The sequence below is a fragment of the Muscardinus avellanarius genome (assembly GCF_963383645.1).
Source record: "Muscardinus avellanarius genome assembly, chromosome: 4".
NCBI classification, from domain to species: domain Eukaryota; kingdom Metazoa; phylum Chordata; class Mammalia; order Rodentia; family Gliridae; genus Muscardinus; species Muscardinus avellanarius.
This window is the reverse complement of record NC_137789.1, coordinates 162,283,902-162,409,424: the sequence shown is the minus strand read 5'-3', so window position 1 is coordinate 162,409,424 and position 125,523 is coordinate 162,283,902. Positions and strand designations below refer to the sequence as shown.

The following is a 125,523-nucleotide window of genomic DNA, read 5'->3' as shown; positions in this document are numbered from 1 at the left end:
CTGGGCCACTACTCCCCTTGGTCCACACCCTGGCAAGGCATGTGCCAGTGTAGCTCAGAAAGTAGGAGACAAGGCCAGGATGACAGTGCTGCTCTGGGAGGGCCTGCTCTAGCTGGAGCATGTGCCAAGTGGGACGGAGCCACACAGGTGGTTCCTGCGTATCTGGTGCCAGAGGTAGGCAGCTGTGCCCCAGCTCCCCAGTGCAGGCCCTGGCCGACCTGCCCGCCCAAAGCCAGGCCCCAGGAGGCCCTGACCCAGGAGCTAACCAGGGGCCCAGAAAGCATGGAGTGATGGCACCTGGGGGGGCTGCACTGCACCCTGCAGTAGTCCGGAGCCTGGGGTCCGCCCAGCAGTGGAGCTGGAAGGCCCTTCACCTAGCGATGACCTGGGGAAAGCCCCTCAACCACTGCCAGCCCCCAGCCCCACGCTGTCTGCCTGGTACCCATCCTGACGAGGCACGTTGGGTCACTATGCGTGGAGAGCCTTTCCCAACGTGGGGTGCGCTGGAGGGGGCTGCTTCTCTCCCCTCTTGCCTAGCCCTGCCCTAGACCATCAGAAACCCCAGGGCTGCGAACATGACCTAGGGCTCCCCACACTCACGGCTCCAGGGCCTCTGCTGTGCCTGGGTGGCACTTGACCTCTCCAAGCCCATGTCCTGTGTCCTCTCGGGAGAATGAGTGGTTCTGCCATGTCCGAGGGCTTCCACGTGGGACTCTTAAGCCTTGGGACTGGGGACTGCCTGAAGAGGAGGCTGCTTGCTCCCTTGGCCCTCCTAGAGAGAGCACCAGCCCTGCTAGAGCTACCTGGGGCTCCTCTGGGGCACCATGCATCCTGAGGGCCAACCTGGAAGAAGCCACTGGGAACAGGTATGTGCTGGGCTGCAGAGCCGGGGTGAGGGCTGCTCCTGGACCTTCATAGAGTGGAGGACAACTCCCACCCAGGCTGCGGGGCCGCTCAGGACCCAGCCTTCTGGGTCCACCTAACCCTGGCTCTCAGGGTCCCCGTGAATGGCTGTGGTCCACGTGCTTCTGGGCCCAGGTTAGGGGGTCTTGGGAGATGGCCAAGGGCCCATGACCTCCCAGGCGCAGGGTAGAGGAGGCTGCTTTCCTCAGATCTTGGCAGAAGTTGGTAAGATGAAAGGCAGAGGCTGGGAGTCACTAGTGGCCTGGTTTCTAAACTCCCAGGAAATGACTGAAGTGCAGGTTTCACCACAGCGCACACATGGTTCACGGAAATAGGCGGTTTCAGCCACAGTTGAGAAACTGTGTTCAGGCAAGGAGCAAGATGGTGGGGACTCGCCCACCAGGACATGCGTGCCGCCTCCTGGTGGGTGCGTGTGTGCAGGACGCACCAGCTGGTGCACACAGGCTGCAGAGCGACCTGGTAGTCCAGGGCCTCACCTTCCGCCTGGCCTTTCAGCCCTGACACACTCAAGGACCCGGCCTTACTCACTGTTCTGACTGCTTTACGTGGTTACTCCTGCTCTGGGATGAAGCCACCAGAGCAAACCAGGCGCCTGTGAGGCGGGATTCGTTTCTCCAGAAGCGCGGTGTGGGCGAGCCTGGAGTGAGAGTGGGCAGGGACAGCGACCCGACCGCCAAGACCCAGCTCCCTGCCCCCTTGCTGGCCAGTGAGGTGTTTGCTAAGATTCCAGTGCGTTCTGGATGAGCCTAGATGCCGCCCTGCGGCCCGGCCAGTGGGTAAGGATCGTCTCAGGTTGGGTGGAAGTGGGGTACTGCACCTTAAAAGCAGGCTTTCTGTGCGTGCCTTGTGTCTCCTAAGATCTTAAACACGCACCTCGGGATCTCACAGTAAAGTGAGCCACGGTTCGAGATTCGGCAGGCCTGGGCAGCATCTGCAGAAACCCCCGCCCCAGCTACACGGACTTCCTCGTTCACAAGAGGATGACAGCGACAGGGCAGCTCTGGGGAGCCACAGGGCTCCAGCCCCAGAGGCGCCCTCCGGCCAAGGCCAGCCTTTGGGTCCAGGGCGACCCCAGGGCCGTCTGGCCCCTCTCTCCCTGTGGTGAAGTCTGGCGCACTGAGGATGCCGCTGGCTAAGGCAGCCCTCGGGGTCAGCAGGAGCGGCCAGTCCTCCTCCTCTCACTTTTTCAAATTCCCTCCTCCCCTTGTCCAGAAAGGACCTGGGGACCTTGGACAAACACCCGCATCACCTGAGGTTGCCCCGGATGGAAGCCCCTTGGGGTGCTGGGTGCCCAGGGAGACTCCACTGGGATAGTGGGGGTGAGCCAGGGACCCCAGCCCATGCCCACCTGCCCACCCTGCTCACGGGCTTGGGGAGAGATGATTAGATGTTCAGCCAGGGCTGTGGGCCCCCAGGTGACTGGAGAGTGAAGACGGGAGATAAGAGAGCTGGCAGCTCTGAGTGGCAGGGGCAAAGGCCCTGGGGTGGCACCAGCTGGGGAGGGGTGGGCTGGAGGGCCGGGACCAAGAAAACTCCGGTGTCACTGCGGGCAATGTGCTGGAACTCCAGAAGTTGGATGGGGCAACAGCAGGGCTGTGCTGCCCTGGGGGTGTGGTGCAGGACTCCCTGTGGTAGTCTGTGTGCGTAAAATATTCTGTAATGATTAAAAACAAATTTTAGGAGAAGTTTCATAGGTGAACAAAAGCTGCTAAGCATGACTGAGGACAGACTCCCTGCCGAGGGCTGCGTCGTGACACCCGCTCCACGAGCTCTTGGGGACCAAGCGCCTCGGGCCCAGCTGCGCGGCAGCAGAACAGGGGAGCAGGGGAGCAGGGAGTGCTCCTGGACAGGGCCATTGGAGAGAGGGGTGTCTGCAAGGGTGCCCAGCGAGACCCGGGGACCCCAGCTCTCAGAGCCACCGGGGACCCCGACTCTCAAAACTACCAGGGGACCCCAGCTCTCAGAGCCACCGGGGACCCCGACTCTCAAAACTACCAGGGGACCCCAACTCTCAGAGCCACCGGGGACCCCGACTCTCAAAACTACCAGGGGACCCCAACTCTCAGAGCCACCGGGGACCCTGACTCTCAGAGCCACTGGGGACCCCGACTCTCAGAACTACCAGGGGACCCCAACTCTCAGAGCCACTGGGGACCCCGACTCTCAGAGCCACCAGGAACCCCAACTCTCAGATTTACCAGGGGACCCTGACTCTGAGAGCCACTGGGGACCCCGACTCTCAGAACTACTAGGGGACCCCAACTCTCAGAGCCACTGGGGACCCCGACTCTCAGAGCCACCGGGGACCCCGACTCTCAGAACTACCAGGAGACCCTGACTCTGAGAGCTACTGCGGACCCCGACTCTCAGAACTACCAGGGGACCCCAACTCTCAGAGCCACTGGGGACCCCAACTCTCAGAGCCACTGGTGACCCCAACTCTCAGAACTACCAGGGGACCCCGACTCTCAGAACTACCAGGGGACCCCGACTCTGAGAGCCACTGAGGACCCCGACTCTCAGAACTACCAGGGAACCCTGACTCTGAGAGCCACTGGGGACCCCAACTCTCAGAACTACCAGGGGACCCCAACTCTCAGAGCCACTGGGGACCTGGACTCTCAGAACTACTAGGGGATCCCGACTCAGAGCCACTGGGGACCCCGACTCTCAGAGCCACCAGGGACCCCAACTCTCAGAGCCACCAGGGACCCCAACTCTCATAGCCACGGAGGACCCTGACTCTCAGAGCCACCGGGGACCCCAACTCTCAGAGCCACCGGGGACCTCGACTCTCAAAACTACCAGGAGACCCTTACTCTCAGAGCAACTGGGGACCCAGACTCTCAGAGCAGCCGGGGGACACATATACTCAAAGCAAGCCAGGAGACCCCAACACTCACTGTCTGCCCACACGTCTCTGTGTTAAAGCAGCTGCCTCCAAACTCGGCCCAGGATCCACACTCTGGACCCCAGAAAGTGCTGGTGTTGCCATGGGAAGGTGGGAGGTGGGCCGTGTGCATAGAAACTCGGTGAAATGATGTTTTCAACTCAGGCCGGCCAGCAGCCAGCGCAGTCACCAGTGATGGCCTTGGAGGCACTGTGACTGGTGGTTTTTTCTTGTGTACTGTTCACAAGTCTCCTTGATAACAATGTATTGTTTCATAGTTAAGAAAAATGAAAGTAACTGTTTCTTAAACCAGGTCAGAAAGAGCCTGCTGTTGGTGTTCCCACTCTGAAATCCATTTCCATAACCCTGAGAGGGACATACATGTTAAAAAGGAAAGCATTGCCTCAAGGAGCCCCCCATGGCCAGGTCGTGTGGACGGGGCCTCTGGCTTCGTAAGGCCCTTGCCCGGCGGGCGCAGAGGGAGCCAGAGCCTGGCTGGGAGCCTCCCTCCACCCGTCCAGCAGGAGAGTGGTCAGGGCGAGGCTGCTGCAGGCCCCCTGGGTGACCACTGGCAAGCCTTACCTACAGAGGACCAGTCACCAGTGTCCTCCCTGGGCCAGCTTGTCAGGCTGGCCTGCCCCCACCGCGTGTTTGGCCCCCTGGCCCGCAGCCCCTAGCCCCAGTGGCTGCCTGGTCACCCTGGCCTCGCCCCTCCACTGTATCCTTGGCACTGCTCTGCCACATCCCTGTTTAGCTCCAGCTTCCCTGGGGTGGGGGGACTGCAGGGCCCTGGCACACCCTTCACCACCTGCCTGGCCTGAAGTCCACCTTCTCTGGGGCTTACATCAGGTCCCATAGCCCACACTGATGCCTGAGACCCCACTTGGCACAGGCACACGCTGTCCCCACCTGATAGGCTTACTTGGTACCCAAACTTGGCCCCTGTCTCTGGGCCTCCAGAGGAGCCCCTCTCCCTGCCCCACCTCCTCTCTGTGACCCTGGAGCTGGGCACCTGGAGCACCATGGGATTCCTTCCTGGCCCTGTGGGAGTCCAGCAGCAGCCAGGACAGGCCATTCTGCCCCAGCCCAGATCTAAGATCTCCTCCGAGTCTTGAGGTGGTGAGTCCCTAGAACTTCAGGGCCTGGGGTCTCCCTGGGAAGATGGGAGGAATCTCACCAGCCCCCAGTCTAGCTACCCAGGCAGCTTTTCCACGGCCAAGAGAAGGAAGAGTTTCCTGAGAAAACCTGAGCTAGGGTGGCCAGCCCTCCTGCTGCCCATGGACTCAGTCTCCTCAGCTAATCGGGGACTGAGGCCCAAGCCCCACAGTCCCCACAGAGATGGCAGGGGCCTGAAGACGCAAGGAAAAGGAACAGGGAGGGGCTGGGCCCTTAGTGGCTGGGGGACTGACCCTTCCTGACTGGGAAAGAGACTCCCTACTCCGAAGTGTGAACACAACAACTGTGCGGGCCAGAGTCCTGGGCTGGATGGACCCTCACTGAGTCTGGTGTCCCAAAGGTGCAGGAAAGGGGAGGCTGAGTGTGTGTGTGTGTGTGTGTGTGTGTGTGTGTGTGCGCGCGTGCGCGCACAGGCCCTCGGCAGGCAGCCAGGTCAGCAGTCTGGACACAGCAGCCACAATTCTTCTGGGGGAGGGTGGTGGCGGCTGTTTGCTGCCCTTGGCCTTGGAGGGCAGTTGAAAGTTCCCATGGTCCCGGACACGGTGGGGTGGGCGCAGGAGAGGAGACACCAAGAAGCTTTGATTATCTCCCCAGAGGGAGTTGCAGGCATGGCCTTGAAGTGCAGCCCAGATGCGAGGCAGGTGCCCTGGGCCGGAGTGGGTTCTGCACCCTCCCCCCAGGCTACCGGGCTTCCCATGGGCCTGAGGGTGGAGGCCTAGGCCTGGCTCCAAACCACTGTCCTCTGGGTAAATTGGGTGTAGGGCCACCAGATTTAGCAAGTAGAAATCCTGAACACAGTTAAATTTGAATTTCAGATAAACAGTAAATATTTTTCATGGAGTGCTTATGCTAAGAAGTCTGCATCATTCTGAGATTCACATCTTCCTCGTGGTCCGTTTCTCTGGTGGGAGCCCCACAAGCCAGCAGTTACATGGCTGCAGAGTGACCCTGCCTGACACGGCTCTGCAGCCCCCTTTCGTTTCTGTTTTACTTGTTTTCTATTGAGGATGAATGGTCTCGGCGTTTGGTGAAGGCACACAGCCTGTAACCAGCATGCATGGCTTGCTCGGAGCGCCTGGCCTGCGTGTGCATTTCCCCAAATTCCATCCCTGTGGTTCCCACACATCCCTCTGCGCAGCGCCTGGGGAGGCTCCAGCTTGAGGCTGTTCCTGCCCAAGTCTTCTGGGGACCGCTGATTTCCTTCCTCTTGGGCTCACACCTAGGAGTGGAACTGTGAGGCCCCAGGGTGACACAGGTCTAGCTTATAGGATTGTGAAGGGTGCATCTGAGGCCAGGAGAGACAGACTGCTTAGTACAGCCTGGGAGCTGCCACTGTGTGGAGTAGCCACCGGTCAACCTGGGGTGCCCCGAGGGTGGGGGCCAGAGGGTAATCATTCTGGCAAGCTGTTGTGAGTCCCAGGACACTGCCCCATGGAGGGGTACAGGGAAGGCTGGGGTTCAGGAAAGGCTGGGTGCTTGGGAGATGGGGTTTAGGGCACCTTGGGAGTTGTAAGGAAGGTGGGGGTATAAGGCATGTTGGGGTGCCTGGAGGTGGGGTATATGGCCGTGAGGTGCTGGAAAGGCCATGACCAGTGCGGAGCCTGAGTGGGCCGCTCTCTCTGGGAGTCATAGCTGAGAAGCCCAACAGGGGCTAAGCTGAGTCGCCTCTGGGGGTCCGTGGCCTCGTCCTGCATAGAGACAGCTGCAGAGGCCCAGCCCACCCCGCTTGAGCAGCAGAGGAGGGCCTGAAGGCCACTCTTATCACCCGCCAGCGCCGTGCCAAGCACGTCCTCCCAGGCCACAAGGATACTTTCTGTCCTTTAGGCGGAGGGAGGTGGCCCAGTGTGCTCGGTGGCAGGGGCAGCTGCTGGGGTATGCGAAGCCCAGAGCCCCTGCCTAACGGGCCTCCTGAGGCACGTGAGACATGGTGTCCAGCCCGGGTTCCTAGAGCGCAGGGTCTTCTGGAGCTGCAGCCGGGCTGGCCCAGGGAGGGTGAGGAGGCCATGGAGGCCTCACCACTTGGGCTGGATGCCCTCCTGCCTCAGGACCAGGGGTGTGGTTCGGAGGTAGAATGCTGCTGGGTTTCATATTTAGCACCACAAATAAAATGCCTTCTAATTAGTAGGTGTCAAGATCCAAGGGGGGATTTTTTGGAGATTGAACTCAGGGGCATTCTACTTCTGAGCTACACCCCCAGCCCTAATTATTTATTCTTTATTTTGATACAGGGTCTCACTAAGTTGCAGAGTGCCTCACTAAGTTGCTGAGGCTGGCCACTATCCTGCAATCCTCCTGTCTCAGCCTCCCAAGTACTGGGATTACAAGCGTGCACCACCATGCCCGGCGGGAAAATGTTTAATAAAACAAAGTACAGAACTCAGTGGATGGTGTTTTAGAACAGCTCAGGGCCTGCCCCTCTTGCCCGCTCTGTCTCTCAGTCTCTTTCGTCTCTCACTAGCTTCTGTCTCCTTCACACTCTGACTCAGTCTCTGTCTTTATCTCTTGATCTCACTCTCTCTGTCTCTACCTCTCTCTCTGTCTTTCAGCTTCTCTGTCTTATTCTTCCCTTGTATCTATTAGTCTCTGTCTCTTTCTCTCTGTCTCTGCCTCCATTTCTGTCTCCGTCTTTCCCTCTATCCTGTCTCTCCCACTCTCACCCCTCTCCCTGTCCCCTCCCTTCCCCTCTGTCTCTGTCCTGCATCCCTCTCCCCGGAGAGCCCTCCTTCTGACTCCCCGCTCACCTCCATTCCTCCTGCAGATCCCGGGCAGGCCCAGGCTGGGAGCCAAGGTCAGGGATAACAGGGCTGCCTGGGAGGCAGCTTGGGGGGAAGAAGTAGGACCTGGCCTCTGTGGGGACTTTTGGGCCCGGACAGCCCCAGAAGTCTGACTCTGGGCTCTCTCTGCAGCTTGGTGTTTGGAAAGTGGGACCCCTGCCCACCAGTGTCCCTTAGACCCTGCCTTTGATCCTAGGCTTCAGGGAGGGGCCTTGAGCTTGTCTAAGCTCTGGAGGCTGCATCCCTCTCTATAAAGCAGCTCTCCTCCTCCCCAGCAAGACAGGGCCCTGTGGGCCCCTCATCCCCCGCCCTGGCCTCATGGAGGATCCAGCATGGGGCCAGGCTGGCCACCAGAGACCCGTGGTGCTCTCAGCTCTCTCCTGTCTGGCCCTCTGTCCACCCTAAGTCCGGGTTGACGGTGTACACCAGCTTGTGTGGCTCCCAGAGGGTCGAGTCTGCAGCAAGGCAGGGTGGGCCTGTGCTCAGCTCAGTCCCAGGCTCTCCCACCCCTGTGAGGCTGTGCTTCTTCTGGGCAACAGGAAAGCGCTGGACATCTGCTCCCGCCTGGCTTTCTCCTGTGTGTCCACAGCCCCGTGAGTCCTGCCAGCGATCCAGGTGCACACAGTGCGCTTGTGTGAGATGGACACCTGGAGGTGGTCACCGGCACAAATTCGCACCTCTGGGCTCAGGGCAGGGATGTGCTCCCTTAGCACACTGTGGACACGTCCATGTGGGCCCAGCTGACTGCCCAGCCCTGGCCGGCTGACCAGGCCCCTGCGCCCACATACCTGGAGTGAGCTGTTTGCCTAGATGAGGAGTGGTGTGTGTATGTGTGTGTCTGTCCTTGTATGTCTGTTTTCTGTATGTCTCTGTATCTCAGTGCGTGTCTGTGCATATCCTGTGTGTCTCTGTGTAGTCTATGAGTCTGCATGTATTTTGTGTGTGTGTATGTGTGTGTGTGTTAGTGGCAATTGAATCCAGGAATATTTACCTCCAAGCTTCTATATGTATTTTTGGTGTGTCTGTGTGTGTGTGTGTGTGTTTGTGCAGTGCACAGGCCCTGAATGTATGGGTCAGGCTGGGGGCTGGGGCCATGGCCAGCACAGCAGGGCCCAGGGACATCAGCTAGGGTCGGTGCCCCAGGCTCCCAGAGGCAGGGCTCCTTGGACTTCCTCCTTGTACCAAAGCAGACACGGCCTGAAACCTCAGCAGGCTGAGTGACGACATGTTATGAGGTCTGGGAGTGAGGGGACAGCTTTATGCCTTTGGTCAGCTGCCTCTGAGGTGCCCTTCCCAGGCTGGCTCTGCATTCTTGCCCCCAGACCTGGCAGCTCTGGGAGGAGAGCTTGTGGCCCAGGGAAGGTTCTCTGGCCTTGTATGGGGACACTGCCCCTGGGGGCCCAGGTGGGCAGCCTCCCAGGGTGGGGGTCAGGGCTCTGTGTCCAGACAGTACAGGATAGCCATCCAGGCCAGCTCGGGGTCTCAGACACACAGCCTAGAACCCCCAGAGCCAGCTGAGCTGGGCAGGCCCTGAGAGAGATGCACCCCAGGGAGTGATCTCCCCGCCCCCGCCCCCGCCCCTGCCTGTGTGCTCTGGGCCCCTGACGCCAGCAGCAGCACGTGAGGAGATAAGGGTGGGGGCGCAGTGGACAGGGCTGGCCCCATCCCCACGCCGGCCCCCCGGCCTCACAGCCTGCCCGCCAGCCCATCCGCCTGCTCAGAGCAGGTCTTTGTGCCCCAGCCTTGCAGGTGTGGGGGCGGGACGGGGTCCTTGGCACAGGCAGCCTTCTGGCCACATGGGACGGCGCTGGCCAAGGTCTCGGCCGCACATAAATGGGGCGGCAGGGCTGCGGCAGCAGGCTTGTGCACCAGAGGCCTCCTCCCTTTTCCCAGGCTCACAGGCCACCGAGGACTGCAAACCCAGGGCCAGGACCCCAGGTAAGGTCCGGCCAGCTTCCGGGGACACAGCCGGGGTGGCTGGGCCTCCCTTCATGCGCACAGTTGGTGGTACCTGGTCCTGGTCGGCAGCTGCTCTGCTGGCTCAGGGACCCCGGTGACAGCGCCTCCACGGAAGTGCGCCTGTTCCTTTTTCCTATGCATATACTTCTTTGAGGGTCTGGCCTAAAGAGGTGTAGGGCATGGGAAAATGGGGCGGCGAGGTCCTCGGCAGCCAGAACTGGCACGGCGCCTGTACCCGACCGGAGGAGCCCCCCAGACCCGGAGGCCTCCCATGCCTCTCACCGACAGGGCCTGGCGCTGCCGCCCTCCTGGGGAGGCAGGTCAGACAGGAGGAAGAGCACTAGCCCTGGTCTTGTGTGTGTCCAGCAGGCTCCGCAAGAGAGTTCCAGGCCCAGACTGTGACGGGAGCCGGCGTGGGGCAGGAGAGCAGGGCTGTGTGTGGGTAGGCAGGATGGACGGGAGGCAGAGGCTGCCCAGCAGGCCCCAGGCGGGCCCGGCCTACCTTGAGTGTATGCTGGGGCCGCCCTGCTGGAAGGGCCTGGGGTGCAGGGTGGGTGGGTGTGGGGCCAGGACTCACACTTCAGAAGCTCTCTTCACAGGCAGAAGAGTACACTGTGTGGCCTCACTTTCTGTGCAAGTTGCCGACTGAGGCTCTGATGCTGGAGGAGCTGGAGACTCCGCCAAGGGTGTCCCCAGTTCCAGGCAGATGAAGCTGCTCCCAAGACCTTCATTTGCATTAGCAACAGTGGGAACATTTGAGGTGTCAGTAAGGGGGCGTCGTTCAGCGAGGCTGTGTCCCACCTCAGCAACACAAAAAGCAAAGCCAAATAGAATGTCAGCAAAGATAATCTCATTTGAACCACAAAAAATAAAATGCTTGAACAAAGCTGCTGTGGTGTGCTGCTTTCCTGTGACTCTTGGGAACTTGGTGACGTGTGCCACCTGAGGGGAATAAAGGGACCCCTGGCACTGGGGAGCATGGGTCTGCGTCACCTTCCCATGACCAGGGGATTGGAGCCAGCAGCCCCTGACCCAGCAGGCACCCGGGCTCCTGAGACTCATCTCTAATCAGCCCAGCCCAGGGCAATGAGCTCTGGTGATGGGTGCCCCCTCTCAGCTGCGGCCCCGCTGAGGCTGGGCCTCACCTGGCAGCACCTCCCTCCCCTGGCTGGGCCACAGCCTCTGTGTGGGAGGCCAGAGGACCCGGAGGGGCCCTGCAGGCCCGCCCGCAGGCCCCCCAGGGGTCAAAATGGGGCTGTCCTGTGACCCCAGGCCTCTCGAGGCCCTCCCGCTGCTGCCTATGGACACTTGCATGGACTTTTGTTCCCAAGGCCCCCAACAGATGCCAAAACCACAGAGTTACAGACCCTAGCGTTACCTACACATGCACACCTGGATAAAGCTTAGTGTATACGGTAGGCGTGGTAAGAGGTTAACGGCACTAAAGCAGAGCCACTTCTGCAGTCCTGGAGTGGTGCCACTCCTCCAGGAATCAAGACAAGTATTTTTGGGCCCCCTTTGGTGACTGTTAACAAGCAGAGCCAAGGGAAGCTGGGCTGGCCGAGGTGACCCCGCCCCAGACACCCAGTGCCCAGGTGACTCCGCCCCAGACACCCAGTGCCCAGGTGACTCCGCCCCAGACACCCAGTGCCCAGGTAGAAGCACAGCTGCTGCTCTGCTGCTCAGTCGCCAGGTCCTGGGTCCGCGGGGGTGGGGGTGGGGGGCAGAACCGCACTGCAGACTGGATTCAGGGAGCCAAGGGTCCTCCTCGAGGCCATGCGGCCAGCCGCTGTGCCACACAAAGCCTGCCTTGGGAAGGAAGCCCCCGGGTCCTGGAGGCTGGCCACACCTGTCCAGCTCTTACTGGGAGGTGTTCTGGGAAGCAGCGCCCCTTCCAGGTGGCGAGGAGGGAGGGTCTTCTGTCCCGAGGTCCACTGTGGCCTTCTAACCTCTGCAGGGTGGGGCGGGGCGGCCTGCAGAGGTTAGAGGTCCCAAGGGAGCCCAGGCCTGGTGCCCTCAGCTGGGCTTGGGAGGGCACCGAGCTTTGTAAGAAGGTGGAACTGCACCTCCATCGAGGCCAGAGTTCCAGCAGCCCCTCCCATCTTTCTAAGATGATTTCAGACAGTTTTCTTTTTGAGCTACACCCCCACCCATATTTTATTTTGAAATAGGGTCTCACTAAATTACTGAGGGTCTCGTTGCGTTGCTGAGGCTCGCCTTGAACCTGTAGTACTCCTGTCTCAGCTTCTCAAGTATTGGGATTGCAGGTGTGCACCACCTCACTCAGCCAGACAGAAAATTTGAAAAAGTCCAGCCAACACCCAGAGACTCACTACCTAGATCCAGCAACAAATGCCTTGCTGCCCTTACCTTGTCCAACTTGCTTTGAATGGCAGCTTCTCTCTGGAAGCTGGGGTACACTGGCCTCTGAGATGGTTGCCATGGGGGGTGGAACCCCACTACTGCAGAGAAGAGCCATCCCTGCCCACAGCTACTCCCTGAGGCTCCCAGTGAGGGTCAGGGATGGGCTTGTGGCCCAATCCTGGCCTCTGCACGAGCCAGCTCACCCAGACCTCCCAGCAGAACCTTCTGGGGCCCTACTGGGGTCGCTATGGTTTCCCATGAGCTGGCAGAGAGATCCAGGTCTCCTGAGCTGGGCTTCCAGGTGTTCTGTGCACACCTGCCCCGTGCTCAAGGGGCATGCCCTCAGCCAGCTCTGAGGCCTAGGAGCCTGGGTGTCCACCAAGCTGAAGACCATTCCCCCTGTACCCACAGCCCCTGGCCACAGCTGTCAGGATGGCCACTTGGCCAGAGAAGCAAAGTGTGCCCACTGCCAGGGCAAGCCAAGGCCTCAGAAGGAGGGTGCCAGAGCTGGCGTAGATTCACATGCTTATAACCCCAGTACTTGGGAGGCTGAGACCTGAGAATCATGTGAATCACAGATTCTCTCTCTCTCTCTCTCTCTCTCTCTCGACACACAGGAGAAACGCTCACATGGTACAATGCACATCACATACACAAGATGACGTGACAGGTGCACATTCATTCAACACCTCACACACAACACACTTACCACGTGACACGCCACACAAGTGGCACACACCTTACATACAAGGTGACACATGGCATGTGTACACTGCACACATGTGCAGACTCCACACTACCCACACCAAACACCACACTCAGACGCACATGTGACAGACAGCACCTCCGATTCGTGGGGACACGGCCCGGCAGCACCTCAGAGCCAGGGCCACAGGACCTTAGGGTCTTTAGGGGCAGAGGAAGCAACCTGTTATTAATTAATTAATTAAATTCAATATGATACTGTGGATTGAATCCAGGGGCATTCTACCTCTGAGCTACAACTCCAGCCCAATTTTATTTTGAAACAAGGTCTCACTGGGTTGCTGAGGCTGGCCTCAAACCTGGGATCCTCCTTTCTCAGCTTTCCAAGTACTGGGATTACAAGTGTGCGCCACCACGCCCAGCTCAGCTCTGAGGTCACTGAGTCCTGCTGTCCCCTGGAGGCTGCTGCCCCTGCTGGCCAAGCCCAGGCCTAGGCTACACACAGCCCTTTGGTGGGCACCCAACCTCCTCCTGCTCTAGGTCTGCAGGCTCCGCCGTCTGTCTGTGGGCCTCTGTGGCCCCCGTGTCCCTCACTTTGTCCCATGAGGACTTCAGCTGGCTGCAGGGACCCTCCCTGCACAGGGATGCTGCAGGTGTGGGCCGAGGGCACCTGGCACACAGGCCTCCAGGTACACCCCTGCTCCTCCCGTCACCAGCCAGGGCCACTGGGCATCGTGGCACACACCTATAGTTCCAGCTCCTGGAGAGATTCCAGGAACTCAGGGCTTGGAGACCATCCTGGACAACACAGCAAGACCCCTACCTCAAAGAAAAAAATAGTTCTGCCCGTGGACAGAAGAGTATACAATGTCAGCTCCAGGGCAGAGCCACTGTCATGACTCCAAGTGGTGAAGGTCCTCCAGGAAGGCACAGGTGTGGCCCACACTCACTGCTGTGGGGCCCGGAGCTGGCTCCTTCTCAGAAGCCACCCTTGTGGGTCTCCAGCAGAGTACACAGGCCCCAGGGTCCTGGTGTGTGCACGTGGCTCCTGGAGTCTGGGGGTTACCAGGCAGGGGCTGTCTTCGGCTCGAGGCCCAAACAGGGATCAGGGGGCTTGCTTCACTTGGCAGAGAACCTGGAAGGATCCAGGGGGCAGCAGCGAAGCCTGAGGCTTGAACAGCTGCAGGCTGGGGCCAGGGTGGGACCCGGGGAGGCCAGGGCATGTGGGGGCCCTGGGGACGGCACACTGGGTGTCTTGAACTTGACGTCTGTGTTTCACCCGGCGATTCTGAAACCATGTTTTTATCTGTGGAAAACAGGCGCTCAGGGCAGGGACAGGCACAGCCCCGGCGGAGCCCAGCCCCCTGACAGCAGCACCTGCAGGCCAGGGCCTCCGCTCCAGGCAGCCCGGGCTGACCCGGCCCGGCAGGCTCCTCACCTGCTCCTCTGGCAGCCGCACCTTCAGGGCCAGAGCCCTCCTCTCCAGGCGGCTCAGGTATGGGTGCTGCTGGAAGGCGACCTCCAAGCTGCTGAGCTGGTCTGAGGTGAAGACTGAGCGGATGCGGGGGTGCCGCACTGGGTCCAGCTCCTTGCTCAGCCCTGGGAGGAAGGAGGGGCACTGGGTCCCTTTGACTAAAGGGGCTCAGGGCAGGCTTCCCTGGCTCGGAGAGGGCCACGGAGGACAGCAGGCCAGGTGAGGGCAGGGCGGCACCTTCTGGCCCCTGGAGTTTGTGAGTGGCAGGCACGAGCCCCCCATCTTCTTTTTTATCATACTCCAGTGGCTCCTCTGAAACACCAACAGTGCCTGCCTCAGTACTCTGTACTTGAGCATTTTATGATTCAGTTTTGAAACTTATAAATTTGGGGGGTTAGTGGAGATTGAACAAGGGGTACCCTGTCACAAAGCGAAACACCCAGCCCTTTTAATTTTTAGATGAAGTCTCACTAAGTTGCCCAGGCTGGCCTCGAATTTGTGAGCCTCCTGCCTTAGCTTTGAGTTGTTAGGATAACCGGCATGTACCCCTGAGCCTAGTGATAAATGCTTTTTTCCTTCTCTCTCATCGTTTCTGAAGTTTCCTGATATTCCCTCTCATGGATTCTGGTGTCCACTTAATCTGTGAACTGTTTTTAGACATTTCTATTAGTGCACGTGTTTACGTATGTGCATGCACACCCATGCTAAGAAGAGATTGGCCACATTAAGATGTATGACTATGGCCAGGTGTCATGGCACACACGCGCTTGGGAGGCTGAGACAGGAGGATCGCACGGGTTCGAAGCCAGCCTCAGCAACTTAGTGAGACCCTATTTCCAAATAAAATATAAAATAGGGCTGGGAGTATAGCCTGGAGGTAGAAAGCCTCTGGGTTCCACCCCCAGTACCAAAAAAAAAAAAAAAAAAAAAAAAAAGCTGGGCAAGGTGGTGCACACTTGTAATCCCAGTATTCGGGAAGTGGTTAGAGGATCGTAGTTCACCGACAGCCTTGGCTACTTAGTGAGACCTTTCGCAACTCAGTGAGACCCTGTTTCAAAAAATAAAAATAGGGCTGGGGGTGTAGCTCGGAGGTACAATGCCTCCAGGTTTTATCCCCAGTAAAGCCAAAAAAAAAAAAAAAAATTGAAAAAAAGAATAGATTGGGAAGAATGACGTCAAGTCCCGAGGTGAGTGCAGGCACGGCCTCCCAGGTGGACTGTGGTCATGCCTCCCCAAGTCCCTCTCTTCAGCACTGCCAAAGGGGCTATATTTAAGACAGGGCCTTGGAGGGGTATCAAGGTCACAGAGCTCCTAGGATGGGCTGACCAGTGTTTCTGAGGAGGCCCGACAGAGGCTGGGTGCAGGGAGGAGGCAGGTCCAGTAGGGTCTGGAGGAGCAGCCTGTTCTACCTCAGCTGGGACATCCAGACCCTGAGGAAGGTGTGAGTGGCCAGGCTGGGTGCAGTGCTGTGTGCTGGCCGCCCTGGCAGAGACGACTGACGATGTTGGTGAGGGTTTCTGGTTGGGGAGAATGTGTTTATTTTGATGTCACTGGGGATGGAACCCAGGGGTACTGTACTTCTGAGCTGCACCTCCAATCCTATTTTATTTTGAAACAGTCTCACTAAGTTGCAGAGGGCCTCACTATGTTGCTGAGGCTGGCCACAAATCTGCAATCTTCCTGTCTCAGCCTCCCAAGTACTGGGATTACAAGCATGCACCAAAATTCCAGGCTGGGAGAATGCATTTAAAATCTCAGCTCATTGAAGCCGGGCGCGTGAGGGCGTATGCTTCTAATACCAGCATTCGGGAGGCTGAGACCTGAGGATCATGGTTCACAGACAGCTTCAGCTACTTAGTGAGGCCCTCTGCAACTCAGTGAGACACAGTTTCAAAATAAAGAATAAAAAAATAGGGCAGATGGTGGAGCTCAGAGGTCAAATGCCCCTGAGTTCCATCTCCATACCCGAAAAAAAATAAATAAATAAATCTCAGCTCATTGAAGTATAAAATTCTTCCATGAAGACTACTCAAACTTTTATTTATTTTTAATATATATTAATATATTTAGCATATATGACATATTTTAATAGACATTGCAGTGCTGGGGAGAGAAAGTGCTCTACCACTTTAAATTTTTCTTAAGTAGTTTATAGATAATATTAACCCCATATTTGAACAAGTAATTTTATTTGGTGTGTGTGGTAGTGGGGATTGAAACTAGGGGTGCTCTACAACAGAGCTACCCCTGAAAGGACAAAGTTTGACCACACCAGAGACCACCTTGTAGCCAAGAGATTTATTGGAGGGGCCAGTATGAAAGGAAGAAACATAGAAAGAGAGAGAAAGAAAGAGACAGAGGGGGAGAGAGAAAGAAGAATCCAGGAAGAGAGGGAGCACGTGTTGGGATCAGTGATATATAGGGGCTTGAGGTTACGGATTGGGGGCTCACAGGCTAGGAGAAATGCCCTTTGAACTAATTGGCTAGAGTCCCATGGGAGGGGGTCATGCGGCCAGGTAATTGGCTCAGGGTCAGTGGGGAATGTCCCGTTCACTGATTGGCCAAGGGCACCAGGAGGGGGCAGGTCTCCCAGGTAAGTGACCAGGTGTGGTCAGAGGGGGATGGTAGCTTCACTGGTCAGACCAGGGCCTTTCAGGAAACTTAGCTGGGGGCGGGGGTCAGAAGTAAGAACCTAATTCTTCTAACAACCCCCCCATCCTTTTAATTTTAAGACAGGATTTCACTAAGTTGCGAAGTTCTGGTCTAGAGAACTTACAGATCTGGTTTCAGCCTCTCAGGTACTGGGATTACAGATGCACACCACCATGCCCTGCTGCCCAAGTAGGTTAAAAAACCAGACATCACGCTGGGCTGTGGCTCAGTGGCAGAGGGCCTTTTTAGCATGTAAGAGGAGGCCCTGGGCTGGACGCTAGAGCAACAAGGAATAAACAGCAGGGTTAAGCGGCACAAGCCAGCAATCCTGGCGGCTCAGGAGGCTGAAGAAGGGGATCAAAAGTTCCAGGCCAGCCTGGCAATTTAGGAGACCCCGTCTCAAAAGAAAATGAAAGAAGGGCTGGGGAATGTAGGTCCACATAGGGGGCTTGCCGAGCACGTGCACGCCCAGGATTCACCCCCCCCCCCTTCAAATAACAAACCAAGCAACAAAAAACCCCAACACCCCCCTACACACACCCACCAAAACAAAACAGGGCCCCGGGTGGACTGGGAATGGGCTCAGTTTGAGGTTAGACCAGGGATCCAGCTTGGCTGGAAAGGGCCACAAGGCCCCTCCCTCCAAAGGAGTTCCCAGAATCCACAAAGGAACCAGAAAATCATTTGCAAAAAAAAAAAAAGAATAAGAAAAGAAAATCATTTGCATGAAAGTGCTGAGGCTATCCCCAAGTTTCACAGAAAAGGCCTGAACCAGCCCAGCCTCTTCTAGCCTGGGTTGAGCAGGCGGCCTCTAAGGGATGAGCCACTCTGCGCCCAGGGAGGGAAAATTCCCAGCACCGTTTCTGCTTCTGTTTCCCAAGAAGAAGCATACTCTCCCAAGAGGGCAAGCAAGAGATCTACTCCCAGCTCCTGTTAAAAGCATCCCCAATCCCTGCCTAGTACAGAAAAGCACGCAGGGGTGTGTAGGTCTTGGGGCCTTGAACCTGGAACTTACCCAGCATGAGGCCCTTCCGGCTAAGGAAGCACCCACCCCCATCCAGCTTACCTGTGACGGGCGGCTCCGGCACTGGAGGTTCCCCGTACTTATCCTTCTGGACGCCGGGGGTCTGAGGGGGCTTCCAGATGACGCGCTCCTGGCCTTGGCTAGGGAGATTCCTGGGGGAAACTTGGGGGCGCTTGGAGGTGAGGGCGGACCCTGAGCAGCTGCTCTGGGAGAGCCAGTCTACGGACCCAAAGTTGGAGGGTGGTTTGTAGGCACCAGGCAGGGTGGAGGGAACCATCGCAGATGGTGGGGTGGGCAGCACCACAGAGCCTCAGAGGACTGGTGCAGCCGCGGTTCCAACACAAGCTGGCCACGGGGTCTACAGGCCTGCATTTATATGCTCAGGGAGGGAGTGGGATACGGCTGATAAGTGGCACCTAATTGCCTTGAATTCCCAGCACAAAGGAGGCAGTTTACACTTCCCAGGCTCCAAGAAGTCTGGGGCAAGGGCGGGGCTACTGACTGCTAATGGAGTCAGGACTGTCCAAGGTTGGGGGCACCTGTCCTCCCCATCCTACCCTGCTGGCTGCCTCACACTCCGCAGACCCGCACCGGCCAGTCTGAAGGCTACTGGGGATCTCCTTACCGTGAGCTGATTCTGGAGCTGGCAGCATGGTGCCCAGCCTAGAGGTGCAGGATCCCGTCCACACCCGAGGAGGTTCAGTATTCAGGGTGTCGGGGTGTCCAGAGAGGACCCTCCTACTCCCACTGCGCCCTTCCCGCTCTTGGTGGCCTTCAGCACAGCCCTGCTCCTCCCGGCCGCTGGAAGCCGCTTTCAAATTGGGCTGGACGTCTGCCCTGCCTGGCTGCTTGCTCCCAGCATGTACTGCTCCACACCGGGCTCTGGGAGCCCAGAGTGCACTTCAGGAGGATCGCCCGAACGCCACCGCAGATTCTCTGCTGAACTATCTGCAAGCTCGGGAGGGGCGCACGAAGCCAGGTGGATCCCCTACCTGGGCGCAGCCGCTCACGTCGGAGGCAGGACTGCAGTGCAGAAATCTCCCGCACAGCCGGCCTCGGTTCTGCGCTCCGGGAGGTGGGCGTCAGTGGGGTCCAGCCGGTAGCTCGGACACCTGGGGGCGCCGACGCCAACGCAGCTGGATCCGGATGGCCACCTCCGCCCCGCAGGTCTCGCCCTGGATTAACACCCTGACCCGCTTCCAGCGCTGCTGACGTTGATGAGGTCCCAAGTGCAGGGGCCACAGTGCAGCGGGGTCTGGCCGCGCAGACCTGGGTCCCCCACGCGAGTCTTCCTAGGATTCGTCCCAACCCAGAGGTCTAAAGATCCCAGGTGTGAAGTTGACAGCTGGGTGCTGGAAGCTTTGGACGTGGCCTCCAAGAGGGAGGCTGGGTCACTGACTTTCATCTCAGGAGATGCAGTCACCTCTTAGAACCAGGTCTGTTTTATCCTGGGCAAGGGGGTTGGAATTACTGCTGTCCAGTCTCCAGGACTGCAAATTGGGAGGGACCCGGGAGTCACCAGGTGTGCTCCAAAGATGCTCTGTGACTTGGAGTTTCCTCCCACAGCCGCAGCTGCTCCACACTGTGGTAGCTCAGCCCCAGCAGGGTAAAGGTGAGCCCCCTCCCCCAGCTGTTTTACCTGCCTGGAAATGTCAAGAGTATTCACTTCTTGAGTGAAGAGGGACACTTGTATGCCTCTTGTGGAGTTTGACTCTCAAAATCTGAATTTATGAGATGCAAGGCACTAACTCCTTATAATTTGAAACATCACTGCAGCTTGTTTATTTCTTTTTGGTGGTACTGGGGTTCCTGGAAACCCTTCTACCTCCGGGCTACACTCCCAGACCTCTTATATATTTTTTATTTGGAAACAGGGTCTCTGAAGCCAGTGTGGCTGGCTTCGCGCCAGCGCGATCCTCCTGTCTCCGGGAGGCGTGCGCCACCGCCCGGGGCTCATCGCAGCTTTAAAACAAATCTTTCTTTTAAATTTAGCAGCGCTGGGGATCTAACCTAGAGGCATTTTACCAGTCCTTTTTGAGACAGGCTCTGATAATTGCTTAGGCTGGCCTCAAACCTGTGATCCTCCTGCTTCAGCCTCTTGAGTAGCTGGAATTTGGGGAATGAGAGATGGGTGACAGCACACACAGCACATTTCATTTCTAATCTCTCAGCTGTGTTGTGCACCCCCCAGCTTTGAGGGCAACTTGGTCCACAAAGGGGAACTTTCTCAGCTCAAAGGTGACCTCACCCCCACTCAGCAGGGCCACAGTCTTCCCTCCTGAGCCCCAGGCTGATGCAGGGAGTAGTCCCTTGCTTCCTGCCCTCTGGGGAAGCTGTGTGTGTGTGTGTGTGTGTGTGTGTGTGTGTGTGTGTGTGTGTGTGTGTGACTAGGGATTGTACCTGGAGCATTTTACCTACATGCTACACCCTTAGCCCTATTTTTTTTTTCCAGCACTGGGGTTGGAACCCAGGGGCATTCTACCTCCGATCTATATTCCCATCCCTATTTTTTATTGTTTATTTTGAAACAGAGTCTAAGTTGCAGAGGACCTCATTAAGTAGCTGAGGCTTGCAGTGAACCTGCAATTCTGTCTCAGCACCATTTTATTTTTATTTTGAAACAGGATCTTGCTACGTTGATGAGAGTCTCACTACTTGTTGAGGCTGTCCTCGAACCTGCAATCCTCCTCAGATCCTCCTCTCAGTCTCCCAAGTGCTGGGATTATAGGCAGCACCACCATGCAGGGTGGGGCGGCTTTTGCAGTCAGGGTCCTCTGTGGCCCGCAGGCTGCTTTAGCCCACAACCGCTCTAGGCTACTTGTGGCCCTCGGGGCTCTGGGACCGCCTCCTCCTCCCAGCCCCAGGGCTGCCCACCTACTTCCTTCCCTACCTCTGTTGAGGTAGGTACGGCCAGGAAAGGGCGAGTGGCCAAAGGGGCAAGTTCACAGGGGCCCTGACGACCGTCCCCAACACGTGTCAAGCCTAAATCCCCAAAACGGCTCAGGCCGGCCATCGGCTTGCACTCTTCAGACCCTCAGCCTCAGCCTGCGAGCCCCAACCCACCTAGGCACCGCGAGCTCTAGGAGCCCCTCTCCCATTAAAATGGCGAGGCTGTCGGCTGAAGCCCAGAGGCCCAGCCTGCTCCAGCCCCTCACTACCAAGGCCCCGCAACAGCGTCTCCAGCGGGCGGAGCCACTCCCTATTGCCCCTCCCTTGCGACAGAGCCCTGCTGGGTGGAAAGCCCGAGGTGTGAGGGGTGCCTGGGGGCAGGTCTCCAAGCTCCAGGAGGAAGGGCTGCTCTCGCTGTCCAGTCTCTCTCCCTGCCCTGCTGCACCCACCAGGGAGGGCCCTCTGCCAACCAGAGACTGCTGCAGGGGTCTGTGTGGGGAGGAAGGTACTCCCAGGGAGGGCTAGAATGGAGGCCACCCAAGGGGCTCTTGGAAGCTGTGGGAAGCCAGGGGAAGGAAGGGCTCCAGCAGGCAGGAGTCCTGGGGAGGGAGGAGGAGGCTGCAGCTAGCCCAGTGGCCAGAGCCTCTGGCAGGGTGGTAGCCCAGAGCTGTAGGGCCTGGTCAGCTCCTGCTGTGGACACCGTGATGGCGCCGCGGGGTCTCCCTAGGACTCGACACCCATGGCTGTGGCAGTGGGCGGGGAGCTGGGGCTGGTCCCCAGTGCTGGTCTGGCCTGGCCCAGCGCATCTCACCTTCCCCACCACTGTGAAGGGGCAGGGATGCAGGGCCCAGAGTTGGTCACCTTCTTCCCTTTCCGTGCATGGTTGGCTTCTCCTGAGGTGGGCACAACACTCCTGGCCCTACAGACCAGGGGCCTATACACCTGCAGCCCACGGGGTACTGTGGACTTACGGCCCGGCATGTGGCTCTGTAGCTGTTCCCCAGAGACACTGGTGGCAGAGTGAGCACCAAGGAGTGAAGCTCACCTGGTCCAGAAAGGAGAACTTGGCCAGTTTCCTGGCTGCCAGGGCCCGAGGGGACTCTGTCCAGGCCTCAGACCCCAGGCCTAGGCCATGTGGGGAGGGGAATGGGATTTTGCAGTTGAACAAATTTAAATCTAAGGCCACCCTAACCTGCAGGAAAGTGGAATTCAATGTGCAGCGAGGCATTCGGAGGCAAAAGGTGTGCTTTTGACTCAAAGTTAATTCATTTGGTACTAGGGGTGTAACTGGGGCACCCTACCTCTGAGTTCTCCCCCAGCCCTTTTTAATAGAAATTGGGTTCTGTTAAGTTGCTCAGGTTGGCCTTGAATCTGTGATCCTCCAGTGTCAGCCTTGAAGCAGTGGGATTAAAGGCGTGGGCCACCAGGCCCATTTACCCCCAGTCCTTTAACTGAAAAAAGGGTGTCAGTGGGCTGCTGAGAGTACAGGCGCGGGCTGTCACACCAGCTTTAACAAAACTTTGTTTTTGTTCTAGGGATTGAACTTGGGGACTCTCTACTTCTGAGTTATATCCACAGTTTTTTTTTTTTTTTTCGAAACATCAGGGCGTGGTGGCACGTGTTTGTAATCCCAGTCCTTGGGAGGCTGAGACAGAAAGATCTCAGGCTCACAGCAAGCCTCAGCTATTTAGTGAGGTCCTCTGCAATTGAGTAAGACCCTGTTTCAAAATAATAAAAATGGGATTAGGGGTGTAGCTTGGAGGTAGAATGACCATAAATTTAATCTCCAGTACCACACAATTTTTTTTTTTTTTTGGTGGTACTAGGGGCATTCTATCTCAGAGCTACACCCTCAGCCCTATTTCTATTCTTATTTTGAAACAGGTCTCACTAAGTTGCGAAGGGCATCCTAAATAGCTGAGGCTGTCCAGGAACGGTGATCTACCTGCCTCAGTTTCCCAAGTACTGGGGTTACAAGTGTGTGCCACCATGCCTGGCAACAATTTTTATTTTTTGTCGTACTGGGGATGGAACCCAGGCCCATTCTACTCTGAGTGACACCCCAGCACTATTTTTACTCTTTATTTTGAAGCAGGGTCTCAGTTGCAAAGGGCCTCACTTAAGTAGCTGAGTTTGTCCTTGAACCGTGATCTTCCCATCTCAGCCTCCAAATGCTGGGATTACAAGCCTGTGCCACCACGCCCAGCTCCAATATTTTTTAAACAGGGTCTCATTAAATTGCTGATGCTGGCCTCAAACTTGCAATCCTCCTGCCTCCCAACAAAGTAAATTTAAATTAATCAGCTGAACGGCATGATAGTGCACACTTCTAATCCCAGGCTTTAACAGAAGGATTGCAGACTTGAGGCCAGTTTTAGCAATTTAATATCTATACCCTAAAGCAATTTAGTAAGCTGTTTCAAACTAAAAAATAAGAAGGACTGGGGTTGTAGCTTGGAGGTAGAATACCCTCGGGTTCAATCCCCAGTACAACAAACTAAAACAACCCTCCCCCAAACAACATTCAGTGGCTAAGCCAGGGTGGAATGTTACACACCCATAATCCCAGTACTTGGGAACTTGAGACTGGAGAAATAAAGCTTTGAGGCCAGCCTCAAGCAATTTAGGAAGACCCTATTTCAAAATATAAAACAGGGCTGGGGTGTTACGTGGAGGTTAATGCCCTTGGGTTTAAACCCTATACTGGCCACGTATCAGGGCTCTGTGACCACATGTGGCCTGCAGCTGTCCTGTCAGACAGTGGGGCTCTAGAACACGTCAGCCCAGAGTAGTGGCTCGTGTGGTACAAATGGCAAAGGACACACTGGTGCTGCAAGAATCTGTGACTGACCCAGCCATCTTGGAGAACACCAGGGTGGTGGCTCCTAGGTGCACAAGGTCCCCACAACCATGGAGTGGGTCCAGGATGGTCAAGGAAAGGAGCTCTCAGGGCTGAGGTGAAGGAGTGGTCAGGACACCAGCACTAGGATGCCACAGAGCAACAAAGGCATAGGAAGGAGGGACACCGGCCCTGGGTACCAAGTAGACGGCTCAGAAGCTAGTAGATCAGTCCAGAGAACAGCCCTCCTCCAAGAGGGAAGCAAGGAACCCACCCTTAGGGTGTGGGTGCATTGGCAGAGACTGGTTGCCCCAAGGCTTGCTGGGAAGTGGGATGTTAAAAGGTTGAGACGTGGTCTTGAGAAGTTGCCCAGCATGGCCTTGGGATTACAGGCCTGTGCCTCCAGCCCAAGGGAGGTGGAGGTCTAGTGGAGGCTCTTCCCCCCAGTCTGTGGCTCTGATCTCCCCCAAGGTGTGTCTGTGACTGCAAACATGGCTCCTCCAGGCTTTTTGGAAGCTGGGTGTGGTGGTACACACTTGTAATCCCAGGAGATAGGAGAATCAAGGTGTATGGACAGCCTCAGGTGTGTAGTGAGGCCCTCTGCAATTCTGAGACCGTGTTTCAAAATAAGGAAAAAAAAAATAAGGCTAGAGGTATACCTAGGAGGTAGAATGCCCCTGGGTTCTACCCCCAGTACCGAGAAAAAAAAAAAAGTCTTTTTAGGGTTGGAATCCCCACAGTGAGGCCAGTGTCTTAGACGAGGGCCCCTGGGCTCAGCTCCCTGGCGTAGTCTCAAAACAGAGCCTCAGATGAGCAGGGAGCTCATTTCTGGAGCGGCCTCAGTGGGACTGAGCATCCCTTACTCCAGAAGAGCACCAAGGAGGACTTTGTCACAGGGACTCCTTGGGACAGCCAGCAGGCCTCGGTAGCCGTGCAGCCCAGCCTAGATGGGCCCTTGGATTTGTAAAGCAGGGACTATTGTCCTGTGGGAGAACCCATTGACATGCTAGTGAGGCCCCTCCGGTCGGGAACTCCCTCCCCTCCCCCAGCCCTACTTCTCAGTCCTGGGAGAGATCTGGGATTGGAGGAACTGCAGGGGTCCAGGGGGCCCCTGTCACGGAATCTGCCAAGACTCAGACCCCAGACCGGCACCGGACCAGTCACCTCCCTGGGAGGAGGACCAGTCACCTCCCTGGGAGGAGGTGGGGACCTCCTGTGTGGATGCTCTCTGGCTCCTCTTCCCTTCCAGGGTGCAGCCCAGGCTGGGGTAGAACTCTGGGACGCTCCACACACAGCCTGGGTCAAAGGGTCCTGTCCCTTGGGCAGGTCACCTTCTTGCCAACCCTGGCCTCCAAGCCCCACCCACCCCAGTTGGGAAGGGCCAGGCATGGCCTTGGGACTCATCTTGGGTACCACCTCTGGGCATCGCCCAGCCTTCCCCAGGAGTTAGTGACACCCAGGGCCAGGAATGGCTTTGGGACACTGGGCCTAGGCTTGGGTACGCCTATGGGCCTCTCCCAGCCTCCCCAGGGTGCGAAGGGCAAGCTGCAGCCCCTCCTTAGAACCTGAGCACGTTAACCTTGCCCTGACCTCCGCAGCCCCATTACCTGCAGAGGCCATGTCTATCCAACCAGAGACCTACTCGTTCACAGTATCAAGTCTGAAAACGACCTTTATTCGCGTTCCTCGGCTGCGGGTGGGGTGCGGGCTGCTGGGGCTCCAGGGGATGGGGCTCACTCGCAGGATTCTCTGAGAACTCCACGCTCTGCAGCCGCGCTGCCCAGGATGAAGCCGACGGCCAGGGACACGGTCTGGTCGAAGGAGCCACGCAGCTGCTCCACGTGCTGGTTCAGGGTCAGCAGCTGGTCGCGCAGCGGGCCCAGGATGGACACAATGTCGCCGAGGTGCGTCAGGGTCTGCAGCAGGGCGGCGTTGAGCGACGGGGTAGAAGCCCGGTCCTCGGGCGGGTCCGGCGCGGCGGGGTCCTCCCGGGCGAGGCCGGGGTCCGGCGGCGGGGAGCCGGGCGCGCTGCCGGGCTCTGGGGCGAGGGTCAGCAGGGCAGTCGGGGCGGGGGCCGTCGGGGAGCTGGGGGCGCGGCGGGCGTCCGCAGACCTCGGCGTGGACGGGCTGAACCTGAGCGCGCCGGCGGGGTCGGAGTCGGGGTCTCGTGCGGCCGGCGGCGGTGCGGGGCCTAAGGGCGGAGGGGCGCGAGGTGGGTGGGGGCCGGGCGCCCCTACTCTATCCACCCCTCCCCCCGCCTACTCGGGCTTCCGAGGGCGGAGGGCGCGGGGCGGGGGCGCACGGCGGCTGGCTGGGTCCCCTCCGCGCCCACCGGGGTCCCGGGGACGGGGGCGCGGGGTGGGAAGGGGCCCTGCCCCTCCCCCTACCTGGGTCCTCGGCGGCGGGGGCGGCGCGGCGGCGCTGGGGGCGGCCGGGCCCGGGCGGGCGGCGGCGGGCGCGCCGGCGGCCGTGGTCGCCCAGCAGCCCCATGAGCTCGCGGATCTGGCCGTCGAAGGGCCCGGGCTGGCCCTGCGCGTCGCGGAGCTTGTCCTTGAGGAACTTGTAGCGGCGGCGGCACTGCGCGGGCGTGCGGCGCACCTGCTGGCGGGCCAGCGCGGCCGACACGCGGCGGTAGGTGGGCAGCGCCTGGCGGCGGTCCAGCAGCAGCGAGCGCCACACGGTGGGCTGCAGCAGCGTGCCGAGCAGCAGCTCCGTCTCGCGGGCGCTCCAGGGCGTGCGCTGCGCCGAGCCCGGGGACACGGGCGACGCGGGCTCGGCCGGGCCCGGCGCGGCAGGGCTGCCGGGCGGGGTCCCCGGGCTGCCCCCCGCCGCCTGCAGCTCGGCGTCGGGGCTGGCTGGCGACGGGGGCGCGAGCGGCGGCGGCCGGCGGGGCCGGAGCAGCATGCCGGGCGGGCGGGCAGGCGCGCGGCTTCGGGGAGCGGCGGCGCACGCCGGGCCTCCCTCCCTGCGCGTCGGGCGGGGGCCGGGGACCTCCCCCCGCGTCGCCCCGCCCCCGCCCCGCCGCCCTTCCGCCTGCCCGCGGGGTCCCGGCCCGCCCGCCCGCCCTGCCCGCCGGCCGCCTCTGGCTAGGCCTCTGGCGCCTCTGGCGCGCCCAGGTCCGACGGGGAGCGACTTGCCAAACGAGAAGGGGTCTCGCTCTAGAGCCCCGTGAGCAGGCTGGGCACCGAGGAGCGCAGGCGGCGCCCGGCCTTCGCCTTTACGCATGTGCCGCGCCCTTCGCCCACTACGCGTGTGCTGCGCCCTTTATCCACTGCCCGTAGGGACCAAAGGGTCCTGGTACCCTCCTTTTTCGAATGCATTATCACCACAGAATTAGTGCCTGCGCAGTCGCGGGTTTGGGCAGATGCACACGAGGTACAAGGGGTGTTCATCATGGGAGGCAGACAGGTTAGGAATTCTGCTAATGAAGACCGCTGGCTGCTCTTGGACAGCGTGCCATTCACCCGCTCCAGAGAGACATCTAAAACTGTATCTGCAGCTAACATGGCTAACTTTGTTTCCTCCCTGAGACCAGGACAAGACGAGGAAGCCCAGCGCCAGTTTCCAACAGGATTCCCGGAAGTCCTGGGGAGAGCAATAAGACAGGGATTCTTTGTAGACTCAGGATCCTGCACGTGGTGAGCACATAAGGATCTCCAGGCCCCAAGCCGCAGATGGAAGTCAAGCTCACGATGCCTATCATTAGAGACTTGGGGAGGTACCCTCACACCCATCAGAATGGCGCAGAACCAGACTGCTGACCAGGGCGGGTGCTGGCAAGCATGTGGAGGGACAGGCGCTCATTAGTGCTGGCATGAGTGCCGACCACAGCGGCACTTGGAGATGGCCTGGTGGTTTCTGGTGGTTTCGAAGAATTACCCCCATGACCCATCAGGCTTGCTGTCCAGAGGAGCTGGAAACCAGTGTCCACACCAGACCTGCACAGAGTCACGTATATCAGCTGTATTCAAAGCTGCACAGGCTTGGCAAGCCAAGGTGTCCCTCAGCAGGCGCCATGTGGAATACACGGTGTGCCCTGCTGCAGGACACTGCTGGACAGGGAGGAATCTTATCTGCATTTTGCCACGCAAGAAGAGCCAGGCCCTGTGGCTATATACCACACCATGCCATTTATAAGACATTCTGGAAAAGGCAGACCCCTGAGATGGAAAACCAGCCAGTGGTTGTCAAGGGCTGGGAGGAAAGGTGGGTCACAAGGGGATCTTTGAGTAGATGGACCTGCTGCTGCTGTAGGTTTACTTTCTTTTTAATTTAACTGTGTGTGTGTGTGTGTGTGTGTGTGTGTGTGTGTGATGCTGGGGCTTGAATTCAGGGCCTCGCACATGCTGAGCACTCACTCTACCACTGAGCTACATCCCTAGCCAGTCCTCCCCCTCTACAGTGCAGCCCACAGCTCAGCTTTTGCCTATGGGTGAGCAGGATTGGGGATTAGGGCAGGTGTGTGCTCATTTCCCCCAGTGTACTTTGGAAAACTGCTGTGTTCAAGTGGGACTCAGCCTGAATCAGACCCAGTGTGCTTCCAGGAAGCAAGCTGTGTAGAGGCTGAGACAGGAGGGAGTGGAGAGGTCAAGGGGACAGGGCAAGTGAGTATGCAGATGGTGTGCAGGAGGAACAACTCAGGGCTTGGGGGCACAGAGGGAATCCTGCCATCTCCTTCCCTGCTGGTCCTGGGACTACTGGTAGACCCCTCAGATAGAAAGCGAAGCCTGAGAGACTGTAGCTGATCAGCCAGCATCCCGGGACCGGCCTCTTAGAGTCCATGGTGTGATAAGCTGCTCCAAAACAGTGGCAAAGGCCAGCTGCCATTTTATTAGCTGGCCAGTGTGTGGTCAGGGTGATTTGCCTGTGTCTCTCATGCTAGGTCAGGCCAGGGTGGTCTTCGGCTGACCGTTCCAGGCCTGTGTTGGGGCAGTATTTCTAGACTACAGCTGCTGTTTTCAGGGTCTGCGGGCCTTCCAGTGCCCTGTACTGGTACCAGTGGTCCTTTGGCAGGCCAGCCGGGGCTGGGGCAACCCTGTCTACATGGCCCACCTTGAAGCTGTCTGGAGTCAGTCTGGGCCTGACAAGGAGTGTCAGGTGAGTTGGACCTTCTAGGTTGTAGCAACCTCTGTGCCAATGTGCAGGGCCAGGCTCACGGGGCTGGTACTGTTCCTGGCTGTGGGCTCCCCGGGGTCTATGTTGGTTAGATTTGCTGCAGGAAAGGGAGACCCCACCCTGGGCAGTGTCTTTCTAGCATCCTGAGCAGGGAAACCAGGGGATAGGATTAGGATGTCATGTAGGATAGGGCCCTGACCACCCACTCTTGTCCTTAAGGCCACTTTGTTGGCTCCTTGTCTTCCCTGGCGTAGCGGCCTGACAGGCTCTGTACTACTCATCACAGAAAGCCATCCGCTTCTGTATAAGCGTCCAGTTTATACTGAAACTCTAAGAACCTTGAGCCCCTTTGCGGTGTCCAGCAGTCCTCACTGGCCCCAGAGGAGTGTCCGCATCTTGCCTCTGAGATGGGTGAATCTCTGATGAGGTCATGCTTGTGAGCAGGGGACCTTGAGCGATGTTTGGGAACTGGCTGGGGTGGACAGGGCTCATGGCAGAGAGCTCAGGCTGTGTAGCTGTTTGCAGAAGCAGGTTACTTCCTGCAGCAGGAGGATAAGTTTGCTTTCTTTCACATATCTGGGGGGCTTGGGACCATTCTAGCGGGGCCTGAGTTAGAAGCAAGGGTATGGACCAGGCCCCACTTGGTGCTGTCTAGCGTGACCAGGGTGGTGCTGTGAGATGGCAGTTTGGTTCTAGTCCTGTAACGTGGTCTTTGCCTGGGCAGCAAGGAGACCGCCTGAGTCACGGCAGCACCGCTTGGAGACCCCGGGAATGAGCTCTGCAGCAGAAGTTTGGTAGAAATGACTTTACTCCGAAATCTGTACCGTGTGACATCAGGGCGCCATGCAAACAGTGCTGAAGCCGAAAGCCCGGTCACTTCCCCATGAAACAGTCCTTACCACTGGGATGCTGGTTTCTACCAGATACTATCTGCACTAAACACAAAATCCAAAACCGTAGGTGCTGCTCAGCAGAAACGCAATTGTACTCATAGGAAACACTGAGTCACCGAGTCCCTCTTACATATGTGAAAACAGGGCCTGGTGTCTCCTTGAATTCATGTGGGAAATCACACCTTGTTGTTAGAAATTTAGCGTTTGCACAAGTTACAGCTTTCCTAGAAATCCTACCAGCTGGCTCACTGGAGTCGCTAACTCTAGCACAAAAGAACAGTCTTGGGTCTTGTGGCAGGCAGTCCTGGGACCAGTCCTGGGACAGTACCTGCTGTGGGGTCTGATCAAGCCAGTCTCCTGAGCCATTTCACTCCACCCAGTTCCCAGGCCCCCCCTTGCTGAGCTCACCACAGTCAACACCAACTATGAGTCCGTGAAGCAGCACCCTCAGGTCCTGGTCCGTGGCCAACAGAGGAAGTGCTGGGATGGTGCAGCGCCCAGGGAACAGCGAGCGCGTGTGCACATGCGCATGGAGGGGCTCCATGGGCTCCAGGCTGGTGGGGAGGGACGGAGGGGCTCCATGGACTCCAGGCTGGTGGGGGGGACGGAGAGGATCCATGGGCTCCAGGCTGGTGGGGAGGGACGGAGGGGCTCCATGGGCTCCAGGCTGGTGGGGAGGGACGGAGGGGCTCCATGGATTCCAGGCTGGTGGGAGGGATGGAGAGGATCCATGGGCTCCAGGCTGGTGTGTGTGGGGGGTGGGACGGAGGGGCGCCATGGGCTCCAGGCTGGTGGGGGGGGGATGGAGGGGATCCATGGGCTCCAGGCTGGTGTGGGGGGGATGGAGGGGCTCCATGGACTCCAGGCTGGTGGGGAGGGACGGAGGGGCTCCATGGACTCCAGGCTGGTGGGGAGGACGGAGAGGATCCATGGGCTCCAGGCTGGTGGGGAGGGATGGAGGGGATCCATGGACTCCAGGCTGGTGGGGAGGGACGGAGGGGCTCTATGGGCTCCAGGCTGGTGGGGGGGATGGAGGGGATCCATGGGCTCCAGGCTGGTGGGGGGGATGGAGGGGCTCCTTGGGCTCCGTGGTCTCCAGGCTGCGGGTTGGGGGAAGACAGATGAAGGGGGTCTCTGGGCCTCCAGGTTGTGGGTGGAGAGGAGGTAGGTGGAGGGGGATCCCTGGGCCTCCAGGCTATGGTGGGGGAGGTGGGTTATGGGTGGAGGCAAGGAGAGTGGAGGGATTGCCAGGGCCCCGGGCTCTGACATTGCTTTGGCGCTGGTATCAGTGTCTGGTGCCCTCTTCTAGGGAGTGCAGATCTTCAGAGCAGAGGCACAGGCCTGGCTGGGTAGGGGCTGCTTCCCCCACTCTCTGGGCAGCTGGGGGTCTGGGACAGTCGAGGCCTCCTGGGGGAGGGGAGGGGGCGGGTGGGAGCGTGACCCCTGCGGGCCACTTTTGAAGCCACAGTTCTGGTGGGAGGGTTTGGAGCCCGGGGCCATGGGTGCAGGGGCCACTTTTGGTCCTTTGTTCCTGAGCAGACATGGAGACACTGCGCAGGGAGCAGCTGGAGTTGTAGTCTGTGGGGTCAGGGTGGGCAGGTGTTGGGTGGTGTTTTGGGGGGGCCATGGAATAATAATGTGAGAGCCATTCTTCTATGGAAGATATAAGTGGCACAACCCCGGGGGAGTTTACTCATTCCGCTCTCCTCTTTAAATTGTTGCTGAAATAGGCCCACCCTGCTCTGTGTCCTGGGAGGGCCAGCTGTGGGTGCAGGGTCTGGGTTGGGGTGGCTGTGCCCTCTGGTGGGGGTCTTTGAGCTCCATCTCCAGACCCAGGAGATGGTGAAAGCCAGCGTTCCTCAAGTCTCTGGGAGCAGCAGCTGCAAGCCGGGGCCGTCCTTCCGTACTGGTCACCTCCCGCAGGTCTGGTCCCCTCTTGGCCCTCCACACCCAAGCCGCATGCCCGGCTACTGGAATGTGGCTTTCATCCTCCGCAGTCTGTCCTGGATCTTCCGAGAGTGCTTCTCGCTCTGGATCTGGTGGAAGTTGGCCCTGTTGTCTGCTGCTAGAATGGAGACGTCGGCCCCGCTGAAGCGGGCGATTCTCTGTTTGAGTTGTGATTGCAGCTTGGGGTCGGGGCTGAATGTGTAGGGATTCTCCTGGAATGCGTGGACCTGGCTCACCACTTTGGCTATGTTTCTTTCATGGGAAAGATAAGGAATGTTAGTTTGCACAAATCACAGGGAGTCATGTTCTGAGTCTGTGAATCCCAGCGTGTTCTTAGGAATGGCTCAGACCGCAGGCAGGTTTTCTGCCTACGTTGACCAGGCCACGTCACGGGGCAACTTGGCCTGTACACTGACCCACCCACTCTTCACTCCACACTTTCTGTGCTAGCTCTGCTGGAGATCAGGGTCCCGTCATCAATCGGACCCACAGCGACCACAGGCTCTGGTGGGAGGAACGTGGAGGCAGACACACCTCTGCTGGCCTGTGCTTTCCTTAAGCACACGTTTTAAATAATTTTTAAATTGGTAACTATCTAAAAAAGGGATCTTGCGAAGGGAGCCCTGCAGCAGAACCTGTTGGGTGTGGCCTGTCCAGGTGTCCCTGCCTACTTTGTGGGCGGTGGAGGGTAGGGGTAAGGGAGCTGGGACTGGGGAGGGGCCAGTTCTGGGAGTTGGGGTGTGGCTGCAGCCTGTGGCTACTCAGTGGGGCACCTTGGACAGAGCAATACACTAAGGGTTCTAAGGAGTGACCTTAGGAACTGCCAGAAGGATGCTGAGGCCCCGCAGCTGGTGCCCAGGCCTCTGAAGAGTGGGAGGGAGGGATTGGAGGAGGTGTGTACCTACAGCTGCTCACCTGTGGCCTGTGCTCATGCTGACCCCTCACCTGTGCCTGCTCACCTGTGGCCTGTGGTCAAGCTGACCCCTTACCTGAGCTTGCTCCACCTGTGGGCTCCGTTGGTCATGGTGAAGCCCCCTGTCTCCAGCTGCTGAATGTGCATGGCCAGGAGACGGGCTGAGGGCAGGGTGGGCTGGGCTCGGAAGCGCCGACCTTCCATCAGACACAGGCTGTCGCTCTTCAGGAAGACCTGGCGGCCCAGCCAGGGCATGGGCCGGGAGACAGGGCAATGATCACTGCTGAGGCCCAGCCCCTGGTGCCTGCGTTCTGGGTGCATGGGGTAGCACCTCACTCTGACTACACGTCCAGATCAAATGAACCTGGGGTCCTGGCTTGTGGGCTGAAAGCCCGCACATCTCCTGCTTGCTGACCCTGAACACTGACAGCCATAAAGCTTTATGCTTTTGTGCTGCTCAAATGGCAAATTCGGTATTGTCTGCTGAGCTCGAGAAAAGATCCAGTGACCCACCTTCCCAAATGAGATCTGTGCTGGTGAGGACACAGCCCTCCCACACGGACAGCCACTGAGGCGGGAGGCCGGGCTCTAAGCTCTGGGTGGCCCATGTGGATGCTCTGGGGCCTGTGATGCAGGCTGAGGGCCATGAGGCTTCCACGGGCTCACGTGGGGAAATGCCAGATCACTTAGTGTGTTTCCTTATTTCTTATCTTACGGGGCCACCTCCATGCTTAGGAAGAGGTCGCCTGGTCAGCCTAGCTCAGGCCCTGCCGCAGAACTGGGTCTGGCCCTATGGGCACTGGTAGTCTGTGCTGGGCAGTCAGAGCGGCCAGGCCACATGACCTGCGGAGGCATCTGCCCTGGTGGCCAGGCTATGCCACATGTCTGGGGTGCTCCAGTGCAGGCCTTTCCTGCTGGGTCAGCACCCTGAGAGGTGTGGGGAAGCTGAGTGCGGTACCTCCACGGCTTTCAACTCCTCCATGACCTCTGCGATCTTTGCGGGCAGGGTTCTCCAGGCCTACAACAGAAGCACAGGTAAGAACCTGCTGCCCAGACGCTGCCCACCCACAGCCCTGCCTCACTCACGCACCGGGGACTGCCTCACGGCCAGGTTCTCCAGCCCGCTCAGGATCTGCATGGCCGTTGCAAAGTTCCTCTGCTCATAGCAAGCCTTGGCAACCAGCAGAAACTTGGACAGCACATTCACCTGCAGCTGAAATGAAAGACACGATTGTTGTCCCTGAGGGTGAGCAGGCAGGGCTGCAGGTGGGCTCAGGGGTAGAGGCCTGTTCAGCAGGGGCAAGGCTTTTGGTTTGATCCTCAGCATTGAAAACACCCCCACATCTCAGAACTTCCTAAAATAACCCAACTTCAAAGCACTGAGTGACAAGGTTGTGCCTTGTGCTAAAAGGAGCTGGTTGGGGACGCAGGTCTCTGTGCTGAGGCTGGGGGTACTCGGGCTGGGGGTGGAGCGAGCATTACGTGAAACAGCAAGATCCTGTGAGGACTAGCCCACAGGCTCCCAGTGCGCTGGGGCAGGACAGGTGGAGGACGACCACTCTGGGCCAGGGGAAGGGGCCCCCACCTGGGGAAGAGAGAGCCGCCTTCTGAGGTCACGGGAGCAAGTGGCGGCTCTGGGAGCCACCACCGAGTGCACGCTGCCCACACAGGGTGGCCTGTGTGGTCTAGGTGTAGACCCTCAAGTTCCGCTGACTCCTGGGATGGATTTGCCGATTTGACTGGGGAGCAGGGGGAGCATGTGGCATTAGTGTCCATGGACTCACTCCAGAGACTTCTGGGAGATTCGGGGGGAAGGGGTCCAGCTTACCCTGTGACTGAGCTGCCTTTTTCTGGTCTCCCTGCCCAGACACACCACATTCTCTCCACCTGTACTTGTCCATGGACATGCACTGTTGGCTATGTGCGCCATCATTTAAACATATTGCTTTTTTTTTTTTTTTTTTTTTTTTTGGTGGTACTGGGAATGGAACCCAGGGGCCTTCTACCTCCGAGTAACATCCCCACTAAGTAGCTGAGGCTGTCCATGAACCGCGATCCTCCCGTGTCAGCCTTCCGAGTGCTGAGATTACAAGCATGCGTCACCACACCCGGCGTCATTGTGTGTAAGAGACTGTTGTAGGGGGACTGTGTGAAAAGGACTGCATGTGAGGGGCTGAGTGTGAAGGGTTGTGTGTGAGGGGTTGTGTGTTAGGGGCTGTGCGTCAAGGAGTCTGTGTGAAGAACCGTATGTGTGAGGGGGACTGTGTGTGAGGGGTTGTACACTGGACTGTTTTTATGTTAGGAACTGCATGTGTGATTGACTGTGGGACTGAGCACTGTGTGATGGTTTGTGTGTCAGGGCATGTGTGTCAGGAACTGTTTGAAGGACTGTGTGTGTGAAGCACTATTTGAGTGGGGATGTGTGGGCGAGACTGCTGGGCTGTGTGTGAGGGACTGTGTGAAGAACGTGTGGGGGGGTGCTCTGTGAGTGGTACCGTGTGTGTGGGACTGTTGGAGGGATTGTGGGTATGTGATCTCTGACGTGTGCAGTGTCCCAGGGAGGGTGGCCAGGGTTCTGGTGTCGATTGTCCCACACCTCCGAGCATCCGCAGTAGAAGAGGAACAAGTGTGAGGCTGGGTGTGTGAGTGCCGTGGGCCTGGGGCCCGTCCGCCCTGGTGTCCCCACTGGCTGGTAGCTGCTGTTTCTCTTCTCTTTACCTGGGCCAAGCGTGGCTCTGGGGCCATGAGGTGTGGGTTCTCTGCCCCTAGAGAAGGGATTGACTGGCCCAAGGCACGTCTGGCTCTGACAGTGGAGCGGCTGAGACGCCTACCTTGGAGTTGTGGCTGGTCACAATTTCAGCAGCTACCCAGGTGCTGACATCATCTGCATTTCTTAAAAGCTGTAACAGGTACTTGTCCTGGACATAATTGGGCAGAAATAGGCTGCAGGTTTTGGTGGACACAGACTCCGAAGCGTTAGATCTGGAAGAGAACCATGGTGCGCATCTCTCGGGTGTGAGAAGGCGGCTCTGCCAGCCCTGGCACTGCAGGCCTCTGCCCAGAGTGGAAGGGTCAGGCCCCTCCCTCAGTGCAGAGCACCCACGAGGCCCTGCAGGCAGCCCCAGGGCCCCTCCCCTGCCAACTCCCCAAGCCACGATACAGGCCTCTCGGAAGGGGACACTCACTTGGGGATGGCTGTGCTTTTGTCCATGACACCCAAGGCCCGTGAGTTTAGGAAGTGGACGGGATGGCACTTCTGAAACAATTCCTGCCAGAGACATGGAAGCAGACAGTCAGCCATTGTCCCCAAGGGCCGGGTGGCCACAGCAGAGACCAAGGAGGGCTGAAGCACTGGGGGCATCTCTGGGAGCACAGGTCGACCCACGCACTGTACGTGGGCTCAGCCAGCAGGCTCCCCATGCTTGGCCCCTGGGGCTGGTGGTATCGGCCAACCCTGATAAAAGCAGGACTGATATCTTGGCCCTGCCGCCAACTGTCTCATGACATTGGGTCTCTGGGTGGCAGGGACTGGGGAAGGAGTCACCTGGGCCCTGAGGCTGGGCAGGGGAGGAGGATCTGCTGTTGGCTCAGCTCCTGCGTAGGGAGGCCCAGCGCACAATGGCCCATGAAGAGGGCCCTGCAGCCCAGATCTGCCGGATCTCAGGCCTCCCTGTCCTGGCAGCAGCTCCCTGAGCCTGAGCACCCACAGAAGGCCCCTGCTCTGACCTCTTCCTCCAGGACCCGCGGTGCCCGCTTGGCCCTGGCCCACCCTGGTCCCTCCTGGCGCCGGCGGCCTTCGCACCTGCTGCAGCAGTGTTAGCTGAGTGAAGAGCTGGTGGGTGCTGTATTCGGTGAGGAAGTAGGGCCCCTTCTCACTGGCTTTGGTGTAGGGACCATAGAAGTCTTCGAAGAAACAGGGCTTGGGCAGGGCAGACGCAATGGTGTACTGGCGCTCCTTGTGGTGTGGCAGCGCCAGCCCGTTACTCCGGGGCAGCCTCCAGGGGAAGCTCTGCGGGCAAGCCAGGTCAGCCCCAGGTCAGGTGGGCCAGGTGCAGGCAGAGGGCGAGACAGGCCAGGGTGCCAGGACTCCTCTGGCTGGCTCAGCAGGGCCGGAGAGCCCCTACTTGTTGGCACAAGGACCTCTGTCCTGGTCACTTCAGCAGATCCCAGTGGACACAGTCACAGAGGCTGTCCCCAAATACTGTTGAAAGCCTGCTTATTTCCCACAGAGGGGCCTGGCACCCAGCACTCTGAAGGGTCAGGGTGAGTGTGGCGAGCCACAGTGGGACCCACCTCCTCATGCTCAGCCTGGCAGCCATCTGTGCTCAGCACAGGTGGGACGGGACGCGAGTGCCAGCCCATCAGGATCGGTGCCTGGGCGTTCATGGAGAGCATGCACCGTGTGTCTAGGTATACACATGTGTGTGTGCATATGGGTCCAGGTGGGGGTGTGCATAGCCCTGTATGCCTGTGTGTGTGCGTGCCATGCCCTGGGGGTCTGGGGAACTGCACCTGTCTGTCCAGGGAAGCCCTCCCTGAGAAAGGCCCCCACCTTCCGGGAGAGGCCATCCTCTGAGAACCTCTTGCAGAGGGCATTGAAGGGTCTGCTGTCTTCCTCAGCCTCCTTGGGGTCCTCCAGGTCTGCCCCTCGAGGGGTGCCGTCAGCCCGTCGCTCAGTGCCCACCTCCAGGAGGCCCAGCAGGTGCTCTGCAGAGCCATCCAGGGGCAGGATCTAGGCAGAAGCACGTGTGCATTGCGGCCTCTGCCTGCCCCACCTAGCGGGGCAGAGCCAGCGGGCTGCCCGCGCCATGCACCTTGGTGGCCAGGAAGTCCTCAAGTCGCCCCAGCAGCCCTGAGTTCCTCGTGAAGTCCACGGCGTAGCAGTCTTCCACCCAGGCCTGCAGCACGCAGAGGCTCCGCCTGTAGATCTTGTTGAAGGTCGAGGTGGGGTCCTGGTGGGCCCTGGAGGCAGACAGGACACACCCAGCCTGTGCATTGTGGGTGGGGTGCGTGGGGGAGACTGGGGAGCAGAGGCTAGACCAGAGAAGAGGTCACCGACCTGCTTGCCACCCCCATCAGCCCAGGTGCCTGGCCATGTTCTGGCCACCTTTTCTGCACCCTCTGCATTCAGCTGCCCCTCCCTCCCCACCTTGGGTTTCCCAGCAAGGCCGCCTTTCACCCCTACCAGGCTGCGATTCTTGTGCCCGCCTCAGGAGCCCGCCCGGGTGCTACCTGGACAGGGTGCTGCTGATGCGGTCGAGGAGGAAGTGCAGGAAGTCGTGTGGTGTGCAGAAGTACCGGAAGGTGTAGAGGAACTGCTGGACGTAGCCCTCCAGGAAGGCGTCGCTGCAGGAGGACAGAGGGCCTCAGCCTCAGGTCTCCCGGGCAGTCCCTGCGCCCTCTGCCTGGTGGGGAGCATCTGGGGCGATGAGTGTGTATGAGCTGTGTGGGTGGATAGGCGTGCGCTGAGTGCATGTGAGTTTGTGTGAGTTCTGAGTGTGCCTGTGTTGAGCTACGCAAGTGTGCGCTGTGCGTCCTGTGTGTGTGAGTGTGTGAGGCCTGTGAGTGAATGTGTGTGTGTGAGTCCTACTTGAGGGCACAATGCCTTGTCCACAGTGGTGGGCAGGAGAGCTGCGGGGAAGTAGACAGGTTATGGATCAAATCTGACGCCAGCCAAGCATGCCTTCCACAGAGGCGTGGAGGCCCTCCTGTTCTGCATCCTGCCTGTGGAGGGCGCTGCGTGCAGAGGTGGCTGGAGGGAGCCTACATTAGGCAGCGCACCTGTGTTCACCGTGTGTCTTCCCGGGTCCTCACAGCCCTCCCAGAGCCCCCGCCCTGCATGTGGGGCTGGACGCTGGAGAGCCTGCTGCGACGCAGAGACCCAGCCAGAGGAGTCCTGGGAGGAAGATGCTGTGTCCAAACCAGCACACCTGGGCACAGGGATGCTGGTGCCGCAGCTCAGCCAGAGAGCAAGCAGCCCCAGACCCAGCCTGCTCTGCAAAGGTGAGGCACGAGGCCCTGGAGCTGGACAGCCCTTGTGGGCTCCCACTCGCCAGGGGGGCCCTGCCCAGCGCCATGCACATCACACATGCCCAAGCCACACAGTGTCCCCCGCACCACACGCACCCAGCCACGCGACATCCCCCACATCACACGCCACACAGCATCCCCACACCATGAACACTCAGGACACGTGATGGACCACCACCACATACACCCAAGCCATGTGACACGCCCACACCACACGCACCCAGCCACACAACATCCTCCATACCGCGCATGCCCCAGGCCACACATTGTCCCTGCCTCACACACCCCAAGCAGCACAATATCCCCCATGTCACAGTGTCCCCCGCACCACACGCACCCAGCCATGCAACATCCCCCACATCACACACCATACAGCATCTCCACACCACACTTGAACATCACACATGCTCAAGTCAAATACCTCCCTACAGCACTCACCACAAACCGAAGCCCATGATATCCCCATCACATGCCGAAGCAGCACAAAACCCCATCACACATCACACGGGCCTCAAGCCATACAACATCACCACATGCAACACATACTTGAAACTGCATGACGTCCCCGCACCACACATACCCACATGCAGATCATGCATGCATACCACACACACATTCCATCATGGGCAGATGTGCACACCCACATGCTACACACATGCACAGTACACATGTATGCCATACACATGCACACTCCCACAGTTATACATACTCTACCGCACAGTGCCCCAACATGCCACATACACACTTGCATCCCAGACCATACAATACCTTGACACACCACACATACACATACATCACACATTATACTACATTGCATGCTACCCAAGCACACCCAAGACATACCACACACACGTGCCCATTGCACACGCACACATCACACACTGCCTTGGGCACACATGCAGACATACGTGGGGGGCACTACCTTGTAGGTGAGAAGGAGACTGAGTTGGGGTCATACATAGCAGGAGGTGCCAGCATGACCAGGAGCGGCCCGCCTTAGGAAGTTGGGATGAGGGGAAGAGGCAGCTGCCCTGGAGGCCTGGGCCTCTGCCGAAGGGACCTGTTCCCTGCCTGTCCTTGCAGGCTCTACTGGCACCTGCTGATCAGATCTGGGGTTGCCATTGCCCTGGGCCAGAGGACCCAGGCTTTAAAGTGGTGTCAAGACTGGGGGTTGCAATGTCCTCTGGGAGGGCCGATGATCCCTCCGGCCCCAGGGCCAGGCCCAGACCAGGTGGTGGAGAGAAGAGAGCCTGCTTGCCTGGCATCCCCAGTGCCTGGGAACAAGAGGCCTGTGGGGAAGGGGGGTGGAGGCCTAGGGGAGAGTCATGCACCAGCCCTGAGGGTGCTCTGTGGCCTGGGCAGAGGCGAGTGATTCCAGGGCTCTTCCTGCAGTAGGGAGCAAGGGCTCCAGTGCAGACCGCTAGGGCTGGTTGATACACCCGAGCTGCTCACACAGTAATGCTCCACCAAGCACCATGCACCTGGGCCTGACACTGGCCATGGGTGTTCTGACCTAGAGAACGGCAAGGGAGGGCCAGGCGTGGCCCAGGCTCCAGGGTGTTTATGTTCAGTGCCCAATGGTGTGTCTAGCAGCTGTGCCCAGTTCTCCCCCAGCACCCGCCGGGGCACGCCAGGAGGCTCCCCAGGCCTCAGCCAGGAGCTGGGCCACGTAGCAGCTGACTGCTGACAGTCAACCTTGCAGCCTGCTCACACGTTTCTCGGGCTTTTCCTGCCTCACTTTGCCTCCGGGGCCCATTTCCTTCCTCCTGACTTTTCCTCCCTTTTGCTGTGAACATCTCGTAGCCGAGGGGCAACCCGGGGCACCTGGCGCACCTGGAGTAGAGGTAGGCCATGAGCCCCAGTGGCGTGCCTGCCTGCAGGATGCGGGCCTTCGTCTGCCGGGCCCCACACGGATGCTTGTTGACATTGTAGAAGATGAGGGAGGAGGACTCGTCCAGCGGGCTGAAGTCCAGCGCATCACAGGGGGCCGCGGCCATATTCACCATCACTGGCAGGGCACAGGGCTCTAGGCCCCAGCGTTCTGCGTACATGACCTGCGGAGGGTGGCGGGGGGCACTGTTGACATGGGTGACCTGTGCTGATGACAACCAAGGGTCGGTCCACATTAGGGTGACCACTTGCCTGGAGGTACCTCTTGACCAGGCCGAGGAACTGCACCTTGGACTTCATTTCCTCCAGCTGCCCTCTCAGTTTGCACAGCATGGTCTTTACCTCGGAGCCTGCAGGTGGATGGTGTCGGCAGGAGGCGGCTCCCGAGCCAGTGCCCATCGGCCCCGGAGAGGAGTGTGCCGCAGGTCTTACCTTTATTCCGCTTTTCCTTCTGCAGGAGTTTCTGGTAGAACTTCAGGGTCTTCCGGTAGTTCCTTTTCTCTATCAGGAGCTGCTGCTCCACCTCCTAAGAGGAAGCACAGTGTGAGCCCGGCAGCCTGGCCCAGTATGCAAGGGCAAGACAAGCACAGTGGTGGGGGACACTCAGCTCGGGAGGCCGTCCTGGGAACTCTGCAGCAGAGGAAGCTGTGGGCCGACCCACAGAAGACAAAAGGGAGGATGGTCAGCAGGTGCGCACCTGGTGGTCAGCAGGTGCGCGCGGATGGTTGTACCTGGAAGGAAGTAGGCTCCATTGGCCCTTTGCAGTGGGTACCTAGTGGACTGTCACCCTCTCTGGCCATCTGCCAAAGGTGTCAGGGCCCATCAGTGCCTATTGGTGGGCTCTAGTGTCTGTGGGCCCTGGTCTGGCCTGCCCCTGTGTCCTGCCCTGCCAGGAACATGCCCACGCCTCCTCTAGGCTGGTCCCACTGCCCTCCAGTCAAAGGACCATGGCCAGGGCCATGACTCTTTGGGGTCTCCCTGGTCTTGGGGATTAGCTGCAGGTGGGGCCTGGGGAGGCAAAGACCACTTTGCAAGCTAGTCTGGCATTCTTCCTGTGTGTGTGGTCCAGAAGACCCCTCCATGGTCTCTGGCCTCACTGGGCAGTACTAGGCTCAGGGTAGGCTGCTTGGCCTCTTGGCCATAGGGCAGCCTGTCCTGGCTCTCACCTGGTCAGGCCTTAGGGGAACTTGGGACAACAGCTATACAGTGGGTGGACTGTGCAACCCACGTCTCACACTTTGGGCCCTGTGGAAATGGACAATGGTCCAAGTTTGCTCCCTGTCCAAGTGCATGTGGCTGCGGTACCTCCAGGACCCCGTGCTGCTGGGACTGTGGGGCTGCTACAGAGCTGAGGTCTCTCCAGAGTACATCCCTGTGTCTTTGGGGCCTGCCTTTGGTTAAATTAAGAGGAAAGAAGACCAACCCTGTGGGTTCCAGCAGCAAAGCCCTGCGCCCAAAATTTCCCTGGAGCGCATGGGCTGCACCATCATGCCGGCTAGGCCCAGGTGCTGGAGTCTGCCCCTCCTTCACCCCCAGGCAGGTATGTGCAAGCATGTGCACATCTGGGTGTGATCCTCCAAACCTGTCTGGAATACAAGTTCCTGCCCAAGCAGGGGCTTCAGCTGAGTGGGAACAACTGGCCCCTGCTGGTCCCAGTTCATCGCTGCAAGGAAAGTGGGATGTGAGCCTAGGGTACTGAACGCTAGGTGGCAGGGGAGCCTGGGCCCCATGGTCCACTCCTGCCACTGCACCCCGGTGTGTCTGAGCTGGTTCTGGGATGAGATGCTGGAGGACATTCACACATTCTGAAGTCTGCCTGCCTCCTCCCCCCATGGGTGCCTTGAGTTCCTGGCAGGACAGCCACCTTGGCAGTGTCCCCTGTTCCAGGTCACTGGAGGGAATCAGGGTGGTGAGTGAGAGACAGAATCCAGAGACACCCTCCCTTTGAGGAAAGAGCCGCAAGGCCTCCCTGCCTGTCCCCAGGGCCTCGCTAGGTGGAACAGGTCTGGACCCTAGAGGGGTCTGTGGACGCTCAGTTGAGACTTAGCCTGGGCTGTCCCTGTTGCAGAAGGAAGACTGGTGTGGACCACAGTAAGGGGTTGGGCTGCGGCAGGAGGAGAGGAGGGCAGGGACTGCTCGGGGTCCCTGCACAGCTCCAAATGGATCCCAGGTCCTGGGACCTCAGGCTCTGATATGGCCACATGGGAGTGTGAATTTGAAGCCAGCTGCACCCTGCATACCCGGGTGATGGTGGCAGCTGGGTCCAAACGCCATTTCCCACAGTCTCAGTGCCCTGCAGTTAACTGCTTGGGGTGAACGGCTGAGCAAAATGAAAACCACAGGCAGTACTTTTATTTGAATTTTCGAATGCCATCTCCGTGAGTGGCTCAGTGGCTGTTTTCTACTACACACGGTGTAGGAGCCATGCTTGGGACTGACATCGGGCCCAGGGCAGCTGTGTGTGGGGAGGGGGTTTGGAATGAGCAGAGGCCTTCCTCTCTGCAGAGGCTCGCGCTGATCCAGGCCCCTCGGTACCTCTGGGTCCTGCTCCAGCTCAGCTGGACAGACTTGGGGCAGAGTCTCCCAAACACCTAGAGAAAACCAACTTAGACCTCGAGAGGTCTGTGGATGCTCCTGGAGGAACCTTGCTGAGGCTCCTGCAGCTGCCCCAAGGCTGCGGAGACATCACTTCTCCAGGTGCTTCTGCAGAAGACCTGGGCGCTGCCGCCTGCAGGCTTGATTCACAGCTTCCTGCTTGAGCCAGCTCCTCTTCCAGGTGGGAAGCAGGGTCACCCCAGGACTGCCAGGGCCTCCCACTTGGAGCCACTGGCCGCATGTCTTGATTAGTAAAGCACGATGACATCGCGTGGGCAGCATCCAAGTTCTCCTGGCTGGGTACAAATGGTACAGACTGAGAACATCCTGTGGACCACGCAGGCAGAGGATGGTGAATGAAGGCACCCATGGAGCCATGTCAACAGGCATGTTCTGCCGTCTGCTGGCCAGAGTGAGGCCTAGTGTCTCCACATCTGTCCACATCTGCTTTTCTGTGGTCCTGGCTTCTGAAGACAGTGGTGGTATGCCGCAGAACTTAAGTCCTACCCTGGAGGCCAGCCCACCCTAGGCTCTGTCCACCCTTCATCCCTGTCTGCTGTGGACATGCTAATGCTGGCAGCCCTTGAGGAGGTTGATGGGTGCAGAGGATTTGGGTACCAGGCAGTTGGTTCCCTGAGGGGTCAGCACATGCCTGCTGCCTGCTAGAACCGGCTCGCACGAGGGCAGTGATGGGTCAGTCAACCTCGGGCTGCAGAGCTAGTGTTCATACTTGTCAGCAAAGTTTGGCATGGTACTGAATGGCAGATTCTTTTTTTTTTTTTTTTTTTTTTTTGTAGTACTGAGGATGGAACCCAGGGGCATTCTACCTCTGAGCTACACCCCAGCCTGATTTTTTATTTTTTTTTTTTTTTGAGACAGGGTCTTGCTAAGTATCTGAGGCTGGCCATGAACTGTGATCCTCCTGTCTCAGCCTCCCAAATGCTGGGATTACAAGTGTGTGCCACCATGCCCAGCTCCTGAATGGCAGATTCTTTGAGAAGGAATTTTGACTGATTTTAGATAAATCTACATGAGTCAAAATTCACAAAATATATGGGATGGAAACACAGAGTTGGTGTCTTCTGAGGGCCACACACTGGAGGGTGCACAGAGCAGCTGGACCAGTTGGCTTGGAGCCAAGCAGGGCACAAGTTCAGTCTTCCCAGCCACACTCAATCCAGAACATCATAAAGCTCAAGAGCCTCTGTTTGCTGGAGAAGTACATGTGCCTGATTTGAGGTGCGGTTTAGGTTGCTGTGTTAAACTGGACAAGTGGTTAATAAATATAGGGTGGACGCATAAAACAATAATCGAAAGGAAGCTGGGAATCAGAAACTGCAGAGAAAGGAAGACCGCAGGGATGAACCGCCGCACTGCCAGCACCCAAGCAAGAAAGCAAAGCCTGTTCTAGCAGCAGGAGAGCAAAACCGAGCACCCAGCCAGGCCAGGCGGCCCAAGGGCCGTGTCTGCAGTGGCAGGCGCACATGCTGCCTGGCACGCTGCACAGGCCTTCACAGGTGCTTGGCTGCTCTGTGTGTGCTTCAAGTGGCCAGAGCTGCCCGCCCTCCCTAGCACTGCGCCTGCCACGTGGACCTTGCTCTTTGGATTGCAAGGGTGAAGTCTGTCCCCAAGTTGGGTAAGCTTTGGTGCATTTGCAGCAGACTCAGTTCCTCAAGGAGACAACTGGCCAAGCTGGTCTCAGCTAAACCATCCTCCAAAGCAGACTAGGCCATGGGAAACTCAGCTGACCTTTTCCCAGGTGACAAAGGGGAATGATAGGATTCCTCCTCACCATTGGCCTCACGCATCCCGAAGGCAGCCAGCCTGCCTAGCAGGAGCCCCTGCAGTGACACTGAGCTGGCCGGTGTATCCAGGGTGCACACCCACTGCGCTCAGTCAGCTCAGGATGCGTCGGCATTTCAAGGAAACTGGTCCCAACCGTAGGATCCCACACTAGTCAGACAAACGCTGGCCCTGCTGGGTCTTCTGACCGAGCCGGTGTTGAGTACGTTTTCAAGGCCCTCTTGAGGACAGAGACCATGGTCCCTTCTAGAACAACACACAGCAGATGCTCATGTGCATGGCTCCTTTCCTGCCATTGGGCCCTGGGACTCTCAGGATCCTTCACACCTCTTCTGGCCCAGCCTAGGACTGCCCTGGTGGTGGCCCTGTCTCTGGAGCTGTTCATGTTTGGAGGTACCAGGGCTGCCCTGGCCTCTCCCCAGCTCTGCCATTTCCTCATTCTGAGCCTCAGTTTCCTGTGACTGTGAGAATGATGGGCATGTGGCCATCTGGGCTCCCAGGAAAGCTTGGGGCCAGGGAGTGAGCCAGTGCTCAGGAAAGATGGCTACCCTGGTACTCCACGGTGTCCAGTTGTGCATGAAAAGCCTGGAAGTCTGATGAGGACCCACAGGGCAGAAGCAATGAGACCCACAGACCTGTGGGGTCCTCTGTCTTCATGGTCCTGAGCCGCTGTTTGGTCTAAGAGGTGGGAGGCACCGTGGGCTCCCCATGCTGGACATGGCATCTGGGCCAGGCCAGTCGGTGGAGGTTTGTGTAGTCTGGCCCCTGCTCACCAGGCCCTTGGTCTTCCCTGGGGAGCCTCAGAAAGCAGAGGCCGTCCCCACACCTGAGGCGCCAGTGCTTCCTCGGTTGAACAGAAAGAGAAATCTTAACAGGACGGCGAGGGAGGCAAACCAAAGAAGGAGCCATCCGAGGTGCCCAACCCAGGCTGGGGCACTTCCTGCGCTGGGGCTGGGGCTCGGAGGTGACAAATGGTACCAAGGTGGGGGGCAGGAGCCATCTGAAGGTGGCTCCCTCCTGCCTCGGCCCAGAGGGGCCTGGCCTGTGTGGCTAGGCCTGCTGAGGGCTTGGCCGCCGTTGGCCCGATGGGCAGAGGCGATGGCCGTGGACCCACAGCCCTGCTGGCAATTCTGCACACAGAGCTGGCCCGGCCTCTGCTCCAGTCAGCCTCCCTGTGCTCCACTGCCCAGGCGCAGGCTCCCCCAAATGGATGGTGCTGCCCTCCAGGAAGTCCCGCCTGACTCGCAGTGAGACCTGCTGCTGCTCTCCTCTCACAGTGGTCAGCCAAGGGCCAGGCCAACAGGGAGGAAGAGGCCGCACCTCAGGCCAGTGGGGCGGGCCTGGGCCTGGGCCTCGCCACGTGGGGGTCAGGTGACCTCTTGGAGCCTATCACCTGGCGCCCAGGTGCCGGTGGACAGGAAAGAAAGGTGTTTCTTGCTCCCAAAATGTCCCAGCGAGCAGAGCACTTTTGCTGGGACCTGCAGAGGGGCTAGCAGGGCCTGACTGGTGGGCCATGAGTGAGGATGCCTGGCAGGAGCTCAACACGCTGCCACCTACCCCTGGTGACCCAGAAGCTCTGCCTGTGCAGGGTCCTCTGCCTGCCACATCCCCACAGCCGCGATGACCCCCTCCCCCCAGGGGGCAGACGCCCTGGACTCACTGGGCTCTGGGCTTCAGGCTCAGGCTGCCCGCTGGCCTTCTGCTTCCCCAGGTCCCTCACATAGTTGTAGACGTCAGCTCCGAAGCAGTCAGCCTCGTAGAAGGCGCTGGACCAGCCGGGGCTGCAGCTCTGGAACTCAGCTGGGCCCAGAGACACGGCCGCACCACACTCCTCAGGCCTGGCCAGCTGGGCCACTGTGTCTGCATCTGAAGCCCTGCTGGCCTGCTCCAGGCCAGAGCCTTGTTGCCTGTCGACTGCCTTGGGCTGCTCTTCTTGTACAGCCTTTATGGACCTCTGAGGCCGAAATCCCACTTCAAAGTTTCCCTGTGAGAGTGTGTCGGAGTCTCTGTCTGGTCTCGTGGTGGGTGAGCAGGGAGCCCCGCTGCTCCGGGCTGCAGCCAGCTTCTCCTTGCCTGGAGGGAGGGAGGGAGGGAGGGAGAGAGAGAGAGAGAGAGAGAGAGAGAGAGAGAGAGAGAGAGAGAGAGAGAGGAGGGAGAAAGACAGATGAGGGTCAGTGGGCAGCACTTCCATCCTTGGGGAGGCTGTCGCTCATGCCGCATGGAAGAGGTCAGATGCCTTCACGAAGGGTCCCAGCTGTGTGGCTGTGCCAGCAGAGCCAAGGGGGAGGGCTTTGGTCATGCTGGCCTCCTAGGCAGGGGGACCCCATGCCCAGGCCTGCTTATCTGTTCTCCGATTTGCTTAAACAGGAACAGAGACACCACCAAGGCCCTGCCTGGCCATCAGACAGATGGGTGACTAGCCACCAGCCCACCTCTGCTTCCTCAGACTGCTTTGGGGAGTCACAGTTTTCAGCTGAGCCAAGTGTCCTAAGCTAACCATCCGGGGAAATCAGCTCAGGGTGTTTAAACGGCTCATGTTTTCAGGGGAGATGCAAAACCCTCAACACTGTGCTGGTGGCTGGCAAGGGAAAGGGGGAAGGAGCCACTCCACCACCAACGGGGTCCTTGGGGGTCCCGAACAAAGCTGTGCTTGTTGCTGGAAGCCCTTCCTATAACCCCAGCCTCCACAGGAAGAGCCAGAAGAGCCTCTGTGGGTTCTCGCCCACCTCCTGTGGTGCAGGCCTCTCTTACCCAGTCCATGCAGCGAGGGCCTTTTGCTGGACAGTGAGTGGCCGCCCGGTGAGCTCTCAGGCTGAGACCCCGGCTCCTCAGAAGTGCTGACAATCAGAACAACTGGTCAGGCCCCGCCACTTGGGCGAGGTCTTGGCCTGTGCAGAGAAGCCCACAGTGCAGTCTTGCCTGGCTCACTGGGGAGAAGTGGACCACACATGCACGTGGCGGGCACGCCGAGGTACTGCTGCAGAGCCCCCTGGACAGAGTCCAGGATGCCTCCCCAGCTCAGCTCACAGATGGGGCCGGGGCTATGCTGTGCCTGGCTAGTTTTACTCCCTGAATAGGTAGGTGAACTGCCAAGTGAGGTCCCCGCCACACCCCAACAGCAGCAGCCATGCCATCAGGGCCTTGTCATCACGTGGGGGCCAGAGCTGGGTAGCGGGAGGAGCAAGGGCCCTGGGAGAGTCAGGCCGCTGCTGTGGGCAGCACGAGGGGACGGGGCCCTGGGCTGCCACTGCTTTGGGAGGAAGGCCTGGGGCCCACGAGTGCCCACCTCTCGGCGGGCGAGGTGGGCTCGTTGACCACCTTGAAGAGGTTCTCCAGCAACTGCTCGTTCCAGTACAGGTCACAGAACTTCTCGGATATGGCGCCGCAGAAAGTGGCAAAGGTGAGGTCTTTCAGGGCGTAGATATACTCCCCTGGTTTCACAGAGACAGGCAGGTTGGAATGTGGGCCGGGGCCATCTGGATCCCGCGCCTGGTCACACGGGGAAGTGGCTTGGGGTGGGGATGGGGCAGGCTACTCAGACACACTTCCTGCCCGAGGCTCTGGGCTGCTCTGCGAGCCTCCCTCACTGTCCTCCGGGTGCAGCCCCTGCCGGCCGCTAAGCCCTTCTTTGCCAATACCCGTGGGCAGCACGGCCTCCTCCACCTAGTCTGTGGCCCCGTACCCATGATCAGAGCCTCCAGCCCATTCTCCAGGTAGCCATCAAAGGCAAACTCCTCCTGGATGAGGCGCATGACCTCCTGCAGCGAGGGGCAGGCTGTCCTCTTCGGGGGAGATGAGGTGTCCACACTAGACAGGCAGAACTTGCGGTCTGCTGGCCTGGGCTTTTCAGGATGGCTGTCTGGAATCACGGCAGCCAGTATGGGGCCCCGTGTGGCTGGCCGGGGGCCCTCTAGCTCGGTGGCCTTGCTCCGGGGCGGCTTGCTTCGTGGGCCATGGGTGGCTGGGGTGGGCCCTGGGGGCGGAGTGGCTCTAAGTGGGTCCTGGCCATCTGGCCCTAACTCAGGGGGCAGTGTCGATGCCTTCTGGGGCGGGGCGGGAACGGGAGGACCGGGCACCACCGACACGACCCCCTCGGGCTGGCTGGCTGGGCCTGGGCCCGGGTCCTGCTGGCAGGACCATCCCTGGCCCCAGGGGCATGAGACTGACTCTTCCTGAGGCCCAGGCCCAGGTGCTGGCTGCTCAGTGGTCTTCAGGCTGGTGGCCATGGTGAGATTCTGGGCCACCGGCTCCCTGTTTTCCTCCTCATCCAGCAGGCCACTCTTTTCCTCAGAGCTGCTGGCTGGGTGGTCCCTGTGGGAGGGAAGAGGAGTCAGAAGGGCCGTCCCCTCCAGATGCCCCAGTGAGGGTGGGGACACTCACCTGCCTGCACCTGCATCTTGAGCCAGGATGATGGGCTTAAAGTGAGTGGCTTCTGGGGTGAAGGCGTCGGGCAGCCTGCTGTCCCCCTCGTGGCAGGATGGTGGGCTGGTCACGGGCCCCGGCACAGCCACAAGCTGGGTGTTGCTGCTGACTGGCAGAAAACCTGGGGACAGCGGGCAGCTGGGGTGGGCGGGTGCTCTGGCATGCCCCTGTCTGAGGCCCCGCTGGCTTGCCAGCCCCAGGTTGGTGCATTTCCCTCCCATAACCCCCATGGCCTGCTCCGTATTAGGTGGGGATGACCATGTCTGGAGGGCCTGAGTTGGGGGCAGGCTGGAAGAAAACCACAGCATCAGGCTGAGGGCTGCTGGAGGGTTCTCCTTCCCGGGGGAGGTGGCAGAGGGGATCTGGAGCTCAGGGAGGAGGTGGGAGGGACAGGCTAGAGGGCACCCCCTGGACACAACTCCCTGGGCTTTGGGAGGATGTGGTCGCCCTTTCCACTTGCAGCTGGACCCCAGGGCGGACAGGGGTGTGGGATGAGCAGGAGGCACTGAGGGCAGGGGCTGGGGCAGGCAGGCCAACCTGGGCCGGGCTCGGGAGCGGGTGCCGATCGGGGTTTCAGTTCCACCACAGAGAAGGCATTGTGGAGACTGATGGTCTCTTCCTCCTGGTGGACCTGGGATAGAAGGTCACAGATGGCCGGTTGGGGGACATAGTGCGTGGACACCTGCTCTGCCATGCTTCTTGAGCCACTGGCCAGTCAAGGAGCTGTGTGCAGGCACCGAGGCCTCTGCTCTGAGAGCTGAAGCAGGGGTGTGGAGAGGCTTTCCTTCCCCTCAGCAAGGCAGTGGTAGGGTTTTAGTGGGTGGGAGGGGGGTGGCCTGCCAGAGTCCAGTGCCCTGGGGCGGGTGCCTGCCTGCCATCCTGGGGCCGGGCCCCACTTGGATCCGCCCACCTGGTCAGTGGATGCTGCGAGTATCTGAAGTTGCTCTGCTGGACCCCAGAGATGGGACCGAGAGCAGACAGCCCCTCCCCAGTAATACTGCCACCCAGCATGTGTGGTCAGCCGCACACCCAGAAGGACCAGGGGCTGGTGGAGATCACTAAGGAGCCTGGAGCAGGAAGCAGCTCTGCCTCTTCTTCCTAGATTCTGAGTCTGCAGAACAGGAAAGGCAGATTCCTCCAGCACCTGGCACCGTGAGGAGCCGCCCTGGATTCGGAATCCCTGCTTACCTTGTGGGTGGAGGCCCGCAGGTGGGCCAGGATGGCCTTGCTGTTCATGCCTCGCTGAAGGAGGTAGTTGCCGCACACCTGAAAGCAGGAGATGGTCTAGGCAGGCTGGTGCAGGTGGCCAGGCCTCAGCTGGTGCAAGGGTGGGGAACAGGAGCGAGAAGACCCCAGGGCTTCTCCACAGGGGGGTGCACCTCAGAGTCTGGACTTTCTGTGTGTCTACAGATACAGGTGGAGCCTGGACAACATTGCCAGGCCACTCCCCATTCCCAACCCCACTGACTGCTTGAAGCACAGAACCAGGATAGATGGCTCTGTTGCTGAACCACAGTGGAGCAGGGTCAGGATGAGTCTGTGCGCGTGCAATAGACAAAGAGCCCCAAACTCGTGAACTATAGGTAAAAGAGAAACTCTATAGATAGTTACAGTAAGAGCATTCTTAACATGAAGGCTGCAGGGTGATTCTACACTGTCTACCTTGGGGATACAATTCACACTTCTGTCCAATGGTCAGAAGGCCCTGGGACAGTGAGCAGGACCCTGGCCAGAGTGCAGTTACCTTGATGGCCTCGGCCGCGGATGGCCGCTCGGGGGCGTTGCGCCTGGCCATGTCCAGGAGGAGGGTCTTGAGCCGGCGTGGCAGGGCCAGCTTGCGGTCACGGGGCATGCTGAACTTGGCTGCGGTCCACAGGACAGCGGCCACACAGTATACGGAGGCCTGGGTGGGGGTGGAGAGAGGGTGGTGGTAGCAGCAGGACCAGCCAGGACCAGCAGACCTGCCCCTACCCTGGGCCCAACAGGACACCAAGGTACAGCTCTACTGAGTGGTGGCCTGCCCTGAGCCTGGAGCCACCCTATCCAGACTCCAGAGGGGGCCCAGGGGAAGGCCTGGGTCTGTATGTGTACAAGCACTCCTGTTTGGGTTTAAAGGTGGGAGTGTGGAAAGCTCCTGCTGGGCCTCCCAGATCCTTCCTCCTCCTTCCCTGAGTGCTCCTTCCTGGGTAGCACCCAGCAGCCTGAGGGCAGCCAGCCCCTTGTGCAGTGCCTATGCCTGCCACTCGTACCCACCAGCCAGATGCGAGCTGCCAGCGGGTTCTGAGTAGCTGCACCGCACGTCCACGCACCAACCGCTCCATCTCCTGCTGAAGACATGCCACGTCCCCATGAGAGCCCTGGGGCCAGCGGTCCTTGCCAACCCCTCTGGCTGTTTAGCCCACTCCTTCATCCACGGCAACCTTGGCACTGGAGACACTGAAGTGAGACACAGGCTGGAATGTCACTCCTGTTGTCACTGCCTGGCAAGGTCTTTGCTGGGGCAGACGTGCTTGACCAGTGGTTCCGTTTTGTTATTTTCTACGCAGATGAGCCTGTCATCTGTGAGCGAGTGCAGGTTGATTTCTCCCTTCCCAATCTGAATCTCTGCATTTCCTTTTCTTGTCTCGCTGGCATAGCCAGGACTCCGGTGAAGAGGAATGTGCAGCCTGCCGTGGTCTTAGGCGTTCTTGGGGCTTCCCTTGACCTGGCACTGGGGCACCTATCTGGTACCCAGCGGGAGCTGCAGCTCTTCTCATCCAGGCGAGGAATTCTTGTCTATTCCTAGTTTGCTGGAAGTTTTTTTTTTATTTTAATTTTTTACCATGAGTGGGTGCTGGACGTTGTCAAAAACTCAGCATGTATGGATAAGAGCATGCGATTTTTCTTCTTTAGCCTACTGATGCAAACCTGGAAGAAAGCCCACACTTGGGCGGTTCTGGACTTGATGAAGGTCAGCTTATCATTTTCTTTGTTGTAGAAGCTGTTATGGGAGGTGCTTTTGCTGTGTGGCTAGAGACTGGCTGCCTTTCACCCTGGAGAATGTCTTTGATTTACTCGTCAACATGATCCACTTACGTCGAAGTTTTTGTTTTGTTTGGTGCTGGGGATGGAACCCAGAGCCTCGTGCCTGGTGGGCAAAAGTGCTACCTCTGAGCTTCAGTCCCAGCCCTAGTATTTCATTTTCTGAGAGATTATAAATGGATTAATTTTTTTTGGTGGTACTGAGGATTGAACACAGGGGCATACTATCTCTGAGGTACACCCCCAGCCCAATTTTATTTTATTATTTTAATTTTTTGCAGTACTGGGGATGGAACCCAGGGCATTCTACCTTCCAGCCCTATTTTCTATTCTTTATTTTGAAACAAGGTCTCATCAGGTTGCAGAGTATCTCACTAAATGGCTGAGGCTGGCTGCAACCCTGCAACCCTCCAGTCTCGGCCTCCCAAGTGTTGGAATCATAAGCGTGCACCTCCGCGCCCGGCTGGGCTGATTCTTTCATTCCTGTGTTCACATGTCTATGTCTATCTGCAAAAATTAAATCTACTTTTGAATACTTATCTCACATCCTGTGAACTTGTAGAACTTGCTTGTAAGTGCTAGTGCCCCGGTATTCTTAGGGTTTGCTACACAATTACGTCTATGTTGCATTTCTCCCATCCCAGCCTCTGTGCTTTTCTTTGTGCTTGCGAGATCTTCCAGCAGGATGCCAAGCTGGAGTGGTGACAATGGCCTCTTCCTCGCTCCCACCTCAGGAAGCACGCAGGCTTTAACCAGAGCACAGTGCTAGCTGTGGGCTGTTTGTTTTTTGTAGATGCTTTTTGTCAAACTGAGATGGGTTCTTCTATTTCTACTTTTCTGAGAGTTTTCTTGGTAAAGTCATGAATGGGTGTTGAATTTTGTCCAATGCTTTTTCTGCATTAGTTAATATGATCATGGGATTTTATTCATTAAATAAGATTGTTGGATTTTTCTTCCTTAGCCAGTTAACATGTTAATCTTCATCAGTTTTCAAATATTGAACCAGACTTTCCTTCCTGGGAGAAAACCGGTTCCTCGTGGTGTATAGTTGTTATATATATCGCTGAATTCCATTTGCACATATTTTGTGGGTTGTTGCTCATGAAAGATACTGACTTTTTTGGGAATTCACTCAAATTTGGGATCAGGGTGACACTAGCTTCATAAAATGAACTGGAAAGTTTTTTCCTCTTCTACTTTCTGGAAGAAGTTGTGTAGAACTAGTGTTAATTCTTCCTTAAACATGTGGCATAATTTTCTAGAGAAACCATCTGGTCCTAGAGATGTATTTTGATGAGTTTTAAAATTATGCATTCATTTTCCTCAATAGCAATGGGCTATTCAAATGATCTGTTGTGAACTGGGTGAATTGTGGCAGTTTGTTGCGATGATCTGGCCTCTTTCACCCGGGTGGTCCCATGTGGGCGGGGAGGTTTGTGGTTCCCGTGGGACCTTGGCACGCTGGCTGCCTCTGGAGACCCGCTCTGCCATTCCTGGTGTTGGCAACTTGTGCTTTCTTTTCTCTCCATTTTCAAATTTCATTTTTTTGGTGTGGTACCAGGGATGGAACCCAGGGGCATTGTACCTCTGAGCTATACCCCCAGCCCTATTTTTTAGTCTTTTTATTTTTGAAACAGGTCTCACTGATTGTGAAGGGCCTCACTAAATAGCTGAGGCTGTCCGAGAAGCCTGATCATACAGTCTCTGCCTCCCGAATGCTGGGATCACAAGCGTGCGCCACCACGCCCAGCTTTCAAATTCCATTTTTATCTATTTTGTGTGTATGTAGGGAGGTTTTACTAGAGATTGAGCTCAGGAGTGCTCCACCCCTGAGTCCTCACCCTCAGTCCTTTTCATTTTTTGAGACTCAGTTGCTCAGGCTGGCCTCCAAATTGTGATCTTCCTGCCTCAGCCTCCTGAGTTGCTGGAATTTCAAGTTGTGCACCACTAAACCCAGCTAATTTACACGTATATTTTGTTTAATATTTCTTTCTTTCTCCTTTCTCTTCCTCCTTCCTCCTTCTTCCTTTTTTTTTTTTTTTTTTTTTTGTGGGTCTGGGAACCCAGGAGCATTTGACCTCCGAGATACACCCCTGCCCTAATTTTTATTCTTTATTTTTAAAACCAGGTCTCACTGAGTTGTAGAGGGCCTCACTAAGCAGCTGAGACTGCCCGGGAACCGGGATCCTCCGATCTCAACCTCCTGATTGCTGGGATTACAAACGTGTGCCACCACGCCCGGCTTCTTCCTTTTTTTATGAGTGTGTGTGTGTGTGTGTGTGTGTGTGTGTGTGTGTGTGTGTGTGTGTGTTTACTGGGGATTGAACCTCTGAGAAACAGGGTTTTGCTAAACAGGGTTGAGCTGGCCTTGAACTTGAGACCTGCCTGTCTTGTCTCAGAGCCACTGTGCTGGGCTAATGGCGTTCTTTAACTTTTTTAGGGATATCTGCTGGCGACACATTCTTAACCCTTTCACCGAGGTTATCCTGACACTTCCTCCATTGCTGAGGGACAGCTGTGCAGTGGCGGTGGCAGCGCTCCCGCTGGACGTCTCTTGGAGCCGGAGGGCATGCACTTCTCCCGTCCCAGGGTGACAAGCTTCCTTTGAGCTGGGCCCCTTTGTGACGCCTCTGCACTCTTCTTTAGCGGTCTGTGGAGTTTGACTCTGATGTGTTCGGTGTGAATTTCTTTGGAGACTTATCCCGTTTAAGTTTTGTCAGTGTCTGGAACCTACATGTGTACGTGTTTTGCCACTGTTGGGAGTTTGGGTCTGTTATTCCTTCAGTGCCTTTTCTGCCCCTTTTGCCTTCTTTCCTTTGGGGATTCTGATGACCCGGGTATTAGGTCTTTCACTAGAGTCCCATACAGTCCGCAGGCTCTGTTTAAACTTTTTTTGGTTTTGTTTTTCTTTCTTCTCCAAGTAGAGTAATTGCTATGACTCTGTCTCCATTTCACCATTTCTTTCTGCAGACTCTCTATGCTGCTGTTCCACTGATATTTATTTATTTATTTATTTATTTATTTATTTATTTATGTTTGCAGGTCTGGGGATAGAACTCAGGGGCATTCAACCTCTGAGCTACAGCCCCTGCCCTATTTTTTATTCTTTATTTTGAAACCGGGTCTCACTGAGTTGCAGAGGGCCTCACTAAGTAGCTGAGGCTGTCTGCGAACAGTGATCCTCCGGCTTCAGCCTCCCGAATGCTGGGATGACAAGCGTGTGCTACCATGCCCGGCTGATTTTTTTTTTTTTAAACAGTGCTGATAATGGAACCCTAGGCCTCAAGCATGCTAGGCAAGCTCTCTACCTCTGAGCGACATCCCTATCCCCCACGGAGGGCTCTTAAAAAGTCAGTTCTAGAATTTACATTTAGTTTTCCTTTTAATTTTCTATTTCTTTGTTGAAACTTCCTATTTCTTTGCTGAGATGTTCTACAATTTGTTTCAGGTATTTTTTTTGTGTGTGGTACTGGGGATGAAACCCAGGGGCTTTTTACCATAGGCCTACACTCCCAGACCCATTTTATATTTTACTTGGAAACAGGGCCTCACTAGTAGCTGAGGCTGGCTTCGTGATCCTCCGGTCTCAGCCTCCCGAGTGCTGGGATGAAGCGTGTGCAGTGTTTTAGGGCATGTGCAGAGCGCTCAGCATTCCTATGGAGGCGCTTTATGTTGTCCTCAGAGCGGAGGCAGGCCCGACTCAGGGGAGTGTACGGTATCTAATTGTACTGAAAGTCTGTGAAGTCCATTAAATTTTCATAAAGGCTGTTTAATGATGCCTACCGTTGAGCCCTGGCACTCTGGGCCTAGCAAGGCAGGGGCTCCAGCGGTGGGTCCGGCTCAGGAGGCCCCTGCCTGCACCCTCAGAGGGGCTGCAGTGCCGGTGCGCCCGCAGTGCAGTCTGCCGAGGGAGGTGTGGAGGGGCCTCTGGTCTGCGTCCTGCCCTGCAGCTAGCCCTCACCGGAGGGGGCTGAGATAGGGGCGGGAGGCGAGGGGAAACGGAGGGGGCTGAGATAGGGGCGGGAGGCGAGGGGAAACGGGCACTTACCTTTTCTGTCACCAGCTTCTTTTCTGCCACCTCAGGGGCCAGAAAGAAGGAGTTGTAAGAGCCTACGAGAGAAAGCTGGCTTAGTTTGGTTTTCTTCTGGTCAAGGCTGGGATGCAGCCCCAGGGCCCAGAGTGCTGCTGCGTACCATTGGCAGGGGGCGGCCCGAAGCACACGGCTCCATCCTCGGCCACCAGCACGTTGTCCAGGCACAGGCAGGCTGCAACAGAGGCGGTCGTGAGGGCAGCCTAGTGTCGCCAGCACACCAGGCTCGGGGCCTGCGTGGCTGGGCACTTCCCGCCGTGGAAGCTCGGCCTGCCCCGCAGGAGTGGACAGCCCCGGGAGCTGCCTCTCCGCCCCCCAGGCAGAGTTGCCCGGTGACCAGCACTGGTGACCGTGCTTTCGTCAGGGTGGGAACAAGAGGGAGCTGGTGAAGGGCCAGGGGTCCATGCAGTGCGGCCCGGGAGAGCCGGTCCTGCCCCAGGGCTCAGGCCCCCAGACCTGGGCCCAGGGTAGCTCTTCACTGCAGCCGATGGCAGTGTCTCTGACTGTCCTTCAGCCCTTCTGTTCATCTTATTTTATTTACTTATTTATTTCTGCAGTGCTGGGGATTGAACCCACAGAGTTACATCTCCAGTCCTTTCTCTTTTTTATTTCGAGACAGGGTCTCTCTAGGTTGCTGAGAGGCTTGCTACATTGCTGAGGCTGGCCTTGAACCTGTGATCCTCCTGACTCAGCCTCTCAAGTGCTGGGGTTGCAGGCGTACATCACTCCCTGGCTCCCTCCCTCTTTGTAGCAGGGGCTGCTGGTTTTAGGCCTACACTCTATGCAGTGACTCCCACTGTCTCCCTTGGAGCTGCCCACAGGGATCCAGGTCAGGCCAGAGCTTTGCTGCCCCTGCCCTGACTCATGGTATGGACACTGTTGCCCTGGCTGACATCATGGACAGTGCTGAGCCTTCATGGTGTGGACACTGCCACCCTCCACCCCTCTGTTCCTTGGTTGCCCTGGGCTCAGGTGTAGGCGGTGTGGAGAGACGTTACCTGGGTGCTGGGCGTGTGTCTGCAGAGCGCGAAGGCAGGCGAGGCACAGGGCCCACAGCTCGTACTCCTGGAAGGGCCGGCCCAGCATGGATAGGAGGCTCTGCAGGGACAGGCACTGCGGGAGGGAGCACATCAGCAGGTGAGGGCGCCTGGTCCCACAGGCAGGGCCACTTCACCCCAGCTCAGCTGCCGCTGAGGGACTGGGGAGCCTGGCTTCAAAGCAAGCGTGGGGAGGACCGGGACATGGTGGCTGCCCTCTGTCGCAGCCTGCCTGTCCCCAAGCACCGCCGAGGGACTGTGAAGGGTGCAGCTGCCAGGAAAAGCTGTACAGCAGTTTCTCGAGGAACTAGCAGGATTTCCACGCGGGCGCTCTTGCTTTTGGGAACACCGAGCAGAAGGGAGCCGGCTGCAGGCGGGCACACATGGCAGCGGGGCAGCGCATTCCTGAGAGCCAGGGGGCTCTCCGCTGGGGAGTGGTGGCAGAGGTGGCCCATCGAGGACGGGGTAGCCCTCTGCCTAGAGAGCAAGGAAATCGGACTTGTGCCAGGGCATAGATCTAGGGGGCAACAGAACAGGCCTGGTGGGGCGTGCCCAGAGTGCCATGTTCATAGAATCAGAAAGCAGGACAGCGGGAACCCGCACAGGGAGGGGAGCCTGGGAGGATGGGAAAGTTCTGGAGAGGGATGACTTCACGCACACACACGCATACACACATGCATGCACATGCATGCACACACACTGAGGTGAAAGGGTTTCCTGGAGCCTAGGACATACTTCCTCTGCTTTGAGGCCAGGCCACAGTCTGGGGGTCAGACGTGCACATTGTAATGGGAGGCTCTGGAGGCCCAGCGGACACAGAAGACAGGGTGAGGACCCTGAGGTCAGACCAGAGCCCAGGGGGAGGGGCCCACTGTGGTTTGAGATGGAAATTAACCTTGGGTCATGCCTGGGCTTGTGGGGCTGGCACTGTGGGGGCTTCTGGGTCATACTCTGCCCTGGGGGCCATGTGGTTGCCGGCCAGTCCCCAGTATCCAGTACTTCCTTCAAGAACGAGCAGCCCATGAAAACCTGCAATTACTGGGCAAGCGTGAGGGCTCAGGCATGCTGCTCAGTGGACTGAGCCTGTGGGCCCAGGAGGAGCAGCGGCAGGCACCCAGCCAAGCCCGACCCCCTGGCCGCGCCCACCCACCTGCTCTCTGGTGGTGCTTTCCAGCTCCTCAGGTTCCTCTGGAACTCTCTCATTACTCGCAGGAATCTGGGCTTCCTGGCCTGCATTTGCAGAGTCTGCTGGACAGGGTGGGAGTCTCTCTTCTGCCTGGCCTGGGAGTGGGGTCTCCTGCCGTGCTGGGGCCCCCGGGCCCCTGTCCATGCCATGGCTGGTGCTTAGCACTCCTTCCGGCTGGAGTCTGGGGTCCTGCTCCAGCCACTGTCTGCTTTTGGGCTGTGTCTTGAAGCTAGAAAGGCCATTTTTCCCCTCCAGAAAGGCCTTCCTTGAGTCCAGGGGAAATAATTCAGATACGGTCAGCTGGCTTTTCGATCTGGTCAGCGACAGGCAGAGGGCATTGGCCTCAGGGCCCTCGGGCAGCAGCCGGGGTAGTGTTTGCACCTTCCGCAGGCGGCTCCGCCTGAGGACATCTCTGTCCAGCTCTCCGAGGGGGCTCCTGGTGTCCAGGATGAGGCTGGCCAGCCCCTCCCGGCCAGGGCTCTCGCCATTTTTCATGGGGGGTGATAGCAGTGGTTTGTGGGGCAGGGACCTGGGGCCCAGCTCTGGGTCTTGGGGGCTGGGGGCCCGGGGCAGGGCCTCTGGGTCGGTGCCACGGTCTCCAGGTGGCCTCTTGGGCCCTGTGCTTCTTGAGGCAGGTCTGCCCCTCCATGCGTTCTCGGTGACCTCTGGGCACAGAGTAGGATGTGGTTACGTGAAGCGCCTGACCGTGATGTCCCCGTGGCCCCCGCCCCCCATCACCCCAGCACAGGTCTCAGGGCAGGCTCCATCCTGCACTCCCAGGCCCCTAACCAAGCCACGAGGGGTTGAGCGCAGGCTCCCTGCCCCCTCGCCTTGCCGGGCTGGCCTTTGCCCACCCAACCATCTCACCCCAAAGCACCCCCTCTTCAACTGTAGTCACTGGACGGCTCTCCAAGGGAAGAACTGTATCTGGGCTGGGTGTGGGGCAGCCTTGCCCACCCAGTGGCCTCATCCCAAGTACCTCCCTTTTCTATTATGGTCACATGCGTGCTCCCCAGGGAGGAGCTGGACCTGGACACGGTGTGGGGCATGCTCTTGCCTGTGTGTCTCAGGGCAGTGTCTCCAGGCACGGGGCTTTGGTGACTCTGTCCAGTCCTGGCAGCTCTGCACCTCTGCTTCTAGGCCCTCCAACTATCCCTTCCTGCAGCCCATGAGGCTCCCGAGATGCCCCCAGAGTCCCGTGTGAGCTGGGAAATGCCAGGTGTACTGTAGCAGCTGTGCACATGGGGGGTGAGTGACTACCAGCATCCTTAGAGCGGGCAAGTGGGACCAGAAGGCAGATGTCACATCTGTGTACCGGAAAGTGTAGGAGACCAGGACGCAGCTGTGCAGGGCAGCTCGACTGCCCCTACCTCCACCCTGACCCTCATTGCTTGGCCTGCAAGGCTCAGAGCCACTGAGTAAGTGTGTGCACACACATGCATGGGTGCTCGTGGGATGCGTGGGTGTGCAGGTGGTTGGTTACACATGCTTTATGGGTGTGATTGGCGTAAACAGGCACTGTGAATCTGCATATGTGTGATGATGCACACACATGAATGTAAAGGTAATGTGTAAATGTATGTGTACACATGTGCTCTATTGGAATATGAGTGCTGTGCATGTGTGATTGTGGTGAGTACTCATAGGATGTTATGTTAGTATGAACATGTGTGGATGTGTGTGTACCTGTTACTGACTGTGCACACTTGTATGAGTGGCACATGTGTCTTCAGGTGCCTGTACATGTTACTCCACACACACTGTGTGCTTGTGTGTGAGGGTGCATATATGCAGCCGTGTTGGTGCATGTGGGCTCATGTGCTTACCCTGAAATGCCCCGAAGGACTCGATGGAGAGCACCCGTCTCCCAATGGCCGAGAGGCTGCGGCACAGGCGGCTGGAGGATGCGGGCTGCACCTTCTCCTCACACAGCGCAATGACGCTCTGCAGACACAGGTGTCTCTGAGCACACAGGCCCCAGGAGGAGTGGCCCTGAACCCGCCCACTTGCCCAACACAAGCACCCAACACAAGCACCTTCTGGCACGAAAAGCAAGGCGTCCTAGAACTCCAGAGAACAAGAGTCTACGTTGCTCAGGATAATTGTAAACCACAGCCTGTCGTTACAAAAACATGCAATAGAAATCATGTTCTAGCCAGGCACGGTGATGCACTCCTGTAATTCTGGTACTCAGGAGGCTGAGACAGGAGGATTGCAGGTTTTGACCAGCCTCAGTGAGACTATCTGCAACTTAGTGAGACCCTGTTTCAAAATAAAAAATAAAATAGGGCTGGGAGTATAACTCAGAGGTAGATAACCCTGGGTTCAACTCCCAGTAACACACACACACACACACACACACACACACACACACACTCATACTCACACACAAACAAAACAAAACTACCCCACGTCTCTATTTAAATACAATGCAATGTCATCAAATTCTGGTTGTAGAACTCGGACGAGGCTGCTGGGGCCTGTGTGAGTGTGTGTGTGCGTGTGAGTGTGAATGTGTGCGCACACATGCGTGCCCACGTGTACATGCATGCTAGGAACGTGGAGAGTCAGGGACAGTAAAGAGACAGCTGCGAGTTTACCTCCAGGTCAGGCCGGTCTCTGGGGTCCTCCGCCTGCATCTGACCCAGCAGCGCCTCCAGGTCTGGACTTAGCCTGGGCTCCATCTCGGGCTCCACCACGAACTCAAGAGCGGCCTTCAGCGTGGCCCCCAGAGAGTAGATGTGAGCCTGCAGCACCAGGGAGCCGTTAGTGCATCCTCCGCCTGTGGCCTCCCTCCACGGGGCCCAGAACTCACGGATCAGGGTAACACCTGCCAGTGTGGGTGGGCACTGCCCCTCTGAGGCCACCTCCAGAGCAGAAGCAGAGGCATCACATCTGTGCTGCTCTGAGCCTGTCCTTCTGGTCCAGCGGCCCCACCAGTGGCCCTCCCAGTCTCTGTCCACCCCTGCCCCTGTCTCAGCAATGTGGGTGCTGGCCCCTCCTGACGCTGCATTTCCTTTTCTTGGCATTCTTCAAAACCAGGATTGGAGCAGGAGGGAAAGATGGGTTCTCCTTTTGTTTGAAAGCTGGGGTCTTCCTAACTGCTTGGATCATGGTCCACACTGGGATGCTAGCCATGTTGAAGGCCTTCACCTTGGGGCAGGTCCATGTCTTCCCGCTCCAAAATACAAACCTAAAATGGTTGGGTTTATATGGCAACTGCACTGGCTTTTTATATTAATTTGGCAAGGACCGATGTCCTTACAAAATAATATCTCTATCAGAGTTTCTTTTTTTGTTAATTTTATTTTTAACCAATAAGTAACTACATATTTGTGGGGCACAATGTGATTTTTTTTTTTTTTTTGGTTTTGTAGTGCTAGGGTTTGAACCCAGAACCTGGCACATGCCAGGCAAGTACTCTATCCCTGAGCCCTACAGTGTGGTCTCTTCTCTCCTTTTCATTTCATTTCTTTCCCTTCCTTCCTTCCTTCCTTCCTTCCTTCCTTCCTTCCTTCCTTCCTTCCTTCTTTCTTTCTTTCTTCTTTTTTTTGTGGTACTGCGGGTGGAACCCAGAGGCTTTCTACCTCCAGGCTATACTCCCAGACCTATTTTATATTTTATTTGGAAACAGGGTCTCACTAAGTTGCTGAGAGCCTCACTCAGTAGCTGAGGCTGGCTTCAAACCTGTGCGATCCTCCTGTCTCAGCCTCCCAAGTGCGGGGATTACAAGCGTGCGCCACCATACCCGGCTCTTTTCTTTCTTTTTGGTGGTACTGGTATTGAATCCAAGGGCATTCTACCTCTGAGCTACAACCCCAGCCCTATTTTTAAAAATTTAAATAGGGTCTCACTAAGTTACCATGCACTGGCCTAGAACCCGCGTTCCTTCTGTCTCGGCCACCCAAGTACTGGGATTCCAGGCCTATCCCACATGATGTCTTGGTGCACGTTTAGACTGTGGCATTACTGGCTCCTGGCTTGTTTTTATTGTTCTGGAAATCCTTTCTGCTAGTTTACTCCCTGAATTCCTGTAGCTTTTGTTGCTGTCTTCTATGGGACTTGTAGGTTTCATTTCTAACTGGTAACAAAGAACACCGTTTACTTGTGTCTTGTTGGCCTCTGAGACCCTCTGTCTTGGACGCAGGTCCACAGAAGTGTCATCATATGAGGCAGTTCTATCTGCTGCACTGATTGCAAGTCTGTTCGCTGTCCTTGTGCCTACCCCAGGGTCCCTGAGCCATCCTACCTCGCAGACTGGCACGGCGTCCCTGTCCCCAGCCTGGTCTCTCCTTAAATGCTGTGAGGTCATGGCCAACCACAGAGCCTCTCTGAGACCCTGGGTTCCTGAGTGTTGTCCAAGTCACAAAGGCAGCAGTTGGGAGGGGTCTGCAAGGCCGCGACAGGCAAGGGGAGGAGGCTGTAGCCTCAGCCCCAGCTGATGTGGGCTCCCTCCTGCTTGAGCCTGCCTGGCCATGCTGTCTATCTGCAAGTGGTCTGTACCCAGCCACCCACTCAGTGTCCGCACAGATGGTCTATGGCCCAACACATGCTGCGGGCACGCCTGGGTACCCATGCTAAACCTGCTGCCAGACCCAAACATGCTCAGGGTCATGAGGGGAAGGGAGGGGGCCACAGAGCCAAATGCTGGCCAGTTTTAACTTTTGGAAACTAGGTAGCTTCTGGGGTCTCTTGAGCAAGGAGTGAGGTGTGCAGCCATGGTCCTGAGAGAGCCTGTATGGTGTGTGCAGGACATCCAGGAGCCTGTGGGTCAGTCTCAGTAGCAGGAGGTGAAATGGCCCCGGAGGGGCACCCTCGTGACTCCTGGAGCCCAGGGAGGGTCCGGGGTGAGGCGAGTGTTGGGGAAGACTGTTGTCTGCTCATTGGCTTCTGTGGGGAGACGGTGGGGATGGGACTGGGTGTGGGTATGTTAGGGTTTGGATCTGTAGGGCTCCCCAAAGCTTACATGTTGAAGCTTGGTCTCCAGTGAGGTAGGGCATGATTGGAGGGGGTAGTCGTGGGGGTGTGGCCTTGAGGATTTTGTCCTGGACATCCATAGCGCTCTTTCTCTCTCTCCTCTTTTTCCTGTCTCGCTCTCCCTCCCTCTCCCTCTTCTCTTCTCTTCTCTTCTATTTTCTTCTCTCTCTCTCTCTCTCTCCCTTCTCTTCTCTCCTCTCTTCTTCTCTTCTCTCTCCCCACTCTCCCTCCCTCCGTCTCCCTCTTCCTCCCGCCTCCTTCCAGGCGTCCCGAGCTGAGCGGCCTTCCTCTGCCATGCTGTCCCACTCCAATGTTTCTGCCTTGGAGTTAGCAGAACATAGATGGAACCTCTGAAACCATGGGTCAAAATAAGCCTCTCCTCTAAGCTGCTCTTGTCAGGTGTTTTGGCTGTAGCAATGCAAAGCTGAAACACAGTGCGTATGTGTGATGTTTCCACAGCAAGAATGAGACTAGGCCAGGGTGAGCGGGTCTGGTTGCAGGAAACAACAGTGGAGGTTGGGAGGTGGGGTCCTGAGTCCCTAGAAAGCTTGGGTGAGTGAGTGAGCTCAGCCTTACATGTGGCTGAAGGCCGCAGTCCACAGACTCCTGCCTGAGCAGCCTCGAGACCCAAGAGGCTGAGCCAGGGTATCATGTATCCACAGCAGCAGCGCTGACCCTGCCTAGGGCACCGAGGGTAAGCTGGAGGGTTGGGACCCTGGCTTCCAGGTGGGAGAACACTCCCGAGCCATGTGAGAGGCTGTCCAGGGTGCGAAGGCGCACCGGAGTGGCCTTTCCTGGGGTCTCATGTGCAGGACTTACATTGCTCAGGGGTTCTGGCAGCCTCTAGCAAAGGGCCCCAGAATAAAGCTATCTGGGGCAGCACAGAGACCCCTGGGCATCATGGGCAGGCGGGATGCTTGACTCCGTGTATATGTGGACACGGGTCTGAGTGTACCTGCAGCAAATTCCACAGGGTGAGGTAGGCTAAACCCATCTACTTTGTGGGTAAAACCATGAGAAAGTCAGCATCACACCAGAAACTGAGGTAACTCAGCAGAAGATTCCCGTCACCTGATCCTGAGATATGAAGACCAGGGCCTCCCTGTCACATGCCCAGCGGCTTATGTGCCCACCCCTGGCCACCTACACTTCAGACCATCAGGGGCTTTTAGGACCTCACAGTAAAGCCTCCTATGGCGCTTGGCGCCATCCAGGCTGGGCCTCAGCACCTCTGCAAAGGCAGGAGAACAGTACCCTCTACAGGAAGAACCATGCCCATTTGCAGCAGAGCCCAGGATTGAAAGTAAGAACTAAATAATAAAATAAAACGACACAGAAGAGCCAGACCACCCAACGAATGGGCTTGAGTCACAAAGGGAAGTGTTCACCATGACCGTGGAGCACAAGCCACTTTAAACAAAGGAAACCCCAATAAACTGCGAATAACAAGTGCTCACGGACAGCTTCCTTCAGTCACAGCCCAAGTCAGAAATGAAAAAGAGAAAGACAAGCAAAAAGTTCTAGTGTGTTCAGAAATAGGAAACGATTGTTGAAAATAAATCCCCACCATACACGTATGCGGACTTCACACCTGACGCTGGGGAGGAGGTGCCAGCCACAGCCAGCCCTGCGCGAGCCCACCCACAGAAAGTGCAAGAGCTCAGAGAAGCCCATCTCTGTGTTGTCTGGACGGTCCCTGGACAGCACGCACTGGCTGCATCTGGATGCCGCTTCTGGGGGTGGTCAGTCTGCGGAAATCCACTGGGCTGTGGGCTTGCAGCGTATCCTTATTCTCTGTGTATATTTTAATACAAATAAGAGATCGAACCCATGCACATGTTCCAATGACTCATGAGGCTGAAGAAAAAACAAAAATTTCTTAGAAACAAACATTCTATGGCAAAGCTCACAGGATGCAGCAGAGCTCATATGTGGAGGGAAATTCATAGTCTCAAGTACTGACACTTTCATTCCAAAGGAAGAGAAGCTGAAAAAGGATGGATTGAGTCTCCAACTCAAGTTACAAAGAAGCAGACACTAAAGTCTAAGCAACTAAAAGAAAAGAGAAAATAAGAAAGAAGAATCACTGAAAAAGAGTAAACAGATAAGACAAGAGAGAGTACATGATACAGAAGGGGTTTGTTATTTATTTATTTATTTATTTATATTGTGTGTGGTATTTATTATGGGGGTGGAACCCAGAGGCTTTCTACCTCTGGTCTACATTCCCAGACCTATTTTATACTTTATTTGGAAACAGGTCTCACTAAGTTGCTGAGAGCCTCACTAAGTAGCTGAGGCTGGCTTCGAACCCGTGCGATCCTCCTGTCTCAGCCTCCCAAGTGCGGGGATTACAAGCGTGCGCCACCACGCCCGGCAGAGGGGCTCTTTGTAAGCACCAGCAAAATAAATCCTGGCAGGACAAGAAGAGAGAGGAAGACCTGCAGACACTGTGGTGATGGAGAAGGTGTGCCCTGCACCAGCCCCTTTACATGTACCTCTTTTTATCTGCTGTGGTGTACCAAAGGCTGATTCAGTAAGAATACAAAACAGGTTAGTCTTATAACTACTAAAAACTGACAGTAATTAGAAAATTAGAAATCTTTCCTCAAAGGAAACAGATGGCCTTGTTAGTGTTTCCCAGACTTTCAGGGACAGATCATCCCATTCTTTTTTTTCTTTTTTTTCTTTTTTTTGGTGGTACTGGGGTTCCTGGAAGCCCTTCTACCTCTGGACTACACTCCCAGACCTATTTTATATTTATTTGGAAACAGGGTTTTTTAAGCCAGCGAGGCTGGCTTCGCTCCTGTCTCCACTCCTAAGCGCAGGGATTACAAGCATGCACCACCACGCCCAGCCACCCCATTCTTATAAACAGGGCAAAGAGAGAAGGGTGCTCAGACAAGACAGGGATAGTCCTGATGCCAATGCCAGTCTGAAATACCAGTAGAATGGAAAATTACCAGCCACTCATAAAAAATCCACAGTAAGCATTAAAAAGTCAAATTCAACAGTGACCAGGAATGATAAGATACTTGGCCAATCTAGATTTTCCTAAGCAGGAAAGGGTGATTTAACACCAGAAGATAAATATTTGAACATTAAAACCTCAATGAAGGAAAAATCATATGGTCATTTCAAGTAGAAAGAGCATTTCATAAAAGTGAAATGGACTGACGATAACCTCCATAAATTCAGCAAGGGGACTCCTGTGGTTGAGGCGAATGCTGTCCTGCATGGGGGGAGGTGAGCGCGTACTGTTAGGTGGGGGACCCACCCCAGACAGGTTGGATGCTGACTGTATTTCCATCCCTAGGCTCGGTGCTCTTTGCCACACAGGGTAAGATATGAAAGGGACCCTTGAGGTGTCAGCGTTGGGTGGGGGCGGTGGGGTACCACTATTAGCGTTTGTCAGTGATTTGACCAAAGAAAAAGACTAAAAGAATCTATACATTAGAAATCACAGCAAGCTGGGCATGGTGGCGCACACTTGTAATCCCCGTGCTTGGGAAGTGGAGACAGGAGGACCGCGCAGGTTCGAAGCCAGGCCTGCTGGCTTAAGAGACCCTGTTTCCAAATAAATATAAAATAGGTCTGGGAGTACAGTCTGGAGGTAGACGGGTTCCATACCCAGTACCACCCCCCCAAAAGAAAAATCACAGGAAGGTTTTGTAAGATAGTTGGAAGTAAAATTAAGATGTTAAAGTGAACTATAGTTCTGTGGTTGATTATCAACGAACAAATAGAAAACTGTAATTTAAAAAAAGACCATTGATTTTTAATAAAACCAGAACATAAATTCCTGAGAATAAATCTAATGAAAGATATATAAGACCTCTACAGTGAAAGTTTTAAAATGTGGCTACGTGCTATAAAGACCACAATAACTGAAATAGCATAGGGTGTTTATAGAGGAGACAACTGTCGTAAAGAGATGGCCTCTCCCCAGATGGATCCAGATTTAGTATCACTCCAGTGACGATGCCAGCAGAGTTTTCATAGAACTTGATGGATTGATTCAAAAGTTTAATGAAACAAAGGGCTGAGACCAGTCAGACCACACCTGTGGGCACATTCCTTGCTGGGCGTCAGGGCTTGCTGGGAAGCAGGTAATTCAGAGAACACAGATCTAGCACGGGGTGGACCACAAGCGGAATAGGATGGAGACCCTGGAGCTGAGGTGTTTGCCTGGAGCTCCCACATACAGCAGAGGTGACGTGCACCAGAGCCAGCCAGTCAACAGCTGGAGACTGGCCACCAGTGTGCAAAAAGACAGCAGCGGATCCCTACCTCGTGCCGGATGAAATCGACCACGAAGCACTAACTAGCCACTTCATGGCCTTTGTCTCAGTAGTGCCTTTAACACGGTGAAAGGCACAGTTTTATAAAGCAAGGAAAATCACCTTCAACAGAGTAAATGTGAAGAACAAAACTTTGAAACTCCCAGAAGAAACATCAGTCTCTATTTAAGAGACTTACGGTGGGGAGTCTGTCAAGGACACAGAGCAGACTAACAGAAGAAGCAGCGCCAGGTGTGGGCCTACTTGGAGACTGAGCAGCCCTCCTACCAGGGAGCCTGCAGGCAGCTTCTCCTGTGCCTGAGCCGGGTCTTCCCTGCAACGCCGGGACATCACGCGCCTTCTAGCCCACCCTTCCTGGCCAGCAGTGGAGTGTCTGGAGGCCACGTGAACACCAAGGACACAGGGGGCCCATGGCCACCCCACAAGCCAGCCTGCAAATGCAGGCCAACCCAGAGCTGCCTGGTCACTGCAAAGCCGGGTCAGGAGGCAGGGGCTGGACCCATGACACTTACCTTGAAGGTGTTCCCAGTCAGGTCGAACTCTGGAGGGACAAAGGCACCCTCGGGGTCATCTTGGGGAGGAAAAGAGAAGGCATCCAGTCTCATCACGAAGCATCAGGCAGACAGGAAGGTCTCCACTGAGCATTCGGCCCTGGACCCTCGTGGGAGGACCGGGCTGCAGTGACCCAGCCCCCAGAGCCAGGCATCGCTCTCTCTCCCTTCCCCAGGGCTGAAAAGAAAACTGGCTCCTTCACCACACATAAGAAACTGGTTCCACTGTGGAAGGATAAAAGCGTTCCTGCTTCCTGGAGAAGAGAGACTGGCCACCAGCAGCTCAGTTGGCCCTGCAGTGGCAAGGCGGGGGAGGGGGGGACGCCGGCCATGTTGGTGGGTGGTCTCACCTCCAGGTCCTCATATCTGGCTAGCAGCGGGGGAGGAGGGCCCAAGTGGGGGCAGTGGTGGGAGTCAGGAGCCCACTGCCATGCGAACACAATGCCCACTGCTTCTCTCTGCCTCCATAGTACCTCGGGCTGAGGATGTCCCCAGCCTCCAAAGGGCCCCAGACCTGCACCCCATCCACTTTGGTGCTCTGTGGTCACAACCACCCAGAGCAGCACCTTTCACCCCAGCCTCACCCGCCGCCCCTGGGGCTCACCGCTGAGCTGCTCCATGAAGCACACGTTCCCGCTGGTGTTGAAGGCCAGTGTGTCCGGAGTGATGCACAGCGTCTGGAAGATGGCGGCGTGGGCCACACTCCGCATGGACAGGCTGCACTCCAGGCACACAGCCCAGGCCTCCTGCTCACTGAGGCCACGGTCCCGCAGGGAGAGGATGTCCGCCAGGGACACGTTCTCCTGCCATGACAGACCTCAGTGTAAGCCCGGGGTGGGGGGCCTTGCAGGCTGCCTGTGCCCAGCACTGAGGTGACGTCTGATTCTCAGCAGAGACAGCTCAACTGTAGCGACAGCTCAGTTTTGGGCTAGGAGAAGGGTTTTAAGCCAAGACTTTTACATTTATCAGTATATTAGTTTTGGAGAGGGGTCTTGCTCTGTTGCCCAGGCCGGTCTGGTGCTCCTGGGCTCCAGGTATCCTCCTGCCTCGGCTCCCGGGTGTTGAGACTCTAAGCAGGCCTCCATAACCTGCTTCAGATATTTTTCTTGTTTTGTTTTTTTGTGGTACTGGAGTTGAACCCAGGGGCATGCTACTTCTGAGCTACACCCCAGCCCTAGTTTTTCATTTGAAACAGCATCTTGTTAGGTTGTTGAGAGTCTCACTACTTGCTGAGGCTATCCTCAGACCCTGCCCTCCTGTCTCAGCCCCAAGTACTGAGACAGGTGTGTGCCCGTCGCCCAGCGCGGGCCTTGGCATTTTCCTTGTTTTCCACCCGTCTCTTCCTCTGTCCTGCAGAGCAGGATGGACTTGGCCTCTGTGTGTAGTAGGCGAGTGCTTCTCCGTTCCTCTCTTGTCCTGCAGGCCGGGCCTTTCTAGAGCCCTCCTGCTGCTTTCCGCGTCATAGCCAAGGAGCATTTGGTGGAGCTGCCTGTGTGCTGCCCAGAGCAGGCGTCTGCTCAAGCAGCGTGGGAATGGGCCTTCCTCCCAGGAGCTGGCTGAAGCCCGAAACCAGCCAGCCACCTGCTCGGGGACATGCCTGACCCCACAGGCTTGCGATGCAGCCAGCACAGGGAGGTTGTGAACAGGCAAGCCCGGGACATGTGGGTCTAGTCAATGTCTTCAGACCACACACCCCTGAATACAGAGCCACCACAAGGGCATGAGCCTATGAAACACAATCACGTGGCATTCAATCACACACACACACACACGTGTTCAGTGCCCAGACACAGCCTGTGGGCGGCCAGGGTGGGGCTCTGCACGGCTGACAGCTGGGCTCCCCACAGTGGGCCCCATGCACATCGAGTGGGCTTCGCCAGAGCTCCTTGTGACCATGCCAGTCAGTGCCGGCACCCGCACTCACACTGCAGGCATGGGCTCACACACATGCACACGCACGCAGGCATGCTCTTTGTTGTGCTCCCGGGGCCCCCTGACTGTTCTGGCTTGGATCTGGGGTGATGCCCAGAGCTCTGTGTTGGTGGTCTGGCCCCCAAGGCAGCTGTGTCCAGTGGTGGCACCTTGGGAAGGGCCTGGATCACAGGGCTCCAACCTGGCCAGCGGGTTAACTCACTGGAGGGAAGGGGGTGGACACTGGGGGCAGCGGGGCCTTGCGGGTGTGCCTCCGTGCGGCCAACCAAGGACTGAAGCCCCGACACTGGGAGCCAGTAGAGAGCTCTCCTTGACAGGATTCCCTCAGGAGTGCGTCGCAGCATGACTGAACACAGACTGGTAACTGGTGCGGATCTCTCTGCTGTCCAGATCTCCACAGCACTCAGTGATGCCTGAGGGGCCTGGCTGAAGAGCACACACAGCCCACCAACACACACCTACACACGAGCATGCAAAACCTGCAGGTATGTATGTACTTGAACACAAAGAACACATGCCCAGCACACCTGCACACACACACGCCTGCACACAAATGCACACATGGCATACACACACATACGTACCTGATACAAATGCACACACAGCACACATGCATATACCTGCACAAATGTGCACCATAGTACATCTACACACACATGCCTGCACACAAATGCACACATGGCACACCCACACACATATGTACCTGATACAAATGCACACACAGCACACATCTGCACACAAATGCACACATATGTACCACAGTACATCTACACACACAGATGCACCCATGCACAGCAACCTTCACACACAAATGCACACATGCACAGCAACATTCCCACAAACATGAACCTGTTCACAGATGCACACTGACACATATTTGTATACTGCACACAAATGTACAGCTATATACATGAAGGCATCTCTGCACAGATGTGCACACAGATACATACATACAACACTCCTGCACATGTACTGTTCCTGCACATAAATGCAGCATGGTGTACATGCCCACAGCATAACACACACGTATTCACACACACGCAAGCACACTGAGACACCGTGCAGACCCCATGGGTCTTGCCATTTTAAAGCACTGAAGCCTCCCACGATGGGATTGTGAGCCAGGCCCAGGCCCATGCGGGGCTGCTCACGCTGGCCATCCAGCCCGCCTGCTCCTAGCTGGTGACAGGATGTGCCCCAAGAGGAGCCCATCGGGCCCATAGTACCTCCTCCTGCTCAAGCCCAACGAGAAGATAGCCTGAGAGGTGGGGCCAGTCCCTGGGGCAGCTGGGCACCTGCAGTCACCTGTACCTCCTGTGGTGTGAGGCCTAACTGGGCGAGCGGAGGCCCTGGGGCTCTGAGTAGGGCTAGGTGAATCCCACAGGCCCAGAGTTGTGGTTGCCTGTGGCGGTAAGACCTCCCTGACAGCAGGACCCTCTGGTCCTCTGAGCTCATGCAGGGTTCTGGTTCCTGCTGGCTCATCTGTCAGGCACTGAGGGACCCAGGCCTGGATTCTGGGCTCTGCAGCCATCTGCCCCTGGGGCCTGAAGGCACACCTGCTAACTCCTCTCTGCTCTGGCCCAGACCCAACTCCACTCTGGATGAGGGTAGGCAGGGGCATGGGATGAGCTTTGGCTAGGGGCCAGGGACAAGGACCAGAGAGCAGGAGGGACGAGGGCAGCGCTCACTAGCCACACGGCCTCAGTCATGGCTCCCCAGTGCCAGCAGATTCCCCAAAGGCCTCCGGTGAACACCTGTGTGGCCCAGCTGCCCGAGGACCCTGTGGCTCTGAGCCTCACTGCCAGGAGGTCCATACTCCTGGTAAGATGCACTCAGCCTGGCTACAGGGCTCCACATGGCCTAAAGGGCCACAGCAGACCCTGCAGAGGGAGGGATGTGATCACCTAGGGCTTTGCACTGCAGCCCCCTCTGGCTCCTGCTGGCAAAGTCTGACCCAGCATTGCCAGCCTGTGGTGGCTCCATCTGCCAGTGTAGGCACAGGCCCTTAGGTGGGTGTCAGGGTTTGGATTTAAAATGTCAGCCGGGTGTGGTGACAAGCATGGTGATTACAAACGCTTGTCATCCCAGCACTCGGGAGGCTAAGACTGGAGAATCGAGGTTTGTGGCCAGCTCAGCTACTTAGTGAGGCCCTTTGCAACTCAGTGAGACCCTGTTTCAAAATAAAGAATAAGAAATAGGGCTGGTGTCACTCGGAGGCCCCTGGGTTCCATCCCCAGTACGGAAAAAAAAAAAAAAAAAAAAGTCCCTTGAGAAAGCCAGGCGTGTTGGCGCACTCTTGTAATCCCAGCATTCGGGAGGCTGAGACAGGAGGATTGTGGTTTGCAGCCAGCCTCAGCTACTTAGTGAGGCCCTTTGCAACTCAGTGAAACCCTGTTTCAAAATAAAGAATAAAAAATTGGGCTGGGGGTGTAGCTCGGAGGTAGAGTGCCCCTGGGTTCCATCCTTGAGGCAAGAACATCTTCTCTTCCTCTGCTGTGCCCTGAAGCACCACCAGGGTCCTGCCCTGGAGCCAGCTGGTCTTGGACTGATCTCTGAAATGTGAGCCGCATATAAACCTTTCTTCCTCTACACTGTGCTCACCAGGTACATGCTCACAGCTATCAAATAGCTAACTAAAACATCAGCCTGCTCCAACCCTCCCCCACAAGGGGTTGCCCAGGGGGCCAAGGGGAGGACATTGCCCAAGTCAGGTTCTCTTCAGGGCAGGAAAGAGCACCCTCCAGTTGTGTGGGTAAGAACCTAAGCCCACATCTCTGGTGGGTGGAGGTAGGGGCAGGTGGATGGGACTCTCTTGCTGACTGTTCTCCAGGGTGGAGGACTGCCTACCTTTAGCTTGTCCTGGACCCCAGAGTGTAGGCCCTTATCTGGTTATCACAGGGCATCTGGCTCAGAGGTTCTGTGCATTGAGGAGCCTCTGCCCCGACAGACTGAGCTAGGGTTGGAGCGGACTCAGGGGTGTCTGTGCCCACTTCAAATGTACTCCACACAACCAATTAACTTTCAAGCTGTGGAACATTCTAACAGGACCTGTAGACATGAAATATAAGTCACTGCTGAGAACATTTGGCAATCTCTAGTCCCCTGAGCTGCCAGGCTGCAGGTGTGGGGAGCACTGCAAGGTGCCCACGGGCCCTCCCACCCCAGATGCCAGCTGTGCCCTCCGCAGGGCTCTCCTGGGGCTCGGGCTGGCTCTTGCTTTGGGTGCAGGTAGTATGGAGTCATGAGGGCAAGGTGGGAATAACCCCTTTTCGTGGAGTATCCCTGGCTATGGCCCTATACACCTTCAATCCCTGCCCTAGGACACTGTGGGAAGCATTTTCTGGGTTTGGGAAGGGTGAGGAAGCTCTTCCCACTCAGGGGTGGCTGGGGACAGGAAGGCCTTGACCAGCACCCAGAGGCGCCATCTTATCTAAGCTGACCTTGCCACAGCCACCTAACATGTATTGTCTCTCCTAGAGCCAGGGTCCTTCCAGATTTCGCTCTTCTGCCTCGGATCCACATCTGTTCACAGCAGCTGAATTTCACGTGAATCCTGGGAAGGACAGCTCTTCCAGGAAGACAGCCTTGCTCAGGTCCCAGGCAGGTGGCCTTCGCTGTAGCCAGGGTCCTCTGCCTGTACCAACCCAGTGGTACTGCCTGCAGGTGGTCAGGGAGCCAGCATGGTACACCCGTCAGGATCCAGCCAGGCTATGCGGTCCACCTGCTGCGCCCTCTAGGTGGTTTCCAGCCGAGCATGCTCATACACACAAGGTCTACCCACGTGTCTCCAGGGCCCAGCCCAGAGTGAAACTGCCGGGATGCAGGGTTCTGGCCTCCGCTTCGCAAGTGAACAGCAAGCTGCTTCCTGACAGGCTGTTCTCACACGCTCCCACGGCAGAGGTGACGAGGGATCACCGCGGGGCCGCAGGTCCTGCCCGCACTCCAACTGTCCACTTCTCTCTCAGTTACCACCAACCTGGCGGCCATGGGAAGGCAGAAAGGTATTCAGGGTGGACGTGTATCCCTGTTGTAGTGGGGGCACACAACTTCTGAGTTCACTAGCCGTTTGGATTTCCTCTGGGTCACGACATCCACAGGTGTCTGTGGGTTCCAGTTCTTGACCTTGCTGGAGTGAATTCCTGTGCCTCCCTGTGCCCGTGGCCTCAGCCACACTGACCACTCATCAGAGCAGCTTTGTAGCCTGGCTCCTCTCAACCTACACAGGAGGCTTTTAGAGGCAGTTCAGCTGCAGATGCTAAAGCAGGTACCGACTAGGATCTTCCAAGAGGAACCAAGCCAAATAAGTGCAGGAGGCATAAGGTCTGGCCCCAGGTGTGTTCTCAGACACAGGACATCTATTGTCTCGAAGTTGGGCCCCAGGATTCTCTTCTGTTAATAGGAGCAAACACAGTACGCTCCCCGGTGAGTGCCCCTGAACTTCCCACTGGGTGCCACCGATGTGGCGGCTTGCGGTTCACCCAGGGGCCTGGGCGCGGTCGTGGGAGGAGACCCCATGCACTATGCACGTGGGAGCTCCTCCAGTCCCATGACTGGGAAGTCAGACTGCACTCTGGTGTGAGGCTTGCCTTCAGACTGGGACCCTGTTCTGTCGCTGTGGGGCCAAGGGCTCCCTCGGAGGGCCAGGCGCAGAGGCCCTCAAGTGTGGCGGCTGATAGATGCACCGGTGCGGTATACAGAGCCATCCTCGGAGCCACTTCCGACGGTGAACAGAAGGCGAGACCCCAGATAGATGTGCGAGATGTGTCCTCCGGACCTTTGAAGGCCAGGGCTGAGGACAACCTTTCTTTCCCATCAAAGCCAGGGAGACATCCAAAGGTTTATTTATTCCCTGGCCTGTCCTCTCTGCAGCCTTCAATTGCACCAAATCCAGGCCACATTGGAGTGGGGGGCGGTGCCTCAGGGGCATCCGGATGCCCAGGCAGCACAATGGACTGGTGCCTTCAAAGCCCGCTCCCTGGGGAAGCAGGGGGCTGGCAGAGGCGTCAGGCCCGGGGGATGGCAGCCACGGGCCTATCCACCAGGAGGGTTCTGGCTGAGACTCACTGGCCAGTCAGCCAGGCTTGTCCAGAGGGCTGCTGGAGGGACTTCAGCACCACTGTCCCCAAAGGCTGTCAGAAGGCAGCGTTCCTCAGCAGGAGCTCCGGGCCAGCTTGGATGGCTGGGCTCTTCCCTAAGAACCCATGCTCTGGGAGGAGAGGCGCCCCCGGGGGCCCTGCACCCTCTAGGGTCAGCCTCTCACATGTTCAGGGCAGGAAGTTCATGCATTTGACCCCTGGTGCTGCCTGAGGGGGGCCAGGTGGGGGAGGGGGACAGTGTCTCTGCCCCTTTATGGGAAAAGCCCCCTGAGGGAGGGTTTTGTCTCAGCCTTGGTGAGGAGTCTGCCCTGGCTAGCCCCCAGCTGCTGAACCCGGCCCACCGGAGGGTAAACAGTGCCCTCTACTGTCCCTAGGGCTGCCCCCCTTGCCTGCCCAACAGCTGTGATCAGGGGACCATCCCATGCTGGGCACCAACTTCTGCAAATGACAGCGTCTGGGTGCCTCAGGAGGCACCCCAGCGGCGGAGGTGGTGGGGCGCTGAGGATCTGGGCCCCTGGGGCCCCACCTGTGCCGCGGGGTCTGCTGGTCTAGAGGCCGTCCAGCCCTCCCCGCCCATCCGGACCCCTCAAGGCAAATGGGATCCTTGTGGCCCCGCGCTCACCTCGTCTTCCGGCAGGGTGGGCAGCGGCTCAAAGTCGTAGAAGTCCAGGTCCTTGCCATCTTCCTCATAGAAGCCCACGGAGGCCGGGTCCATGGCCTGCGTCCTGCGCTCACCGGCCTGTGCGGCGGGCTGGGGCTCCAGCGCGTCTGCGCCCCTCGCCTGCCCTCGCGTCCCTGCGGGTCCCCTGCCCCGCGGGTGCGTCCCTGGCGTCTCGGCTCCTGAGGGTCCCTCGCACAGGGCCTCCTCCCCAGCTGGCCGCGCCTCTGCGCTCGCTGGGCCGAGCTGGGCACCGCGGGCTATGCGCGCCCGGCCTCCATGGCAACGCGCCCGCCGCCTGCCGCAGTGTCGCGGGCGCGGAGGAGGACGCCCGGGGCGGGGCCGGGGGCGGGCCGGGGCCTGGTCACTTCGCAGGTGTGGGGGACGCCTGGGGGCTCCGCGGTGTCCTCCGGGATTTCAGGCTCCAGGTGCACAGCGCCACTTGGCGCTGCCTGCGACTGTGGGGGCGGAGCCACTGGGGCGGCAGCAGCCGCAGGGGTCTGCACCCACCTGGGCGCACAATGGCGGAGGGGCTGAGCCACCCAGACAACCTAGGGTCCCCATCGACCTCCCAGGGTGAGGCTGCGCAGGCCCCAGGTGGCGCTGCAGGGGGCCAGAGGGCCGGCTCTGGGCTTTCTTCAGCACTGGGTAAGCCGGGCCTGAGCTGGGGCCTGTGGCGTAGCAGCTAGCAGAGGGGCCAGTTGCCCCTCCCAGGCTTGGCTACGGGCTAGGATGCCTCCTTCCCCTGCAGGGTGGGCGGTCCTCTCAAAGGCCTGCCCGAGCCTCCCCCACCCCAGGCTTGGAAAGCCAACTGTGGGTCCCAGCTCCTACAGAAGACAGCACACTGCAGGGTCGGCTAGGCTCCCTCATGTGGCTGGTCCTATCTCCAGAGCCTGGTCTGGCCAGACATACAGTAGGCACTTAATGTATGCTCCTCAAGTGAAGAGGCAGGGTCATCACAGGTCCTAAAATGTCCGAGGGTGCAGTGTGGCAGGGACGCTGGTCCCAACATTCTGTCCGTGGGGCGGGCTTCTATGGCCACAGCCCTTCCTGGCAGTGAGGGGCACTCAGGATCCTGGAGAATCAGGCACTGAGGCCTTGGCTGGGAGCTGAGGTGCTGCTCCGTGTCCCGCACCCAGCCAGGCAGCCTCAGCTGGCTCAAACCTGACCCTAAACTGGAAAGGTGTTTGCTACAGTGATCCCAGCTACTTGGGAGGCGGAGGCAAGAGTATTGCTTGAGTCCAGGAGTTGGAGGCCAGTTTAGGCAACACAGCAAGATCCTGTCCCCAAACCAAAACAACCTGATCCTAGGACCCACCCAAGTCAACTGAATAAAATACCCAGCACAGCCTCCTCATCCTCAGGATAGCTGGGAGCTTAGATCAGCAGTCGGGAGTGGGGCAGGAAACTGAAATTGGAGAAAGACAGCTCACAGTTGTGTAGCCTTGGCCAGCTGTTGCCGCTCTTTCTGGGCACACACCGGGTCTGCAGATGCCCCAGCCCCAGTCTCAGAGAGGGGAGGCGGGCTCGGGCTGCACCTATCCTGGGAACGTGGACAGCAGCTGAGCCTGGCTCCAGCCCTTCCTCGTTCCCTGGCAGGGTTGGGAGCTGCCCACCTTCCTTGGTGACATCTTTCCTGACCCCCAGCCTGTGTTCTCTGGTCCTTGGGGGACCTGGGCAGCAATGGTCACAAAGGAGAGTTCCCAGGCTTGGTGCTGGGGCAGGTAGGACTCTATCAGGCAGCCTCACAGAGGCTCTGGGGCCGCAGGTTTAGAGGAGGACTTGGACAGTGACCCCGGCTCCCCACAACCCTCTAAGAGCTCCTGGGTCTACTGATTCTCCACTTCAGGAAATAGCACATCCAGTTTGGGTGGAATTCGAACACATGGGTTGAGTCAGCGTCAGCTGCAGCAGCTGAAAGCCACTCAGTGGCCATCTTGGCCAAGTAGTGCTGCAGCTCCCGCACGGAGTAGGGCACGGGCCTGGGAAGAGTGGAGGAGAGCCCCTGGACGGCCACTCCTGGCCACTCCTGACACTGCGGTGTCTCCCCAGCCCACCGGCTACCTCCTTAAAGCCTTTGGATTTCGCCGTTCAGTGGGGATGCTTTGCTAGTCTCTCTGAGCACCCGGCCTGTATGCACAGGAGGCTTGACTCCAAGGGCAGCACGAGATGTTGGCCTTGTCCCGGCACCTCACATGCCATGGGTGTTCCTTAATGCTGGACGAGGGCATGATGCTTGCTTGAAATATGCCAGGCTTGGGCACCCCGTGTCTCCTCAGAGCTGATGAGACCACACAGATGGATGTATGTGTCAGTGTCCAAGTGCCTCACAATGTCCACGGCCATGGCAACGCCTGTCTAGCTCTGCCTCCCTGTCCTGTGTGTCCCTCACATGCCCAGCGGGCACACCTTCCTCCCGCAGCTCCTCCAGGTGACATCAGAATTCTGCAGAGGAGTTCTGTCTGCCCTCTCAGGCCCCCAGGCCAAGGCTGCAGTTTGGTAGCACACTGCTCTTCCATCAGCTGGCTTCTTCTTTGTACTCTCCCTGGCTGGTCAACTCATCCTCTGTGGCTCCACCACCCTTTCCCACGAGACCCTCTCCTGTGCATCAGTACTCTGCCCCCTCCTGCCCGGGGCCTGTCTCCCTCAGCTCCCTCCTCCAGAAGGTGCTGTGGGGTCCAGCCACGTCGCTCTCTGAGGTCACATCGTGCTGGCCCCCGGTCCTGTCCCACTCAGACCTGTTGCGGCTGTCTTGTTCTGCCCCGTCCTGTGCTGGGGCATGCAGTGGGCGCTCAGCTTGAGTAAGCCTCCTGAGGAACCAGGGGGAACAGGGATCTTTGAAGCCTTGGCCCTAGTTTTCCCCAAAAGCATTTTGACAAGGTGTTGAAACACTTACACATTTTGAAGCCAACATTTACATTAAAAAATGTAAATAATTGCTAATGTACTTTTTTATGTGTTAGAAATATTGATGTTCTGAAATAAAACTGTTAGTAACTCTTGTCAATGTATCCAAGAAGCTAAATACCAAAGTGGTTTTGATACCACCACCAAACCTTCAGAAAACCCATAAACATGCCCTTCTCTAAGAAGAAATCTAATGTCTTGTCTGTAAGCTTGTTATAGACAGCTAGCTTTGCCCAGAGTTTCAACCTCTTGTGATGAAAGTATTACAGATTTTGCAACAAATACATGCATAAGTTTTAATACATCGAATATTTAATCAATAGGGAGTTTTAACACTTTTTGGTTTCCATGGCCACAGGCTCATTTCAGGGGCAGAAGTAGGTGGTGAGCTCAGTGGTGTTGCTGAGAGCCAGAAGCAGACATGGGGAGGGTGGGCTGCTGGCCTCCGTGTGCTGCCTGTACCTGCTTCTTGGTTGCTGTCTCTGTGTGCCGTGCCATCCCTGTTCTGCCCATGGTGTGCTGGGAAACAGGTGGCGCCTCCGCTGCCCGCCGCTTCCTAGGCTTTGTCCCTGGAACCTGACTGTTGGTTGCCGTGTTGCCTCTTGGCCTTCTGATGCCTGAGCACCAGCTCCCAGCACTGGGGCCACAGGAAGGTCCCATCCGTCTGTCAGAGTGGCACACTACCTGCCACTCCCTCCTCTTTGCGGCCACGCAAATGTGCAACCTATTGCAGATGGGGGCGTGTAATGTGAGGGTGCCCATGGAGTTTGTGTTCCCGGCACCTGCCCTGCTTGCTTTCTCTCCCAGTGCCTCTCCTGGAAGACGAGGGGCGTGGACACGAGGTGCTCGCCATGGCCCCTTCTCACACTGGGAGCTTCAGGAAGAATGGGCTTCCCACACGAGAAATGGCCCCGGGAGCTGGGCAGGCCAGCGAGGGAGGGCCGATTGGGAAGCCGCCCCAGCAAGCAAGCCCCCATGTGCTCTGAGACTGCCTTCTCCACAGTCTGCTTCTTAGCATGTGCCCTTGAGCACTCTAGTTTAGTTTTGTTCATGTTTGGGTTATTGTGTGCAACGGAACTGTTGTGAGCATATGAAATATATGCCAGAATATGGGCACAGTGTAGAAATAGATAGACTAGCCAGACACATGAGAAGAACCAAGGCAGAAGAGCGTGCAGCCGACACACCCTACAGATTAACCAATGAACGAAGGACCACACCCACAGTGCGCAACCCACAGAAGATGCCTGGGCACCGGCTTAGAGTGTATCTGGCCTGGCAGATGGCCACGCGAGCGGGTCTGACCCACCGTCTGTGAGGCTGAAGGTTGGCTCGGCCAGGGCACTCCCTAGTAGCTGTCGAACTGCTCCTCTAGATGACGGTCGGGCTGAACCCCGCCTGAGTCCCTGGACCTCGAGCATCCGCACCTCGGCCACCGGCCACCGCTGTGACTGTGATCCTGAACTAAGGTTACCTGCGGAGCCCCGTCTTGCCTCAGGTAACCAAAAGCTACTGCTATCTGGCGAGTGGCCTAGAGAAGGGTGGGAGTGTTATGAGCATTGTGTGAATTAACACATCGAGAGTTCGTGAAGGCACTGAGGGTGAACCACCATTCTCATCACTGTGCCCATAAGACGCATAACAGGAACCATATGATGAGCAATTTGTGTTTGTGTGGCTTTCTTCATCCATGATTTCAAGATTCAACCATGTTGTCTGGGTCGTGGCGATTTGTTCATTATTGATTCTGAATCTCAACGAACTCCACAAACATACGGAGTCCATACTCTCTTTCCTGTGCTGTGCTGATGGTGAGTGGTTTCTAGTTGAGGAATGAGGCAAAGGCACGGGCTGGACTTTGTCCGGGTTCTGCAGGGCACGGAGGGTGTGTTCCCTCGGGTCTGCATATCTGAGGGGTTGTTGGGTCAGCACTACCCACCATTGAGTTTCGCCATCTCCCCTACGGACGCCCAGCGGACCTGGCACACTCACTGGAGATAGTGCTGGCCCTTTGGCCACGCTTGCTGGCGTGGTGTGTGGCTGCTTCTAGCTCTGTCCTTTCCACAGATCTTTTTTCTACACTGCAGCAGCCCACTGTGTCCTGGCAACCGCGGAGTTCTCCACGTATAAGCTCACTCTCTTTCTTCAAGAACATCTCGGCCACTCTTGGTCCTTTAACATCTGTACACGTGAGAATCGGCTCCTGTGTGCCTGAGGAATTGGGCTGGATGGGGTTGGGATTGCTCTGAATCTTCTCACCAACAGCTCTTCATGGTATGAGTCTAACTGTGAGCACATATTCCTTTTCATGTGTTCAGATTCTCTTTATGTCCTCTTGATAGTATTTTGTTGTTTTCTGTGAAGGGATTTTGTAAATCTTTTATTATATTTATTATGACTATTTGGTAGTTGTAATGTTATTGTAAAATAGATCTTTTTTGTGGTAGTGGGGATGGAACCCAGGGACCTTCTACCTCCAGGCTACACCCCCAGACCTATTTTTATATTTTTTTATTCAGAAACAGGGTCTCTTAAGCCAGCTGAGGCTGTCTTCGAACCTGCACCATCCTCCTGTCTCAGCCTCCCAAGTGCGGGGATTACAAGCATGCGCCACCACGCCTGGCTCAGCCTTATTTTTTTATTCTTTATTTATAAACAGGTCTCACTGAGTTGCAGAGCCTAAGGACCTGAGGCTGTCCATGAACTGCAATCCTCCTGTCTCAGCCTCCCAAACGATGGGATTACAAGTGTGCACCACCATGCCCACCTTTGTAAAATATATCTGTAAAAATTATTTTCTCTTTAGTATTGGTCTATGGAAATAAAATAGGTTTTTTTTCAGTACTGGGAATTGAACTCAGGGTCATTTTACCTCCAAGCTACACCCCCAGCCCTATTTTTTATTTTGAAATAGGGTCTCACTGAGTGGCAAAGGGCCTCACTAAGTTGCTGAGCCTGGCCACAACTGGTTCCGCAGGACACGGAGGGTGTGCTTCCTCTGGTCTGCATTTATGAGTGGGGTTCTTGGGTCAACACTATCTACTGTTGAGTTTTACCATCTCCCCTACGGATGCCCAGTGGACCTGGCACCACTCACTGGAAACTGTGGTCCTACTGTCCCAGCCTCCTGAATGGTGGGATTACAAGCTTGTGCTACGACACCCGGCTTTTTTTTTTTAATTAATTAATTTTGAAACAAGGTCTAACTAAGGTGCAGAGGGCCTCACTAAGTAGTTGAGGCTGGCTGGCAGCAAACCTGCAATCCTCCTGTCTCAGCTTTGCAAGTACTGGGATTACAAATGTGCACCAGCAGGCACATAGGTTTACAATAGGTTTTTGTATTGCGACCTTATGTTCTGCAACATCGCCACGTCTCCTCGTCGTTCTAGGCTGTGGTCGCTTGGGTTCCTGTGCGGCCATTGTTCCACTTGGGGTGAGCAGGCGCTCCTTCACTAGGTGCCCGTCTCTCCCTTTGCTCGCTGCTCCTCCGGCCTGCCCAGAACTGAGTTCAAGTGGTACTAGCCGCCTTCTTTGTTGAGCTCCCAGCGTGAGCGGAGCCAGCTTCCATCTCACCATTACGTGTAATTTTGCTGAGGGTTTTGTGGTTCCCTTAAGGAGACTAAGTTCCCTTCTGTTGCTAATTTGCCAAGTGCTATTTTATAAGCCACAAGTAGACGTCGGATTTTGTCAAATGTGCTTTTTACAACTCTTAAGATGATTACTATTTTCTCCTTTGTTCTGTTAAAGTGTTAGGTTATATTGAAGAGTGTTTACTGTTAAACTAATTCTGCACTGCTGGAATTAATCCACAAGATCGTGCTGTCACTCCTGCATGCCTGGATTTGGTCGAGTGATACGTAGTGTGAGGGCATCGCCTTTATTTTTACTGTTGGGTGATTTATCTTTCATGTGATGTCCTTGTTGGCCGGAAGCGTCCAGGTTAGGCTTGCTTGCCAATCATTGGGAATGTCTTCTTCTGTTCTCGGGAAGAGCTTTTGTAAAACTCCTATTATTTCTTCTTTAAGGGTTTGGTAGAATCCCCTGGGGAAGCCATCTGGCCATCGGGACTGGAATGCTGTTTTGTTTTTTTAAATGGGAAAGTTTCAAGTTATTGGTTTAATTCTTTAATAGTTATAGAACTATTAAGATTTTTTTGCAGTAATTGGGATTGAACCCAGGTGCTTTCTATCTCTGAGCAACACTATCAGCCCTTTAAACATTTTTTTTTGTTTGAAAACAGGGTCTCACTAGATTGTTCAGAGTCTCAGTACATTGCTGAGGTTGTCCTTGAACCTGTGATCCTCTGTCTCAGCCTCTCAAATACTGGGATTATAGGTGTGCACCTGGCCTAGCTGTTTCTGTATTTTATTAAGTCATTTTTTGTAGCAGTCTTTCCTTGGCTCTAACTTTTCAAACTTCTTGGCACAGGGTTATGCACATAATCTACGCTCTTTATCACCAGGTGTGTAGGACCTGTAATAAGAGCCCTTTATTCTTGATATTGTGGCTTCTTTCTTTTTATATTTTGACCAGATTTGCCAAAACTATATTGATTTTATTAATCTTTTAAAATAATGTATAATTTTTATTTTGTTAGTTTCTGCTCGTCATTATTTCATCCCTTGCAGTTCTGGTTTGTATTACCTTTCTACCTTCTTGAGATGGGGCTCACTGGGCTTCTCCTTCCTTCACTTCCCTCCTTCTCTCCCTCTTTCACTTTTCTCTAAGCACAGTTGTGTGTGTGTGTGTGTGTGTGTGTGTGTGTGTGTGTGTGTGTATGATACTGGGGATTGAACCCAGAGCATTCTGCCTCAGAGCCACACCCTAGCCCTACCTATTTTTATTTGGAAACATGGTCTCAGTAACTTGCCGAGGACCTAGCTAAGTTGCTGAGGCTGGCCTTGAACCTATGATCTTCCCTTGCAGCCTCACAAGTACTGGGATTACAGGTGTGTGCCACCATGCCCGGTACGGAGGGTTGAACCCAGAGGCATTCTACCTCTGAGCTATACTCCTAGCCCTAATTTATTTTATTTTTATTTTGAAACGGAGTTTTGCTAGTTTACTGAGAGTCTTGCTAATTTGCTGATGCCGATCTCAAACTTGTGATCTTCCTGTCTCAGCTTCTCAAGTACTGGGATTATAGGGATGTGATACCATGCCTGGCTCTAAGCTGGTTTTATTTTATTTTATTTTTTGTGGTACTGGGAATTGAACCCAGAGGCAATCTACTTCTGAGCTCTACATCCAGCTCTATTGTATCTTATTTATTTTGAAACAGCGTCTTGCTAGTTTACTGAGAGACTTGCTAAGTTGCTGAGGCTGGTCCTGAACCTGTTATTCTCCTGTCTCAGTCTCCCAAGTACTGGGATTACAGGTTTGTGCTACCATGCCTGGCTCTAACCACAGTTGTATTTTTTTGTTTTTGTTTTTGTTTTTTGATTTTGCAGTACTGGGGATGGAACCCAGGGGCATCGTACCTCCGATCAATACCCCCAGCAATATTTTTTAGTCTTTTTTATTTTTGAAACAGGGTCTTACTGAGTTGTGAAGTACCTCACTAGGTAGCTGAGTCTGTCCACCGCGATCCTCCAGTCTCAGCCTCCTGAATGCTGGGCTCTAACCACAGTTTTAAATCACAACAAGGATTGATTTCATTCAGTGTTGTTGTTATTAAATTTCCAAACATAGGGGGTACTTCTGCTTACCCCAGTGTTAACGAGGTCCAGCTTCCTGCGAGGTGTGGAGATCGGGCAGAGCTTTGCAGAGCTTTGCATGCGCTGCTGCGGAACGTGTCCCTTTGTTCTCAGGAAGGCGTCTGTTCCTGCAGATTCCTGCTCACACCATTAGATTTTCTCCGCCCTTCTGATTCGGGTGTGCTTGTTCTTTTAGTTCCGGAAATGGTATGTAAAAGCCATTCACCAAGACCAGAACTGGTCAGGCTCTCCTTGGAAGTCTGCCTATGTGATGTATTTGTTATTAAACACATGCAAATTTTTCAATTGTTATACCTTCCTATTGAAACAGTCCTTTTCCTTTATGAAGTACACTACTAAATTTGTAGATTTGAGCCAATACTTCTTGCCCTTAAAAGTATTTGGGTAAATACTTCATGAACTAAACTCCACAGTCCTTGACATTCACATTAATATTAATAAAGCACCTGCTTTCTAGGCAAGATTTTTATTTTTATCTATTTTTAACTTTTTTTTTTTTTTGGTGGTTCTGGGGATGGAATCCTTCTACCTCCGGGATACACTCCCAGACCTGTTTTATATTTTATTTGGAAACAGGGTCTCTTAAGCCAGCGAGGCTGACTTCAAACCTGTGTGATCTTCCTGTCTCCACCTCCCAAGCATGGGGATTACAAGCGTGCGCCACCACGCCCGGCTAGAGTTAACCTTTTTATACCTTATATTTGAGTTGTGCTTCATGTAAGGAGCATATGGAGGTATAGACAAAGATGCAGATCAAGTCCAGTGTGGCGGTCCCTGCTCCAGCTGGCGCGTTTGCTCCATGGCTTATGGATCACGGCTCCGTTTGTGTGCGGGCTGGCGCTTCCCACCCGCTCCGCCTTTCTCTCCCCTCCACCCTCCACTGCGCTGATAGCACTGAATTCTTTCTTTCTTTTTTTTTTTTAATGTTCGTTTGGAAGTTTGTTGAGCTTTTGAAATTTATGGGCATCAGTTTTTAATCAGTTCAAAGTTCTTACCATTATTTTTCGACACATTGTCTCGATCACTGTCTCTCCCCCATCCCTCTGTCTGTCTGTCTGTCTGTCTGTCTGAGTTCCCACTCAGAACCCTCATTCTTGGATTCTAGTTACATCTATGACAGACCTGCTCATGCTGTATCCCATGTCTTTTGGGTTTCCTTTGTATTTTCTTTTAACATTTTATTCTAAATATTTTCATGTATCTTCTAGTCCACAAACTCTTCAACTGTGTCTAACCTACCATTAACCTATTTATTGAATTCTTCCAGTTTGTTTGGGGAGTCTAGCTTAAAAAATTATTTATCTTTTTGTGGCACTGGAGATGGAACTCAGGGCATTCTACCTCTGAGGTACATTTCCAGCTCTACTTTATTCTTTTATTTTGAAACAGGGTCTCACTAAGTTATGGAGAGGCTCACTAAGTTGCTGAGGCTGCCATGAACCTGCAATCCTCCTGTATCAGCCTCCCAAGTACTGGGATTCCAAGTATGTGCCACCACGCCTGGCAAAGGTTTTGTAATTTAAAATTTTTAATATTAAACTTTTTCATGGTACTAGGGATGGAATCTAGGTGCATTCTACCTCTGAGCTACACCCCAGCCCTACTTTTTAGTCTTTTTTAAACTTTTTGAAACAGGATCTCAGTGAGTTGCGTAGGGCCTCACTAAGTAGCTGAGGCTGTCCTCGAACCACGATCCTCTCCAGTGTCAGCCTCCCAAATGCTGGGATTACACGCGCGCACCACCACGCCTGGCTTAATGTTAAATATTTAATGGGTTCAGATTTTTTTTGCTAAAAGTTTTAGCCTTATCTTTTACGTCCTTGAACAAGATTAGCCAGCTAAGCATGGCTATTTTAACAGTGTGTTTGAAGACTCCAGTAGCTGTTACTCCCTGTGCCTGTTTCTTTTCCTCTGTTGTTTCTGCTGGTTTTATTTACGTGAACTTTTCTCTTTATATACCTGGTTATTTAAATTATCTGCTGGCTACTGTGTTTGCAAAATCAGTCTTAGAAACCATTTGAGGATTAGACTTTATCTTTCCTCAGAAGGGGCTTTCATTTGTTACTTGGCATCACTTATGACATCTCTTAAAGTAAGTTCTGTACGAGGGGCTCCTTTAGGGGACCTATTTATGGTCCTCAAGGCACTCCATTTTTGTCTCTAACCTGTCCTCTCTCCGAGTACTTTCTTCTCTCAGCTTATCTCAAGTTCCAGGGGCAGTGAGCTCCCAGGCAGGTCACCCACGATGGGAACTGAAGCTGCCCCTCAAGTGATGATGACTTCTCTGGTGCCAGCAGCACTCTGCAAAGCCAGACTGGAGGTAATGACCTGCCAGACCACGTTTGACAAGACACTGGGCCACACATGCCTCTTCCCCATCCTAGTACTCCCCCTGTACAACCCTGAGCTGCTGTCTGCACCCTGAAGACAGGGCTCAGGACACTAGTCACCTGGTCTTCCCTGGTGGGGCCTCCCTGGGTACATCCCCTTCCTGCTTCACCATCACCCTCCTTCTGCTGATCGAATGGTCAGTGAGTGTCCAGACCTGGTCTGTTGGGGTCCCCAGAGCCAGGCCATCTGGCCAAAGATTCCTGCAACAAAGCCAGACATAAATACACCAAGTAAACTATACACAGCCAGGCATGGGGGCACATGCCTATAATACTAGAACTTGGGAGGATGAGACAGGAGGATCACAAGTTTAAGACCAGCCTCGGCAACTTAGTGAGACTCCCAGACCCAGTTTCAAACCAACCAACCAACCAAAACAAACAAACAAACAACCAAAATAAAAGGCTGGGTGTATAGTTTGGAGATAGAATAGTCGGGTCCAATTCCCAGTAAAACACACACACACACACACACACACACACACACACACACACACACACACAGAGTAAATTATATTTATATTTGTAGAAAATCAAGGCACTTTAGGGGATAGGGATGCTAGGGATGATTGGGGTGTGTATGCGGCAGTTAAGATCCGTGGTCAGGACGGCCTCACAGAGACCGCATTTGGCCAGTCTCTAGAGGGATGCAGGAGTGAACAGGAGACTCTGGGAGGAGTGTTCCTGGCAGGGGGATGGCCAGGCCCAGGTCTTGAAGTGGTGGGAGCAGGGAGTAGGCTGTGTGCAGAGCAGGGGAAGGACCAGGGCTGGCATCCTGAGGCAGCGGTAGGAGCTTGCTGTGTTGGCACACTGCTGTAGGATGGGTGTCTTGGACAAGTGGCTGAAAGCCACAGGAGATGGACCTCCAGTGCCTCAAAGGGCGGCATCTGAAGTCAAGCTGCGGGCAGGACCTTGTGGCAGGGCCAGCGGCTCTGGGACCCAGGGGTCTGTCCTGCTGCTCTCTGTGGCTGCTGTCAAGCCCACTCAGGGGTCCTTGGCTCGTAGACACCTCCTCCAGCCCCTGTCTCTATCATCATGGGGCTTCTCCCTGTGTCACCAGGGCCTGAACTTCCGTCTCCCACAAGAACGCCATGCTTGGGCTCTGGCCCACCCCACTCCAGCCCTACCTCAGCTCTGTGTGAAGGCGGCTGTGGAGAGCTGGCTGCAGAGCAGGCCCCGCGCACAGGGCCCGAGTAAAGGCCAGCTTCTAGAGGGACACCATCAACACAGTGGCACCCACGCAGCCAGGCCTGGCGCCTAAAGACGTTCTGCACAGTCCAGGGCCAGTTGCTGGCCTGGGAGCTCTGCTCTAGTAGAGCACAGCGCCGGAGCCCCTTACCCCCATAGGGGCATCAAGGAGGTCTCTCCAGGGACAGAGGAGACCTCTGCTGGATTCTTTCAGGCGCTTGACCACCACACCAAACAATTTAGGGTGCATCAGATTGTAGTCAAGAGGAAGGGCTTTATTAGAGAGTAAAGGTGGGGATGCACGTACTCAGAACAGGATGCGGGCCGTGCCAAGGCTGGCGAGGGCGAGGGGCCCCCACTCTTCTTTTAAAGGGAGCTTTGTGAGGGAGGGCACGGGAAGGCCTGGTGATCACAGCACGGCGTGCAGCGGTCTCGCTGTTCTTAGAATTGTTGACATTGTCACCATTTTCAGATCAATAAGTGATGTTTGGGCTGTACCCAATATCATAGGATTCTTAAAATTTTGCATCTCTCTTTGCTTAATCTACTCGAGAAATCCATGTGTGAGGGCAGTGCACAGGGCAGTTTTCATAAGTGAGTGAGTTTCTAATAGCTTTAGGCCAATGAACAAACTTACAACAATTTTAGGATTATGAGTGAACTTTAAGATTCTCAGGTTTTCCAGAAATCTGAGGGTGACAGGCCCAGGGAGAACTGTCTTGGGAGAAAGATGCATGAAACTTTGCATGAGGCTTTCAGGTCACAGCGCCAGTCTCTGTCCCCTCCCTTCTGTCTCTTCATACCTATTCCTGGTCCTTCTGTCCTAAGGCACCCCGTGTGTGGACAGAGTGCCGGGCCTGTGAGGAGCCAGTCACAGCCTTGTGGCTGTGCACGTCTGTTTCCCTTGTTGTGGTGGCAGAAGCTTCAGAAAACACCTTCCCTGCATTAGAGCCCCAAGCAGCACCCTCCCTGCCCTGGGGATTGTCTGTGGCTCCATGACTGGCATGGGGCATTCGTTCCTGGACAGGAAGGCCCTGAGCCCAGCGAGGACCCTGCCTGGTGTGGTCATGGAGAGACCCATCTAGTTTGGGCATCTACACCAGAGACCCAGGCAGCACTGGGTGCTGGCACTGGTCAGCCCACTCCTTCCATAGTATCTTGGCTGTGGCCAAGCTGGGGCGCCATGCCAGTCAGAGGTGGGATGGCCAAAGTCCACCAGAGCCGCTCCCACTGGACGTCACTCACAGAGGATTCCTGCCAAGGGTGGGTGCAGGACACTGGAAAGAGCCGACCCTGACACTCCAACACTGGCTAGGGCAAGGAGAGGTCAGGCCCCTGCTGCTTACAAAGGGCAAGTCCTTTAAATGAGTCCTAAGTGCCTGGCCCGTGAGGGGGCAGGCTGGAAATGTGGGGGCCTTGATCGAGGGCTCCCTCTGTGTCCATTCTCCAGGCCCTCCTAGAGAAGGCACGGGTCTTCTGGAAGGTGTGCCACTGGGCTTCTCTACCAGTGAAGACGTTTCCCATCTCAGACGCCCTGTCCCTGGGATTAGTACCCCGTTCCTTCTTTATTTGTGCCATTCCATGAAATACTCTTGGCCTTTCTCGCATATTCCTGTGACAGAGCTCCGGAACCTTGGGACTTTCCTGGACCTGCAGACTAGGTACCTATTGATAACTCCAGCATTGAGGCTGATGAGAAAACCAAGTCCCCTGGAGAACCTCCGGAGAGGTTCAGAGAGGGTAGAGCGCCAGAGTGGACAGCCACAGGAAGGGCGGGAGCCCCAGGGTGAACAGCCAGAGGGCAGAGAGCCCCAGGGTGGACAGCCACAGGAAAGGCGGGAGCCCCAGGGTGGACAGCCAGAGAGGGCAGAGATGAAGGGTTGGAGTCTCTCTGGCTGGCACCTCTGGAGGGGATGCAGACCTGGCTGACGAAAACTTGTCTGGTTTGGGGAGCAAGGTGCTGCCAGCGCCAAATTGCTCAGAGCCCCTTCCGCACCCTGGAGAGTAGACCTGTGTGCCTTGGCAAGGGCTTCCCTGAGTTCTGTGGGCTCTCCAAAATTTAATGGAGCCAAGGAGCAGGTTGTAGGGACCCTGCCTCACCAGCCTGTGGCACCTGGGGTAGATGATGAAGTCTTTGTGGCGACCCTCAGCCTGTGGGGTCTGCTGCTATCTCGGGTAGACCATGTCAGAGGAGAGCCCGGTTGGGAGACCCCCGCCTGGTGTTCATTGGGGACCCACCTCTGGCCACGAGTTTTCTGTGTGGTAGCGGAAGCGTCTGTGTGCTCATCTGTGTTTTGACACTAGGCATGGAAGTGAATTAGTTTTGTGAGGTGGCTGGGCTCCCTGGGGCATTGCCACCCAACAGCAAGGCAGTCTGCTCATGATGGCCAGTTGAGACTTTCTTGGCCCTTTGATAGACCCATGGCAAGGGAATGTTGATCATTGTAAACCAGATCCAGAACGACCTGGGTTAAACAGATCAACAGAACACTCTTCAGCCAGTCAAGCCGTGGGCCCCTCCTTGTGGCCGTCACCTGGGTGGCCCTACAGGGCCTAGGGACAGAGCTTCCCAGGACATTGCTGTCTAGTCCTCACTCCAGACAGGGATGTAGGTTCTTTTGGGAAGCCCGTCATATCAACCTCACTGAGCTTCAGGATGGAGCATGGGAATCCGGCCCTGCACAGGCCGGGGCCGAGTCCCCAGGCCACCACCAGCTCTTTGCCTGAAAGAGGTGAGGCTTTACCAGGCTCAACAGGCATGGAGCGGAACAGATGGTGGCTGAGAAGGGCCTCACTCCCAATGACGGCAGAGTCCAACACGTCCCCATCAGACAGATAGCCTGCACACGGTGTCGGCCCCGCCCCTGGGAGGCACCCAGCCCTATACTGCTCCTCAACCCCACCCAGCAAGAAATTCTACTTCCTGCCAGCAGTGACAGCCATGCTGATAATAAAGTGGTCACACCACCTGCAGGAGCTCACCGACCCTGGACTCCCAATTCCAAGAGCAGAGCTGGCTCTAGGCCGCAGGTCCTCCTGGGTGAATGTCACGGCTGTCACCACTCTGGATGGACACTTAGGCTTCTGAAAAGGAAGTGGAGTTCTCATTTCATCCCCAAACAGGACAAATCCCTCAGGACCAGGGCAAGACCTGATAGCCTGGCACACCCTCCGTGATTACCTGGCCCCTTGCCTGCTTGGGGCTCGGCCTCCAGCAGGCAGAAGAAAGCCAGGCCAGCTGGAGGGGCTGGCAGTCCTGGTGTTTTGGGGGCCTTGTCTGCTTTGCCTTCAATGCCATGCTCTTTTCTTTTTTGTGTGGGTATCCTGTGAAAGTTCCCTGCCCCCTCTGGCCATTGCATTCGCCACAGGCCACAGTCTAGGGGATGTTAACTCCCATCCCTCGGGCCGACGCCAGTTCCTCAGCATTCCTAGCTGTCCACTCAGCTGCCCCTGGTCAGCGCTTCTCAAGACCAGCTCTTGCTCCAAAGGAAATAGAAAATAGTTTGTTCTGTGCCAAGAATGAGTGACCAGAACAGAGTCTCCAGCCACCCCGAGCAGGGTGCTCTGCTGTGGAAGAGCTTCCATGAACTTTATAGTCACAGGGCAAAAGAAAGTCACAGATGGATGCCTTCCCCAAACATGCTGATGGGGCCTACGGCAGGCGGCTTCTAAGATGGGAATGTCTTCTGCAGGATCCAGGTGCTGCCCAAGAGCCCAGAGCTCTAGGGCTTGTGCGGTGGGAGGAAGGCAGGCTGCTCTGGAACCTTGCTCCCCACCGTCACAAGACTGGGCATGTCCGCCTGGGCAGGTGCCCCCCCCCATCCCCGTTTGCCTGGGGGCCAGTGTGTGGTCAGAGCTTATGCTAATGGGGGGCAGGTGTGCTGGTGGCTAGTGTGGGGGGGGGGCGAGCTGCCGGTAGGTGAGGTGGTCAGGGCAGAGGAGGGCCAGTTGGGCAGCAAGTCCACACCAGGAAGGCTCCCCTCGGAGGTCGTTCTGGGGATGGTCAGAGTGTGAATTGTGGAGGAGGGGACTGTGCTGTTGTAGCTGAGGAGATGTCGACATCCATGCAGAACTCAAGCAGCTGGGCTGAGGTTTCCTGCCTGCTCCGGGCTTTGCAAGGTCTCCACAGGCCACACCTTCCTGATGATGCTCTTCCCAGCAGCTGCTAGGCCTGGGCAAGCGGGAAGGGCACTGAGCTGCTGTTTGCAGGCACCTCTGTGAGGCCAGGAGGCCTGGGCAGCTGGCCGCAGTGGTGGGGCATGGCATGGGGATGCCAGCTCTGCGCTGGGGGCTGGCCTTGTGGGGCCTGGGTGGAGATCGTCTGATTGCTGGCCCATGTGGGAGCTGTCGTCTCCCAGCAGTGGCCCAAGAGCCTGGTCTATATGCCCTTTCCTGCTCTACTCCTAGCTCTCAGCTCGGATCTGGCCAAACTGACCCCTCTGGCCACCAGCATGTGGCCTCCCCGATGCCGCCAGGACCCGCCTGGATCCACGCCATGTGTCCACAGTTTCTTCTCTTCCCCATACTGTCCCTTCCTGAGCACACCCCGCCCTGTGGACACAGAGCTGGCCTTCCTCAGGGTGAGCAGCTCCATCCATGCCCCTGGCAGACTTAGAGTGGCTTGGTCTCTACCTCAGGCACCAGCAGCACGACAACAAACTGCTCAGGAAGGTGTTGGGCCTCTGGGCTAAGATGCAATTCGGCTGTGAAGCTGCAAGTGTGGTGGGTGGAGGAAGGGCTTCCCTTGCCCCAGGCTCAGGCATGAGGCCCTGGTAGCTTCTGTGGAAACACTGAGGTCTCTGGGGCAGGTGGCAGGAATGGACAGGCTTCCTGCCCCCCACTGCCAGGGCACCCACCCAGCACTATGCAGAGCCCCAGGGCAGAGCCTTGAAGGACCTGTCAGCCCCACGCAGGAATGTGGCCCTGGCCCTTCCCCACAGCTACTCAAAGTGACTGATTCAGAGGTGGCCCAGAGGGCTGTCTGGGGGGTTGGAGGTGGGGAGGCCCTCTTAACCTCTCTGACCGTTTGGGCACCCTGGAAGGCAGATCTGCAATGTATCTAGGCTGTAAGGGTGTCTTGGGGGACTCGGCAAATGATATTTGGGCTCTAGAGGGCAGTTCGTACTGCAAGGAGCCCGCGAGACCAGGTCCTGGGCACAGGTGAGCTCGCTTCCCGGAGGCCTAGATGCTTCAAGCTGCCAGTGTCTCTGGTGGTAGGGCATCCCTGAAGGGTTAGACCCCAATGCAGGGAGGCCAGCAGAGCCATCTCGGGCTGTCTCTGAAGAGCACACATGGGCACACATACACACTCACACACGTGCACAAATACACCCACCCATAACAGCATGCTCATCACCACATGCCCACAATCAGGCATGTGCACACACATGCACACACAGAACTCATACATGCACAGTGCAGCACAAAAAATAAACACACTCACAACAACACACTCATCCTTACATGCCCATATCCAGGCAGGCACACACCCACAGGCTCACGCTCAGGCATGCACAACATGACTCATAAACACACCTACAATAACACACTCATCCTTCGGTGCCCACACCCAGGCAGGCACACACCCACAGGCTCACACTCCAGCGTGCACACACAGGCAGCACATCCACACGCGTGCCCGCACGCATGCTCACAGGGCTGCGGACAGCGGGTGGGGTTCTGGGGAAGCTGGTTCTCTTGCAGTGCTCCTTGATGTAACCAGGCTGTGAATCTGCACACTCCTAAACAGGACATCAAAGTGGAATGTGTCAGCACTGGTCCCAAGAGGACTCCCAAGGCTCAATCAACATTGAAACACAATGAGGTTCAGTATTTAATGCTGAATTTCTTTGGTTGAATCACGAGGCGTCCTCTCTGTTCTGCCAGGGGCATCGAGGGCAGAAAGGATGTGGGAGGGCAGGGTCCCACCTGTCCCACCGTCCTCCCATCTCCAGGGCGAGAAACACACACGGGATGCTATTGACCAGCCTCACCAAGGACAGACAATGAAATACTGTATTTGCCTGGATGGTCTGCATCTGCAGCGTGTACACAGCAGTGTTGGGGTCTGGGCATCAGCTATAGAAGCAGGCGAGGAGGCTGGCCAGTGATGGGAACTGAGGCTGCCTACTGGCCCTCAGCCGCCTGCCTGTTGGCCTTGAGGACACTGGGCACAGCACACCCTGTGAGTCTCAGCCTCACTATGAGTGTGTGAGTGCCAGGCACCAGGCTCCTCGCTCGATGCTGAGTGTTGGTCTCTGGATGGCATGAACCATCCACTGCAATACTCAGAAATACTCAGAGTGCCCAGCTGGCAAGGGCTCAGTGTGCCCCATGCCCCTCTGAGGCACGCATCTGAAGGCTCTGTTCATGATGAGACCACTGGCCCAGATGTCAGAGCACAATGGTGAGTCACATTGACAGCTGGTACTGACACAGGCTGCAGTGAAAACCCTGTGCTTGGGCGGCCAGATACACACTACTGCTCTGTGTGTGCATATGTGTACACATGTGGTATGTGTGCATGTGTCTGTGTGTGTAAATATTGCATCGTACTACATGTGTGCATTGTACACAGCGCATACACATGGTGTATGGGTATGTGTGTGCATGTGTGTAGATGTGCATTTTGTGGCATGTTAGTGTGCATGCATGTGCACACATATGGTGTGCAGATGTGTGCCATGCACTTTGCAGTATGTGTGCCTATGCATGTTGTACGCATGTCTCTGTGTGTGTGTGGCATGTGGATGTGTGTGTGTGTGGATGTGTGTGCACAATGTTCTTATGTGCATATATGTATGTGTGCACATGTCCCACAGCCTGGGAGGAGAGAGGGAGGGATGCTCTGCACAGGCCCACAGGCTGGGACACCGCCCAGGGACAGGCCTTGTGCTTCCACAAAGCCTCACTGTCACTGGCATCTATCCACTGAGTTAGGGCTTTGTTCCCAGATGTCTACGGAAATGCAGAAGAGGAAAATAAATTTTGTCTGTGGTGGCCAGCACTCCCAGTTTTCCCTCTTCTTTCTGGAACAGAGGGCTTGCTTGTGAGGCGCCCAAGTCGGGGCAGAATCCAGTCCTGACGGTGGCTGTGGAAGCCGAGTCTCAGGTTACAGTGATGGTGTCTTCTGAGGTGTGGCCCGAGAGCCCACGGCCGGCCCTGTGAAGGCTGGGGCGGCTTCCCACAGCTCCCAGGCGGCTCATCCTCCTGGTCCAGGCTCTCTCGGGCTTCTGGGTCAGGCCACCTCAAAGCGGGCTGGAGACAGTGAGCGGCAGAGGTGACAGTGAGCGTTTGCTGACGATGCCGCTTTGACGCAGACACGAGGACAGGCCCATGGAGCTTCCCAGGCCATGAAGGCTGCCGTGGCCCTGGAGCAAAGTGTGAAACGTACACACCAAATGCCTGAAACTTCAGGGGTGTGCTGCCCAGGTCGCCTGCCACCTGGCACCGCAAGAGGCGCAGGGCCGTGTGGGCCTGGGCGGCTCCTGGGGAGAGCCGTGACTCTTTCTGAGCTGCCCAGGACTGGACACTACGAACAGGAAGTGGGTGTCAGTGCGCGGAGGGCCACGTCTGCCGGGGGACTGGCGGAGAGGCTTGGCCAGCGCGGATCCAGCGGTGGGGTGGCGATGCTTCTGGAAGGCTGGTCCCTTTGGCAACCCCTGTCACCTCTCTGCTGAGAAGCCCTTCCAGGGCCCTGGTGAGGCTGACCTGCTCCAGTTACACGGTCGTTTCATTTGTCCAGGGCCCTGTTCGGATGTTGCCTGTCCCGTCGGTGCCAAATGGCAGGCCTTCTCGACCGGCGCCCTTGAGCAGCCCGTTCTGGCCAGGGCCGCCGAAGGGCAGGGACTGTGTCCGCCGCAGCAGGTCCAAGTGGGTGGGGCCCGGGGGCAGCCGCTGAGGGCAGCCATAGAGGCTGGGGCTGCCGTTGCCACCCTCCGGCTGGCTGACCATGGGGAAGGGGTCCACCTGGGCGCAGCAGCCCAGTGTGTGCACCCCCACTGGGCCCTCGAGGGAGCTGGGGGCGCTGTCTGTGTGAGAGCTGTGGGGGCTGCCGTCCAGGCTGGACGGGATGTGGTAGGCATACTCACACTCAGCCACCGGGTGCCGGTGGAAGTAGTGGGCTTCAGTTCTGCCCTGGAGGCAGCTGTGCAGGTGCGGGTCGTGCAGAAAAGCATCCTCCTCGGACAAGTGCATGTGGGCCTCCTCCTCCATCATCTGCTCACAGTGCATCTTGGCGCAGCAGGGGGTGGCAGGGGACAGGCAGCTGACGTGGCCCTGGGCATCCTGCAGGTTGTTCATCTTGCAGTGGCCAGGGGGTGGGTGGCCGAAGCCCCTTGGCTTGCCAGGGCAGGGTGAGTCCTGCAGGCAGGCCACGGGCCCTGGCACGTCCCCGTTGGCATCAAGAGCAGGGTGGGTGCCAGGCTTGGCAGGAGTGTCCCTGCGGGAGGGGCAGCAGGCCCACCAGCTCTGCCATACGTCCTCCCGCTTGGCGCAGTGGTGGATGAGCACGAAGAGCCCCAGCGTCACGCAGAAGGCGCCGTACAGACAGCTGAAGACCATGTCCAGGAAGTGGCCCTGTGACACGGCCAGCGCCCCGAAGGTCCACGTGGCCGCGAACAGGAACAGCGTGAAGGCAGCCGCCCGCAGCTGGGCTTTGAAGGAATGCTCGTTCTGCAGCTGGGAGGCGGCCAGGGCATCGCAGGCGGGGGAGCCGGGCCGTGCCCCAGGCCTGCGGCTGCCCTCAGGCACCGCTAGCCGCTGCTGCTCCTCTGTGCGTTCTCTGAGCTCATACCTGCGCTCCGGGTGCCGCCGCAGCTGCACGTATGTGCCCAGGAAGTACACGCAGGTGACCAGGGTGATGAAGGCGGCCGGCCCGTAGAAGGCACCCAGGCTGGGCTCCCAGGCCATCCAGCAGCTGTGGGAGACGCGGGTTAGCATCTGCAAGGCCAGGGCTTCCTAAGTGGTGGCTTACTTTTGGAGTGGGGGAGATGGAAGGGGAGGAGCAAAGGCTTGGAGGCCCCCTGCTGGAGAGGTGGAGGCGGCAGCAGGCAGCTCAGGACTGGATCTGGGGCCTCATCGCTCAGGTCATGGGTACTGCGTGCTTGGGAGGTCAGGGGACCAGGGGAGTGTTCCAGGTGGTGGTGGGCAGAGGTGGGGTGGCCGAATTAGGGGACAGTGGAGTCTGAATGGCCAGGATGGGTATCCTGGGGCGCAGGAAGGAGCTGGAGTGCTGAGTATGAGGAAGGCCAGGCCAGGCTGGGGCAAGGAATAGGGAGTGACGGCTCTGTCCCCCTCTAGAGCAGGTGTTTGTTCTCAGGTGACTGGTGGTGCTGCTTAGTAGTTAACTGCCCCCAGGCCTTTTTATCTAAAGAAAACCAGGCCTTCAGTGTCCAAAGAAAGAGAGCCAGAAGGAAGCTAAGTCTGTATGTGTTGGGGTGCTCTGCACATCTGGGGAGGTAGGGTGGCACAGCTCTGGGGCCCCTGGCAGGGCAGGTTGGCTGCCAGGTTGGTAGTACCAGTGCCCTCTCGCCCAATCTGGGCACCCTGGGGAGGAGCAGGGCAGGTGGCTCCCCTCTCCCCGTCCACTCTCTGTTCTGGCAGCTGATACTCACTATGCCATGTCCTCGTCTTCCATCCCATAATTCCTGATGTTGGTGGCAGCTGTGGCCCCACAGATGACAAAAGGCACACCTCCGCTGACCAGGTAGAACCTGTCAGAGAATGGAGGGCGCTGACTCCCTTGGGAGGCAGGGCCAGTTTCCCAGCCCTTGGTGAAAGGAGAGGTGGGCAGAGCGCCCTCAGGAAAGATGGTGGCCATGGGGTAGGGGAGCCCCAGCCACTTGCTGGCACCTGCGGGGAGGGGAGGGCTGTGGTGGCTCTGACTGCTACAGACTCAGACCACGGAGGTGGGCGGGTGCCAGGAAGTGGAGCCTCAGGAGAGGCTCATGGAGCATGTGGGGCAGGGCAGCCCAGACCCCTGCAGGAGCTGGTGGCTTCATGGGCCCCTTGGACACAACCTCGGCCAGAGTCCAGGTCCAGGGTCCAGTGACCAGACCCTCATAGCCTCAGGTGAGGAGCCCTCCAGGCACATCGTCCACCCTGACCAGAGCCAGCGTGGGCATGGCTGATGTTCCTCTCTGCAGGCCCTCAGCCAGCAGATCCTCTCTGGGCCATGAGGACCTGCTGAGGTCTCAGATCTGAGTCCCACCCATCTGAGCTCAGGCGCCTGGGCAACTGGAACAATGGTCCCCTCTGAGCCCCGAGAGGAGTGGGCTGCCTGGCCTGCCTCTTAGATTCTCCTGTGTAGTCTTCGGATATTGGTTAGTGGAAGCCAGAGAAAAAGCAGGAGACTGAGTGACAACAGTGGACACCCTGGAGCCAGGGACCACTGCTGACGTGACCGTGAGGCTCACGGGAAGAGAGGGCCCTGGTGAGCACGTCCCACAGAAGGCTGTGCAGAGAGGATGAAAGAGAGCAGCCACCTGGCTTTCCTCATGAGGCGTCAAGAGATTCTTGACTCAGCCAGGCGTGGTGGTGCACGCTTGTAATCCCTGCGCTTGGGAGGCTGAGACAGGAGGATCGCACAGGTTCGAAGCCAGCCTCAACTACTTAGTGAGGCTCTCAGCAACTTAGTGAGACCCTGTTTCCAATAGGTCTGGGAGTATAGCTCAGAGGTAGAAAGCCTCTGGGTTCCACCCTCAGTACCACACACACACACACACACACACACACACACACACACGAAATTCTTGACTCTGGAGAGAAGCGCATGGAAGTTATCTGTGTGGGGACTCTTCTACTCAAGTCTCTGCTCCTACAGAACACGAGGGAATGCTTACTGCAGAGAGTCTGCCTGAATGCCATGCATGTGAGGAAGACCTCAGTGTGCTGCTTGTCAGCAGCACAAGGTGACTCAGGCTGGGACGAGCCAGACACATGCCACTGATGTGGGAAAGCCTGTCATTACCTCTGACCTCAGGAAACATACAAACTCACACTGCAGGAACACACATGAATGTCATGTGTGTGTGGGAAAGCCTTCAGCTGGTCTAGTAATCTTAGTGCACATTTAAGAACACATACTGAATTCTGAGAAGATGGAGACCAAGAAAAGCAGAGTTTACGAGTCCTGCTAACAATCTCTATTGCCACAAAATCAAGGCTTTTCATAGCCAGAAAATACTATGAGCAGAGAAATAAAAAATGTAAACACAAGGGACAGAGAAAAAGAAGTCTAGAAGAACAACCAGAGACCAGAAAAGAAACCAGCCCGCAATGTGGTGGCAGAGCCACGCTGGCACCATTTTCCCTGACAGCAACAGGCTCCAGAGAAGAAAGGTAATCAAGGAGCTGAAGTGAGCAGCTGCGGATCATTCAGGTGTAATTCAGCAGTTCTTCCAGCGCAAAGAACGTCTAAAAATCCCAGTGGACAAGATCATCACACCTTCCAGGGACTCAGAACTGAGCTCAAAACCAGAAAAGAAATATGCCAACCTCACAGCCGAGGGCGTGGCAGTGGCTCCATATTGCCAGCAGCAGCAGTAACTTCACCAGGCCCGTGACAGCTCTAGATTGGTGCGCACAGTACTGTAAGTGGAATTGCAGCCCCTACAGAGAAATCCCAGCACTGCATGCCCAGGGACTTGCGCAGCTTTGATAATTTCCCTGGGTCTGAAATTTTACAGACCAACCCAGGGAAGGAGTAGTGGTGGCAGAGATACCACACCTTAGTTGCAGCTCTCTGTGGGAAAACACCCAGCCTGACACCCCCATGGTCTCATGCAGCCTCGATTAACTCCCTGGGTCTGAGACTTTACAATACAACCCAGTAAAGGAGTAGTGGGGGCTGAGATTACCACAAACTCCAGATTCAGAGCACCCTAAGTGAAGTCCTGGTGACAAGGGAAGAACCCAGAGAAGGCACAAAATTCTAAAATCATGGGAAAGAGGAACAACAATAGAGCAATGAATACCCACAACCCCATGATATCAGAACCTGATAACAGAAATTCAGAAATCTCCAGAAGATCAAATCAGGAATATAAGTGTAGAAATAATACAGGACTTTCGAAAAGAATTTAGAGAGAGTCTAAAAGAAATAAAGGATGCAATCATTGAAGTAAAGGCACCAATTCAAACTATAAACAATCGATTAGATCACATGGAGTATAGAATCTAGCTCCTAGAAGATGATCACTCCAAAAACAAACGCATAATTTATAACTTAGAAAAAAATCAGACAGCAGGAATCTGACATTGAAGAAATATGGGCCCATTTTAAGAGAGCTAACCTAAGAATAATTGGAATAGAGGAGGGAAAAGAAGGTGAAACTAAAGGGATCAATAATCTCTTCAAAGAAATAATAGCAGAAAAATTTCCAAACATAGAGCAAAAGGTCAATACACAGGTCCAGGAAACTTATAGAACTCCCTTTAGACACGATCAGAGAAAAGGTTCCCCACACCACATAATTGTCAAAATGAACAATGTAGAAGCCAAGCAGAGAATCTTAAAGGCAACAAAAACAAAAGGTCAAGTGACATTCAGAGGCAAACCAATTAGAATCACTCCAGACTTCCCAAACCAAGTCATGAAAGCCAGAAGGGCTTGGAGTAACATATTCCAAACTCTGAAAGAAAACAACTTCCAGCCAAAAATTTCCTACCCAGCACAATTATCTATCAAATTAAATGGAGAAATAAGAAGCTTCCATGACAAACAGAAACTGAAGGAATTTATGTCTTCAAAACCAGTGCTAGAGAAAATACTCAAGGAGATTAACTACAAAGAAGAAATAGGTAATACACACCAGAACCAGAGAAACAAGATTTTCCATCCAGCAGACAACTAAGCAAAGAAGAATAAACAGTATTTCAAACAGAAATAAAATCTTAACATGTTAGGAATTAAAAGTTATCTCTATATAATCACACTGAATGTAAATGGCCTCAATTCCCCAATAAGAAGACATAAAGTGACAAAATGGATTAAAAACCAGAATCCATCCATCTGCTGCTTACAAGAAACACACTTTACAAGTAAAGATAGTAACAAACTCAAGGTAAAGGGCTGGAGCAAGGTAATTCATGTTAAGTAGCCATCCTAACAAATGTAAAGTAGTATTTCACTATAGTTTTTATTTGTATTTCCTTAATGATTAGTTATATTATGATAATGATGAGTGGTATTCATGTGTTTATTGGTCATATAAAAATCTTTTGGAGATTCATTGTCTATTTTAGTCTTTTACCTATTTCTAAGTTGTATTGTTTGCTTTTATTGTTGCTAATTTTTAGGATTTCTATTTGGAATATTAATATACCTTCAGATATAGCATTTGGAAATATTTCATCTCATTCTATCAGTGACTTTTAATTCTGTTTGCATTGTCTTTGGATGTACAATATTTTTTATTTTTTATGAAGTTTGTTTGTTTATTCTTTTGTTGCCTCTGCCTTTGGAATCATATCCAAGAAATCGCTGCCAATTTCAGTGTTGTGAAATTTTATGACCCAGGTTTTTTTCTTAAATTTTATGGTCTTAAGATTTACATTTAGGCCTTTTATCTATTTTGAGTTAATATTTGTATATGGTGTTAGGAAAGGGTCCAATTTTATGCCTTTTCATGTAATTGTTATTTTTCAACAATATTTAGAGAAAAGATTATTATTTCCTACACCAAATGTTCTTGGAAACATTGTTAAAAATAACTTGACCCTATATGGAAGAATTTATTTCTAGGATTTTTATTTTATTCCACTGGTTTATATATCTGCCTTTATAGCAGTACTATACTGTTTCGATTATTGTTGCTTTATTAAGTTTGAAATCAGAAATTGTACATCTTCTAGCTGTGTTCTTTTTCAAGATTGTTTTGGGTGTTTAGAGTTCATATTTCATGTTAGGATAGATTTTTTCTGAAAATAAATTAATAAGTAAATGTATAAAAATAAAATAAAATAAAGTTTAAAAAAAGAAAGTTTGAATTGAACACCAAAAAAAAAAAATTTAATGCAATCACTTTGGAAAACAGTATGGAGGATCTTCAGAAGAAGGAAAATGAACTTACCATATGACCCAGCAATACCACCTCTGGGTATCAACCAGAAAGAATGAAAACCAAAATACCAAACTAATGCATGAGCAACCATGTTCACTGATGCACAATTCATCACTGCCAAACTGTGGAACCAGCCAAGATGTCCTTCAACAAATGAGAGGATTACAAAACTCTGGGATGTGTACACAACAGAATTTGCCCAGCCAAAAAGGAGAACAAAATTATGGCATTTGCAGTGAAATGTCACAAAAAGTAAGAAATCAGATACTTTCCCTAATGTGCAAAAACTAGGGAGAAATGGGTAACAGGAGGAACTCTAGGTGAAGAAGAGATCCTATAGAGGAGCAATTAAAGTGACCTGAGAGGATGGGAGGGGGGAAGAGGGAAATTCTTTAAAGCAAATGATGTACTTAAACAAACATATCAAAGTTAATCAGGAAATCAAGCATGGGAAGGAGGGAGGGGAGGGGCTAGGGATTGGGTAAGGGCTGATTGGGTGATGTGTACATGTCTATCTCAAGTTTTTTTTTGTATCCTATTAAGAAGTATGACTACAATGTAGCAATAAAAATTTATTAAAAAAGAACACACACTGTGGTACACGCTTGTAATCTCCGCACTCGGGAGGCGGAGACAGGAGTATCATGCAGGTTCAAAGCCAGCTGTGCTGGCTCAAGAGACCTTGTTTCCAAATAAAAAGTATAAAGTAGGTCTTGGAGTGTAGCCCGGAGGTAGAAGGGTTTCCAGAAACCCCAGTACCACCAAAAAAAAAAAAATTCACACTGTTGAGAAATGATATGGGTGCCATCAGTGTGGGAAAGCCTATTAACAGTCACTTAGAGAACACAAGAGAACACACACTCCATAGAAACCACATGAATGTCATCTATGGGAAAACTTTCAGATACCTTTCTTCCCTTAAACAACATGAGATAATTCATTCACACTGGAGAGAAGCCATCTATAAGCCAGATGTGTTGGTGCACGCTTGTAATCCCAGTACTCGTGAGGCGGAGACAGGAGGATTGCAGGTTTGCAGCCTGCCTTGGCAACTTCATGAGGCTCTCCACAACTTAGTGAGACCCTGTTTCAAAATAAAATACTAAAAAATAGGGCTGAGATGTCTAGCTCAGAGGTTGAATGCCCCTGGGTTCCAGCCCCAGTATGGCGTGTGCGCATGCGCGCGCGCACACACACACACACACACACACACACACACACACACACACACGGCATCTATGTGAGAAAGTTCTAATAGTTTTTTTTTCTGTAGAATACACAGTGGAACTTAACACTAGAGAAAAACTGTGGGAGAACTTTCAGTTGGTTTAATTGTCTTAGAGATTATCAGAGATTACACAATGAAAATAAATTATAATAAAGTTAAAAAAAAAACAAACCAAAAGAGACAAAAAGAGAAGACAATGCAAAATGGAGCCTCAGTACAGACACAAAGTCCATCCAGTCCAAGCAGACTCAAGACTGGACGTTCCTGCTCAAAGGCAGGCGCGGTCAGCGCGATAGGCAAAGCCCGTGACGCGCTGTCCAGAGCCCAGAGTTGACAAGATGAAAGGAGAAGGAGGGATTTCAGAACCACACCATGCTCTCGACAGCCCTCTCTCCACTGGTGATAGAGCAGCCAACAAGAAATCAGTAAAGAAATGGAAGCTGTGAGCAGTGAGGCGCCTGCTTGACCCACTGCAGCCCAGGGCAGGCACTGCGCACTGTTCAGGTGCCCATGGCTGGCTCACCCGGAGGCCTAGGATGCGCCAGGGAGAGGGCCTCAAACAACCAAGAGACCCAGTCATGCAGAGTAGAGCCTTTGACACAATTAAATGAGAGATGAATGACAGATAATGAGGAAAGCCACACTATTTGTAGACTTAGCAACATACTTGTAAATCATTTATGGAGTGAAGAAGAGATTACAATGAACTTATAAAGTATTTTAAACAGAATGATAAAGGAAATACAAACTCCAGAATTTCTGGGGTACAACTGAAGCAGGGGTTAGAGGAAAATTTATAGCTTTAACAGCTTATGTTAGAAAACAAAAAGAAAGATAAAAAATTTAGTGACCTAAGATTCCACCTTAGCAAGGTAGAAAATAAAGAATCAAAGTAGATTCAAAATAACTAGAGAAAGGAGATGATAAAGATAAGAACAGAAATGAGAAATAGTGAAAAGTTGATTCCTTGGAAAAATGCAACAAAACTATAAACTTCTACTTAGGCTAAGTAAGAAAAAAGCAAGAAAAGGAAAATTACCAGTGTTTAGAAAGCAACACTATTGTTATATATGCTACCGACCTTGAAAGGTTAAGTGTGTATAATAAATAATATATGCCAATAGGTTCAGCAACTTTATGAAATGCAAAAATACCACAGAAAATGAAAATCACCAAGATCTAAATAAGAACAGTTAAAAAATCTTAATGTGGGAGAAAAGCGGGGCTTAAGAGCCCCGCTAACAACCAATCTCCATTACCACAAAATCAGCGCCTTTCATAGTCAGAAAACACCATCACCAGAGAAACAAAAAAATCACCAGGCTCCAGAGAGAAAGCGGACTGAGAACAGAGCTCAGAGCCACAGAGGAGATACACCGGCCTCACGCCCGAGGACGCGGCAGCAGTGAATTCACCGGACAGCTACAGCAAGCCGAGGTGAGCTGCTGCGGAACAGCCAGGCGGGATCTTTTGGCGCAGGGAGCATCTAAAGCTCCCAATGACTGAGCTCAGCACACGCTGCAGGGACTCAGAGTGGAACTCAAAACCAGAGAAGAAAAAATACGCCAGTCTCACGGCCGAGGGCGTGGCAGCAGAGCCATATTGCCACCGGCGGCAGCAGCAGAGAATTCACCGAGTCCAGTACAGCTACATCTGCAAACTCAAGAACAGTGAGTCAAATTGCGGGCCACAGAGGAGAAATCCCAGTACTGTACTCCCTGGGACTTGACCCAGTGGGGGAGTGGAGGTGGCAGAGATATCACACCATAGGAGAACGTGCAACCTGGCACCCCCCACGGTCTAAAGCAGCCTCTATCGACTCTCTGGGTCAGAGACTCTGTGATACAACCCAGTAAAGGAGTAGTGGGGTCAGAGATACTACAGACTTGAGATCCAGAGCACCTTAAGCGAAGTCATAGTGACTCAAGGGAAGAACCCAGAGAAGGCATAAACTTCCAAAATCATGGGAAAGAGGAATAATACCGGAGCAATGAATGCCCACAACCCCACAACATCAGAACCCGATAAAACAGAAATTCAGAGATTTCTAGAAGATCAAATCAGGAAAATAACTGTAGAAATAATAGAGGTGCTTCGAAAAGAACTCAGAGAGAGCCAAAAAGAGATAAAGGATGCAATTAATGAAGTAAAGGCCTCAATTCAAAGCACAAACAACTGATTAGACCACATGGAGAACAGAATCTCGCTCTTAGAAGATGATCGTTCCAAAAATGAACGCATAGTTTCTAATCTAGGAAAAAATATCCGACAGCAGGAATCTGATATTGAAGAAATATGGGCCCATTTTAAGAGAGCTAACCTAAGAATAATTGGAATCGAGGAGGGAAAAGAAAGTGATACCAAAGGGATCAACAATCTCTTCAAGGAAGTAATAGCAGAAAATTTTCCAAACATAGAGCAAGAGGTTGATACGCAGGTCCAGGAAACTTATAGAACTCCCTTTAGACAGGATCGGAGAAGAGGATCCCCACGCCACATAATTGTCAAAATGACCAATGTGGAAGCCAAGCAGAGAATCTTAAAGGCAACAAAAACAAAGGGCCAAGTGACATTGAGAGGCAAACCAATTAGAATCACTCCAGACTTCCCAAACCAAGTTATGAGAGCCAGAAGGGCTTGGAGTAACATCTTCCAAACTCTGAAAGAAAACAACTTCCAGCCAAAAATTTCCTACCCAGCAAAACTTTCTATCAAATTAGATGGAGAAATAAGAAGCTTCCATGACAAACAGAAACTGAAGGAATTTATGTCTTCAAAACCAGCGCTAGAGAAAATACTCAAAGAGATTAACTACAAAAAAGAAATAGGTAACACACACTAGAACCAGAGAAACAAGATTTTCCATCCAACAGACAACTAAGATTGGTTATCTGTGGAGATTCATTATTTATGTTAGTCTTTTACCTATCTCTAAATTGTATTGTTTGCCTTTATTGTTGTTAATTTTTAGGATTTCTAGTTGGAATATTAATATACCTTCAGATATAGCATTTGGAAATATTTTATCCCATTCTATTAGTAACTTTTAACTCTGTTTACATTGTCTTTGGATATACAATTTTTTTTTTTTATTTTTTAGGGAGTTTGTATACTCTTCTGTTGCCTGTGCCATTGAAATCATATCCAAGAAATCACTGCCAATTTCAATGTTGTGAGGTTTTATGACCCAGATTTTCTTCTAAAAGTTTATAGTCTTAAGATTTATATTTAGGTCTTTTATCTATTTTGAGTTAATATTTGTATATGGGATTAGGTAAGGGTCCAATTTTATTCTTTTCCATGTAATTATTATGTTTCAACAATATTTAGTTAAAAGATTATTATTTCCACCACCAAATGTTTGTGGAAACCTTGTCAAAAATAACTTGACAATATAGGGAAGAATTTAGCTCTAGGCTTTTATTCAACTCCAATGGTTTATATATCTGCCTTTAGAACAGTACTACACTGTTTCAATTATTGTAGCTTTATATGGTTTGAAATCAGAAAATATGTATCTTCTAGCTTTGTTCTTTTTCAAGATTGTTTTGGGTAGCTAGAGTCCATATTCCATATTAGGATAGATTTTTTTTCTGAAAAATAAATATATAAATATATGATAGTTTCACCTAAAATAAAATAGAAAAAAATATTCTCTGGTATGAAAGAAAGCAAAAAGAAATATTGAAATGTTTTCATGTAATTTTAATTTTTCAACATTATTTAGTTAAAAGATTATTATTTCTTCCACCAAATGTTCATGGAAACCTTGTCAAATATAACTTGACAATATATGGAAGAATTTAGCTCTAGGCTTTTATTTAGCTCCGATAGTTTATATATCTGCCTTTAGAACAGTACTACACTGTTTCAATTATTGTAGCTTTATATGGTTTGAAATCAGAAAATATACATCTCCTAACTTTGTTCTTTTTCGAGATCGTTTTGGGTATCTAGAATCCATATTCCATATTAGGATAGATTTTTTTCTGAAAAATAAATATATAAATATATGATAGTTTCACCTAAAAAAAAAGAAAAAAATATTCTCTGGTAAGAAAGAAAGCAAAAAGAAATATTGAAATGTTATCTTTATGTTATCAAAAGCTTGGTATCAGACAAATGAAACTGTTATGTGAGATTATCATTAAGTTTGGATAAATTGCTATAATACTAGATGTCAACCACTAAGCCAAGCATGGGAAGGAGGGATGGGGAGGGAACGGGGTGGGGATCGGGTGGGGGCTGACTGGCGATGTGTGCATGTATGTCTACAAAAGTTTTCTTTGTATCCCACTATGATGTATGAATACAGTGCACCAATAAAAAATAAATAAATAAATAAACTTAATGCGTTTATATCTAATGAAAAGAAAACTTGATTGCAATATCTAGAAACATCTAATTGACGGGGTTGCTGGTATGTTTGACTCTGTGTCTGGGGAGCAGATAACTCCAATCTCATATAAGCCTTTTCTTTTTTTTAGATTTAGATACATACAATTTTAATACTATCTTTATTGTGACTAGAAATTGGTCAATTAAGTAGAAAAAATGTGAAATCAAATTTGGTTGATATAGTGAAATAAATTTATATTCTATTTAGAGAAATGATCCAAGTCTATTGCATAGAATAATTTTCTCACATATATTAGGCTTTAGATAAGAATCAGTCATAGCTGGGCATGGTGGTGGCCCATACTTGTAATCCTAGCACTTGGGAAGCTGAGACAGGAGAATTGCGCAGGTTCGAAGCCAGCCTCAGCTACTTAGTGAGGCTCTCAGCAGCTTAGTGAGACTCTGTTTTCAAATAAAATATAAAATAGGTCTGGAAGTGTACCCTCGAGTTAGAAGTCCCAGCACCAAAAAAAAAAAAAAAAAAAAGAAAGAAAGAAATCAGTCATAACGGCAGCCACAAAACAGTTTACACAGGCTCTACAGCTGCCAATTCCACAGAAAGCAGGCTGTCGGTATTCTCCTCCAACATTCTTCTTTAAAGATTTGGAAATACCTTAGGGAAGTGCTTCTTTAAAAAATTTTTTTTGGTGTGTTGTAGTCATACATCTTAATGGAGTCCAAGATGGCAGAGGCACTCATGCACACATCACTCAGCAGTAAGGAAGGGCTCCTTCCCACAGCCCTGCACTAAGCATCTCTGCGTCAAACCATAGGCCTCGGAGCCCAACCAGATGACAGGAGCTCGCCCAGCAGGGCCTAGTCTGAGGCAGGAGCCACCATGGCTGGCACAGGACGCTGGGGCCAGGCTGGGAGGCGGGTTGAGAATCTAGCTTGGAGCTGTTGTCACCGGCCCCCTGGTGTGCCCCCCACCACAGACTGGCACATGGGGCAGATGGCCCCGGGTGCACTGAACCCACCACGGTGCCGCCGCCTTGTGTATGGAGTCCACTGGGGACCGTGGCGAGGAAAGCTTCTGGGAGGACCCTGGTGTAGGGAGTCCACTGGGGGCCGCGTGGCAGGAAGGCCTCTGGGAGGACCCTGGTCCTCTGAAGGTTTCCATGCTTGCCTAGGCTTTGACCCCAGCCTCCGCTCTCCTTAGGGGGGCATCCCTACTCAGAGCCTCAGGGCTCCTGCCCACTCCTGCCTGCGCCCATTTTGGGAGAACCACTGCCTGACTAGTCACATGCGGTGGGAGCAGTCCCCGGCTTTGCGTGGAACACCATCCACATTGCCCTGACCCCTGCCCAGGCCGCCTTCTCCCCTTCAGGGCTGGCCCTTGATCTCCGTGGATAGAACGGCTGAGTGTCCCTCCTTGGACAGACTGCTCTCCCGGGAGAGGCTGCGGCCCCACTAGATTGGAAGGTGTTGCCGCTCTTTTGGCAGAAGCAGGGAATCCCCAAACCAACGCAGCAGTTTTAGCCTGACAGTGGCCACAGAATCTGCTGGGCATCCGCCACTGGGTCCCTGCCTCGGGCCAGACATGGGTTTCCTCTTCCTCCAGCCAGCAGCCCTCCAGACTCAGCCCCACAATGCACATGCATGGCTCCAGCCATTTCCTTCCCAGATCCTCTGCCGGGGCTCTGCCCCATTTGCCGGCCTCCCTCAGTTACTTTTGAGAGCTGCTGTCCCGTGACGCCCTGGTGCACACCCAAGCTCCTACTTGTTCACCGGCCAGCGTTTCCCGGAGGCAGGAACTGGCCGACCCGCACAGCTCGACAGTTCCAGCGAGCAGCAGGCACTCAGCATGACGAGAAGCCAGGTCTGATGGAAACCCTGCCCTCCATACGTGGCTGCAGGCCCCTGAGGGCGTCCTCTGTGGCTGACTAGGGGCGCGCATCCCACAGAGCCAGCCAGGACAGCAGAGAGAAGGCAAGGGCATGCCACAGTCCAGAGTGAGTCTGGTCCCCCTCTGGAGACGGGCTGCGCTGGGCCAGGGTGCCGGGACAGTGTCCACTGCACGAGGAGGAAACGCAGACCCTGTTCTGGGGGCCCGTCAGACCCTCCAGGACACAGTGGAGAAGCCTCACCTCCATCCACTCAGAGGGGAGATGTTGTTCACAGCTGGTGGCCGGGAGGCTGCCGGTTCCCTATGTAGGTCCACTCCAAGCCCACTAGGCCCTGCAGGCCCAGCTGGGCTCTATGGGACCGGCCCTAGCCTGCAGTACTGGGATCAACCAGCAGAGGGCGCTGCAGGTTTTCTTACTGCTAAAGTCACCAGTGTGGATGCTTGGCTGTGGTAGAGAGTCCTGCTTGGTCCACTGGCCGCCATCCCTCGGTCCCTGGCTGGGTGACACCCCCCTCCACCATGGCCACAGCACACCAGCCTGCTTCTCCTCCGCTGGGAACCCACTGGGTCCTGCTGCCAGCAAGCTTCGTCCAGCGGGGACGGAGCTTGGAGGTTCCCCGTGAGTTTTCCTCTGGACCCTCTCGTTGTCAGGGCCACTCAAGTGTCCCCTCCTGTTACACTGAGTTTATGTTAGCCCCCCAGGGGAGGTTCTATCTTCTGATTACACCTCTCTACCCCACACAGCCCTGGTTACTTGGGGCCTGAGGAACCTGCCTACAACTGTGCTCAGGACTCCGGCTCCCACAGTGAGTGGAGGTCAGGCCAGCCTCTCCTTTAGTGACAGTTTCTAGGAAGGAGGGGGAAATCTGAACCTCAGCGAGGCCCCGGCCAGATCCTAAGATGGCAGGGGAGGACATGGGAGAGTTGGCAAGGTGCTCACAGCCAGGTGTGGTGACTCAGAAAGCCACGCAGAGAGGGCCACAGGGTAGGGCCGCAGGGACAGGGTCTCACACATGGAGTGGTGGGGCCATGAGAGACCCTTCCTCTGAGACAGGAAAGCGCGGGAGAGCCTGAGCACCGGCTCTCTCTGCAGGGCACAGGGACATATGGGATATCCGTTCCACAGATATCCAGGCTGGGAGGAATGAGGCTGCATTTGAGATTACTTCCTGTGGCCGCTGCCTAGGGCCCAGAACACGTGAATGTGTGCCCCTACGTGGCAATAGGGCCTTTGCAGTGGGGCCGGGCGAGGATGCTGGGCAGGGACACTGTCCTGCATGGTTGGGGGTCTGGCGTGACCACACGAGAGGAAGGCTAGATAAGCCCCAGCGTACCACAGACCCTTCTAGTATGGTGAGGAGGAATGGTGCACCAAAGCCCGGACCGCAGAAAACGCTGTGGCGGCCGGGCGTGGTGGCTCATGCTTGTAATCCCAGCATTCGGGAGGCTGAGACCTGGAGGATCGCAGTTTGCGGTTAGCCTCAGCTACTTAGTGAGGCCCTCTGCAACTCAGTGAGACCTGGTTTCAAAATAAACAATAAAAAATAGGGCAGGGGGTGTAGCGCGGAGGTCAAATGCCCCTGGGTTCCATCCCCAGACCCACAAAAAAAAAAAAAAAAAAGAAAAGAAAACGCTGTGGCGGGGGCTGAGGCACGCTCGTGAGTGCTGTGGCTGTACGTGGCATCACTCCAAACCACACTGTGATGCAAGGCGACAGTGCAATCCCCAGGCTTGTGCATAGGTACACAGCAACGTCTGGGAAAGAAACCCCCTGAAAGAACGTGAAACAGCCCCATGGGTGCACTGCTCAAGCCAAAGGCAACGCCGTTGGCTGTAAACTCGCTGAAGAACACGGATGGGCAGGCGCGGGCCGCAGAGGGGCCTCCTGCCACAGGCTGCGGGCTCTGCACACTGTGTTCAGCACTGTCTGTGCAAGGACTCATTATACGTTATAAAAAGGGTTATATCAAAAACTTATTTTAAAAAAGAAAAAGAGAAAGAACCAAACCACCAGCGCAGGTGGATTCCAGGAGAGGGGCCTGCTCAGGTGAGTGCCCGCCCCAGCCACTCGGGCCCATGGCCCTGCCTCGCACACCCCTAGCCGCCCACCGGACACCAGGTCTCGTGGGAACAATCCAGCTCCTGGAACAGAGGGACCTGGGAGGGCGCGGACCCCATGTGGCCCTGCCTCGGCTCCCGTCACAGAGGAGCCCACACTCATGGAGCTGAGGGGAGTGACCTGGAGCCGCACTGCCCCGACCCTGCGTCCTCCCTGCCCAGCTGTCCACCCCCAAGTGAGCCGCGACCCAGCCCCGAACCCACAGGGCCCAACGCCTGGCCCTTGCAGCATGGCCTCTGCTTCCCTCTACTTTCCTGTGCACACCGGCGTGCATGCGGAGTTCACATCACATAGCACACCTGCACACGCACTACACACACGTGTACTCACGTAAATCCTCACACCACACATCACACTCACAATGCTACTGACTCACACACATACACCTGCACGCTCACATCACACCCACATATAAACACGTGTACTTACACATGTGCACTCACACGCACTGAGACAAACACACCACACACATTCAAACACACTTGTATTCACGCCTGCACTCTCACACATGAATGCACACCGCTCATGCCCACAAACTCACCACACACATGTACATCTCTACACACTCAGAATACACATTTACACACTGTACTCACACACCTACACATGAAGACTCACAGCACAGAAGTGCATGCACACCGGTACCTGCACACACTTGTACTCACATGGACTTCACACATATTCATGCCACAAACTCCTGTACACATTTACTCACACACAAACACACCACACATATGCACACCTGCAATACACTCATAACACACATGTACACCTTATACTCACACACTCATGTAAATGCTCCCACCACATGTGCACACTCATACCTGTACATACTTGTACTAACACACTCATAAACAGACTACACACTTTGTACACACTAGCATGCTCTCACTGTGCACACATACACCCTTGTAAGACATTCGCAGTACACACAGAACATATGAACAGTTGCACACACAATGCATGCACACCTACACAGGGTTGCGCGAATATTCACACATCACACATATACAAAGCTCACAAGGCACACACTCCATTACACACACACACGTATGCTCGTATTTCCACACTCATGCGTGCAATAGTTGTACACATGCTCCCAATGCACACGCACTAAACACACTCTCCCACACGCTTGCTCACACAGGAAGTGGCAGGTCGGATCGCACAGGACCTGGGGGAATGTGAGCAGGAGCAAGGCCTTCCCAGGTCCTGGCCCTCCAGGGGCTCTCGCGGGAGCAGCGGCCAGTGGAAGGCCCTCCAGGGTCTCACTGTCAGGCACAGTCACGCCCAGGACTCGGGGAACTAAGGCCCGCAGGGGCTCAGGCCTGGGTTCTGGAGGACTGCGTGGAAGCCCGTGCCAGCAGGAGCCTGCTGTGTGGGAGTGGGGCGCAGCCTTCCAGGGCAGGCCTTGATGGACACAGAACACGGGCATCCTCGTGCCTCTGCGGTCGTCCTTTCCGGCAGAAGCAGACCTTCACTAATGAAAAGACCTGGGCGTGCACTATCAGAAGGGGTGGAACCGATTGTAAAATTAGGCTGCAATTACAAGTAGCTAAATTGGGAATTAGCCCCTTGAGCATCACGGCAAGGTCTGCCGGCTTCCGAGCGGCTTCCCTTTGGGTGGGAGTGGGAGTGTGGACAGATCAGAGGCTCAAGGGCCCTCCCTGAACGGGGCCGAGCAGCGGGCTGGGAGCACTTGTGGCCTGTTGCCGCTCAGCCTGCTCTGAACCGGCAGGGGTTTGGCCTCACTCCCTCTAACCAATATGGGAAACACACACAGAGCCTCCGTGTGTAGAGTGAGTGTGTGGTCCTGACTGACGCCATTCTGCCCAGCAGTGCTGACCGTGGTAATGAGATTGGGCAGTTAAGTTGAAGCTGCAGAAAGAGAAGGGCCTCGACTGACGGTAAGCGAATTATGGAAATAAGTCTGGACCGTGAAATCTTGGAGTGAAGTCCTAAGCACGTTGCTTCCTCAGCCTGCGAGCCACAGCTTGGCGCAGAGGGCTAGCTGAGGGATACAGCACCGATGCACCTCTCTTTCTTTCAGAACTTCTTATCCAGTATTTCTCTAAACCTCTTTTCTCTCCTCGACAGCATGTCTGAGAAGGTAAGCTCATGCTGGAGGCTGGTGGCCTGCGGGCTGCGTAGGCTTCTGCAGAGCCAGCTCCAGGACCTGCCCTTGGCGGGAGCCTGGACACTACTTTGGGCTGATTTCCCACAGCGCCCACTGACGAGACCGGGCTGTCCCGTGCCGCGCTGGGTTTGCGAGCCAGCCCTCCACTAGTGTGAGCAGCGCGGTGCATGCTCATCAGCGAGGGCCTGAGGTCTGGAGGCGCCAAGGCCCCGGCCAGTCAGTGGGCACCACGTGGCCAATCTTGGCAAGAGCCCTGAGCGGAGTCCTGCGCAGCCTCTTTGGGCTAACACAGACTCATTTTGCCTAGTTTTGCTATTGAAAATGGGGCAGGTCTCTGTGGACCACCTGCCAGAAGGATAATGCTGGACAGCTGCCCCTGGAGGCCCAGAACCTGCCTGATGTGGCTTCTGTCACAGCAGCAGCTTCAGGGGTGCCCCATGCTGGGCGGCCGTGGGGCCTGACTGCCCACAGGGTCAGTGAGCCAGCTGGTCCTCGGGCCTCAGAAGGAAGAGCTGTTAGACTGCTTTCTCTCAACAGCAGCCAGCCAGGCCAGTACTGAGGTGACCCGCTCAGGCGAGTTTAACCGAGAAACTGACCAGTTCAGAGTGGACATCAGTGACCAGGAGCGGTGGGCCAGGCTCAGGCAATGCAAGGGAAGAGGCCGTGGCTGTGGTGTGGATCCTGTGGCTGCTGGGGTGGCCTGGGCCACAGATGCTGGGCAGGGAGGCCCTGGTATGTGTGGATGCTGAGGATGGCTTGGTCCTGTGGACTGAGAGGGAAGGTCCTGACTCCACTGGGCATGTGGCTTCCTGGTCCCAGGACCGCTCTCCTCCTCACACCCCAAGAAGCAGGTGTTGCCGGCTCGGCTGCAGTGGCCACAGGCAAGCTGTGCAGGTCGCACTCCCTCCTTGTCCACCTGCTGCCCCGCCTGGCCACAGGGCCACGTGGAAGAGGCGGCATCTCCCAGAGACAGGGAAGGAGGGAGACACACCCTGTCTCTGCAGGGCAGGTCTGCGCCCGTGGCCGCTCTGACAGACTGGGGGCCTTCACTCCATGCCTCACTAAAGGTCTCAGCACACTTCAGAGGGCTGTGTTCCCCGAATGCCTAGTGAACTGTGAAGATTAAACTACATGCTCTTAAATAACCAGTGGCAGGAAATCACAGGGAAAACTGGAAAAGACTTTGAGCCAACCTGCGACACACCTTTGGGTTAATGCTATGGAGAGGGACCTTACGAGTGCTGATGTCTACGTTAAAGAGGAAGGACCTCGAGTCAATAATCTAATTTATACCATAAGGAATAAAAAAAAAAAGTGAACTGGACCCAAAGTGAGTGGGAGGCAGGGAATCAGAAAGCCCAAGAGAGAGAACAGAACAGGGAATCAGAAAGCCCAAGAGAAAACAGGACAGGGGACAGGCAAATAGCAAAAAAAGGTAAACCAAAGTGGTTTCTTTAGGAAGACCAGCACAGTTGGTAGACCTTTGGTAGACAGAGAGAGAAGATAACACTGAACCGGAGGTCTCAGCCAGAGCAATTACTCTCAAAAGAGAAATGGAAGTAGCCTGGACTGGAAGAAGCAATCCTGTCCCTGGGTATAGATGGCAGGGTCATCAGATGAACAAAACATTCCCAAGAATTGTCAGAAAACTACTGAGCTAGTAAAGGAACTCAGCAAAGCTTCAGGGTACAAAATCAACACACAAAAGACGTCTGTGTTTCTATATATAAGCAATGAATAATGGGAAACAAAAATTAAATCCAATTTACAGTAACATGAAAAAAAAAAAAAAAACTTAAGAAAGTCATAACCAAGGAGAAACAGACTTGGGTACCACAGGCCACAAAGCATTGCTGGAGGAACTCACAGACCCCAGAAAGTGGAGAGAGGGCTATGCTGTGGGCAGACGTGGCCCTGTTGGAACGGGACACTTCCTCTGTGGTCTGTGGACAGTGTGCTCCTGGGGCCAGTGGGTTGGGCCACAACTCTGCCTGTGCAGGCTCCTCTTGGCCCAGGGCTGAGACACTCTGTGTGTGCCTGCCCACTTACCTGGCCCACGCAGGACCCAGGCCGGGGTGCAGGCCACAGTGCTTTCCACAAAGTGTGCCGGCTCAGCCTCTGCCCTCGGACCTCGCCCTGGGTGGGCTCCTGCTGCCTGCCGTCAGGGTGGGCAGTCTCCCCCGTGCCCAGGGTCTGCTGGCTGTGTGGGGACTCCTAACTGGGCCCTTCAGGCTCCCCTGTCTGCATGGGTCCCACGGAGCTGGGGTGTGTCCTAGGAGCGAGGGGAGAGGAGACCAGAGTCGCACGCTCCCCATGGAGCGTCTAGGTTCACACTGGCATGGGCGCATGACTGAGAGAGTGGCAGGACTCTGGCCTGCTGGGTCTCCATGACCCAGCTGTCTGAGGGTAGCTTCCAGATGCACACGTGGGGAGTGGGGTCAGCCCTCCACCAGCCAGGTCTGTTCAGACAGAAGGGATTCAGGTGAGCCATGTTCATCCACTCGAGTCCTACAAACTTTCATGTGGCTATATTTTCCTTGAGCTCTCCCTAGAATGGGCTTGGTTTCTGCTAAGGCCCAGCAGAGGCCATGCTGGGAGGGTGCACAGACCCCAGCGTGACCTCAGAAAGAGGCTCCTCAAATGTTGAAAGCCCAACAATGCCCCTGGCTTCTTGCAGAAGCCTCCCGGGAATCCTGTTCCTCTGTCTGGGTGGAAACCTGGGGCTGGACTGGGGCACATGGGCTCCTTCGCGCACCAACAGCACATGAGCTTCTGCCGCCCGCGGGCACTGACCGTCCTGTGCGTGGCCGGGGCCCAGCCAGGAGCGGGGGTGGGATGTGCTCCTCGTGGGTGCGTGGGGGTCTTTCCTCCAGGACTGCTCTGTTGTGCATGAACGACTCATGGGTTGGGGCCTGGGGCTAGTGATGCAGACCAGGAGCCCAGCAGGGGCCAGGGGAGGAGCCACCTCTGAGGGAAGTCCAGCGAGGCGCCTTGGGGGTCTGAGGGGATGCCAGCTCCCCACCTCCTCGGAAGGAACAGGCGTAGCACCCCTGCCCCCATCCCCAGCCAGGCAGAGAGCAGTGGAGGGCCTGGGCTGTTGGGGCAGTGTGTGGGCCTAGACCTGAAACCAGGCATCAGGAAGGGATCTGTGTGGGAACGAGCCCTGTTTGCTCAAACAACACAGGACACTGGTCTGCCCACCTCAGAGCGCTCCCACGGTATGCCAGCCACACCCGGAGGTGGCCGGTGGCCCTTTGGGCTTAGGACCCCAGGAGCTCAGCCGGAGGGCTTGTATCTCCACGCAGCAGGCCACAGCCTCACAGCGGGAGCAGCAGCTGCCTCTCAGACAGCCAATAGGGCAAACACCAGGGCACTGTTGGGCAGGGAGGGCCACTCTGGGAAAGCCAGGAGGCAGCCAAGGCGTTGGCACAGCGACCTTCTGGATGGGCTTTGGCAGTCTGCAGGGTTTGGGGTTTCGTCCTGATACAGAGAGCAGTCGGCAGAACCAGGTGTCCCACCACAGCTCGGCCGTGCCCGTCCAAAGGAGCACTCTTGTTTTCTATGTGGAGTGGGGGAGCTCCCGCCCCTCCCCCTCCCGGTGGCCTGGCCCTGGGGCTGTGCTCTGGGTGGGAGGAGGCTGTCACCTGCTGGCAGTGCTTCAAGGATGTTCCCCTGGCCCAGGCATGCAGTTCCCACCATGCCCACGGGGGGGAGCCGGGGTGCTCAGCTGGAGTGAGGTCCTTCTCCCAGCCAACCGGCCCTGAAGGCAAGGCTATGGTCACCTGGAAATCAGTGCCTGCGCGGGAAGTTCCCTCCCAGCTAGGAAGCAGGCACCTAGTGCCACTGAGCCCAGGAAGTGAGCCAAAGCCACAGCCTCCAGCATCCACGCACAGCCCTTGGGGTCTGCCCCAGTGACCAGCAGCTAGAGGGACAGACGTGTCCCCAGCTAGCTCCAGCCCCAGATGTGGAAGCCTGCGCCCGCCTCCGTTGCTGCCTAGCCCCTGCCCAGCACACTGTTCCCAGGCCCACCTCGATACCCCTCCCCCTCCTGTCCCGAGGCCTGCCCATCCAGCCCCAGTCGTTCCCAGGCCTGGAGTTGCCTAGTGGGGAAGTGTGCCAAGGCCTGTAGAAGCCAAAGTCCGGGGCCCAGGTTGGCAGAGGCACTGTGCCCTGCACGTGCTTGGGTACCTGAGCAGGGGTTGCTTGGGGTACGGTGGCTGGTCTGCGCCCGGGCATGGTGGGGCCTTCTTGGTCACCTGCTTGTAGATGTTCCTGGCAGTCACTCCGATCCACAGCATAGTGGACAGTGTGGAGTAGTGAAGCACGATGCCCACCTGGGAGGGAAACGGTCAGTCAGGCGGGCCCCTGCCAGTGCCCACCTCAGCACAGACGACCCCGTCACTGTACTGCCTCCTGGAAGCCCCACTGGACTGAGCCCAGCCAATCCTTCACCCAGGAGCTATGCCACAACTTGTTAGAGAAAGGAAATGAGACCGCAAGGGAGGGACAGTCCCCAGGGCTGGGGAGGACCCCAGAGCTTTGCTCTCCTGCAGGGAGGTGGGCCAGGAGCCCCCAGGAGCCTGGGGGCCTGCATGCCTTCCCCAAGCAACGTGAGGCCTGTGCGCACGCAGCTCCCTGCTCTCTGCCAAGCAGGAGAGGGTACATCCGCACTGCAGGACTCTCCCGACATGCTGTTATTTGTGGCATTGCATGTATGAAGAGATACCGCGGGGATGAGGTTGGGAAGACCCACACACGTCACAGTGACTCGTTACTATGGCAATGGCGGTGCCGCCAGCCCCGGTCCTGTGCACAAGCTTATTACGTATTCCACACTGGGTCGTCTCCATCTGATTCCACGATTTGAGGTAATAACTTGACATTTCAAAATGACAAGTAAAATATTGCCATAATTGGAAAGGACATAACTGTTTAAGAAATAGAGATTCTCTGCATAAAGCTAACATTGCACCATTAAAATTATTTATGAAATCCAGAGTTCAACTTTTACTTATGAGCAACACTATATAATTGGTGAGGATTCTGTGGGGGTGGAAAGGTCAAAGAGCTCTGTTTATGGTTTCAGATGAGCTCCCCATGCGTGGCTCCCTGCACCCTGAGGGTCTGGCCTTTTCTTCGGCCTTCTGGGTCTCTGAGTGGGATGGGGCTGGTATAGGCCAAGCATGTAGCCCTCACCCCGGCCTGGCTGAGAGGGCGGGCGCTGGACAGGACAGTGAGAACTCTCTGCACTGGAGCACCTTCCTCCTCCCACCAAGGCGACCAGGTGGGTGTGGCCTGGCGTAAGGAAGGTTCCTCTCTTTTCGGGAATCCCCTGCATGGCTGTCATTGCATACACAGAGGCATAGCAGAGACATCCCCAGAAGGAGCCGCAGGAGAGTAAGTGGGCTGGGGCTGGCTCTGTGGACTGTGCTTCATCAGGCTGCCAGCTTGGGGACTGCAAGACAGTCCTACTGTTTACCCCATGTGCTGGGCACGTGAAGAGATTGCAGGGCACTGTCCTGGTTTCCAGACAGCCTTCTGTAGCAGGGAAGGAGGCAGTGAGCAAGCCCCCTCCCTACTTCCGGGGCCAGTGCTGACGCACATTCATTATTTTTGTTTATGATGTCACTTTGTACTTTAATGAGGCTCATGGTCATCTTTCTGTTGCCATAACAACTGTCTGTTCTCTCCAGCCATCCAGAGCTCTGGACCACTTTTCCTAGTCCTGCTGTGATGCTGAGCTGCCCTTGAACAGGGAGGGCACTGGAAGGGCTGTGCTCAGCACCGAGCAGCAGCCACTGGTTGCTAGTGGAGGGCGCAGGTCTTCTTCCAACAGCCTAGGTTTTAGCCTGCCCTCCTTGGGTGCCTCCCCTCCAGTGGGCAGCAATGAAGGAGCTGTTGGGCTGGCTGAGCTGGGTCAGCTCCTCTCCCTCCCTACCAGCCTGGGCTGGCCGTGGAGCCCAGTGGTAACACAGTCTTGTTTATGTCCACAGGCCCCTGGAATGCAGTGCCTGGCAAGGGGATTGTCACCTGGGGACTCTGTGGGTGCATGCAGAGTTGCAGCCTCTGCCCGGCAGCTCTGTGCCCTCATCAGCAGCCTGGTGTCTCTCAGTGCGCCTGTCTTCTGGTTTGTGTCTGCTGCCAGCAGCTAGGTGGGCACATTTCTGGGTATTCCCTGCACCTGAAGTCTGTACCAGCAGTGGGCAGGCATGTCTGCCCAGCAAGTGGGTGAGTAGATGGAGCCTCCACTCTCTGGATGCGGCAGGAGGCAGGGCGTTGTCCTGAGCCAGCACGCAGAGAGCCGTTCCCTCCGTGCGGGATCTTGGGAGATAATGGGGAGGATGGAGCATTTCCCACCTCAGCGAGTCCTTCTCTATGGATCTCAGCTCTGAGATCCTCCCAGGCCACTCCATCTGCCAAGCTTCTCTGCTGGGGCTGACACCGGCCCTGCAGCTCCATGGTGTGGAGTCAGGGTTTTCTGGAGTTGCTGGTGGACATTGCTCAGGGCTGGCCTGAGGCGATTCCAGTGCACTGTGGTAGCAACGTGTGGACATAAAGGCAGCAGCCACTCAGTTGTTTCTCAGATGGCTCCCAGGCAGCGTTTACAGCAGGACATAACCAGGGCTCGCTGGATGACGTGGAGGGGCGGTGAGGAAGGAGGCTGCCGCTCCTGGGCCTCTCCAGGCATGTGCTGCCAACTGTCCTGCCAGGCTGTAGCCCGGGTCGCGGCCAGCTTCCTGGGCACTGGATGTGAATGTAGCTGCTCTTTCAGAACAGGTCTGGCATCAGGGCTCTGGGCGCTGGCACGGCCTCCCAGGCGTGGCCCAGTGAATACTACTGGCGGCAGGTTGTATCCATGCTGGGAGAGCAGCCCTGTGCTGCACCACGACCATGGCGGCCTCCTGTGAGCAGGTGCTCACAGCTTGGCTTTTCCTGGGGCCCACGGGTCTGCAGGCGAGTCTCACCCACAGCTCTCTGTGCAGGTGGACGGGCCAGGGAATGGCCAGCAGCCACTGACGCCAGTATTTGTCCCAGATAACTGGGCAGAGGCTGCTTCCCTGTCCATCAGCAGAAGTTTGTTGAATTTACAATGGGCACAGGGCATGGGAGCAGGATGAAGACTTGGAACACCAGGGCCAGGCAGGCTCTGGCATGGAGCCACAGGGTGGCAGGGCTCCTTGGTAAGGTGCTCTGGGCCCCTGGGCGCTTACCGCTGGAGCAGGGGCATGGAACAGGGAGGAGGAGGTACGCATATGTGTGTCCTGCGTGGAGGAGATGGGGGCAGTGGACACAAAAATGGGACCCTCCCTGGAGCCTGGGCGAGGGGGCGCTTCCCTGGAGCCTGGCTGAGGGGGCACGTCCCTGGAGCCTGCATGAGCAGGTGGGTCAGGTGCAGACTGTGTGCACACAGGTCTGTCCCTGGAACAGCAGCCTGGCTCTCCTTCTTGGCCAGAGCCACAGCCCAACGGGCACAGGTGTGGGCTTGCTTTTGATGGAACGGCTTTGATGGGGGCTCTGCCAGGAGCCAGAGGCAATTTATACTTCCTCTTGTAGACTGAAGTCAGGCCAGGCCATAGGTGTGAGAGGATCGGTTTTGTGACTTCCTTCAAGCTTTGAGGCTTTGACGTCCCCCTCCCTGAGAGCAGAACTGCTGAGTGGGTGTCATGTGGGTGAATGTAAGCCATGCTGGGATGGCCTGGGGGCCTGCAGGCGGCACAGGGCCTCCTGACTGCAAGGCAGGTGGCTTCTGGGGTCAGACCTAGGCTCCTCCCTTGAGTCCCAACCCTCTGGTCTTTTAAGGAGGGCAGTCCTGTCCCAAGTCCCAGGAAGTGCTGGACAGTAAATGCCCATTTGTACACCACAGACCTCAGAGCAAGCTGGCTCATGCAAGACGTGTCATTTCATGAGATCAAGTATGGAGCAAGAGAGTTGGCTTCAGGCGACATGGAACTGTCACAGAGACCCGCGAGATGGGTGCCTAACTGTTCCTGACAGCCAAGCAAACTCTTTATTAGCTCATGGACAAGACACTTGGCACACAAGACATACTCCCCTTTCTGGAGCACAATGATAACACACACAGCACTCACCGCTTGGCACAGGATTGGGTACTTGGTGCGGTTGATGCCACCGGCGAACGTGGTGAAGGTCAGGGCTGCGTGGAAGCAGAAGTTCAGGAGCGTGTGCCGGCCTTTCCGGCTGATCCGGATGGCACTACAGGAGATGGGGATATCTTACATCAGGAACCAGCATTGCAGGGAAAAGCAGGAAAATGCTTGCTCTTAGCTGAGTGCTGTGCTCTGTCCATGGGGGACTGGTCAGCTCTCAGTGGGACCAGGAGCACCACACCCAAAGGAACAGAGACAGGAAAGGCAGTTGGCGGTGCTGGAGCCGTGATGGCACATTGGTGGGATTTCCTTGGAGTGCTAACTGGAAGGGCTTTGGCAGGACCCCGGCCAATCTCACCGTTTGGCAGACGAAGGTGTCGACGCCCTGATACCATGACTGGTTCATGACTTCACAGCAGAGTCCCTAGGTGGCTTCTCTCCTCTCTGAGCCAACATCTGATCATCAGGCAGGTTTCAGCTGTGTGACTACCAGTGCAAGCCTGGCTATAGCCATGCTGGCAGTCTGGACTGGGCGGTTGCCTAGGCTGCAGCTGTCTGCCTGGCCACGAGCTTGTCCCAGGCTCAGCCCACCCTGCTGGAGTCAGGACCTCAGTGCTGATGGAGGACTTTGCAGGGGCCTTGGATGTGTCTGAACCTCTTCCCCTGACCAGAGCACTTGTGGTCTGAAGGTGTGTGCACCTCTACCCCAATTCACATGCTGAAGCCTAATCACAAATGGGATGGGAGCAGGAAGTGGGTTGTCTGGGCAGAGCCCTCGGCCCTTACAAATGAGCCCAGAGACTGTCTAGTTCCTTCTACCATGCAAGGGCACAAAGAAGGCACCATCTACAAACTAGAAAATGGGCTCTCCACACACACCAAATCTGCGAGTGCCCCCATTATGGATGTCCAGTCTCCAGAGCTATGAGAAGCCAAATTCTATTCTAAACTATTGTTTAGCAACTACCTAGTTTCTGGCAATTAACCCAAGCAGATTAAGACCATGACTTTGAACCTGCCCAGTTTCCTCTTGCCACCCAAGCCTTACATGCCAGTTCTCTGCTGGAGCTGCAGTTGTGGCTAAGGCCTCAGAACCACTCGTGATGTGACCACAGGTATTATGATTTTTTTGTGTGTGTTTGTGGTAACTGGAAATTCTACTTCCTAGCTATACCTCCAGCCCTATTTTTTATCCTTTATTTTGAAACAGGATCTCACGAAATTGTGGAGGGCCTCACTAAGTAGCTGAGCTGACCTCAAACCTGCTATCCTCCCGTCTCAGCCTCCCACGTACTAGGATTACAAGTGTGTGCCACCATGCCTGGCAATGTTGTGGTTTTGATTTAGAATGTTCCCCATATCTCACAAAGATAAAGCAGCCATGTTGGAGGTGGCGTGTGGTTGCTGAGGAGGGCTCTGTGTGGTCCCTCCTCCCCTGCTCTTTCTCTTGCCCTCAGCCCCATGACTGAGAGCAGAGCAGAGGACTTGCTCTTCCCCCTCTGCTTCCTGCCACCCAGCCCTGAGCTCTGCAGATAGAACCAGCCTAAATGGACTAGACCCCTGAAATCTCCAGAACTGTAAACAACTAGGTATTCCTCTAAGTCGTGGGCAGGTGTTTCAGATGACAGCAGTGAGTGCTGCCTGAGACAATGGGCTTGACCCTGACCACGCAGTCACACTTTTCAGTGGGTCTCTGGGTGACACAGGCACACTGAGGTCACCTCCACTCTCAGACAAGTGGCCCCAAGGCATCTCAGAAATAGAAATCCAACTAGACTCCTTTCCCAGACAAAGAGGCACAGCACAAAGCATACCATGGCTCTCAGGCCTCTAGAGGTGGGATCACAGGCCTTTAGATGTGAGCCCTCAAGACTCTGGATGAGGACTCCACAGGCCTCTGGCTGTGGGCTCTGCAGGTCTCAGACAGGGGCTTTCAGGTTTCTAGATGGACGAGGCCTCTGCAGGCCTCTGGGCATGGCATCTTGGGCACTTATGCACTGAAGAGTCCTTTAGTAAGTTCTCTGCATCCAGAACTTGTTCTCTGCAACAAGAACTGGGGGCTCCTGTTGGGTCCCAGTGCAGGCCAGATGGAGGGTTGGGCTTTCCCTAAGCACTGGTCCTCTTTGGGCCCCGGATATGGGCAGGCCTGAGCTGCCACCTGAGGGGTGTCATACCCCGAGACACCTTGTTAGGTGGAGCACGGTGGGCCCGCTTCAGGGCTTGGGCTGGCAGTACATGCAGGGTGTTGTTGGGCAGAGGGGCCCTGGGCAGCCTTACCTCTGGTGTGCAATGTAGGTGATGGCAGAAGCCAGGAGGCACAGCAGCATGACAGCAGTGCACGCGTACACCACGGGGTGCAGGGACTCCCCTGGGTACTGCGGCAGGGAGAGCACGGTCTTCAAATCCTGAGGAGGAGAGTATACCCTGTGACCACACGCAGCAAGGAGCCTGCACAGGGCCCCTCCCCGTCCCGCCTCCTGTCGGCCTCTCCTTGTCAGGTCTCTCTGGTGAGGTCAGGCTGGAGGCTGAGAAGACCCTGCTTATTAGGGGTCTGCAGCCCCCCTGCCACATGGGGCTGGTCTTCACCTCTCAAGGTTGGCTCAGTTGAGGGCATCCTTTTTTTTTTTTTTTTGGTACTGGGGTTTCTGGAAGCCCTTCTACCTCCGGGCTACACTCCCAGACCTATTTTATATTTTTATTTGGAAACAGGATCTCTTAAGCCAGCAAGGCTGGCTTTGAACCTGCGCGATCCTCCTGTCTCCACCTCCCAAGCGCGGGGATTTAAGCGTGCGCCACCACGCCTGGCCATTGAGGGCATCTTTTAATGGCCTTGAAAGCAGCTACCTGAGGGCAGCATTTCTGCCGAGCCAAGCACTGGCGTCCAGCTTTCTTTCTGCCCCAGGCTGTTAGGAGGGCTACACCAACATCCACCAAGTGCCCATCTGCTGGCCGCCTGCCTGCCCGCATGTCTGGCTGAGACTTATGGAGAGGCAGCAGCCGAGTTACACGGTCTACCCTGGAACTTCACAGCAACTGGCACTCTGTTTTTAACAGAGCCCCCACCCCTGGGCCTTACTTAACACCTTCCTCCAGGAGCACTGGTCCCTGGCATGGGCCTCTCCTGGGCAAGGACGGCGCCATGGTGCAGCATGGATGGCTGATCAGAGTGAAGGGCTGGGGACACAGGGCCTCTGCTCCCGGGAAGTGTCTGTAGCTGGTCCATCCTTCCAGGACACAGAGGATCTAGCTGAGTATCCGGCTCAGCTCAGTTCTGCCATGGGCATGAAGCATTTGC

The 125,523-nt window shown here is 55.4% G+C and overlaps 3 protein-coding genes across 3 annotated transcripts; all 3 read right to left on the bottom strand.

The window, feature by feature from the left end:
* Window positions 1–25,403: 25,403 nt before the first annotated feature.
* Window positions 25,404–26,574, bottom strand: UTF1 (undifferentiated embryonic cell transcription factor 1; the record flags this gene model as incomplete). Its single annotated transcript, XM_080694890.1, has 2 exons — window positions 25,404–25,861; window positions 26,058–26,574. 2 exons carry the CDS (start codon window positions 26,572–26,574, stop codon window positions 25,404–25,406), a joined length of 975 nt encoding a protein of 324 aa, XP_080551016.1.
* A 5,071-nt stretch (window positions 26,575–31,645) lies between these two features.
* On the bottom strand, window positions 31,646–80,011 carry KNDC1 (kinase non-catalytic C-lobe domain containing 1; the record flags this gene model as incomplete). Its single annotated transcript, XM_080694889.1, has 37 exons — window positions 31,646–31,877; window positions 32,615–32,772; window positions 33,497–33,556; window positions 33,629–33,751; window positions 35,370–35,520; window positions 35,724–35,806; window positions 36,341–36,547; window positions 37,091–37,270; window positions 37,353–37,500; window positions 37,771–37,884; window positions 40,402–40,622; window positions 40,711–40,808; window positions 40,891–40,984; window positions 46,517–46,929; window positions 47,608–47,693; window positions 48,143–48,287; window positions 48,539–49,167; window positions 49,237–49,416; window positions 49,785–49,909; window positions 50,467–50,544; window positions 51,023–51,181; window positions 56,348–56,409; window positions 56,493–56,564; window positions 57,388–57,502; window positions 58,577–59,277; window positions 60,439–60,556; window positions 61,213–61,359; window positions 68,403–68,461; window positions 69,046–69,244; window positions 76,092–76,373; window positions 76,496–76,637; window positions 77,561–77,612; window positions 77,744–77,800; window positions 77,961–78,109; window positions 78,743–78,937; window positions 79,616–79,671; window positions 79,817–80,011. 37 exons carry the CDS (start codon window positions 80,009–80,011, stop codon window positions 31,646–31,648), a joined length of 6,285 nt encoding a protein of 2,094 aa, XP_080551015.1.
* Window positions 80,012–95,960: 15,949 nt separating this feature from the next.
* ADGRA1 (adhesion G protein-coupled receptor A1) lies at window positions 95,961–118,418 on the bottom strand (the record flags this gene model as incomplete). The annotated part of the gene is made up of 3 exons (XM_080694990.1): window positions 95,961–97,246; window positions 97,944–98,042; window positions 118,309–118,418. The coding sequence occupies 3 exons, from the start codon at window positions 118,416–118,418 to the stop codon at window positions 96,049–96,051; spliced, it is 1,407 nt and encodes a 468-aa protein (XP_080551116.1). The 3' UTR covers window positions 95,961–96,048.
* Window positions 118,419–125,523: the final 7,105 nt, after the last annotated feature.